The sequence below is a fragment of the Drosophila eugracilis genome, unplaced genomic scaffold (assembly GCF_018153835.1).
Source record: "Drosophila eugracilis isolate 14026-0451.02 unplaced genomic scaffold, ASM1815383v1 contig_1605, whole genome shotgun sequence".
Taxonomy (NCBI): Eukaryota; Metazoa; Arthropoda; class Insecta; order Diptera; family Drosophilidae; genus Drosophila; species Drosophila eugracilis.
Window position 1 is genome coordinate 118,992 of NW_024572430.1, and position 144,179 is coordinate 263,170.

Consider the following 144,179-nt stretch of genomic DNA (forward strand, 5'->3'; position numbering starts at 1 on the left):
GAGGCTGTTAAATCAGCTAAAACGCTCCCACTAAAAATTATCCCAGAAGCAAACTTTACACACGAAGAGCTCTTGGCCGTCCTAGCAAAAGTAGAAGCCACTTTGAATTCACGCCTTATCGCGCCAGTATCGGACTACCCAAATGATGGTGCTGCATAGGCGCCGGCCCATTTCTTGATCATTATTGTCAGCACCAGATAAATCTGGCAACTTTGCAAGCTAGGGCTAACGAGTTGCAACTACTATCTAGTGTTGCATATCGTGGCTTAACCTACTTCTCTTACTTAAGAACTTTCCATTGGCGACAGACACTTCGCGACGCTTTCCTGTGCAAAAATGTTATAACCCATTTTATAAACTCGACTTCTCATTTTTGTACTGTGCCCGGTGAATATAAAACAAGTTCGGCAGTCAATGGAACAGTGTATATTAGATTCGTTAAAAAAATATCTAACAGGTAGAAGGAAGCGTTTCCAACCCTAAAAAGTATATATATTCTTGATTAGGATCAATAACGAAGACGAATGAGCCATGTCCGTCTGTCCGTCCGTCCGTCCGTATGAACGCTGAGATCTCAGGAACTATAGCAGATACAAAGTTGAGATTAAGCATGAAGATTCTTGAGGTCCCTACGCCGCGCAAGCTTATTTATTAAATTGTGTAATGCAGTAACGGGTATCTTATAGTCGCGGCACTCGACTATAGCGTTTACTCTTGTTTATTTTTGTAATCGTTATGATAACTACATCGAATATCAACAACACTTCTCGAGTATTGTAATTTGAAATATCTATGAAACACAGTGGACGCATCCATTACACCACCAATATCCCGTTCTTTTTTAATTAAATTTTGACGAAAAATTTCAACTGCATCCTCGATTTTGTTCAAGATCAACCATCTCTATATAAAATCGTTTCGCACTTTTGGAAAGTGGAAGAGTATCAAATGTCACTACAAGCTCTCACCGAAGAAGAACAGCTCTGTGAACAATTTTTCAGTTAAAACTCGAGTTTTCTTCGACTTCTACTTGACGGACGATCCTATCAGAAGTATCACGAATATTCGACTTGCTTGGACTTACCGCTTAACCGAAAACTTGGTATCGTCTGGGACAACTTAAAGAATGACTTACGCAACTTATACACCATGAAACTTCCACGATTTGTATCAACCTCACAACAACGTCAAAGTGAGCTTCAAGGATACAGCTGTTGCCTTTACGTTCGCAGCCGAATGAATGGTGTCATAAAAGTCAGCTTATTAGTCGCAAAGTCAAGAGTCGATCCAATTCAATCCTTGTCGATCCCAAAGCTTGAGCTCTGTGCAGCCGTGCTACTCAATATAACATATCAAAAGTTTAAACATAAGCTCAAGCCTTACATCTCAAAAGTATACTTTTGGACCGATGCGAAGACTGTTTTTCAGTGGATTAAGACAGAATCAGATTAAACACTAGTCGCAATTGACAACTTTTAAATCTGCTAGGATATCTGAGCTTCAGTCGTACACACAAGATGTTGAATGTACGTATCATCCAGCAAAAATCCTGCGGACATCGTATCCAGAGGATGCTCAGTTAAGGATATTGAGCACAACATGTGGTTCACTGGACCCGAACAAGAAAAGATCGGCCTTGGCTGCCTAATCCATTAAATCCACCCCTTCAGTCTTCAATCGAGATGCAACCGAAATCGATGATAGTCAATCCTTCGAGTGATATTGTAGTACCCAGATGATTTATCGAGCGGTCATCGTCATATTTTCGTATCCTGCGTACGCTGTCCTTCATCTTTCGAGTATGTAATAGGGTCCCTGCAGCTAGATATTCAACTGTTCAAGATGTAGTACACGTGCCAGCGATCGAGCTAAATGATCGACCTGTTTTGCCAAAACAGCCTACATGCAGGACCAAAGGTCTTGATTTCCTAACTTCGTGAAAAACGTTTGGGTTATCAACGGCAGAGCGTTAGTGCATCAAGTGGTACCAAAATGCACTCACTGCTTCAACTACAAGCCTCGCCTTATGTCCCAGATTATGGGAAATCTCCCCCAGCTGGACTTGTCGACTTGGTGTCAGGAGTTGATTTCTGCGGGCCCCTTCTGAACTCGAACAAAATTCGAAGAAATACCCGTACAAAACATACGCTTCAATATTGGTTTGCCCTGCAACGAAGACTGCCCACATCGAACTAGATTCTGAGCTTTTAACTAATGCTTTTTTATCTCGCCTTCGAAGGTTTATTGCCCCAACGCATCTACTGCAATAACGCAAAAAACTTCGATGGAACGGCCGATAAAATGAAGGAGTTCCAAAGTGCATTACTTCAGCCTGGATCCATCAGTCTTCTAGAGTCATATGGCGCCCGCAAGGGATTCTCATTTTGCTTCATCCCTCCCAGAGCCCCAAATCGGCAACCTCTGGAAGGAGGCTGTTAAATCAGCTAAAACGCTCCCACTAAAAATTATCCCAGAAGCAAACTTTACACACGAAGAGCTCTTGGCCGTCCTAGCAAAAGTAGAAGCCACTTTGAATTCACGCCTTATCGCGCCAGTATCGGACTACCCAAATGATGGTGCTGCATAGGCGCCGGCCCATTTCTTGATCATTATTGTCAGCACCAGATAAATCTGGCAACTTTGCAAGCTAGGGCTAACGAGTTGCAACTACTATCTAGTGTTGCATATCGTGGCTTAACCTACTTCTCTTACTTAAGAACTTTCCATTGGCGACAGACACTTCGCGACGCTTTCCTGTGCAAAAATGTTATAACCCATTTTATAAAGTCGACTTCTCATTTTTGTACTGTGCCCGGTGAATATAAAACAAGTTCGGCAGTCAATCGATCAGTGTATATTAGATTCGTTAAAAAAATATCTAACAGGTAGAAGGAAGCGTTTCCAACCCTAAAAAGTATACATATTCTTGATTAGGATCAATAACGAAGACGAATGAGCCATGTCCGTCTGTCCGTCCGTCCGTCCGTATGAACGCTGAGATCTCAGGAACTATAGCAGATACAAAGTTGAGATTAAGCATGAAGATTCATGAGGTCCCTACGCCGCGCAAGCTTATTTCAGCATCCTGCCACGCCCACTCTAACACCCACAAATCGCGAAAAACTAAAATCGCTGAAATCTCAGGGACTATTAGAGCTAGAAAGTTGAAATTCAGTATATATAATCTTTAGATGCCAGCGCATCTTATAGTGGTACCATTATCCGGCCACACCCTCCCATACGCCCACCAAGCTCCAAAGACGGTTTTCGCATTTTCTAGAAAAGCTAATATCTCGGTAAGCATGTAGGCCACGCTCACTCTAACGCCCTCAAAACCCGAAAAACCGAAAATGCAAAAATCTCGGGAACTAAAAGAGCTAGACTCCTACGAGTTTTTATCCGGCCACACCCACTCTAACGCTGTGAGGAGTCGTTTGACCCTACGCAAATAGCGCCAACAACAACGGCAGCCAGCGCCAAAAACATCGGCAGCTAACGACAACCACAACGCCAGCTAGCGCCAACAACATCGGCAGCCAGCGCCAACAACAACGCCAGTTAGCGCCAACAATATTGGCAGCCAGCGCCAACAACATCGGCAGCCAGCGCCAACAACATCGGCAGCCAGCAGCTACAACATCGCCATCCGCAACGCCCAAAGGCGTCGCCAACAACAACAGCAGCCAGCGGAAATAGCAACAGCAGCCAGCGGCAACAACAACAGCAGCTAACAACAAAACAAAACCCTCGTGAATAACTTTGTAAAAACTTTGTGCAGTTTACTTAATATGTAAGCTTAACCAATAATTGTAAGATTTGTAGTTATATTGGTACACAATTTTTATCTTAGGAAAGCGGGCATGTTCAACATTCATCCGCCTTCGTATCGGGCACACCCGTGCACACACGAACATATCCTTACTGGAACACCACGTCCCGTCTGCCGTTGCGGTGAACACCTCGAAATTGACCATCTACTCAACTCATGCCGTCTTCTGGAGAGCGTCAGGGCCCTGATTTTCGGCCAGAAAAAACCCTCCGATAGTTTAAATATAATTTCACAAGAAACCATTATGAACTTTTACCATTTTGTCATTAGAACAAACCTAAATATTTAAGTATCTTTAATTTAATAATTTTAATCTCGAGTCGTAGGCCTTAGCAGCTAGTACTCTTTAAGAAATGTATTTGATTTAGTATTGTATACTAGATTTAATTTTGTTAAATAAATAAATAATTATCTTAGCTAAGCCCAAGCGATAGCCACACACACCCACACCAGGAGAGCAACAAAATGTTCACCACGAAAAGTGCTCGCGTGAACAGAGCCGCACAGGACCAAACGAGAAAGGACATACGATCGAACAGGAAAACAACCCCCGAAAACTGGCACGCGCCAACGGAAGAGCAAGAGCAAAGGAGCAGCCGAAAACTTGAACAAAACGCGGGGCAAAGCTTGACTCTGAAAAACGCGGCGAATTCATGCGGACAACGAGAGTCTTTTGCGTTCTGAGTGCGAAAAAGTTTTGGGAAAAAAACACCCCAAAAACTGTCGAGTGACTTGTGCCAAGTGACCCAGGAACCAGAAAACCCAGGAACCGACGATTTCTTTTTGGCAAGGAGTTTACCTAGACGACCTTGAGGAGAGTGTGCCGGCCCAGGACCACCGGCGGAGCACCCGGATTCACGCGTGTGTGTGTGCGTGAGAGCGAGAAGGGTGAGTGAGTGGAGTGAACCAGCGAGAGTCCCGTGCAATGAGAAATTTCTCGAAGGCCTCGATGCGGCTTCGCCCAGAGTAGGCTAGAATTTATATACCATGACCTAACCTAACCCTTTAACCTGCGAGTACTGAGGAAAAATGCTCCAATAAATGTATTTCTCGACTAATTTTAATACAATTCGTAGAAAAGAATGAAAATCAAGCTGGCCACGCATAAATATAATTATTTCAAGACAAATGCCTATATTTTAGGCCATAAATTCTGCCCTAGGGAAAAGTTGTCTCACGAATGCTATAAGCCAGGCCCAAATACGCGTTACTGCTGACCCTTTTCGCTCTGCAGCAGACACCGAATAAACTATTTCTCTGACTCCGTATCCCGGTGGCTGGCACTCTCCATCTCACGCTAGCCAACCGATTTTCGTTCTAGACCTTTTTGTCCCATATCTTTACAAATAATTTCGGTAAAGAGACCCTGGCGGCACTGAGTATATCCCTGCCGACTAGACTTCTTTACAGAATTATTATTATTTATTCCAAGATCACGTGGACAGCAAATCACGTGAGGAAGAAATACATACAGGCAGATAATCGGAGAGAGAAAGAGCGAGAGCCCTCTAGGTTAGCCAACTCAGGTCACGAGAGTTTTGAAAGCACGAGGTAGGGAAAAGCTAACGTATACTCCTCACAGCCAGCCATTTTGTTTTTCGTTTCACTCTTATCATCGTCTCTCTCACACGAGGAGGAGTTGATCGAGTACAGGCAACGGGATCACATCGGTTGGGTTTTTTTTTCAACAAGCGTCGCCGAGTCAACACGTGCATCGGCAGCTCTCTAAAACATCGTCGTCGAAAAATTTAAAACTACCTTGTCGTCGAACAAAATTTAATCATCGTCGAGAAAATTTAGGAATTAAATCGTCGTTTGACATCAGATTGTGGTCACAATCGTTGCACGTGAAAATTCAGTAAATTCTTTGTGACAAATAAAATAAAATTTTCGATGAAAATTTTAATTAGATCGAACCTCGTTTGACCCTCGTTCAAGAATTTCCCTCGTCCTATCGAAATTTTTTATGTCGTTTGCCAGTTAACTATTATTTCACAGCAATATGGGCGCGAGTTGGATTTCGTATCTCCGGAAGCGGGAATTGGAGGCGATTTTGAAGGAGTTTTCCTTGGAAGCAAGCGGAACAGTTGAGGAATTGAGGAGCCGGCTGGCTGCTTTTAATAATCGGGACGATCACGTGCTAGAGATAGCCAAGCAACTACAAGAATGCGAGGCGGAAATTACAGCCGTACTAACAGATAGGAAGCAGCGTTCACCGACTCCGAACCCACAACCACCGGGTCCAACGCAACTTCAGGTGCCAGCACTGGAAGGCAGAGGTGCCGTCAACATCAGACTCATGATGCACAGCGCGGGGTGTAATGCGGAGCAGGAGTTGGAACGTATCTATGGAAAACTCCAACCGGAGTATCATACGTACGCAAGGAGGCACGACTTCACCACTTTGGAACAACCTACCACTTTAGCGGTAAACTACGAGGTCACCCGCGATCGTAGCACAGGAAGCCATGCCAGAATGTTGGCCGAGCCACAGCCAGCGCCGAGAAAGAACGAGTACGAGATCCCAGCGTATGCAGGAGCATCACCAACAGGTCAACGAAATTTCGTACGACCTGCCAGACGACCACCCACCCCAGCCACAGTTCCATAATCAGTTCCTCGAGTTGGGAACACGTCAATGGTGCCGAATTTCAGCCTTGATTGCAGGAATTGTGCCCAGGAGGGTCACCGGTCAGCTACATGTCGCAATCCCAGAGTCTTTCGGCCCCTCGGGGAGCGGACGAAGACTGCCTACAGGAATCCCCGGGAATTAGGAGAAATCTTCAGGTTCAGTCGGGCAGAATTATCGCGCAGGTGCAAATCGAGGGAAAGGAGTTTAACGCTACTATAGACACCGGAGCTAGCAGAAGCTTCGTGAGCGAACGAGTTGTTCAACGTGTCGGGACGCCACATAACGTACGGTCGGTACACACTCATGTCAGCCTGGCGGAAGGCTCACGCAAGGAGATAGCCAAGTCTCTGGTAGCCAAAGTCCGGTTGGACTAACGTTGGGTCACCTTTCCACTGTTAGCTTTCAATTCGATCATGGAAGTCGTGCTATTGGGCATGGACTTTCTCTGTGGCGTGTCTACCACTCTCCAATGCGGCCACGCTTCGCTGCAGTTGAACCCTCTCCTAATAAAAAGCCCCACAAACGACTTAGCTATGCCTTCTCTCTTGACAAACGCGTTCACTCCGGCAAGCAACGATCCAGATAACGAGATGCAAGCCACCCCGACCAGCAGTATTTTAGGGCCTCGAGACGACAACGCCGTGCGAAATAATCCGTTTCGACGGAATCAGGCTACTGTTTCAGCGGAACCAGTAGAGGAAGGGCGAGCGCCTTCCCCAGCCAGACCAGGGTACACACCTGACGCTGGAGGAGCACTAGGAGCCCAACGCGTTTGCGTATTTGGATGATATCATTATCATCGGCCGCACTCTGGAGGAGCATGTGCAGCATCTACAAGAAGTATTCCGACGGCTACGAAAGGCGAACCTTAGTCTCAAGCGCAGCCTGGTGTACTTGGGACACATCATCAGTGAGGAGGGAATTCACACGGATCCCGACAAGATTTCGGCAGTACGGCAACTAAGTCCGCCCACCACATGCAAGGAGTTGAGGAGATGTTGCGTCATGATACGGGAGATTTGCCAACTTTGCCAGCGTAGTGCAGCCCATGTCTTTGCTACTCAAGAAAGGAAAGAAATGGCAATGGGAGCAGGAGCAGCAAGATGCGTTCGAGGAACTCAAAAGAAAACTCACGGAGGCGCCGGCTCTCGCCTGCCCCGACTTCAACGAGAAGTTCGTGTTGCAAACAGACGCCAGCGACATCGGCCTAGCAGCAGTTTTAACGCAGAAAATCCAGGGAGAAGAACGAGTCATCGCATTCGCCAGCACACGCCCCATCGCCGCAGAGGAGAACTACTCCGCCACAGAAAATTAGTGTCTGGCTATCATACGGGTCATCAGGAAACTCATATGCTACTTGGAAGGTTATCTATTTGAGGTGATAACGGACCACCTCACCTTGAAGTGGCTCAACTCGATTGATAATCCCACCGGCCGCATAACGCGCTGGGCGTTGGAACTGCAGCAGTACCAGTTTGACGTCACCTATCGACGCGGGACCCAGAACATTGTTGCAGATGCACTTTCTCGACAGCCTTTGGCATGATCAGATGATCCAGTAGGATAAGCCGGGATGCACATGGTACCAACGGATGCTGGAACTTGTTCAGGACAGGCCTAAAAATTACCCGGACTACGCGTACGAGAACCAACACCTATATCGGCATATCGGATCCCGGCCTGACGACGAAGACTTCGTGCCCTGCAAAACTGTGCGTGGCCAAGGAACACCGACAGCGAGTACTGTCGGAATGCCATGACCACCCCACGGCAGGACATCTCGGAATCAGGAAGACAACCACCCGGATCGCCCAGAGATATTACTGGCCGGGTCTTTTCTGCGATATTGCCAAGTATGTCCGCAAGTGCGACACTTGCCAACGGTTCAAAGTCAGCCAAACCAAGCCGGCGTGTAAAATGTTCACCAGACAGATTAACGAGCCGGTCGATACTGTCTGCGCCGATTATATTGGGCCCCTTCCGCGATCAAAGAGTGGGAATACGATACTGCTCGTTTTCTTCGACGCCTTTTCGAAATGGGTTGAGTTGGACCCCTTGAAAAAAGATACTTCGGCGCATCAGGAAAAATCCTTTCTGAAGAGGATTTTGAATAACTTTGGTATTCCCCGAACATTAGTCTGCGATAATGGGACACAATTAACGAGCCGATCATTCAAAGCTTTCTGCAAGCAGGCGGGAATGGAGATCCAACTCCGCAGCAGAACCCGACAGAGAGGGCCAATCGCACCATTAAAACGATGGTCGCCCAGTATATCGAGGACAAGCAGACGACGTGGGACGAACTTATGCCCGAACTGAATCTGGCAATTAATAGCAGGATTTCAGACACAACCGGATTCAGTCCAGCGTTCATCATCCAAGGCAGAGAACCACGACTCCCAGGGGCCTTGTATAATGAAGTGACTCCAGGACCAAGCCAAGCGCCACGTTCACCCGAAGCGAAAGCGGAATTGCTACAGGACATTTTCAAGGTAGTACAGGAGAACATTCAGAGACCTTCGTTGGAGCAGCGGAAGCATTACGATCTCAGGCGACATGCGTGGAGACCGACCATAGGATCAAGACGAGAGCAGCACAAAGTATACAAGGATACCCGCAGACGGCGGGAGCATACACGAAGATAGTAGTGGAGCAGCAGCTCCAGAAGTCCGTACGCAGACGGCACAATATCTGGCCATCAACGCTGGCTATATCAACGCTTCCAGTGCCACTGTAGCGACCCTTTTTTCCCCATGATTACTAACTTAACAATTAAAACCCAGTTAGTAATCGTTAAAACAAAGCACTAATACCCTTTTGTTCTCCCCTACAGACATGGCGTCGGACAACCCGTCTCACCTGTGGCGCATGGCGACGCAAGCCACGGCCACCTTAGAAGACGCGAGCCCAAACGGAGTCGTCATTGACTATCCGGCAGAGAAGGACGACGACCAACGCTCGGCGCTGCTACGAGGCGAAGGCACAGGCCGACCCTGGGGCGAACCCCACTCGGCGAGAAAAAGGTTGCCTCAGGCCTGGGCGAAGCGGCCGTATACGCCTGGGTAGCCGCGGCACCAGCCTGGTGCCATCCGCTTCTCGTGGGGTGACGTTTGGGGACGTGACAGAGGTGGTCATGCCCCCACGGGGCGGTCAGAACCCCAGCAGCAGCGATGACGACGACCCCTGAAGCTCCAATTCCGTCTACGCCGCCCACGAGGAGGAGATGGCCCGTTGGCGAGCGGAGCTACAAACCATAGTGGACTATGTCGAGTCAGAGAAAGCCCGGAAGGAGCAGGCGCAGCGTCCTGAGAACCGCCTCACACCCGTCTCGGGTGACACCCCGGAAATCCTGGCCAAGTAAGAACATGTCGAATACCCGCCGGCCGACGAAGACAGGGTCTTGCCGCCCCGCCACTGGAGCGTTCTGATCGAGGGGGGGGCGCATTCCCCGCTCCTTGGTCGAGCTGGGGCAGCCACAGGAAGGCACGAACCGGCGGGTAAACCGCAAATTTCTGTTCCGAGCGGGAGCAGATGAATTTCCAGGTACACATAACAAAAACCGACCGGATTATCATTTCGCAAGGCACCCGAGGTAGGAGGGGGTTGTGAGGAGTCGTTTGACTCTTAACAAATAGCGCCAACAACAACGGCAGCCAGCGCCAACAACATCGGCAGCCAGCAACAACCACAACGCCAGCTAGCGCCAACAACATCGGCAGCCAGCGCTAACAACAACGCCAGTTAGCGCCAACAATATTGGCAGCCAGCGCCAACAACATCGGCAGCCAGCAGCTACCACATCGCCAGCCGCAACGCCAAAAGGCGTCGCCTTGGCACGCGCCAAGGGAAGAGCGAGAGAAAAGGAGTACCGAAACTTCGAGAAGTGGAAAAAACCCAGAGCAGCCGAAAACTTGAACAAAACGCGGGGCAAAGCTTGACTCTGAAAAACGCGGCGAACGGGATCAGAAGTGCGAGCAGAGCAAATTCATGCGGACAACGAGAGTCTTTTGCCTTCTGAGTGCGGAATGTTTTGGGAAAATAACACCCCAAAAACAGTCGAGTGAGTTGTGCCAAGTGACCCAGGAACCAGAAAACCCAGGAACCGACGATTTCTTTTTGGGAAGGAGTTTACCTAGACGACCTCGAGGAGAGTGTGCCGGCCTACGACCAGCGGCGGAGCACCCGTATTCACGCGTGTGTGTGTGCGTGAGAGCGAGACGGGTAAGTGAGTGGAGTGAACCGCGTTTTGGCCAGCGAGAGTCCCGTGCAATGAGAAATTTCTCGAAGGCCTCGATGCGGCTTCGCCAAGAGTAGGCTAGAATTTATATAACATGACCAAACCTAACCCGTTAACCTGCGAGCACTGATGAAAAATGCTCCTATAAATGTATTTCTCGACTAATTTTAATACAACTCGTAGAAAAGAATGAAAATCAAGCTGGCCACGCATAAATATAATTATTTCAAGACAAATGCTCGTTACTGCTGACCCTTTTCGCTCTGCAGCAGACACCGAATAAACTATTTCTCTGACTCCGTATCCCGCTGGCTGGCACTCTCCATCTCACGCTAGCCAACAAATTTTCGTTCTAGACCTTTTTGTCCCATATCTTTACAAATAATTTCGGTAAAGAGACCCTGGCGGGACTGAGTATATCCCAGCCGACGAGACTTCTTTACAACGCCCACTATAATATTATTACGAGTGCCTTCGTTTGACCTTGTATAACTTATTTTTGTTAATATCTATCGATTTACCAAAGATTTTAGCTTACTTATTCAACTAAAATTATCTTATTCTACGTACAGAGATGAAGGCAGGATGAGAGAGGGAGAGCGGGGGCCGAATTCGCCGGAACGAAAAGCTTAATTGGGTCCCGCTCCACTCTTTACTCTTCAAGAAACCTATGCGTGAACGAACAACGAATTGCGGCTTGCATCGAAAGCAGCGCATGCACGAACGAACAGTTCGGCGACATACTACTTAAACAGTAACTTAACCAGCGTGACATTTCGTAACATGTAGGTATACCAAGTAAGACTTAACGAACTGCGAGCCTTTCTATTATTCATTAACCGAACCGAGTCGAGGAGCACCAATCTAATCTATTTTCTTGCACACAGGGATTCAACTCTGTTTCCGAATTTTCCCTATGTCGTCAATGAATTCGTGACATTGGATAACTTCTACAATCTTCTCGAACGCAGAATTCAGTTCTCTTCTGCGTTCTAAAGGCTGTGAAATTTTTTTTGAACCATCAAATTAATTGGAAATCCCACACGAACTCTCATAAGCTTCAGATGCGACGAAACGAACTCTAATTTCGGAGGCAAACCATTAGGCTCTGTTGTAGCGATAAGACTTAACGCCGAGTTTACAGGCCAATTGCTTTCTGAGTCAAGTAAAAACGATGGCCCAGTGAACCAGATGGACGTTACGAACTCTTCAACGTCGCATCCTCAAGTCAATATATCCGCTGGGTTTACTCTCGTAGGGACGTGCCTCCAAATTGATTTCTCCGACCATTCATGGTTTCCGCTGCTCAGTTCAAGACGAAAACGGACAACGACGAGAGATGGAATTTAATCCAATGCACATATTTATGGCACAATGAATTAATGGCCCTACCCGATTAGAAGATCTGCCAAAAAGTGAGCTGCACACAGCTCAAGGAGAGGCAAAGTTTTCGTTTTGTGGGGAGCTACTTTTGATTTTTTGACACTTTCAAACTGTCAGCAGTTTGAGTGCGAACGTAGGTGCTCCATATGCTTGCATGGAAGCGTCAGTGAAACCGTGTATCCTAATCGGGACTTGCGGATCTGTGTGAACGAACCGGGATACTATGACTTTGGGCACACGACGATAGTAACTGCATTGGTAGCGACTCGTCCCAATCTAATTTACGAAGTCACAGCACCTGTAAAAGCATTTGTGACCAAATGACACAATAGGCCCAATGGATCGACAAGTCGCGCATTCCCGAGAGCATATTTTGATTTGTCGCACGAAGTTCCAGGAGGAACTATCAAGATGTCATTCAGCGCAACCTGTGTCGAACTCTCAACTCGGTTGGGGTTCTTTGGGGCCGCAGCACGCATTAGTGCGGAATGAAATAGTGTGGTACATATTCCTCCATTAAATAGATAATCTTTTTTTTAAAGAAAGTCTTTTGAAAAACTTCTTTCATGTGACAAAAATCTACGTTTTGCAACTTCATACGATGAACCCACAGTACTTAGGCCAGATTTGAATGGCAGACGAACCGAAAATCTCCCAGACGACAGTCTTTGAGTATTTTACTCAAAGTGTTGTTCACAAAGTGGCTGCTCAGAAATACGGACTTTAGCCTTAGACGGCAAGTCCTCCACAGACCAAAATTTCTGCAGGGTAGTGTCGAGTGACTCTAACGCTACTTCCTGATAGCTGAAATGTACCGAATTTTCTGCCTTTATTTTGCTTTCCGAGGCACATCTCCCTGACACTATCCAGCCGAGAACGCATGGCCAAGGAACACCGACAGCGAGTACTGTCGGAATGCCATGACCACCCCACGGCAGGACATCTCGGAATCAGGAAGACAACCACCCGGATCGCCCAGAGATATTACTGGCCGGGTCTTTTCTGCGATATTGCCAGGTATGTCCGAAAGTGTGACACTTGCCAACGGTTCAAAGTCAGCCAAACCAAGCCGGCGGGTAAAATGATCACCAGACAGATTAACGAGCCGTTCGATACTGTCTGCGCCGATTATATTGGGCCCCTTCCGCGATCCAAGAGTGGGAATACGATGCTGCTCGTTTTCTTCGACGCCTTTTCGAAATGGGTTGAGTTGGACCTCTTGAGAAAAGCTACTTCGGTGCATCTCGAAAAATCCTTTCGGGAGAGGATTTTGAATCACTTTGGTATTCCTCGAACGTTTGTCTGCGATAATGGGACACAATTTACGAGCCGTTCATTCAAAGCTTTCTGCAAGCAGGCGGGAATGGAGAACCAACAACTCCGCAGCAGAACCCGACAGAGGGCCAATCGCACCATTAAAACGATGGTCGCCCAGTATATCGAGGACAAGCAGACGACGTGGGATGAACTTATGCCCGAACTGAATCTGGCAATTAATAGCAGCATTTCTGACTCAACCGGATGTTCATCGTCCAAGGCAGAGAACCACGACTCCCAGGGGCCTTGTATGATGAAGTGACTCCAGGATCAAGCCAAGCGCCACGTTCACCCGAAGCGAAAGCGGAATTGCTAGGGGACATTTTCTAGGTAGTACAGGAGAACACTCAGAGACCTTCGTTGGAGCAGCGGAAGCATTACGATCTCAGGCGACGTGCGTGGAGACCGACCATAGGATCGCTGGTCTTAGTAATGCAGCATCATTTGTCCAGGGCGGCGGATAACTTTGCCGCTAAGCTAGCACCCAAGTACGAAGGCCCGTGCAAAGTAATTAAGTTCTTTTCTCCCACCAAAGTGCGCTTGCAACATACCCAGAACAGGCAACGCAAAACGGCATCCCTTAGACATTTGAAGGAAGCAGTCAACGAGCCAGAAACCCAGAATCTGGTACCCAGACGACTGGACGACAACGAAGACATTCAGATGGCGGAGCAAGTTTAGCGATCGATTGACGCTAAAAACCCGTAGCAGAGCAACAGCAACAGCAGAGATACAGAAACCAAGGATACCCGCATCAAGGCGGAAGGAACGGAGAAGCCAGCACGAAGAAATGTACACATCAAGACGAGAGCAGCAGAGAATTTTACAAGGATACCCGCAGACGGCGGAACATACACAAAGATAGTAGCGCAGCAGCAGCTCCAGAAGTCCGTACGAAGACGGCACAATATCTAGCCTTCCCTAATGGGAACTCAACGCTCCCAGTGCCACTGTAGCGAACCTTTTTTCCCCATGATTACTAACTAAATAATTAAAACCCAGTTAGTAATCGTTAAAACAAAGCACTAATACCCTTTTGTTCTCCCTTACAGACATGGCGTCGGACAACCCGTCTCACCTGTGGCGCATGGCGACGCAAGCCACGGCCACCTTAGAAGACGCGAGCCCGAACGGAGTCGTCATTGACTATCCGGCAGAGAAGGACGACGACCAACGCTCGGCGCTGTTACGGGGCGAAGGCACGGGCCGACCCTGGGGCGTACCCCACTCGGCGAGAAAAAGGCTGCCCCAGGCCTGGGCAAAGCGGCCGTACACGCCTGGGTAGCTGCGGTGATGCCCAGCCTGGTGCCATCCACTTCTCGTCGTGTGACGTTTGGGGACGTGACCGAGGTGGTCATGCCCCCACGGGGCGGTCAGAACCCCAGCAGCAGCGATGACGACGACCCCTGAAGCTCCAATTCCGTCTACGCCGCCCACGAGGAGGAGATGGCCCGATGGCGAGCGGAGCTACAAACCATTGTGGACTATGTCGAGTCAGAGAAAGCCCGGAAGGAGCAGGCGCAGCGTCACACCCGTCTCGGGTGACACCCTGGAAATTCTGGCCAAGGAAGAACATGTCGAATACCCGCCGGCCGACGAAGACTGGGTCTTGCGGCCCCGCCACTGGAGCGTTCTGATCGAGGGGGGACGCATTCCCCGCTCCTTGTTCGAGTTGGGCAGCCACAGGATGGCACGATCCGGCGGGTAAATCGCAAATTTCTGTTCCGTGCGGGAGCAGATGAATTCCAGGTACACATAACAAAAACCGACCGGATTATCATTTCGCAAGGCACCCGAGGCAGGAGGGGGTTGTGAGGAGTCGTTTGACTCTTAACAAATAGCGCCAACAACAACGGCAGCCAGCGCCAACAACATCGGCAGCCAGCAACAACCACAACGCCAGCTAGCGCCAACAACATCGGCAGCCAGCGCTAACAACAACGCCAGTTAGCGCCAACAATATTGGCAGCCAGCGCCAACAACATCGGCAGCCAGCAGCTACAACATCGCCAGCCGCAACGCCAAAAGGCGTCGCCTTGGCACGCGCCAAGGGAAGAGCCGGAGAAAAGGAGTACCGAAACTTCGAGAAGTGGAAAAAACCCAGAGCAGCCGAAAACTTGAACAAAACGCGGTGCAAAGCTTGACTCTGAAAAACGCGGCGAACGGGATCAGAAGTGCGAGCAGAGCGGACAACGAGAGTCTTTTGCGTTCTGAGGCGGAAAAGTTTTGGGAAAAAACACCCCAAAAACAGTCGAGTGACTTGTGCCAAGTGACCCAGGAACCAGAAAACCCAGGAACCGACGATTTCTTTTTGGGATATATTTCTCGCCTAATTTTAATACAACTTGTAGAAAAGAATAAAAATCAAGCTGGCCACGCATAAATATAATTATTTCAAGACAAATGCCTATATTTTAGGCCATAAATTCTGCCCTAGGGAAAAGTTGTCCTGCGAATGCTATGAGCCAAACCCAAATGCCCGTTACTGCTAACCCTTTTCGCTCTGCAGCGGACACCGAATAAACTATTTCTCTTACTCCGTATCCCGGTGGCTGGCACTTTAAATCTCACGCTAGCCAACCGATTTTCGTTCTAGACCTTTTTGTACCATATCTTTACAAATAATTTCGGTAAAGAGACCCTGGCGGGACTGAGTATATCCCAGCCGACGAGACTTCTTTACAACGCCCACTATAATATTATTACGAGTGCCTTCGTTTGACCTTGTATAACTTATTTTTGTTAATATCTATCGATTTACCAAAGATTTTAGCTTACTTATTCAACTAAAATTATCTTGTTCTAGCGGGGGCCGAATTCGCCGGAACGAAAAGCTTAATTGGGTCCCGCTCCACTCTTTACTTTTCAAGAAACCTATGCGTGAACGAACAACGAATTGCGGCTTGCATCGAAAGCAGCGCATGCACGAACGAAGAGTTCGGCGACATACTACTTGAACAGTAACTTAACCAGCGTGACATTTCGTAACATGTAGGTATACCAAGTAAGACTTAACGAACTGCGAGCCTTTCTATTATTTATTAACCGACCACCATCTCAAAACAAAGTCGAGGAGCACCAATCTAATCTATTTTCTTGCACACAGGGATTCAACTTCTAAATATTCGGCGATATCGGTCTCTGTTTCCGAATTTTCCCTATGTCGTCAATGAATTCGTGACATTGGATAACTTCTACAATCTTCTCGAACGCAGAATTCAGTTCTCTTCTGCGTTCTAAAGGCTGTGAAATTTTTTTTGTACCATCAAATTAATTGGAAATCCCACACGAAAACTCTCATAAGCTTCAGATGCGACGAAACGAACTCTAATTTCGGAGGCAAACCATTAGGCTCTGTTGTAGCGATAAAACTTAACGCCGAGTTTACAGGCCAATTGCTTTCTGAGTCAAGTAAAAACGATGGCCAAGTGAACCAGATGGACGTTACGAACTCTTCAACGTCGCATCCTCAAGTCACTATATCCGCTGGGTTTACTTTCGTAGGGATGTGCCTCCAAATTGCTTTATCCGACCATTCATGGTTTCCGCTGCTCAGTTCAAGACGAAAACGGACAACGACGAGAGATGGAATTTAATCCAATGCACATATTTATGGCACAATGAATTAAAGGCCCTACCCGATTAGAAGATCTGCCAAAAAGTGAGCTCCACACAGCTCAAGGAGAGGCAAAGTTTTCGTCTTGTGGGGAGCTACTTTTGATTTTTTGACACTTTCAAACTGTCAGCAGTTTGAGTGCGAACGTAGGTGCTTGCATGGAAGCGTCAGTGAAACCGTGTATCCTAATCGGGACTTGCGGATCTGTGTGAACGAACCGGGATACTATGACTTTGGGCAGTTGGAGCAGAGTTAGCTTACAGGCTGCCCACGACGATAGTAACTGCATTGGTAGCGACTCGTCCCAATCTAATTTACGAAGTCACAGCACCTGTAAAAGCATTTGTGACCAAATGACACAATAGGCCCAATGGATCGACAAGTCGCGCATTCCCGAGAGCATATTTTGATTTGTCGCACGAAGTTCCAGGAGGAACTATCAAGATGTCATTCAGCGCAACCTGTGTCGAACTCTCAACTCGGTTGGGGTGCTTTGGGGCCGCACCACGCATTAGTGCGGAATGAAATAGTGTGGTACATATTCCTCCATTAAATAGATCATCTTTTCTTTAAAGAAAGTCTTTTGACAATCTTCTTTCATGTGACAAAAATCTACGTTTTGCAACTTCATATGATGAACCCACAGTACTTAGGCCAGATTTGAATGGCAGACGAACCGAAAATCTCCCAGACGACAGTCTTTGAGTATTTTACTCAAAGTGTTGTTCACAAAGTGGCTGCTCAGAAATACGGACTTTAGCCTTAGACGGCAAGTCCTCCACAGACCAAAATTTCTGCAGGGCAGTGTCGAGTGACTCTAACGCTACTTCCTGATAGCTGAAATGTACCGAATTTTCTGCCTTTATTTTGCTTTCCGAGGCACATCTCCCTGACACTATCCAGCCGAGAACGCATGGCCAAGGAACACCGACAGCGAGTACTGTCGGAATGCCATGACCACCCCACGGCAGGACATCTCGGAATCAGGAAGACAACCACACGGATCGCCCAGAGATATTACTGGCCGGGTCTTTTCTGCGATATTGCCAGGTATGTCCGAAAGTGTGACACTTGCCAACGGTTCAAAGTCAGGCAAACCAAGCCGGCGGGTAAAATGATCACCAGACAGATTAACGAGCCGTTCGATACTGTCTGCGCCGATTATATTGGGCCCCTTCCGCGATCCAAGAGTGAGAATACGATGCTGCTCGTTTTCTTCGACGCCTTTTCGAAATGGGTTGAGTTGGACCCCTTGAGAAAAGCTACTTCGGCGCATCTCGAAAAATCCTTTCGGGAGAGGATTTTGAATCACTTTGGTATTCCTCGAACGTTTGTCTGCGATAATGGGACACAATTTACGAGCCGTTCATTCAAAGCTTTCTGCAAGCAGGCGGGAATGGAGATCCAACAACTCCGCAGCAGAACCCGACAGAGAGGGCCAATCGCACCATTAAAACGATGGTCGCCCAGTATGTCGAGGACAAGCAGACGACGTGGGATGAACTTATGCCCGAACTGAATCTGGCAATTAATAGCAGCATTTCTGACTCAACCGGATTCAGTCCAGTGTTCATCGTCCAAGGCAGAGAACCACGACTCCCAGGGGCCTTGTATGATGAAGTGACTCCAGGATCAAGCCAAGCGCCACGTTCACCCGAAGCGAAAGCGGAATTGCTAGGGGACATTTTCTAGGTAGTACAGGAGAACACTCAGAGACCTTCGTTGGAGCAGCGAAAGCATTACGATCCCAGGCGACGTGCTTGGAGACCGACCATAGGATCGCTGGTCTTAGTAATGCAGCATCATTTGCGGATAACTTTGCCGCTAAGCTAGCACCCAAGTACGAAGGCCCGTGCAAAGTAATTAAGTTCTTTTCTCCCACCAAAGTGCGCTTGCAACATACCCAGAACAGGCAACGCAAAACGGCATCCCTTAGACATTTGAAGGAAGCAGTCAACGAGCCAGAAACCCAGAATCTGGTACCCAGACGACTGGACGACAACGAAGACATTCAGATGGCGGAGCAAGTTTAGCGATCGATTGACGCTAAAAACCCGTAGCAGAGCAACAGCAACAGCAGAGATACAGAAACCAAGGATACCCGCATCAAGGCGGAATAACGGAGAAGCCAGCACGAAGAAATGTACACATCAAGACGAGAGCAGCAGAGAATTATACAAGGATACCCGCAGACGGCGGAACATACACGAAGATAGTAGCGCAGCAGAAGCTCCAGAAGTCCGTACGAAGACGGCACAATATCTAGCCTTCCCTAGTGGGAACTCAACGCTCCCAGTGCCACTGTAGCGAACCTTTTTTCCCCATGATTACTAACTAAATAATCAAAACCCAGTTAGTAATCGTTAAAACAAAGCACTAATACCCTTTTGTTCTCCCCTACAGACATGGCGTCGGACAACCCGTCTGTGGCGCATGGCGACGCAAGCCACGGCCACCTTAGAAGACGCGAGCCCGAACGGAGTCGTCATTGACTATCCGGCAGAGAAGGACGACGACCAACGCTCGGCGCTGTTACGGGGCGAAGGCACAGGCCGACCCTGGGGCGTACCCCACTCGGCGAGAAAAAGGCTGCCCCAGGCCTGGGCAAAGCGGCCGTACACGCCTGGGTAGCCGCGGTGATGCCCAGCCTGGTGCCATCCACTTCTCGTCTTGAGACGTTTGGGGACGTGACCGAGGTGGTCATGCCCCCACGGGGCGGTCAGAACCCCAGCAGCAGCGATGACGACGACCCCTGAAGCTCCAATTCCGTCTACGCCGCCCACGAGGAGGAGATGGCCCGTTGGCGAGCGGAGCTACAAACCATTGTGGACTATGTCGAGTCAGAGAAAGCCCGGAAGGAGCAGGCGCAGCGTCATGAGAATCGCCTCACACCCGTCTCGGGTGACACCCCGGAAATTCTGGCCAAGGAAGAACATGTCGAATACCCGCCGGCCGACGAAGACTGGGTCTTGCGGCCCCGCCACTGGAGCGTTCTGATCGAGGGGGGACGCATTCCCCGCTCCTTGTTCGAGTTGGGCAGCCACAGGATGGCACGATCCGGCGGGTAAATCGCAAATTTCTGTTCCGTGCGGGAGCAGATGAATTCCAGGTACACATAACAAAAACCGACCGGATTATCATTTCGCAAGGCACCCGAGGCAGGAGGGGGTTGTGAGGAGTCGTTTGACTCTTAACAAATAGCGCCAACAACAACGGCAGCCAGCGCCAACAACATCGGCAGCCAGCAACAACCACAAAGCCAGCTAGCGCCAACAACATCGGCAGCCAGCGCCAACAAAAACGCCAGTTAGCGCCAACAATATTGGCAGCCAGCGCCAACAACATCGGCAGCCAGCAGCTACAACATCGCCAGCCGCAACGCCAAAAGGCGTCGCCTTGGCACGCGCCAAGGGAAGAGCCAGAGAAAAGGAGTACCGAAACTTCGAGAAGTGGAAAAAACCCAGAGCAGCCGAAAACTTAAACAAAACGCGGGGCAAAGCTTGACTCTGAAAAACGCGGCGAACGGGATCAGAAGTGCGAGCAGAGCAAATTCATGCGGACAACGAGAGTCTTTTGCCTTCTGATTGCGGAATGTTTTGGGAAAATAACACCCCAAAAACAGTCGAGTGAGTTGTACCAAGTGACCCAGGAACCAGAAAACCCAGGAACCGACGATTTCTTTTTGGGAAGGAGTTTACCTAGACGACCTCGAGGAGAGTGTGCCGGCCTACGACCAGCGGCGGAGCACCCGTATTCACGCGTGTGTGTGTGCATGAGAGCGAGACGGTGAGTGAGTGGAGTGAACCGCGTTTTGGCCAGCGAGAGTCCCGTGCAATGAGACATTTCTCGAAGGCCTCGATGCGGCTTCGCCAAGAGTAGCCTAGAATTTATATAACATGACCAAACCTAACCCGTTAACCTGCGAGCACTGATGAAAAATGCTCCTATAAATGTATTTCTCGACTAATTTTAATACAACTCGTAGAAAAGAATGAAAATCAAGCTGGCCACGCATAAATATAATTATTTCAAGACAAATGCCTATATCTTAGGCCATAAATTCTGCCCTAGGGAAAAGTTGTCTCACGAATGCTATAAGCCAGGCCCAAATGCGCGTTACTGCTGACCCTTTTCGCTCTGCAGCAGACACCGAATAAACTATTTCTCTGACTCCATCTCACGCTAGCCAACCGATTTTCGTTCTAGACCTTTTTTTCCCATATCTTTACAAATAATTTCGGTAAAGAGACCCTGGCGGGACTGAGTATATCCCAGCCGACGAGACTTCTTTACAACGCCCACTATAATATTATTACGAGTGCCTTCGTTTGACCTTGTATAACTTATTTTTGTTAATATCTATCGATTTACCAAAGATTTTAGCTTACTTATTCAACTAAAATTATCTTATTCTACGTACAGAGATGAAGGCAGGATGAGAGAGGGAGAGCGGGGGCCGAATTCGCCGGAACGAAAAGCTTAATTGGGTCCCGCTCCACTCTTTATTCTTCAAGAAACCTATGCATAAACGAACAACGAATTGCGGCTTGCATCGAAAGCAGCGCATGCACGAACGAACAGTTCGGCGACATACTACTTAAACAGTAACTTAACCAGCGTGACATTTCGTAACATGTAGGTATACCAAGTAAGACTTAACGAACTGCGAGCCTTTCTATTATTCATTAACCGACCACCATCTCAAAACAAAGTCGAGGAGCACCAATCTAATCTATTTTCTTGCACACAGGGATTCAACTTCTAAATATTCGGCGATACCGGTCTCTGTTTCCGAATTTTCCCTATGTCGTCAATGAATTCGTAACATTGGATAACTTCTACAATCTTCTCGAACGCAGAATTCAGTTCTCTTCTGCGTTCTAAAGGCTGAGAAATTTTTTTTGCACCATCAAATTAATTGGAAATCCCACACGAAAACTCTCATAAGCTTCAGATGCGACGAAACGAACTCTAATTTCGGAGGCAAACCATTAGGCTCTGTTGTAGCGATAAGACTTAACGCCGAGTTTACAGGCCAATTGCTTTCTGAGCCAAGTAAAAACGATGGCCCAGTGAACCAGATGGACGTTACGAACTCTTCAACGTCGCATCCTCAAGTCACTATATCCGCTGGGTTTACTCTCGTAGGGACGTGCCTCCAAATTGATTTCTCCGACCATTCATGGTTTCCGCTGCTCAGTTCAAGACGAAAACGGACAACGACGAGAGATGGAATTTAATCCAATGCACATATTTATGGCACAATGAATTAATGGCCCTACCCGATTAGAAGATCTGCCAAAAAGTGAGCTGCACACAGCTCAAGGAGAGGCAAAGTTTTCGTCTTGTGGGGAGCTACTTTTGATTTTTTGACACTTTAAAACTGTCAGCAGTTGCCATATGCTTGCATGGAAGCGTCAGTGAAACCGTGTATCCTAATCGGGACTTGCGGATCTGTGTGAACGAACCGGGATACTATGACTTTGGGCAGTTGGAGCAGAGTTAGCTTACAGGCTGCCCACGACGATAGTAACTGCATTGGTAGCGACTCGTCCCGATCTAATTTTCGAAGTCACAGCACCTGTAAAAGCATTTGTGACCAAATGACACAATAGGCCCAATGGATCGACAAGTCGCGCATTCCCGAGAGCATATTTTGATTTGTCGCACGAAGTTCCAGGAGGAACTATCAAGATGTCATTCAGCGCAACCTGTGTCGAACTCTCAACTCGGTTGGGGTTCTTTGGGGCCGCAGCACGCATTAGTGCGGAATGAAATAGTGTGGTACATATTCCTCTATTAAATAGATAATCTTTTCTTTAAAGAAAGTCTTTTGAAAATCTTCTTTTATGTGACAAAAATCTACGTTTTGCAACTTCATACGATGAACCCACAGTACTTAGGCCAGATTTGAATGGCAGACGAACCGAAAATCTCCCAGACGACAGTCTTTGAGTATTTTACTCAAAGTGTTGTTCACAAAGTGGCTGCTCAGAAATACGGACTTTAGCCTTAGACGGCAAGTCCTCCACAGACCAAAATTTCTGCAGGGTAGTGTCGAGTGACTCTAACGCTACTTCCTGATAGCTGAAATGTACCGAATTTTCTGCCTTTATTTTGCTTTCCGAGGCACATCTCCCTGACACTATCCAGCCGAGAACGCATGGCCAAGGAACACCGACAGCGAGTACTGTCGGAATGCCATGACCACCCCACGGCAGGACATCTCGGAATCAGGAAGACAACCACCCGGATCGCCCAGAGATATTACTGGCCGGGTCTTTTCTGCGATATTGCCAGGTATGTCCGAAAGTGTGACACTTGCCAACGGTTCAAAGTCAGCCAAACCAAGCCGGCGGGTAAAATGATCACCAGACAGATTAACGAGCCGTTCGATACTGTCTGCGCCGATTATATTGGGCCCCTTCCGCGATCCAAGAGTGAGAATACGATGCTGCTCGTTTTCTTCGACGCCTTTTCGAAATGGGTTGAGTTGGACCCCTTGAGAAAAGCTACTTCGGCGCATCTCGAAAAATCCTTTCGGGAGAGGATTTTGAATCACTTTGGTATTCCTCGAACGTTTGTCTGCGATAATGGGACACACACTTATGCCCGAACTGAATCTGGCAATTAATAGCAGCTTTTCTGACTCAACCGGATACAGTCCAGTGTTCATCGTCCAAGGCAGAGAACCACGACTCCCAGGGGCCTTGTATGATGAAGTGACTCCAGGATCAAGCCAAGCGCCACGTTCACCCGAAGCGAAAGCGGAATTGCTAGGGGACATTTTCTAGGTTGTACAGGAGAACACTCAGAGACCTTCGTTGGAGCAGCGGAAGCATTACGATCTCAGGCGACGTGCGTGGAGACCGACCATAGGATCGCTGGTCTTAGTAATGCAGCATCATTTGTCCAGAGCGGCGGATAACTTTGCCGCTAAGCTAGCACCCAAGTACGAAGGCCCGTGCAAAGTAATTAAGTTCTTTTCTCCCACCAAAGTGCGCTTGCAACATACCCAGAACAGGCAACGCAAAAAACGGCATCCCTTAGACATTTGAAGGAAGCAGTCAACGAGCCAGAAACCCAGAATCTGGTACCCAGACGACTGGACGACAACGAAGACATTCAGATGGCGGAGCAAGTTTAGCGATCGATTGACGCTAAAAACCCGTAGCAGAGCAACAGCAACAGCAGAGATACAGAAACCAAGGATACCCGCATCAAGGCGGAAGGAACGGAGAAGCCAGCACGAAGAAATGTACACATCAAGACGAGAGCAGCAGAGAATTATACAAGGATACCCGCAGACGGCGGAACATACACGAAGATAGTAGCGCAGCAGCAGCTCCAGAAGTCCGTACGAAGACGGCACAATATCTAGCCTTCCCTAGTGGGACCTCAACGCTCCCAGTGCCACTGTAGCGAACCTTTTTCCCCATGATTACTAACTAAATAATTAAAACCCAGTTAGTAATCGTTAAAGCAAAGCACTAATACCCTTTTGTTCTCCCCTACAGACATGGCGTCGGACAACCCGTCTCACCTGTGGCGCATGGCGACGCAAGCCACGGCCACCTTAGAAGACGCGAGCCCGAACGGAGTCGTCATTGACTATCCGGCAGAGAAGGACGACGACCAACGCTCGGCGCTGTTACGGGGCGAAGGCACAGGCCGACCCTGGGGCGTATCCCACTCGGCGAGAAAAAGGCTGCCCCAGGCCTGGGCAAAGCGGCCGTACACGCCTGGGTAGCCGCGGTGATGCCCAGCCTGGTGCCATCCACTTCTCGTCGTGTGACGTTTGGGGACGTAACCGAGGTGGTCATGCCCCCACGGGGCGGTCAGAACCCCAGCAGCAGCGATGACGATGACACCTGAAGCTCCAATTCCGTCTACGCCGCCCACGAGGAGGAGATGGCCCGATGGCGAGCGGAGCTACAAACCATTGTGGACTATGTCGAGTCAGAGAAAGCCCGGAAGGAGCAGGCGCAGCGTCACACCCGTCTCGGGTGACACCCTGGAAATTCTGGCCAAGGAAGAACATGTCGAATACCCGCCGGCCGACGAAGACTGGGTCTTGCGGTCCCGCCACTGGAGCGTACTGATCGAGGGGGGACGCATTCCCCGCTCCTTGGTCGAGCTGGGGCAGCCACAGGATGGCACGATCCGGCGGGTGAATCGCAAATTTCTGTTCCGTGCGGGAGCAGATGAATTCCAGGTACACATAACAAAAACCGACCGGATTATCATTTCGCAAGGCACCCGAGGTAGGAGGGGGTTGTGAGGAGTCGTTTGACTCTTAATAAATAGCGCCAACAACAACGGCAGCCAGCGCCAACAACATCGGCAGCCAGCAACAACCACAACGCCAGCTAGCGCCAACAACATCGGCAGCCAGCGCTAACAACAACGCCAGTTAGCGCCAACAATATTGGCAGCCAGCGCCAACAACATCGGCAGCCAGCAGCTACAACATCGCCAGCCGCAACGCCAAAAGGCGTCGCCTTGGCACGCGCCAAGGGAAGAGCCAGAGAAAAGGAGTACCGAAACTTCGAGAAGTGGAAAAAACCCAGAGCAGCCGAAAACTTGAACAAAACGCGGTGCAAAGCTTGAGTCTGAAAAACGCGGCGAACGGGATCAGAAGTGCGAGCAGAGCAAACTCATGCAGACAACGAGAGTCATTTGCGTTCTGAGTGCGGAAAAGTTTTGGGAAAAAAACACCCCAAAAACAGTCGAGTGACTTGTGCCAAGTGACCCAGGAACCAGAAAACCCAGGAACCGACGATTTCTTTTTGGGAAGGAGTTTACCTAGACGACCTCGAGGAGAGTGTGCCGGCCCACGACCAGCGGCGGAGCACCCGGATTCACGCTTTTGTGTGTGCGTGAGAGCGAGACGGGTGAGTGAGTGGAGTGAACCGCGTTTTGGTCAGCGAGAGTCCCGTGCAATGAGAAATAATAAATAAGAAGGCCTCGATGCGGCTTCGCCAAGAGTAGGCTAGAATTTATATAACATGACCTAACCTAACCCGTTAACCTGCGAGCACTGATGAAAAATGCTCCTATAAATGTATTTCTCGACTAATTTTAATACAACTCGTAGAAAAGAATGAAAATCAAGCTGGCCACGCATAAATATAATTATTTCAAGACAAATGCCTATATCTTAGGCCATAAATTCTGCCCTAGGGAAAAGTTGTCTCACGAATGCTATAAGCCAGGCCCAAATGCGCGTTACTGCTGACCCTTTTCGCTCTGCAGCAGACACCGAATAAACTATTTCTCTGACTCCATCTCACGCTAGCCAACCGATTTTCGTTCTAGACCTTTTTTTCCCATATCTTTACAAATAATTTCGGTAAAGAGACCCTGGCGGGACTGAGTATATCCCAGCCGACGAGACTTCTTTACAACGCCCACTATAATATTATTACGAGTGCCTTCGTTTGACCTTGTATAACTTATTTTTGTTAATATCTATCGATTTACCAAAGATTTTAGCTTACTTATTCAACTAAAATTATCTTATTCTACGTACAGAGATGAAGGCAGGATGAGAGAGGAGAGCGGGGGCCGAATTCGCCGGAACGAAAAGCTTAATTGGGTCCCGCTCCACTCTTTATTCTTCAAGAAACCTATGCATAAACGAACAACGAATTGCGGCTTGCATCGAAAGCAGCGCATGCACGAACGAACAGTTCGGCGACATACTACTTAAACAGTAACTTAACCAGCGTGACATTTCGTAACATGTAGGTATACCAAGTAAGACTTAACGAACTGCGAGCCTTTCTATTATTCATTAACCGACCACCATCTCAAAACAAAGTCGAGGAGCACCAATCTAATCTATTTTCTTGCACACAGGGATTCAACTTCTAAATATTCGGCGATACCGGTCTCTGTTTCCGAATTTTCCCTATGTCGTCAATGAATTCGTAACATTGGATAACTTCTACAATCTTCTCGAACGCAGAATTCAGTTCTCTTCTGCGTTCTAAAGGCTGAGAAATATTTTTTGCACCATCAAATTAATTGGAAATCCCACACGAAAACTCTCATAAGCTTCAGATGCGACGAAACGAACTCTAATTTCGGAGGCAAACCATTAGGCTCTGTTGTAGCGATAAGACTTAACGCCGAGTTTACAGGCCAATTGCTTTCTGGGTCAAGTAAAAACGATGGCCCAGTGAACCAGATGGACGTTACGAACTCTTCAACGTCGCATCCTCAAGTCACTATATCCGCTGGGTTTACTCTCGTAGGGACGTGCCTCCAAATTGCTTTATCCGACCATTCATGGTTTCCGCTGCTCAGTTCAAGACGAAAACGGACAACGACGAGAGATGGAATTTAATCCAATGCACATATTTATGGCACAATGAATTAATGGCCCTACCCGATTAAAAGATCTGCCAAAAAGTGAGCTGCACACAGCTCAAGGAGAGGCAAAGTTTTCGTCTTGTGGGGAGCTACTTTTGATTTTTTGACACTTTCAAACTGTCAGCAGTTTGAGTGCGAACGTAGGTGCTCCATATGCTCGCATGGAAGCGTCAGTGAAACCGTGTAACCTAATCGGGACTTGCGGATCTGTGTGAACGAACCGGGATACTATGACTTTGGGCAGTTGGAGCAGAGTTAGCTTACAGGCTGCCCACGACGATAGTAACTGCATTGGTAGCGACTCGTCCCAATCTAATTTACGAAGTCACAGCACCTGTAAAAGCATTTGTGACCAAATGACACAATAGGCCCAATGGATCGACAAGTCGCGCATTCCCGAGAGCATATTTTGATTTGTCGCACGAAGTTCCAGGAGGAACTATCAAGATGTCATTCAGCGCAACCTGTGTCGAACTCTCAACTCGGTTGGGGTGCTTTGGGGCCGCACCACGCATTAGTGCGGAATGAAAGTGTGGTACATATTCCTCCATTAAATAGATCATCTTTTCTTTAAAGAAAGTCTTTTGACAATCTTCTTTCATGTGACAAAAATCTACGTTTTGCAACTTCATATGATGAACCCACAGTACTTAGGCCAGATTTGAATGGCAGACGAACCGAAAATCTCCCAGACGACAGTCTTTGAGTATTTTACTCAAAGTGTTGTTCACAAAGTGGCTGCTCAGAAATACGGACTTTAGCCTTAGACGGCAAGTCCTCCACAGACCAAAATTTCTGCAGGGTAGTGTCGAGTGACTCTAACGCTACTTCCTGATAGCTGAAATGTACCGAATTTTCTGCCTTTATTTTGCTTTCCGAGCCAGCAACAACCACAACGCCAGCTAGCGCCAACAACATCGGCAGCCAGCGCTAACAACAACGCCAGTTAGCGCCAACAATATTGGCAGCCAGCGCCAACAACATCGGCAGCCAGCAGCTACAACATCGCCAGCCGCAACGCCAAAAGGCGTCGCCTTGGCACGCGCCAAGGGAAGAGCCGGAGAAAAGGAGTACCGAAACTTCGAGAAGTGGAAAAAACCCAGAGCAGCCGAAAACTTGAACAAAACGCGGTGCAAAGCTTGACTCTGAAAAACGCGGCGAACGGGATCAGAAGTGCGAGCAGAGCAAACTCATGCAGACAACGAGAGTCTTTTGCGTTCTGAGTGCGGAAAAGTTTTGGGAAAAAAACACCCCAAAAACAGTCGAGTGACTTGTGCCAAGTGACCCAGGAACCAGAAAACCCAGGAACCGACGATTTCTTTTTGGGAAGGAGTTTACCTAGACGACCTCGAGGAGAGTGTGCCGGCCCACGACCAGCGGCGGAGCACCCGGATTCACGCTTTTGTGTGTGCGTGAGAGCGAGACGGGTGAGTGAGTGGAGTGAACCGCGTTTTGGCCAGCGAGAGTCCCGTGCAATGAGAAATTTCTCGAAGGCCTCGATGCGGCTTCGCCAAGAGTAGGCTAGAATTTATATAACATGACCTAACCTAACCCGTTAACCTGCGAGCACTCATGAAAAATGCTCCAATAAATGTATTTCTCTCCTAATTTTAATACAACTCGTAGAAAAGAATAAAAATCAAACTGGCCACGCATAAATATAATTATTTCAAGACAAATACCTATATTTTAGGCCATAAATTCTGCCCTAGGGAAAAGTTGTCTCGCTAATGCTATGAGCCAAACCCAAATGCCCGTTACTGCTAACCCTTTTCGCTCTGCAGCAGACACCGAATAAACTATTTCTCTTACTCCGTATCCCGGTGGCTGGCACTTTAAATCTCACGCTAGCCAACCGATTTTCGTTCTAGACCTTTTTGTACCATATCTTTACAAATAATTTCGGTAAAGAGACCCTGGCGGGACTGAGTATATCCCAGCCGACGAGACTTCTTTACAACGCCCACTATAATATTATTACGAGTGCCTTCGTTTGACCTTGTATAACTTATTTTTGTTAATATCTATCGATTTACCAAAGATTTTAGCTTACTTATTCAACTAAAATTATCTTGTTCTAGCGGGGGCCGAATTCGCCGGAACAAAAAGCTTAATTGGGTCCCGCTCCACTCTTTACTCTTCAAGAAACCTATGCATGAACGAACAACGAATTGCGGCTTGCATCGAAAGCAGCGCATGCATGAACGAACAGTTCGGCGACATACTACTTGAACAGTAACTTAACCAGCGTGACATTTCGTAACATGTAGGTATACCAAGTAAGACTTAACGAACTGCGAGCCTTTCTATTATTTATTAACCGACCACCATCTCAAAACAAAGTCGAGGAGCACCAATCTAATCTATTTTCTTGCACACAGGGATTAAACTTCTAAATATTCGGCGATATCGGTCTCTGTTTTCGAATTTTCCCTATGTCGTCAATGAATTTGTGACATTGGATAACTTCTACAATCTTCTCGAACGCAGAATTCAGTTCTCTTGGCGTAATACTTTTTTCTAAAGGCTATGAAATTTTTTGCACCATCAAATTAATTGGAAATCCCACACGAAAACTCTCATAAGCTTCAGATGCGACGAAACGAACTCTAATTTCGGAGGCAAACCATTAGGCGCTGTTGTAGCGATAAAACTTAACGCCGAGTTTACAGGCCAATTGCTTTCTGAGTCAAGTAAAAACGATGGCCCAGTGAACCAGATGGACGTTACGAACTCTTCAACGTCGCACCCGCTGGGTTTACTCTCGTAGGGACGTGCCTCCAAATTGCTTTATCCGACCATTTATGGTTTCCGCTGCTCAGTTCAAGACGAAAACGGACAACGACGAGAGATGGAATTTAATCCAATGCACATATTTATGGCACAATGAATTAATGGCCCTACCCGATTAAAAGATCTGCCAAAAAGTGAGCTGCACACAGCTCAAGGAGAGGCAAAGTTTTCGTCTTGTGGGGAGCTACTTTTGATTTTTTGACACTTTCAAACTGTCAGCAGTTTGAGTGCGAACGTAGGTGCTCCATATGCTTGCATGGAAGCGTCAGTGAAACCGTGTATCCTAATCGGGACTTGCGGATCTGTGTGAACGAACCGGGATACTATGACTTTGGGCAGTTGGAGCAGAGTTAGCTTACAGGCTGCCCACGACGATAGTAAGTGCATTGGTAGCGACTCGTCCCTATCTAATTTTCGAAGTCACAGCACCTGTAAAAGCATTTGTGACCAAATGACACAATAGGCCGAATGGATCGACAAGTCGCGCATTCCCGAGAGCATATTTTGATTTGTCGCACGAAGTTCCAGGAGGAACTATCAAGATGTCATTCAACGCAACCTGTGTCGAACTCTCAACTCGGTTGGGCTGCTTTGGGGCCGCAGCACGCATTAGTGCGGAATGAAATAGTGTGGTACATATTCCTCCATTAAATAGATAATCTTTTCTTTAAAGAAAGTCTTTTGACAATCTTCTTTCATGTGACAAAAATCTACGTTTTGCAACTTCATACGATGAACCCACAGTACTTAGGCCAGATTTGAATGGCAGACGAACCGAAAATCTCCCAGACGACAGTCTTTGAGTATTTTACTCAAAGTGTTGTTCACAAAGTGGCTGCTCAGAATTACGGACCTTAGCCTTAGATGGCAAGTCCTCCACAGACCAACATTTCTGTAGGGTAGTGTCGAGTGACTCTAACGCTACTTCCTGATAGTTGAAATGTACCGAATTTTCTGCCTTTATTTTGCTTTCCGAGGCACATCTCCCTGACACTATCCAGCCGAGAACAGTTTTTTTGTAATATGAGGCCCCCGCTTTATTTGGCAAACTGACAGTTTTTCAAAGAATAAATCTGCGCCGATGGGCATGCCAATTTTTTGGGGTTTGAAGAAGAATGTATGTGCCAATTGAATACTTGGCCATTAGTTTCACCAATTCCCGGCAAGCTCATACCACGTCCTCTCTTTTAATTTTGTAGTCTCTGAAGGAGCTCAATGATCACAAAGTTTACTTGTCGACCAGTGTGAAGCAACGCTCGAGCCATCAAATATTAGTCACTTTTCTTTAATACGCTGACGATAGCTGTGGCAAGAATAACTCTTTCCAAAACAGTCGCATACAAACCATGCGAAGTGGATGGAGACTCCCGACGCGAGATTTGTATTATTGTTAGAAGATTTGCACACTCTGTGACCGTTGCGAAAGCAGTTATTACATAAGGGCACTTTTTGGCATAATCTAACCTATGCTGCACATTTAGGGAGGTTGTTCAAGTTCCTCGCGTAACAAATCCTATGCTTCGATTTGATTTTAACTCAAAGTAGCATTTTTAATGTGCGAGTTTAAATTAATTCCAATGGATTTGTTATTTATTTACATTTTTTTAAATATCGAAGAGAATACATTTTATTTAATTAGAAAAATAAAAAATAGAAGAGTGGTTTATTCCGAAAGCAGGGAACTGGTCGAATAATTTTAACGAAATTTAAAATATAATAAATATTTTATTTATTAATTTCTTCGGCACTAATACGCCGCGAGCACAAAATTGATCGGGTAGAACACGCTCAGCAAGAATACCGAAATCGCAGCGTAAAACAACAACAACGCCACCGTTTGCACTTGGCAGCTCTGTCGTGCCGAGAGTGTGTATGTGTTGTATTCAGCCGGTGGCTCTCTCCTTCGTATATGACGACACTTGACGAAAGTTGATGCGGGATGCAAAGTCCCAAGAAAATAGTGTGGAAGTTTGGAAAATGGCGGACACGCCGCAAATTTCAGAAAGAAAATGCGTTCCGCAATTTTCTACGATTAAAGGGTTAAAAAGCGAAATAAATCACTTTTCCCAGTCTTGAAATTGACCTTAAATTGAGACATAAGTTGGGTTCACGACCAAATTAAATAAATAAAGCGATTCACTTTTTTCTCTTAATATTTAATGGAATGTATAATAAATATAAAATAATTTGTTAGTAAATGGCAACTTTATTTGTGTTAACTTATTGGCTAGAATGCTCCCTATCTACCGATTTTACACGAATGCAATAGTTAAAAGATGGGCCGTAATAATTTAAGAAACAAGAAGAAAGGCTATAGTCGAGTGCCGCGTTACTGTTTTACACAATTTTATAATATTATGGAAAAAGCTCAACCTTTTGTCAAAAAAGCATGTTTACTAACTGATGGTGGCGTCACTATCCAAGTGAGACCCAATAACCTAAATTTCTCCATAAATAGCAAAATATTGTTCCGATTTAAAAAATCTTTGGTAAATCGATAGATATTTACACAAATATATTATAGAAGGTCAAACGAAAACATACAATATTATGCACACCACAATTTTCTGCGGGCAGGATTCTGCAATAAACTTGCACTGCGTATGGACCTCAAGAATCTGCCTGCTTGATACCACTTCTGTATCCTCTGTTCCTGAGACCTCAGCGTTCATACGGACAGACGGACGAGGCCTAATCTACTTCGCTATTGATCCTTTTATAGGCTCGGAAACGCTTCCTTCGACCTATTACATACTTTTCTACGAATCTAATTACCCTTTTACTCTACGAGTAACGAGTATAAAACTGAAGGTGTACACCTGGGGGATCGAAAATGTTTGGTTGAATTACAAACGTTAAGGTATTGAAAAAACTTGTGGCCATTAACTTTAAAGTTAAGCGTTATTGTCCCTTGGGCTATATGTGTTCCCCAAAGTTCCCTTTCTTGTACATTTCTTTTTATATGAACAATAAAAGCTTAATTTCCGATTTGCATAGAGTTTAACATCCAGAGCTTGGACATCGTTTGCCATAAAAACTTGAGTCTGTCATTGTCCAAGGGGACTCAAGAATTCAGGATATATTCCTTTAAAACAAGGTGGCTTTTTAGACGGTAAAATGCATTTTTTTCAATGGAATACAACCTGATATAAACAATATACATCCTAAAGAGGATTAAATTATACCTATAAGCTTAAAAGTAGTCTCAATCACGCATTCGTGGAGTGCTGACGCGTTTTTGCATTGCTGCAAATTTTGTTGTGAAGAGTCTACGGTTTTGTGGCAAACCTAATTCTCTTGAGAATTCTGTATCAAGTCGCGGCCAGTGCTCCCACGCACCGTTAGTAGTGCTCTTCGCGAAAACAAGTGAAACAGTTAGTCAAAACAAGTAAAACAAGAAAAAACGAAACAAGTGGAACAATAAGACAAAATCACTTTCAAAAATGATAATAAAAACTAATTCGCCTCTTGGTGGGTCCGAGCAGGTACCTCCAGACTGTAAGTATCGCGCCTTACCCACTAGGATATCATTATTTCTCTACGTTGGGACTAAGCGATTATTTTTTGAAAAAGGCGGTAAAGCAGTCCACTCCAGTGCATTAAATCATACAATGTACTTCTGCCGGACATTGTAATCAGCAGCAACAGCGGGCCCTTGAACAATATTGGAAAAACTACAACTTATCAGTTATCAAGCAACAACAACAGCAAGAATCTGTGGTAAATCGATAGATTTATTATACTATAGTATTATAGACGCCATCGTTTTCCGTGGTTCGTCGGCTTTATAGTGGGTGTGGCAGGATGCTGAAATAAGCTTAATCTCACCTGTGTATCTTACAGTTCCTGAGTTCACAGCGTTCATACGGACAGACCGACGGACAGACGGACATGGCTCAATCGTTTTCGCTATCAATCCTAATCAAGAATATATATACTTTATAGGGTCGGAAACGCTTCCTTCTACTTGTTATAGATATTGACAAAAATAAGTTATACGAGGTCAAACGAATACATAGACTATAATATAATAGACAGCTTTCCGCGGTGTATTGACGTTAGATTGGGAGTGACAAGATGCTGAAATGAACTTGCGCTCGTATGGACCTCAAGAATCAGCGAATCTCTTATAGTTCCTGAGACCTCAGCGCTCATACGGACAGACGGACATGGTTTTTCGAGTTTTGTGGGCGTTAGGGTGGGCGTGGCAGGATGCTGTAATAAGCTTGCGCTGCGTAGGGACCTCAAGAATCTTCATGGTTAATCTCAACTTAGTATCTCTTACAGTTCCTGAGATCTCAGCGTTCATACGGACAGATGGAGAGACAGACGGACATGGCTCATTCGTCTTTGCTATTCATCCTGATCAAGAATATATATACTTTAGAGGGTCGGAAACACTACCTTCTACCTGTTATATACTTTTCAACGAATATAGTATACCCTTTTACTGTACGAGTAACGGGTATAATAAATGTAACTATGCATGTTTAGAAACGTAAACGGTTGGACCGATTTTGATGCACTTTACGTGTTCAAGAAGGCTCCGCCTCATTACAATCATAAACGAGGAAAATTCGTGAATATTTCAAATTTTCGATGATTGAATACCATTCCTAAAATTGATATGCAAGCCATATAGCAACACCATTAGATTAAGGTTGGTAGCTCTGATCAGCTGTGCCATTATGTGATGGCAGCACTGCCATTTTATAGTTGGCAGCTCTAGGTCCTAACAGGGAGTTAACAGGGAGGTAACAAGGAGTTAACAGGCAACGTTCTAGTAATTTAGCTGGTATACCTTTTTTAATCAGTTAAATTTAAAATGCAGTTATTTTTTTAAGATTTGAACGGCAGAAACCAAATCAACGCACTGCGTATGACAGAATTATGTGTGAAATCACAGAACAAAGCGGTGGACTGTTTTTCATAGATGCATCCGGTGGTACTGGCTAAAATTTTTTTTCTAACGCTCATTTTGGCAACGATCACAAAATAATATTGCACTGGCCAGTGCACCATCTGGAATTGCGGCAACTATTTTGGATGGTAGATTAACAGCATAGATGCTGCCATTAAATTTACAAAACACTGAGGCTCCAATTTTAAACATAAACATGAACTCTGGAACAGGCCGGGACGGCGGACGAAATTCAGCGATTTCTCTGCATGTGCCAGCTGATTAAATGGGCCGAAGAGGGCATTTAATTATCGTTCGTGCATGCTCTCTAATGCCTAGTCTCGTACATGCCGTGCCTTCTTGTCCAAGGTTCCTCGCCTTGCCAGTTGATTGAGGCATTTGTCGCGCCTCACATGGCAGAGCGTCTGGCGGATCCTAACTTTAACAAAAAGCAGCGGGTGGATTTACTGATTGGAGCCAGCCTGTTTTCTGATCTTCTCTCAGTTGGGCAAATCCAACTAGGTGACGGTCTGCCTCTTTTGTAGAATACGCTCTTTGGATGGGTAGTTTCTGGAGGTGGTTGTGCCCCAGACAAACCTCGTGTAGCCGCTTCGTCAGCGGTCTCTAGACCCCTGAGCTCCATCTGCCACACTCGCGTGGCTGAAGAGGTTGAGCTGCAGAGCCTGAACGATAGTCTGGCCATCTATATTGACCGTGTGCCTAACTTGGAGGCAGAGAATTCAGCATCGAGGTGCAGACCACCATGGACACGGTCACCCGCGAGACGACCAATATAAAGAACATGTTCGAGGCTGAGTTGGTGGAGGCACGTCGTCCTCTAAATGATACGGTAAGCGATCGTGCCTGTGGGAGGAGAACGAGGAGCTGAAGAACCGTCTGGACAAGAAATCCAAGAAGTGCAGCACTGCTGAGGGAAATGCCTGCCTGTACGAGTCGCGTTTCAATGAGCTGAGCAAATTCAACCCGCCCATTGCCGATCAAATAGAGATTACTGTTGAACTGAACAATATGACTAAGGAGTTGGACAAGCAGTTCGAGGACACGCGCAAGGCTCTAGAAACTTTCGCATTTTGACTTAGAAAATTCCATTCAGAGCCTGCGTAAGGAGCTGTCATTTAAGGATCAGATCCAGATGACCCATCAACTGCAAGAATACCAGGATCTCATGGACACCAAGTTCTCACTGGATTTGGAAATCGCTGCTTACGACAAGCTGCTGGTCGGCGAGAAGCCGCGCCTGTACATTACCCCAGCCACCAGCACGGCCACGGTACAGACCTTCAGACAATCCAACAGTGCCACGCTCTCACGAGGCACTTCCTCTGGCGACATCAGTCGCAAGCGTGCTGTGGTCGATAACTTTGAAGATCACAGCATCTCGGACTACTATGTGTCAGCCAGTGCAGGGGCGATGTGGAAAACGAGGAGATCGATCTCGAGGGCAAGTTCGAGAAGCTGTACATTGGAGGCCGACAGCTGCAGCGTTTGATCAACGAGGGCGGTCTTTCGACAACCTACAAGTTCCATCGTGCTGCCCCTCAAGGACTTCGTTGAAGGGCCTGCCTTCAACAGGGGGAGGAAGTTGGGCCAAGCAGCCAAAGACAAAGAAGGATGAGCAGCTCCGTGTTTATCAGCAGTTTCTTTATTGTTTTGGTTCTTCGACTTTCGCATGCGCTTTACTGTTATTTTGAAGTGCATGCACTTTTGGGAGCTTTTGTAGAACTGCTCTAACTCGAAGCTTTTGTAATTAAGATTCTAGCATTTTCGGCGTGTTTTTGTTGCGGAGTAGATTTGGTTTTGTTTTGAACTCGGAATAAAATTTGGAAATTAAAAACTCTTAGTTGCTCAACAGTGGTATTAATAAATTCAAATTATGTAAAGCTTTTTCACATGACATTATAAGCTAACAAAAATGGAATCTGTAAAATTATTAATTTAATTGATGTAAACATGTTTTTCGATATATACTAACCACTCTTTCGCTAACAACTTGTAAGCATTCCGTATTTCCTTTGTAGTAGCAATGCTGTTTATTCCTAATGTTACATAGGGATCAATTGAGGCATTTACACGTATATTGGAAGTTGTACAAAGGACAAGAATAAAGATTAAATATTGACTTTTAAAAATTGGTATCGACATCATATAAAATTCACCTGTAAGTATACGCATTAAAATATACAATTAAACATTTATGATCAATACTAATTTCCAACTCAAAAATTAAGTAACCTCCTTAAATCATATAATTCAATGCTTACCAATGGTGATTACTTTTGAGATATTCGTTCCACTAAGTTCCTAAAAAAAAAGTACCAAAAGAGAATCTTCAAGAAATGAATTTTATTATATAAAAATAAAAATAAACAAGAATATTATTATGCATTATTTATGCCAGAGCCAATGCCATTTATTTGTGTAATTATGATCAAAAAACCAACCACATAGAAGGAACAGCCGCACATCGGCAGTTTTACAAACCGGAAAAATATATAAACTTTAAAGTCCCAATCACAAAGGCCTTACTCCCTTGATAATCGAACAACCCGGCAATCAAATCAATAATGCGAGTCTATGCCGCAAAAATCTTCAACAGCAAAAGGACGCGATCCCATTCTCTGTTGCTTGAAATAACGCTAATTTTTTAATTGTCCTATAGAAGTCATAAAGCAATGCAATGTCGTTGCCCAAACAGCGCTTCAAGGTCACCAATAGATTCACTAGCTACGACAGCTTGGGCAATCAGTATTTCGGTGCGCACGGTAACTGCCGTTGTATTAATAACTATAACAACCACGTCCTACTCACCGTGTCATTTGAGTTATTTAAGCTTTGTGATTTATTCAAGTACAAGTGTCTTTTATTAATCAAAACATAGTTATACTATCGTATTTGTATTCTATTAGTACATTTCAATTAATTGCATCTTTCACTTCTGCAATTAAAAATAAATTTAAATTTTCTATATTTTTTGGTCTGTCAACTCTCTGCTGGTCCAAGCAGCCAAAGACAATAACGGATGAGCAGTGACGGGTTTATCAGCAGTTTCTATTTTGTTTTGGTTCTTCCAGTTTCGTATGTGCTTTACTGTTACTCTGTAGCGCATGCGCTTTTGTTGTTACGCTGTTCTTTTTGCATTCTGCGTGGTTTTGTTGCGGAGTTGATATGGTTTTGATATGAACTCGGAATAAAATTTGGAAATTGAAATTTAATTAATCAGCCATTTTAAACTCTTAGTTACACAACATTTTGGTGACCCCGTCGTGATCGCACCCCGTTTTGATTACTGCGATCAGTTTAAAAATGCCACGGAAACTTATTATTCTTGTTGGAATAACCGTACACTTAAATTACATAATTGAGTCTGGAGCTGAAGCCACTGGACCTGCTTTCGCAAGCAGGGAGAGGATGCTGCGGAGGCGAGCAAAAGTGACTTGTCAAGAAATGGAGGTCCTGTATCAGAAGGACAAGGCTGCGATACGGGCCGAAGACTCAACCATTATGACCCTTGAGTGAATGGAGCTGCGTCTGCGTGATCGATTCACCGCACCGCAGGGGGAATTTGAGGAGCTGAAATATAGCGCAATTGGAAGTGATTTATATTGGAAACGATCTCAGCTAGCTACGGACGTGCACGTCGACATCCAGGTGGAAGGTGCTTAGCGCTCCAGTAGAGTTGCTGCCCACTCTACGCTATTGGATGATACCAGAGGTGCTGGTATATCACCCACTCCATACACGCCTGCACCCTCAATGCCCTCATTGCCGATGCCAACATTCAGCGGTGGCTATGCCGAGTGGCCGGATTTCTGCACCCTGTTTAAGAAGACGATTGACAGCATTCTCACTTGACCATGATGGAGAAGCTCAGGAGGCTCATTTCATGTCTGCGGAAGTCAGCTTTTTTTTTTAAAGCCGTACAACCCTATAGGTTTTAGTACCGAGTTGTACAGCAGGATTTTATATTCAAGGCTAAGAGGTGGCCGATCGTTGATAAGCCAATGAAGGCTGCTGGCTTTTAGCTTCAGGTGCGTTCTTTTGGCTTCAATGTGCCGGCGCCTTGTGAGTCTTCTGTCGAGATGTACTCCTAGGTATGTTACTTCGTTTGCTTGTGGTAGTAGAGTGTTGTTTAACGTAATCGGCAGTTTTACCTGTTCAGAGTGAACGGAACGTGCTTGTATTTTAGTTCGTCCACTTTAATTCGCCAATCTGATAGCCATTTTTCAACATCGACCATATAAAGAGCTAGCTGCGCAGTTGCTTGAATCGGGCATTTTGTTCCAACAGTGTAATCATTAGATATAGCAGTATTGCACCTCACAACAAATTACCTGTCGTGAAGGTAAGACTCTAAAATCTTGTGTGCTGTATTGTCTATCTTGATCTTGTACATTAGGTCTGCTTGAGAGACATCTAAAAATATGGCAGTACAGTACTCTCGTTTTTCGAAAGCGTTCCGAATTTCTGATGTTATCCGGTTGACATGCTCAATTGTGCCATGCTTTTCAAGAAAGCCAAATTGGTGTGACGGGATTCCTTCCTGTATTCTTAGGTATGTGTTTATCCTAGTCATTAGGCATTTTTCAAAGAGTTTAGATAGGCAAGAGAGTAAGCTTATCATATAGACCTATGACGTGGGGATAGTGTGGTCTTTCCCCGGCTTTGCTATCATTATTATAATTGACTTCTTCCATCTCACTGGAAAGTGCCCAAGTTTTGCGATGGTATTAAAGAGCTGGGTGAGAGTGCAAACGGCACAGTATGGGAGCTCAATGATCATTTTGGGAGTTATGAGGTCGCAGCCCGGGGATTTGTTCGGACTTAGTTGTCTTTTGATGATGCTAACGATTTCGTTTGGGCGAAACTCAATTGGCTCATGCTGAGGCTGGGGCTCATATGATAGAGTCGGCAAAGTAAACGGATTAGTGGCAGGATTTTGTTGGAAGACATTTTTAAGGTGGTGGCAAAAATGCTGGCTCTGTCTGGGTCACTGCGCGCCCAGCCGCCTGTGGAATTTCTAATAGGCATCACGGTATCTTTCGGTCAGCTCAGAGTTGGGTTACGTCGATTGATTGTCTAGAAGGAATTGTGCTTACTCGATATTATGCTGCGAAACGCCGTTAGCGTTCCACGTACTGGTTGGGGTAGCCAGTCCTGATTTTAAAGCACTTGCGTATGTAATATTTTTGGCAGAGTTTATGGGTCCTAGTGAGGATCTGGCTGCAGTCGAGAAGAAGACTTCAGGGTTTGACGTGGAGGCTATCAACTGTATATTTTGGGTGCGGGCAGTAATTACCCTCTGGAGGATCCGACTTTTCAGCTCCTTATAAACTGGGCCACCTTTATAGTAAGCAGTGTGATTTCCACCGCAGTTGCCGCACTTTTTCGAGTTATGGTCATCTTTGCTCGCTGGGCAGTGTGAGGAGTCATGAAGCTCACCACAAACTAGACACACCGGGCGCAGTTTACAGTAAGACCTTGTATTGCCATATTCTTGGCAGTTCGCACATTGTACCGGGGCATTGCGGCTCCTCAACTGTAATTCTGCGGTGCAGCAGGAACTGAAGATTGTATATAGAGTCACTGCCCAATTTTTCATAAATAGCGAATTATTGTTCTGATTTAAAAAATCTTTGGTAAATAGATAGATATTGACAAAAACAATACAAGCTGAGCTCAATCAATAGATAAGTTCTCTCTCACGCTCTTTTGATTTTGCCTCATCAGCGTTTCGATCCCATTGTAAAAATGACTAACATAATTATCTACTTATTAACAGTTATTTATTTTTCGTAGATTTCTTTTTTGTATAAGAATGCCTTCATTCAAGATATCCGCACCGTCTGAAGCTTTAGGCGGAGAAATACAAATCATCCGCCTATTTTGTTAAGTGTGACAAAAAACTATATACATACTTCCTTATTGCTGGCATATCAGAATTTGAGGAGACGTTATTAAAAGCTATTCAAGCTTTAAGTTGACTCCTCTGGCCTTAGTGAAGATATTTTGGCACTTACCGAGGCACATATCTTCTACCGGTCCTTAAACTTATAAACGACAATTGACAGCTATAAAATCTATTTTATCATATCTTTCGGCTAGGGTCCCCTTGATTGTTTTGGGGAATTTTTGTTTGCCTAATTGCTCTTCGACTTGTCCAACTAACTTCCTTACCTCTACAGGTTATCTGCTCATGATTTTGTTGGTGCTCTTTTCTATCTTTCATTACAGCAAATAAGTTTTGTAAGTAACCTTCTGAATAGGCTATTAGTTCTGACATTTGCCACTGACACTAAAATTTTCAGTCTGTCGGACCATAAGTCTGTCAGTTTGTCAGTCTGCCGGTCTGGCAGCCTGTCAGTCTGGAGACCACAATGGATTCGTTAATTTACTCTTGTTGACATAGATTGTAATTAACGTATTTAATAAAAAAAAGGGCTGATGTTTTTTTTATCGGATTTTGGTAAGGCCTTTGATTCCGTTTACCATTTCCGAACAATTTATTAGCTTGATAAATTGAATTGAATCCAAAACAATATACGTTACATCTGGTGCAAGCGCAGGATAATAATTTAGGTCGTTTGTTATTCACATTATTAAAGATCTTCCATCTATTATGATGTTATATCGGTAACGTATTTATGCCGATCATGTTCAGCTTTGTTTATCTTATTGTTCAGGCCACTTGAAAAAAACCGCTCGCTCTTCAATTTTCTGTACTCCAGCTCTCCAGCCCCTAAGTCTACTATCTAGCGCGGTAACGGCGGTCGAAACAATCTTCTTCGGCTTGAACACAAGCACATAAGCGATAAACGGTAACGGCCAGGAAAAATCCCTAGGTACATGCAGGAATATATTATATACTGGCAATCGAAAAACTGGTAACGAAGAAACGGGATGGTCATCTGGTCAACATGGGTTTTTCATTATCGTAAGATAAGAAAGCCGAGTTTCCAACATGGCAAGAGCTTTCCTAACTAACTAAATGTAGATCTGCCCTTCAAGAAACAACTTGATAAAGGTTATAATTATTGCAAACGACACTGGTTAAAGTTGTATACACATCTAGGCAAACGAATAGGTAAAAAATTACGCTAGGCCTTAAATAAATATTAAAATCTAAACGGGTTAGCAAAATAACTTCACCACGAATAAGATTAGTCATAAAAATAGTACCTTGTATTTTGAAACACCAAATAGGGCTCTTCTGATTTTATTTGTTTCTTTGTCTCAAGAATGTTGCCTTTTTTTAGAGTTTGCGTGTGGATGTGCCTAACACTGCCTGCTGTTAAAACAATCGTCGACGAAATTCTTTTGTAGCAAATCGCTTTTACTGGTTTAGACTGATATTCACCAAATCGATCTGCATTAGGACTCAGTATAAATCTAGCAATTGACGGCGAGCACACGGCGGCAGAGGTTATCATTTTCATTACGAATGTATCCCAACACCATCATACACACCAACTAGTCTACTTTATTCGGGGCTTCGAGAGCGTCTAGGCCTAGCTCATCAGTTATCGTTCGTTACATAAGCGCACACGATGCAAAATCGATGATAAGAGCATTAACATTACGCTTCGGGGCTTATTATTATCACTTGCCGCTACGAAGCCCTTCTACCTTCCACTAGTTATCAACAGAACACTCAAGTGCCAGGGCAGCTGTTTAGCACGAATATGGCTACGACTCCGGTTGAGACCAAAAATTCGGCATCCGAGTTTACAGATCATGAAAGTTTAAAATCGTTGGATAGTCTATCCGCTTTAAGCTCATTGGCTCCCATAGAGCTCTTGCCTGGACCATCGGCATGCACTGGCACTCTTTGAGAAAATCATTGTGCGCCCATTTGCAACACCGGTGTAGATCACTAATATCTCCGTATCAGCATGGTTTTCTGAAACGACGGTCTACTACCACAAACTGATTGAATTTAACATCTTACGTGATCACTGGGTTCAGGAAAAGTCTTCAGACAAATGTAATTTACACTTCAGTAAAGCATTTGACTCTGTAATCACTGACTGCATTTAAATAATCTCAAGTTATTTGAATTCGCATTTGATCTTCGTAGATGGGTTGAAAGTTATTTGACTGGTAAAACGAAACGAGTTTTATTTAAAGATGACTTCTCTGGTCTGGTTTATGCTTCATCTGATGTCCCTCAGGGAAGCCATTTATGTCCGCTATTTTTCACATTATTCCTAAATGACCTTCAACTTTCTTTAAAAAAACCTTTCAAAAAAAAAACAAAACAAAACATCTGTAAGCCGAGATAAGTGCTCGTGAGTCGCCGATCGTTCGCCTCGCTCCATTACATTTCGTTCTCTATCGGTGTCGACACGCAGCCACAGTGCGGCTAAAATAAATCATAGAAAAAATCTCTCGGCCTTTTCTTTCGCACCGTTCACGGCAAACCATTTTCTTTGTATAATTATAAATTGTAAAATATTTATAAACAGGTGGCATAAATTAATGAAAGAAATTATTACATATCGTTTTAATAATTCCAAGCGCCTCTTACACAATTCGGTGTGAAGATCAATTACAAAATTTCGGTTGCTAAACGGAGGTTCTACCAGTTACTTCTTTTCTCACTTTCATCGCCATTAATCAAGTGCATCAGAAAACTCTTTCCGAAACTAATTCGAAGTGCAAGAAAGAGCTTGTGTAACGTGTCCCAGATAACGAAGACTTTTAACGGGCAAAGTCAAGCTCCGTGGCGGGTCAACCTGCGGCGTTAAATACACTTCTATCTGACAAACAGTTGAAAAAATTCGATGAAAGTGAATTGCAGGTGCGATTAGAGTTAGTCAAGAGGATGAAATCCGGCTTTGACTGTTTTCAACTTAATCAATTTGGGGGAGCATACATCGATTGGCCGGACTTCTACGCTATGTTCAACACGGTGGTGGCTTGCCACCGCAATAATTTATGTCAAAAACAGCTTTGGCGTATTTATACCTTGCCTGCGCATCACTTTTTAGGCAATCGCTAGACTCTACGATCCGTTCATCACGAAGGATAAGCTTGACTGGGATAAGTCCTTACCGCAATCTTTGCACTAGTCTTGGCTGAAGCACATGTCACAGATCGCAACAGTTACTTGTTTAAAATTCCCTTGCTTTGTTTAACAGCATAACTCATCTTGAAAAATGCTGAAACTGGCTGCAAATCCACTTCCTCCTCCTTGTCGGCAGTGCTGGCGGTGGCAGCGGAAGTATTGGAATAGGCGGCGGCGCCAACATCTCTTCCTTCTCCTCATCGTCATTTTCACAGCGTTGAACAGCGTTCAAGTGGAAGAATCGGACATGGCAGCATGGTCCTCATCAAGGAATACAACTTACCTCCCTTTCGGTGGCGCCTCGGCATGGTGGAGCACACCGTCTCCGGACGGTGCAAGCGGGCAAAAAGGCGGGCAATGCTCTCCTCAAAATAATTCTAATCTACGCAGATGATGTATACTTTGTATTCCATGTAAATATGCATCCTATCAGAGAAAAAATGGAATCTGACCTAAACAACTTTAAATTTTTGTTCATTCAAATTTATTAAATCTTAACGGCTCTCAGTGAGTAATGTACTTTAGTCGTTCTAAGCCCTTGATAGCCATTTACAATGTGGTGAAACCATAGATTGGATTAAGCTAGACGACGATTTAGGCGTTTTATTGGATGCAAAACTTAAATTTTGCGATCACATTTCTTTAATGGCTAATAAAGCCAGAGGTGCGCTAGGGTTTATAAGAAGATGGTCGAAAGAATTCAATAACCCCCAGTACACAGTCCACCAAGACCGCATAGAGTCTGTCCAGAAATACTTCCTTATATATGCTCTTCGTTTCTTAAACTAGGATGCAAGTAACATCTTCCCTCTTATAACATTAGGCTACTTTCAATACCTATCGATACTTGCTAGCGAGCACGTAAACCGCATGACATCTGAAATACGAACTGCCTTTAAGGACAACGAATATTGCATCACTCTATTTCTTGCCGCATTAGTTTCATAAGTAGGCGAAGTCACATATCTTGGAATCCACTGAGACAGTTGAACTTATATATTTTACATTTTTTTTTACTGTGCATTAAAAACCAAGAAGAAAAATATTAATTTTACTAGTGGAAATGTCAAAAAAAAATATGTTTACTAAATGATTGTGACGTCACTGTCCATGTGAAACCTTATGTATAGTTGTGTCCCCTTGTATTTGACTAACGAAGGGTAATTGTAAGGGGGGTGGTTCCCAGGCAATGCAATTACTAACAGATAAATTCACAATTCACGTTTATTTATATATATAATGCACATACGAGGTGTGTTCAAAAAGTAAGGTGACTCTTCAAATTTCGCGAATTTCAAATTTTTCGATTATCGAAACCTTTTAGAAGTTATACGAGGTGTGTTCAAAAAGTAAGGTGACTTTTCAAATTTCAAATTTTTCAAATTTTTCGATTATCTTCAGTTTTGGGAACAAGAAAAAGTCACATGGGGCCAAATCCGGTGAATATGTTGGCTGAGGCATTATTGTGGTGTTGTTTTTGGCCAAAAAATCCAAATCCTTTGATCCATATTTTTCGATAGCAAAAAATCGCCGAGCTCGCAAAACAACTTGTAACTTTACGCCTCTCACAACCAAACAAAAGAGGATGTTCCATTGAAACTTGGTACAGATGTTAGGGAAGAGTGTACCAATATAACAAAACAAAAAAATCGATAATCGAAAAATTTGAAATTCGCGAAATTTGAAGAGTCACCTTACTTTTTGAACACACCTCGTATGTAAATAGGGCCCCCGTTAGATAAGAAATGAGCCGGCGTAAGCACCTCTAGGTCGTCTGCGTCCGCTGTGAGAGGGCAAAGCGGCCGCGAGTTGAGACACGCTTCTATGCTTATAGGCACCGTAGCCAGTTCCTCATAGGTGAGCCGTCGATCCGCAATGGCCAAAAATTGGGTGACTAAGGAAAATTGAAGTGCCACGTTGTCCGTTGCGTTGCGAGCTTGGGGGCTAGAAGCTGATCGTAATCTTCTTGAAGCTTACCGGATATCTTCTTCCCCTACAAAGTTGGTCCCGTTGTCACTGTAGTCACATTTCCGTACAACTCTTCGAACTGCCTGCCTTCCTGTCACTATTCAGAACTACCGTATTACCACCTCGGTGAAATGATGGGAGCTTGGGAGTATTATCGGATGCCAGCGCTCATATGGCAAGTTAGAATGGCGTAGCCGCCTCCACTCGCAGGATGCCTTCCGACAAGATCGGCGACAAGCTCAAAAGCTTACTTCGCACAGGTAGCATGTAGAAAAATCTGCCAACGAACGACGGAAGCGGGACTGCGTGGTGAACGCGTAGTTTGCCCACCTTTGCCTCTAGTGCGGCATCGCTTGTGTCAACCTGCTCGAACTCCATCGAAGGCCAGTCACCCGGACTGCGTGTAAGCCACTCAGGGCCTCGCTACCACAAGCCAAAGCAATTCATTTCACACGGAGACAAGCCCCTTGTCGCGCAGTCCGCTGGATTCTCAGCCGTGCCTCCATTGCGAAAGCGAAGAATGATCCGGAATGAACGCGACCCTGTTGGCCAAGAACGTCTTCTAGCGAGGTCTTCGTACAGCCAGTGTAAAGAATTGTGGCATCCGTCCAATAGAAAGATTCGATGGATAGGTCGCCACTTAGCCGAAGTAAACCATTTCACGAACTTAACGGCCAAAACTGCGCCACTCAGCTCCGTTCTAGGTATAGTCAAGGTCCTTGTAGGAGTAACCCTTGACTTCGGGGCCAGCATTGAGCTATAGCACGCTCCGTCCACGCACTCAAGCCTTGGGTGGACCGTAGCCGCATAAGATGTCGATCCACCGTCACAGAACGCGTGAAGCTAAGCTGACACTATGCATCCAGGGGAATAATGAATCCATCGGTCTATGCTTATATCGTCGATCCTTAGCAACCCGCCCCGAAACGCTCGCCACCGTTCGACCAGGGCGTCATGAACCTCGTCGTCCCACTCCAGCGCCGACTGAGTGCCATCCGCATTCACTTTCTTTGCCATGGTTACCTCCTCTAAGATCAGCTGCTGCGATGAGACCCAGTGGATCGAATAGCCTAGCTATGCTCGATAAAATCTTGGTGAACCTAGCTGGAATTTCAAAATTAACCTGAAATTTGAAACAGTCCAATACATCCCTTACGCCTTGATAGGATCCATAGTGTCCCAGTTTAAAGGAGCCCGGCTGCACTGATGATCCGCAGGAATCGCGAGGAAAAGACTGGACTCATTGCCATTTCCGCAACTCCATACACGCGGATTTTATCGCACCCAATACTAGTGTCCGCTTATCCCTTGCCTCCTCCAACGTGTAACCTCCAGAAAGAAGGTCATCCACATATATTTCGCTGATCAACACCTCTTCCGCCTTGGGAAATGAACGCCGCTCGTCCTCCGCCAACTTCTGAATAACCCTAACAGCCTTGAAGGGTGCAGACGCCGTCCCAAAGGCTAGCGTTAACAAGGCGAAAAAGCTGATGACCCATCCGTCGTCCGCTATAAAATCCACTGGTATTGGACGTCTTTCGGATGAACATCTATACAGCGATACATCTTCTGGATATCCGCTGCAAAAACGAAACGATACTTCCGCCAAATTAGTATAACATGCGATATGTCCTTCTAAAGGGCAGGCCCAGTCCACAGCACTTCGTTTAAGTATCTTCCGTTGCTAGTCCTTGCGGAGGCGCCGAAAACGATTCTTTGTTTAACCGACTGCTGTTCCTTCTTAAAGACTGCAAAAGTATCCGTAGAAGTAGTCATCAGTAAACTGCTTTCACCGCCCACCGCCGGCGCTATTTACTTGGGGGCAAAGTACTCCTCGATCTCCTCGACATATTTGCTCCGCCGCTCCGGACTGCTCGAGAGACGTCGTTCCCACTGCAAGATCTCATTCAGCGATCTTCCCAAAACCATAGTTGGATCGATTTAAGAAGTTTTGAAGGACAACCGTACCACGTAACGGCCATCCGATCGACGGATATGTGTCTTCTGAAATAACGACTCGCCCCAGAAGTTCCCCTCCGATGTTAACGAACGGCCTCAACCTCGCAGAAACGCTTGAGCAATGCCTCGGTGTTCAAGAGCACCGGATGACAGCGTGCCTGGGTCGCTTCCCTCAATCCGTCCGTCAGACCAGATAGGATCCACCCAAAGTGAGTGTTCTGAGCTATAGGCTCACCGGGCAAATGATCTCAAAATGAGATCGACTCGCTTCGATCGTGAGAAGTTCGGATCCGCCAGCGGGAGCCCTCGTATATGGCCCCAACGCTGAGGCATGTATACTATAGATTTTAAATTTGACAGTATACTTGCACCGACGACCTTCCCCAAGACCCATATATGCTCGGGTGCTAGATCGCTTCAGATGCAAGGACTGCACCACGTGCTCCGAGTCGATGGTTGCCTCCTATCCTTGGTCGACCAGGGCGTTTATGACAGCGCGCAGTCCGTTGACCGGATTCCGCACGGTGATACGAGCAGTGACGAGAAAGATCCGATGACGTTGCTGAATAGCATCCGTGCCGATGTACCGGGGTTCTGGTCTGTCGTTGGCTGCCTGCGCTGTTGGGATACGTTCTCACTGTCTGCAGGTGCACTAGGAGTCGGCGCCACAGGCCGGACCGGATGCGGTGGCACGCGGCTCTGCGATTGGCAATGAGGCAAAACTGGGAAATACAACATTGTGTGATGTCGCTGCCCACAAACTTAACAGCCTTTATTACCAGTGCAGCGCGAAAGGGCATGCGCCTTACTAAGACAATTGACATAATTTAGCCATAATTTAGATTTCAGTACTTCAAAACAAAGGGACACAAACTAAATAGTTTTCATTCGAGTCATCGTTTCTTAACGCTCGCATATCTCACCGTAATAAAAATGTCAATTCATATGCGTTCATTTATTGGGTAATCATGTACCAACTCAATTAACTGAAGGAGAAAAGGGATACAAGGAGTGTAACGTTGTTGTAATAGTTTCTAAGAATATGTTTCTAAGATATTTCTATTCATATTTCAAAGTGTTTGGGATATCAGACTTTCGATATAGTTGAAAAACTGAATTGGATTGTTGTCGGGTCTAGGAGTATAACATATCTGTATGCCCTTTAAGTATAAAAAGGAGAGCAGTCAAATTGTTCAGCATCAGTTCGTCGGGAGCACCAAAATCACCATGAGCGTAATATCTGTGGAATTCGTCGATTCGATTCAGGCTTCGGAATTGTTGACGGACATCGAAATCGGTGACCAAGAATCCGATTTGGTGGTCATCGAAGACTCGGAGCCAAACTGTATAATGGCTCTCGACGAAGAGGACACAATAGACAGGAATCTGAGGGAAGTATTCGCCCCTATTGATCATCAACGCAATCGTTTCCACAGGAGTTGGAATCACTCAAATGGGAAGATTTTCCATTTTGTGATGAAGCGATGGATGTCTTCGGAAATGAGTTTTTGAATGAGCACTTTCATGTGCTCAAAGGATTGATATAGATGACCCGGAAGAAAAAGAAAAAGACTACCTCTTTGATGATATAAAATTGGATGACAATCAGTATGTAGACGATGTAGACGGTGAGTTTTTAATTAATATTGCCAATAGCTTAGATATTTAAATAAAAATTGTTTACAAATAAAATAAAATAAAAATATTAAAAATTAAAATATAAAACTCTTTTATTTTTCACGCTCATATTAACTGAAATAAATAAAACAAATATTTACTTTAACAAGAAATGTGTTTATTTAATTATTTTTTTATTTCAATGATATTGGTTTCATAATATAGTGAAATCATTATTTAATTATCTGAAATAAAGTTAAATAGTCTGAAATACTTATTTTGTATTTTTTATTTTCTTCTCATTCTTTTTTCTAGATTATAATATATATTAATGTTCGCTGCCTCCCTTTCGTACTCAAAATTTTTATGACATCCACAAGTGTCGATTCCTTCCGTAGCTGAGTCCTTACTCCAGATACATGTTTTTCGGTGTACACCTTGGATAGAAGTTATCATTTTAACATCTTCACACTCAAGTAGTTTTGTATTTATAAAGAGAAGTCGCAGATAGTGAGAATTTAGTAACTCCATTAAACTGTTGGAGAAACAATTTAATTTGATCCGAATACATAATGTACATCCCAGACTTTAAGTTAAAAAAAAAAATGATGCTCTTTACCACCTGCTTACCAAATTTATTCTAAAAAATTTCTAGTTTTCTTCATCTTTTCTACCCTGACTTGTAGATATCTTAAATCCTGCAAATGAAGTCATTAATTTCAATTTATTCCAAGTCCATTTTTAAACTCGGCTTCTATTGGTTACTTTTTCTCAAACAATCTTTACCTTGAAAAAAAACTTTTTCTACTCTCTTCTTCAGGCCATCTATTTTTAAACTCACACTCTATTGGTTTTCTTTTTCTTGAACAATCTGTATCTTAAAGAAAACTATTTCTGATCTATTCTAACCAAAGGATTTTATTTTTAAAACTGAGATTTTATTTGGTTACGAACCATCTCAAACTATCTAGGAATTTTTCTGAGCTGCTATCTTTTGAAACCTAGAATTGTAACTCCCAAACTTCTAAAATTTGTGTAAAAAAAAATTAAAATTGTGTAAAAAATCGGAGAATTTAATTAGTTCTTTCCAAGACATTCTCCGGGCAACATTGTTAGTTTGAAAACTTCAAAAAGAAGCAAACAACTAAAAGTGTAGTGAAGTGTATCAAGTATCATAAAATAAATAAAAAACGAAAAATCAAATAATAAAATAAAAAACAAAAACAAAACAAAAAAAAAACAACAAAAAACATAATCAAAAAACAAAAAAAATCCAAAAAATTAATCATAAATTCGAGTTTTGTCATTCGTGCCAATTGAGAATGCAATTCAACCGAACGATGGACGTATCAAGAAAATTTCGGAAGGATTTAAAGGAAGGATTCTCCATTACTTGTATATAAACGATGGATCGGACATCCAATTACCTGAAAAGGTAAGGATCGTTTTTGCTCACACATCTCAGAACATTATTAGAGAGTTATATATCGGTAAAAGTAAATTTCGAATTATTTGCCGAATATATACTCTTAAAGAATGAAACGGAAGAAATTGAGATTAAAAGTTTTCAGAGTAAAATGACCATTACGAATCAGTTCTCGGATTTGGATTCTATCTTTCTTGAGCATACTATGCAAATAGTAGGAAAAACACAAGAAGGCATTAATTAAAATATTGCGCCTAGAAATGAATGTGAACCAATATACACCTTTATCAGGTTCATCGTAGTGTATGGTTGTCTTGCATACGTTGATCTCGTTTGTTATCTTTCGTTATTACGATCAGCACATCGTGCTATCTAAATAAAGAGCTAAAAGTTTTGTCAATTGAAAGTGCATATTATCATAAACATAAAACGTCAAAAGACAATTACTGGCGATGCTGTAGCATCAGCCGCTATTAACAAAATGCCACTTCAAAGGAAAAATATTACTGTGAACAAAGCTCTTCGGGACGAGTCGTCCCAAAAGAGGCTACTAAAATGCCACCTATTACTGTCCTTAAACAGACTTCCAAGTTTACTACAGGTGAAGAAAACTACAATAAAATTTGCACTCAGCTGCGTGATCTCAAATGCGAATTCTATTCGTACGATTGCAAAAAGACCAAACCTTACAAGGGGGTAATTTCTGGTCTTGACAAACTACCCAATGCTGACGTCAAAACTTTGCTTAATAACATGGGCCTGAAATGCATTGAGGTTAAAACAATTGAAAAAACAACAATAAATGACAATAAGCTATTGCTCTATGTAGTCTATTTTGCTAATAAAAGCATCACTCTGCACCAGCTACGCAAAGACTACATATATATAAACCATACCAAAGTACAAATCAAAGCCAAGCAGCAAACTGACACAATGCTACAATTGCCAGCTTTATGGACATGGATCCATGCATTGCGCTGTAAAGTCCTCTTGCGCCCACTGTGCCGGCCCACACAAGACCATTGAGTGCCCTGACAGCACCAAACTAAAATGCGCAAACTGCAAAGGGAATCACCCCTCCTCCGACCCTCAGTGCCCTTGCCGACTCTCTTATCAGTCGCTTCTCCAACGACGATCGTCCAGCGGTAATCGTTTCATCAAACCGAGGTACGAGAACCAAACACCTCGTTAAGCAAACCGAAATATGCTCGTATCAGCCGTACCAAGACAGCACTCAACTCCGATTCGGCCGCCAAATCTTCCTCAAGCTTCATACCAGAGCTACAGAAATGCAGTCGTAAACAACGACTCAAATCCACCGAGTTCTCCCGACCTTTTTACCATCGACGAAATCACAGCTCTTACGACTAAGCTCATAAATAAAATGAATGCCTGTACCTCAAAAAGTGAGCAGTTCAATATAATAACTCAACTTGCTATCAAATATGTCTACTCCAATAAGTAAATCACTCACTCATATTAATATCATGGCATGGAACGGTCGTGTCGTCAGTAGTAAACGTCTTGAGTTAGTTAACTTCCTCACTAAAAACGAATCCATGTTTGTCTTGTTAAACATGGCTAACGGATAAAATTAAACTGTCTATACCAAATTATAAAGTTTATCGAAATGATCGTGGTACCACAAAAGATGGAGGTGTTGCGATTATAGTAGAGAACAATATTCAGCATGAACAAATCAAAAGTATGAAGACCCATCTTATAGAAAACATTGCTATAAAGATAAACATTGATTCCAGTAATTCTCTCAAAATATATTCAGCCTATTTTCCTGGGGCTTCAGCTAAATGCCTAAAGAATCCATGCAACTTTCCTTTAACAAATAAACACATAAAAACAATGTTCAGGGCCGACTTAGTAAAATTTTCACAAATTTATGGCCATTACATATTGGGTGGTGACTTCAACTGCATAAATCGATTATGGAATTGTGCCAGAGCTAACTCGTTTGGAAATTGCCTTCATGAGCTTTTGTCAACAGGAAAATTTTCGCTTTTATACTCCAAAGATCCAACCTATTTACCAGCTAACTTTAGTAGCAAGCCTTTAACTCTTGAAATTTTCCTTACAAATTCACCGATAAATTTCTCCGAGCCAATTGTGCATATTGATCTCTCATCGGACCATTTACCAGTAGTACTTTGTAAGTTTACTAAAGGAGTTCATTGCAAAAATGTTACACACTTGCAATACTCCAAAGCAAACTGGAAAAAATTTAAGCATATCCTCAATGTTGCTACCTTAGCCAATCTCGAAGCTCTTTCGGATTTTGAAGCGGATCAAGAAGTAATAGATGTAATGGTCAATATTCTTCAAGCTGACATACATAATGCAATAAAGCAGTGTGTACCCGAAGAGCCTGTTAGTCAGTGATAGAAACACAAATCAAAGAAAATGGATTAGAACCAGACAACCAATCTTTAAGGCTAGGGTAAACTATTTGAACCACATGATTAGCCAGAAACTATTTGAGCTTAACAATGAAAAATGGAATCTTAAACTGTCTAAATTGGACAAGAATTCCAGACCATGTTGGAAGCTTACTAAAATTATTAAAAACAAAAAACAGTTTTACCAAAAAATGCGATAGACTTTCTTGCTCTAATCATAAATAAATGTCTTCAAATTGGTTATTTCCCCAAAAATTGGAAAATTGCAAGAATTATTCCAATTCCCGGATTGTCCAAACAATTACCGTCCAATAAGTTTGCTATGTAGTTTTTCAAAAATTTTTGAAAGATTAATTAAATCTAGGCTCAATCTACATGTGGAAGATAATAACATTTTACCCCGAGTCCAATATGGCTTTCGTGCTTTACTGAACTGTCTTCACCCACTTGATCAAATCACTAACTATATAAAGGAAAGTTTTGCACGCAAAAAATCAGTTGGCATGGTAACGCTTGACATAGAAGCTGCTTTTGATACTGTTTAGCACTATGGTCTAATCCATAAGCTTATCACTTGTAACAGCCCAATATATTTAACAAAGATCATCCAAAGTTTTCTCTCAGATAGGTACTTTCACGTCAGTCTTGATGGTACCAATTCGAATAAAAAACTAATCAAAGCAGGTGTCCTACAGAGCTCTGTGCTCGGACCAGTTCTTTATAACATTTACACCTATGACATCCCCCTATTTCAAAGATGTCATACACTTATATTTGCCGACGACACAGCCCTGTTTAGCTCTGGCACTACTTATAATTCGATAGAAAACGAGCTCCAAATTAGACGCAATATCTTCTTATTTTTATAAATGGAAAATAAAAATAAATGCCTCTAAAACGAAATCAATTTTCTTCACCAAAAAATGGAAACTGTGTTTTCTGCCAAATAGTGAACTTAAACTAAATACCACTGACATTAAATGGGAAAACTCCATAAAGTATCTTGGCATTAATTTTGACAAAGAACTTATTTTCAATGGTCACATAAGTCATACCATTGATAAAATAAATAGGACCATCCGAATATTGTACCCTTTTATAAATCGCAGATCAAATCTGTCAAATCACAATAAGCTGACAATATATAAACAAATATTTTTACCCATAATGCTTTATGGATCTGAAATCTGGGGCTGTAGTGCCAAGACCCATATAAATAAATTACAACTTGCTCAAAATAAAATCCTAAAAATGATTTATAATTTACCTTTTTTCTATGCGACCAACCGTCTGCATTTAAAAGCAGATATTAAAATTATCGATGCACTCATCTCTCATTCAACAAACAAATTCAATATTCGCAAATCCTATATCGCACATCCGCGTGCTGACAAGTCCTTCCCTTCCTAGTAGTAGCTAGTAACCACGAAGCACCAGTCTTAGTTTTATCTTTATTTATTAAGCCCATTGAGCCAAGTTTTACCATTTTCTTGGGTTATTAAATGTAAATAAAAATGAACAAATAAATATTAAATAAACAAAATATAGAATATTATAGTTGTAAAGATAGTCAAAAAGTCTAAACTCTAAGTAAAAAATTTGTTAGCTTTAAACAAAATTGAAAATGATATTGGAAAAACAAAGCAAAATTATTGAATTGAATTGAATTTAATATAAGTAATCATATCTCCATATCTTATGCTTATTATATTAAGTGTGCCTTTGATTCTAAGTTAGATAAATTCTTAATAAAAATATGTAGTGACGCTGAATCACATTTTTTTGAATACTCTCTTGTACAAGATTTATCATAATTAAATGAGGGATAATTGTATAAAATTAAACCAGTCATAATGACTCCTGAAGACGAGTTTAAATTTCAGGATTCATTAAATTGTCATATTTGTAAAAAAATATTATTAAATGATAGAGTTAGGCATCATTGACATTTAACAGGTTTATTTAGGGGTGCTGCTCATTCTAAATGTAACTTGGACTATAGACTGTACAGATTCATACCAGTGTTTTTTCATAATTTTTCTAAATATGATTGTCACTTATTTATTGAAGACTTGGCTAAAATTCCCGGTAGTATTAATGCAATCCCAGTAAATAAAGAACAATATATTTCGGTGTCCAAAACCATAAAAACTTCAGTTGTAAACAATTTTGATATTCGATTTCTTGACACATTCAGATTTATGCCATCAAGTTTAGATACTCTTGCTTCTAACTTAATTGATGATCAATTAAATACAGTAATAACATTTTTTCAAAATGAAAAAGAATTCAGGCTTATGCGTAGAAAGGGCATCTTTTCTTATGAATATTTAGATTCAGCTGGTCGACTTGAGGAAACTTCCCTACCATCAAAAGCATTCTATAGTAACTTGACTGAAAAGGAATGCTCTCAAGATGATTATGACCACGCACATAATGTCTGGTCACAATTTCCCTGTTCAAGTCTAAACGATTGTCTACAGTTGTATTTAAAAACTTATGTTTTCCTATTGACTGATATATTTGATAATTTTAGAAAAATATGTTTACAAATTCAGTTTTTTACTACACAAGGTCTATCTTGGGCAGATATGTTACACAAATATTCAACTAGAGTTATTAGTAGATATCGATATGTATAGATTTATTCAAAATACCATTTTAATGTGTTTGGATGCAAATAAGTTATATGGTTGGGAAATGTTACAACCTCTTCATATAAAGGTTTTGAATGGTTGTCCCCGATTTAAAAAATTTGGATATACATAAAATATCTATTAATAGTGAGTATGGATGAAAAAACTTTCTGTAGTATTTGATAAGCCAATGCATTTGAGTTTTGCTGTATTGGACTTATCAAAGTGGAAAATGTATGATTTTTATTACCAATACATGAAACCCAAGTTTCAAGAAAATTTAGTTTTAAATTATATGGCTTCAGAAACATTCATCTATACTATAAAAACTGACGATTTATAAAAGGATACTCGTGGTGATATTGAATCAAAATTTGATAATCCTATTATATCGATGGAAGAATTGATTTATATAATTTTAAAAAAGTTAATCAAAAGAGGTTAGGATATTTTAAAGATGAGTTGAATGGAAAACCGATGAGTGAATTCATAGGTCTATGCTCCAAAGTTTATAGGTTTAAAATAGATGAAGTTGAAAACTCTTATAATAAAGCAAAAGATTTGAGTTCCAGAAATTTAACTATGGATAATTATAAACATGTACTACTCACTGGAACTCCACTATATGGTAGTAGGACAATGTTTAGATCAAGGGCACACAAGATATCAACAAAAAGGGTATATAAGATAGTAATGATAGTAAAAGAAAGCGTAAACATAATGAAACAGAGTTTGCAAGGTTAAATCACTATGATCATGGTACACTATCAATAAAACATAAAAGGTTAATGGAAAAGGACATTGTGGATAGTATCAATTTCCGAGAACTTGAAAATATATTTTTAAGAGATATAATAAATTGGAGGAATTACCGATGTCAATGCATTAAATGAGATAAGCAAGTAAACATAGAACAAGAATTATTTTATAAGTCAATTGAAATGTAAATGTTTTAATTTGATCGATATAAGTGAAACCAAAAATAAATTCTAAAAAACATTTAATATTTTATTAAAATTGTTAGTATTCATAATATTGTACATTAATACGTAAATAAATATATTTTTTAAAAGTAATTATATATTATTATTATCTGCAAGGGAATGGAAAAGAAAAGTTTTGTACAATCATTTTTTGGAGACCACCATTTGATTAATGTCGAGGACATACAGTGTCCGTCATTAGTCCGGTTTAGAGGAAACAGATTTCCCCATTGTAAAAATCATGTCAAAAGTGGTGTGTGCGTCCATGTACCAACTCAATTAACTGAAGGAGAAAATGGATACAAGGAGAGTAACGTTGTTGTAATAGTTTCTGAGAACATGTTTCTAAGATATTTATATTCATATTTCAAAGTGTTTGGGCTATCTGACTTTCAATATAGTTGAAAAACTGAATTGGATTGTTGTCGGGTCTAGGAGTATAACATATCTGTATGCCCTTTAAGTATAAAAAGGAGAGCAGTCAAATTGTTCAGCATCAGTTCGTCGGGAGCACCAAAATCACCATGAGCGTAATATCTGTGGAATTCGTCGATTCGATTCAGGCTTTGGAATTGTTGACGGACATCGAAATCGGTGACCAAGAATCCGATTTGGTGGTCATCGAAGACTCGGAGCCAAACTGTATAATGGCTCTCGACGAAGAGGACACAATAGACAGGAATCTGAGGGAAGTATTCGCCCTTATTGATCATCAACGCAAACGTTTCCACAGGAGTTGGAATCATTCAAATGGGCAGATTTTCCATTTTGTGATGAAACGATGGATGTCTTCGGAAATGAGTTTTTGAATGAGCACTTTCATGTGCTCAAAGGATTGATATAGATGAACCGGAAGAAATTGTTTTCCAGACGATGACTACGTCTTTGATGATATAAAATTGGATGACAATCAGTATCTAAAATTACTGTAAGATGTAGACGGTGAGTTTTTAATTAATATTGTCAATAGCTTAGATATTTAAATAAAAATTGTATACAAATAAAATAAAATAAAAATATTAAAAATTAAAATATAAAAATCTTTTAGTTTTAACGCCCATATTAACTGAAATAAATAAAACAAATATTTACTTTAACAAGAAATGTGTTTATTTAATTATTTCTTTATTTCAACGATATTGTTTTCATTATATAGTGAAATCATTATTTAATTATCTGAAATAAAGTTGTATAGTCTGAAATACTTATTTTGTATTTTTTATTTTCTTCTCATTCTTTTTTCTAGATTATAATATATATTAATGTTCGCTGCCTCCCTTTCGTACTCAAAATTTTTATGACATCCACAAGTGTCGATTCCTTCCGTAGCTGAGTTCTTACTCCAGATACATGTTTTTCGGTGTACACCTTGGATAGAAGTTATCATTTTAACATCTTCACACTCAAGTAGTTTTGTATTTATAAAGAGAAGTCGCAGATAGTGAGAATTTAGTAACTCCATTAAACTGTTTGAGAAACAATTTAATTTGATCCGAATACATAATGTACACCCAGACTTTAAGTTAAAAAAAAAAATGATGCTCTTTACCACCTGCTTACCAAATTTATTCTAAACAAGAGGAAACGCTATATTCGAGTCCCGCGACTATAAGATACCCGTTACTGTTTTACAAAATTTTAAAATATTATTTTGCTAGTGGAAATTAACAATGCGCCACCTATTGCCAGAGGAAATATGTTGAGTATGCTAATAGTGACGTCATTGCCCATGTGAGGCCTTATAACTTTATTTCTTTATAAATAGCGAAATAATGTTCCGATTTGAAAAATCTTTGGTAGATCGATAGATATTAACAGAAATAAGTTACGCAAGATCAAACGAAGGCATTCATAATAATATTATAGACACCACAGTTTTCCGCGGTTTGTGGGCGTGGTCGGATGAAACTTCGTGGCAAGTTGCAGAGGCATCTCTCAAATACGTGTTCCTAAGCTTTTATAGTTTTCGAGATTTTTGCATTTTTGTTTTTTCGGGTTTTGTGGACGTTAGAGTGGGCGTGGCTTGATCGGAAAAAAACAATTCGCATTGGGAGCATCATAGAAACCTACATGCTTAATCCGAACTTTCTATCTCTTATAGTTACAGAGATATCAGCTTTTCTAGGAAATCCGAAAACCGTCTTTTGAGCCTTGTGGGCGTATGGGTGGGTGTGGCCGGATAGTAGTACCACTATAAGATGCGCTGGCATCTAAAGATTATACTTTCAGAGTTTCAACTTTCTAACTGCAATAGTTCCTGAGATTTCAGCAATTTTAGTTTTTTGCGATTTGTGGGCGTTAGAGTGGGCGTGGCAGGATGCTGTAATAAACTTGCGCTGTCCCGGGATCTCAAGAATCTTCATGCTTAATCTCAACTTTGCATCTGCTGTAGGTCCTGAGATCTCAGCGTTCATACGGACGGACGGACGGACGGACAGACATGGCTCAATCGACTTCGCTATTGATCCTGATCAAGTATATATATACTTTATAGGGTCACAAAAGCTTCCTTCTATCTGTTACATACTTTTCAACGAATCTAGTATACTCTTTCACTCTACGAATAACGGGTATAAAAATTTCTAGTTTTCTTCATCTTTTCTACCCTGACTTGTACATATCTTAAATTCTGCAAATGAAGTCATTAATTTCAATTTATTCCAAGTCCATTTTTAAACTCGGCTTTTATTGGTTACTTTTTCTCAAACAATCTTTATCTTGAAAAAAAACTACTTCTACTCTCTTCTAACTACTGGTCATCTATTTTTAAACTCACACTCCTTTTCTTGAACAATCTGTATCTTAAAGAAAACTATTTCTGATATAATCTAACCAATGGACTTTATTTTTAAAACTGAGATTTTGTTTGGTTTCGAACCATCTCAAACTATCTAGGAATTTTTCTGAGCTGCTATCTTTTGAAACCTAGAATTGTAACTCCCAAACTTCTAAAATTTGTGAACCCCCACTTTAAAATTGTGTACAAAATCGGAGAATTTAATTAGTTCTTTCCAAGACATTCTCCGGGCAACATTGTTAGTTTGAAAACTTCAAAAAGAAGCAAACAACTAAAAGTGTAGTGAAGTGTATCAAGTATCATAAAATAAATAAAAAACGAAAAATCAAATAATAAAATAAAAAACAAAAACAAAACAAAAAAAAACAACAAAAAACATAATCAAAAAACAAAAAAAAATGGATGGACGTATCAAGAAAATTTCGGAAGGATTCTCCATTACATGTATATAAACGATGGATCGGACATCCAATTACCTGAAAAGGTAAGAATCGTTTTTGCTCACACATCTCAGAACATTATTAGAGAGTTATATATTGGTAAAAGTAAATTTCGAATTATTTGCCGAATATATACTCTTTAAGAATGAAACGGAAGAAATTAAGATTAAAAGTTTTCAGAGTAAAATGACCATTACGAATCAGTTCTCGGATTTGGATTCTATCTTTCTTGAGCATACTATGCAAATAGTAGGAAAAACACAAGAAGGCATTAATTAAAATATTGCGCCTAGAAATGAATGTGAACCAATATACACCTTTATCAGGTTCATCGTATATCCCGCTACCAAAATTCTTAGCTTCGAAGAAAGCTATTATTAATGTATGTAATGAAAATAATGCACTGTTTCAAAAGGGGCTTGATATCGGCATTAATACATGTTAAAAACCCCCAAAGATGTTGTTCCTATAACGTTGATATCCAATGAAAAAATATACTTGAACAGTGGATAAATATTGGATTTCACCAATCTAAATTTCCCTATGGAAATAAAATGTGTGAAACATCTTTGGGTATAATGAGGATACCAAACAAATAATTAGGCAGAAACTATTTAATATAAATAATCATATATCCATATCTTATGCTTATTATATTAAGTGTGCCTTTGATTCTAAGTTAGATAAATTCTTAATAAAAATATGTAGTGACGCTGAAACACATTTTTTTGAATACGGTCTTGTACAAGATTTATCATAATTAAATGAGGGATAATTGTATAAAATTAAACCAGTCATAATGACTCCTGAAGACGAGTTTAAATTTCAGGATTCATTAAATTGTCATATTTGTAAAAAAAAATATTATTAAATGATAGAGTTAGGCATCATTGACATTTAACAGGTTTATTTAGGGGTGCTGCTCATTCTAAATGTAACTTGGACTATAGACTGTACAGATTCATACCAGTGTTTTTTCATAATTTTTCTAAATATGATTGTCACTTATTTATTGAAGACTTGGCTAAAATTCCCGGTAGTATTAATGCAATCCCAGTAAATAAAGAACAATATATTTCGGTGTCCAAAACCATAAAAACTTCAGTTGTAAACAATTTTGATATTCGATTTCTTGACACATTCAGATTTATGCCATCAAGTTTAGATACTCTTGCTTCTAACTTAATTGATGATCAATTAAATACAGTAATAACATTTTTTCAAAATGAAAAAGAATTCAGGCTTATGCGTAGAAAGGGCATCTTTTCTTATGAATATTTAGATTCAGCTGGTCGACTTGAGGAAACTTCCCTACCATCAAAAGCATTCTATAGTAACTTGACTGAAAAGGAATGCTCTCAAGATGATTATGACCACGCACATAATGTCTGGTCACAATTTCCCTGTTCAAGTCTAAACGATTGCCTACAGTTGTATTTAAAAACTTATGTTTTCCTATTGACTGATATATTTGATAATTTTAAAAAAATATGTTTACAAATTCAGTTTTTTACTACACAAGGTCTATCTTGGGCAGACATGTTAAAGACCACAAATATTCAACTAGAGTTATTAGTAGATATCGATATGTATAGATTTATTCAAAATACCATTTTAATGTATTTGGATGCAAATAAGTTATACGAGGTGTGTTCAAAAAGTAAGGTGACTTTTCAAATTTCTCGGGCAACATATTTTCGATTATCGTTTTTTTTGTTTTGTTATATTGGTACACTCTTCCCTAACATCTGTACCAAGTTTCAATGGAACATCCTCTTTTGTTTGGTTGTGAGAGGCGTAAAGTTACAAGTTGTTTTGCGAGCTCGGCGATTTTTTGCTTTTTTCGGTCTTGGCTCGTCTGGGCTCTTCCATTGGGACGATTGGGCTTTGGTTTCGATATCATAACCATATACCCATGATTCGTCACCAGTTATGACCCTTTTGAGTAAATCTGGGTCGTCGTTGACGTCATTCAACAGCTCTTGAGCGATGCTCATGCGACGGTTCTTTTGCTCAAAATTCAGCAATTTCGGAACAAACTTCGCTGACACACGACTCATACCCAAAACGTTTGAAAAATTTCATGGCACGAGCCAAGCGATATACCGACATCTTCAGCAACTTCTCTGATAGTGATTCGACGATTTTCCAAAACAATTTTCGTCACTGCTTGAACGTTTTCATCAGTTGTTGACGTGCTTGGGCGTCCAGAGCGAGGCTGGTCATTGGCATCTTCCCGGCCATCTTGGAAGAGTTTGTACCACTTGTACACATTTTTTTTACTCAGAACAGTTTCACCGTATGCCACTGTCAACATTTCAAGTGTTTCAGAGCACTTAATTTTATTTTTTACACAAAATTTGATGCAAATCCTTTGATCCATATTTTTCGATAGCAAAAAATCGCCGAGCTCGCAAAACAACTTGTACCTTTACGCCTCTCACAACCAAACAAAAGAGGATGTTCCATTGAAACTTGGTACAGATGTTAGGGAAGAGTGTACCAATATAACAAAACAAAAAAAACGATAATCGAAAATATGTTGCCCGAGAAATTTGAAAAGTCACCTTACTTTTTGAACACACCTCGTATGGTTGGGAAATGTTACAACCTCTTCATATAAAGGTTTTGAATGGTTGTCCCCGATTTAAAAAATTTGGATATACATAAAATATCTATTAATAGTGAGTATGGATGAAAAAACTTTCTGTAGTATTTGATAAGCCAATGCATTTGAGTTTTGCTGTATTGGACTTATCAAAGTGGAAAATGTATGATTTTTATTACCAATACATGAAACCCAAGTTTCAAGAAAATGTAGTTTTAAATTATATGGCTTCAGAAACATTCATCTATACTATAAAAACTGACGATTTATATAAGGATACTCGTGGTAATATTAAATCAAAATTTGATAATCCTATTATATCGATGGAAGAATTGATTTATATAATTTTACAAAAGTTAATCAAAAGAGGTTAGGATATTTTAAAGATGAGTTGAATGGAAAACAGATGAGTGAATTTATAGGTCTATGCTCTAAAGTTTATAGTTATAAAATAGATGAAGTTGAAAACTCTTATAATAAAGTAAAAGGTGTGAGTTATAACCTAATCTGTGAAAATTTGTTTCTACAATAATAATTTCTATATGTTTTCAAATTTTGATCATTATAATTTTGGGGGTGTTTATGAAATATAAGAGAGTACAGACCAGGAGTTAGCTCGCAACTCATTCCACCAGGCAAATTAATCTTATTATCAAAATTTGATACATCCGATTATTTAGATGGAAGAATTGATTTATATAATTCTAAAAAAGTTAATAAAAAGAGGTTAGGATATTTTAAAGGTGAGTTGAATGGAAAACCGATGAGTGAATTCATAGGTCTATGCTCCAAAGTTTATGGTTATAAAATAGATGAAGTTGAAAACTCTTATAATAAAGCAAAAGGTTTGAGTTCCAGAAATGAAATGTTTTATTTTGATCGATATAAGTAAAACAAAAATAAATTGTAAAAAACATAATATTTTATTAAAATTGTTAGTATACACAGCATAAAATTGTACATTAATACGTAAGTAAATATATTTTTTAAACTTAATTATATATTATTATTATCTGCAAGGGAATGGAAAAGAAAAGTTTTGTACAATCATTTTTTGGAAACCACCATGCTTTAAACAATGCATACAACATTCTAAATTTTTTTAAAAGTAGTTCAAAATAAAAAAACATATCTATTTGCATTCACTTCATTTTGAAGTTGACACCACTTGTGGAAAGACCTGTTTCACAAAAAGCAAGAGGAAACGCTATAGTCGAGTGCCGCGACTATAAGATACCCGTTACTGTTTTTCACAATTTTAAAATATTCATTTTGCTAGTGGAAATTACCCAACCGTCCCCTATTGTCGGAGAAAGCATGTCGAGTAACTGATAGTGACGTCACTGCCCATGTGAGGCCTTATAACCTAAATTTCTTCATAAGTAGCAAAATAATGTTCCGATTTGAAAAATCTTTGGTAAATCGATAGACATTAAAAGAAATAAGTTATACACCGTCTAACGAAGGCATTCATGTTATTATATACGCCACAATGTTCCGCGGTTTGTAGGCGTTAGAGTGGGCGTGGCCACTCGTGGGAAGTTGCAGTGGCAACCCTTAAATACGTATTCTTAAGCCTAACTTTCTAGCTCTTTTAGTTCCCGAGATTTTTGCATTTTTGGTTTTTTGGGTTTTGTGGGCGTTAGGGTGGGCGTGGCTAGATGGGAAAAAACTATTCGAATTTGGGGCATCATAAAAATCTAGATGCTGAATCCGAACTTTCTATTACTTATAGTTACCGAGATATCAGCTTTTCTAGAAAATGTGAATACCGTCTTTTGAGCTTGGTGGGCGTATGGGTGGGTGTGTTCAGATAATAGTATCACTAAAAGATCCAAAGTTTATACATACTGAAATTCAACTTTCTAGCTCTAATAGTTCCCGAGATTTTAGCGTTTTTAGTTTTTTGCGATTTGTGGGCGTTAGAGTGGGCGTGGCAGGATGCTGAAATAAACTTGCGCTGTCTCGGGACCTCAAGAATCTTCATGCTTAATCTCAACTTTGCATCTGCTATAGGTCCTGAGATCTCAGCGTTCATACGGACGGACGGACGGACGGACGGACGGACGGACGGACGGACGGACAGACGGACAGACGGACATGGCTCAATCGACTTCGCTTTTGATCCTGATCAAGAATATATATACTTTATAGGGTCGGAAACGCTTTCTTCTATCAGTTACATACTTTTCAACGAATCTAGTATACCTCTTTACTCTACGAGTAACGGGTATAAAAATATTTCGATAAATAATGAAATTTCTTGAAGAAATTGATCAATTTTTCTACAATTCAAGGGCAAGATATTTGAAAATCATTTCCAATACCTTCATAAAACCAAAATTATGTTCATGAATCAAGGTGCACAAGATCTGAATACAATGAAATATGGTGAAAACTTTACATTCTGTAACACCGATTCGAGATTGGAAACATGCGCATGCCTCTTTTACGTAAATCGAAGGAATGGAGCTAGAAAAATAATTTCATTGTATCAATAATTAATAAATAAACGTATTATGTGAAATTAAAAAAAAAACTTGTTTTCTTACTTTTTATGAATAAGGTAGGGGAAGTACATATATATAGACTCACTTCCACACGTACAAATATACACTCATCTATTATGATGTATATTATACACACTAGAAATTGTCAGTGTGTTTTGAGAAAATTCAACCCCTTAAGACGTTCCCAATCCTCCTAATTGGGGTCAGGAATACATTTCAATATTCCCTAATAACGGATAATGGGTTCGGAAAACTAATCATTACACAATCGTCACATTTTATTACTCCTTTGAACACGTGCACTGATTTTAAAAACTATAATTTATGGGTTTATGATTTCTGTGCCAGAATCCATACTGAGTAAAAGAACCTGCGGGGTGGTGAGGGGAAGACCTTATCACAGGAGACGACGGATAATGGGTTTCGGGGTGGGGGAAACCATGTTTTAATAACTAATGTGACAGGTTAAGAGCCCATAAATCTGTGCCAGAACCAGCGTTTAGTACTACTTGCGTAAGATAGAAGTGTGGCAACACTTTCCTGATGGTGCTCCCAAGCGTTGTGGGGGTCCTTCGGTAACTTCGATACCACGTAGTGTGCCAACCAGTGCTGCGATTCTCCGTCCAAGGCTTGAACGCGGCGTAATGCAGCCAGCCAAACATTGACCGTGCTTAACATCGCCCGTATTGACTCTGTGTTGTCCTTTTGTAGCCTAGGCAACGCGTAGATGGCATTCATGTGGTGTGCGAAAACGAGGCAAGCATTGTTGTACCTCTTGATCATCAATCCCCAAGCCACTGAATAATTCCCTACCGTAAGCTGCATCTGACGGATGTCATTATCGCGTTCTCTCGGCAGCGACTCGCATCGTCCCAAAGTGCGAGAGCGATCAGCTGATCGCTTCCAGCTTCCAGCGCACTGTGACAAGCAGTAAACTTAACACCTTATAAGCTACATTTCTTCATAAGTAGCAAAACATTGTTCGGATTTGAAAAATCTTTGGTAAATCGATAGATATTGACAAAAATATTATTAACAAACTCAAACGAAAACTCAGGCCAAGCTGCAGTGGCATCTCTAAAATTCCATATTTTATAGTTCCCGAGCTTGGAGCTTTTTTGGAGTTCCGGTTTTTTTGGGTGTTTCAGTGGGCGTGGCCAGATGGTTAAAAATAATACGCATTTGGGGCGTCATTAGAAACTACATGCTTCATCCCAATCTTTCTATCACTTACAGTTACAGAGAAATCAGCTTTTCTACAAAAAGCGAAAATCGTCTTTTAAGCTTGGTGGGCGTAAGAGAGAGCGTGCTGGATAATGGTACCACCATAAGATGCACTGGCAACTCCAGATTGCTATCTTAATCCCAACTTTCTAGCTCTAATACTTATTGAGATTTCAGCGGTTTTAGTTTTTCGTGATTTATGGACGTTAAAGTAGGGGTGGGAGGATGCTGAAATAAACTTGCGCTGCGAAGGGACCTCAAGAATCTTCATGCTTAATCTCAACTCAGCGTTCATGCGGACAGACGGACGGACGGACAGACGAACATGGCTCAATCGCCTTCGCTATTGATACTGATCAAGAATATATATACTTTATAGGGTCGGAAACGCTTCCTTCTACCTATTATACACTTTTCAACGAATCTAATATACAAGGGGTATAGTAACAACGAGTAACAGTTATAATAACACTATATTCAATATCATTTTTTAATATAGCTATTATATAGAATGACCTTATTTAATAAGTGAAATGCCGAAAAAAAATCATTGTAAAGAGAGCGATTAAAAAGAAACTGAAGTTTAAACAAATCCGACACTGTCAAGAAACTTCTGTTTGCTATTATTTCTTCTATTTGTTTGTAAACATTTTTTAAAGTTGCCCATTAAGTTTAATTCTTAAGATTTTTAAATTTTCTTGAAAGAAATTCACCTCCTAGTTAACCTTTTTTATTAAGGTTGGTGGGCGAATGGACCACCTTTCAAGAGAAATTTGTACCAAAAGTACCTGGAATATTGACGTGAACCCCTACTTAGGACCTTAAGGATGAGTGCTGCATACTTGTGCTGTATACTTGTATACTCAATCGACTTCGCTTTTGATTCTGATCAAGAATATAAATACTTTATAGGGTCAGAAACCGTTTCTTGTATCTGTTACATACTATTCAACAAATCTAGTATACCCTTTTACTTTACGAGTAACGGGTATAAAGATCACGAATTTGTTGTTTTCAATATAATGTTGTAAACAATCGAAAAATATTGGAGAAAAGTTATTTATTATAACGAGACTTTGATAATCATGATGATGATGAACCAGTCCCACCTCTCAAAACACTCAGTCAGAGAAAATATTGGAACGTTATAACATCAATGATTATAAACAGGTCTTGCATATGAAAATTTTATATATACAAGGAAAAAAATATAAGGTTTGCAAACCAAATTATTGATTTCATTCAAAAATATCTAAATATTTTCTCGCCTAAGAATAAGGAAGATATACAAAGTGTACAGACGTGATTGAAGTATATTGAAAATTTGAATATTTCCTTTAATCAAATTAAAATACATGATGAAGTAGATTGCGAAAATGGGCTACAACGACAACCATATTGAAAATACATTCAACAAAAATTGATTGATGAACATGACGCATTACAAATTATGACTTCATTTGATATTTTGTAAGCAAATACAACAATGTAAGAATCAGTTTGCTCACCTATATGAAATGTGTTGAAGATTTCAATCTAGTTACTACAATCGTGAGTTACAACCATTTTAACACAATCTGAATTTAAAATAAAAGCTCCAATTATCGTAATCGATCTATCATATCAAAATGAAACAGTAAAATCTGGTCCTATTGACGTGAGAATTTCAACTGAACTGAAGACATCATGTGACGAAAATACCCAAGCTTATTGCCTACTCATACACGATCAATTAGTCGAATATAATCCTTTAAACGGATTAGTACAACGAGTTGTTTGATATTTTTTAAAAGTGATTAAAGATATTATATCAATTTATATTCAAGTTTTCTTTGACAATAACAATAAATTTATTATTAAAGAAATTGGAATAGTAGTTTAAAAGAAACCAAACTTAAATAATAGTTTTATTATAGAACCATTTTTATTATCTCGAACAACTGCACGCTGGTTAACAAAAAAGCGTTATAAAATTTGTTGGAACGATGGGGCGAAAGTTTTGCACAAATGCGTCGATATCTTAAGGCAATAACTATTAGAAAACAAATTATTTGCAAGGGAATGGAAAAGAAACGTTTTCTACAATAATTTTTTGGAAACCACCATTAATTTCGATGACATACAGTGTCCGTCATTAAACCGGTTTAGAGGAAACAGATTTCCGCATTGTAAAAATCGTGTCAAGGGTGGTGTGTGTGCTTTAAACAATGCATACAACATTCTAAATTTTTTTAAAAGTAGTTCAAAATAAAAAAACATATCTATTTGCATTCACTTCATTTTGAAGTTGAGACCACTTGTGACAAGACCTGTTTCACAAAAAGCAAGAGGAACCGCTATATTCGAGTGCCGCGACTATAAGATACCCGTTACTGTTTTTCACAATTTTAAAATATTCATTTTGCTAGTGGAAATTACCCAACCGTCCCCTATTGTCGGAGAAAGCATGTCGAGTAACTGATAGTGACGTCACTGCCCATGTGAGGCCTTATAACCTAAATTTCTTCATAAGTAGCAAAATAATGTTCCGATTTGAAAAATCTTTGGTAAATCGATAGACATTAAAAGAAATAAGTTATACACCGTCTAACGAAGGCATTCATGTTATTATATACGCCACAATGTTCCGCGGTTTGTAGGCGTTAGAGTGGGCGTGGCCACTCGTGGGAAGTTGCAGTGGCAACCCTTAAATACGTATTCTTAAGCCTAACTTTCTAGCTCTTTTAGTTCCCGAGATTTTTGCATTTTTGGTTTTTTGGGTTTTGTGGGCGTTAGGGTGGGCGTGGCTAGATGGGAAAAAACTATTCGAATTTGGGGCATCATAAAAATCTAGATGCTGAATCCGAACTTTCTATTACTTATAGTTACCGAGATATCAGCTTTTCTAGAAAATGTGAATACCGTCTTTTGAGCTTGGTGGGCGTATGGGTGGGTGTGTTCAGATAATAGTATCACTAAAAGATCCAAAGTTTATACATACTGAAATTCAACTTTCTAGCTCTAATAGTTCCCGAGATTTTAGCGTTTTTAGTTTTTTGCGATTTGTGGGCGTTAGAGTGGGCGTGGCAGGATGCTGAAATAAACTTGCGCTGTCTCGGGACCTCAAGAATCTTCATGCTTAATCTCAACTTTGCATCTGCTATAGGTCCTGAGATCTCAGCGTTCATACGGACGGACGGACGGACAGACGGACAGACGGACATGGCTCAATCGACTTCGCTTTTGATCCTGATCAAGAATATATATACTTTATAGGGTCGGAAACGCTTTCTTCTATCAGTTACATACTTTTCAACGAATCTAGTATACCTCTTTACTCTACGAGTAACGGGTATAAAAATATTTCGATAAATAATGAAATTTCTTGAAGAAATTGATCAATTTTTCTACAATTCAAGGGCAAGATATTTGAAAATCATTTCCAATACCTTCATAAAACCAAAATTATGTTCATGAATCAAGGTGCACAAGATCTGAATACAATGAAATATGGTGAAAACTTTACATTCTGTAACACCGATTCGAGATTGGAAACATGCGCATGCCTCTTTTACGTAAATCGAAGGAATGGAGCTAGAAAAATAATTTCATTGTATCAATAATTAATAAATAAACGTATTATGTGAAATTAAAAAAAAAACTTGTTTTCTTACTTTTTATGAATAAGGTAGGGGAAGTACATATATATAGACTCACTTCCACACGTACAAATATACACTCATCTATTATGATGTATATTATACACACTAGAAATTGTCAGTGTGTTTTGAGAAAATTCAACCCCTTAAGACGTTCCCAATCCTCCTAATTGGGGTCAGGAATACATTTCAATATTCCCTAATAACGGATAATGGGTTCGGAAAACTAATCATTACACAATCGTCACATTTTATTACTCCTTTGAACACGTGCACTGATTTTAAAAACTATAATTTATGGGTTTATGATTTCTGTGCCAGAATCCATACTGAGTAAAAGAACCTGCGGGGTGGTGAGGGGAAGACCTTATCACAGGAGACGACGGATAATGGGTTTCGGGGTGGGGGAAACCATGTTTTAATAACTAATGTGACAGGTTAAGAGCCCATAAATCTGTGCCAGAACCAGCGTTTAGTACTACTTGCGTAAGATAGAAGTGTGGCACCACTTTCCTGATGGTGCTCCCAAGCGTTGTGGGGGTCCTTCGGTAACTTCGATACCACGTAGTGTGCCAACCAGTGCTGCGATTCTCCGTCCAAGGCTTGAACGCGGCGTAATGCAGCCAGCCAAACATTGACCGTGCTTAACATCGCCCGTATTGACTCTGTGTTGTCCTTTTGTAGCCTAGGCAACGCGTAGATGGCATTCATGTGGTGTGCGAAAACGAGGCAAGCATTGTTGTACCTCTTGATCATCAATCCCCAAGCCACTGAATAATTCCCTACCGTAAGCTGCATCTGACGGATGTCATTATCGCGTTCTCTCGGCAGCGACTCGCATCGTCCCAAAGTGCGAGAGCGATCAGCTGATCGCTTCCAGCTTCCAGCGCACTGTGACAAGCAGTAAACTTAACACCTTATAAGCTACATTTCTTCATAAGTAGCAAAACATTGTTCGGATTTGAAAAATCTTTGGTAAATCGATAGATATTGACAAAAATATTATTAACAAACTCAAACGAAAACTTAGGCCAAGCTGTAGCGGCATCTCTAAAATAAGTATCTATAGGCCCAACATTCCATCTTTTATAGTTCCCGAGTTTTTCGCATTTTTGGTTTTCCTTTTTTTTTTTTGGGTGTTACAGTGGGCGTGGCCAAATGGTTAAAAATAATACGCATTTGGGGCGTCATTAGAAACTACATGCTTCATCCCAATCTTCCTATCACTTATAGTTGCAGAGAAATCAACTTTTCTACAAAAAGCGAAAGTCGTCTTTTAAGCTTGGTGGGCGTAAGAGAGAGCGTGCTGGATAACGGTACCACCATAAGATGCACTGGCAACTCCAGATTGCTAGCTTAATCCCAACTTTCTAGCACTAATACTTATTGAAATTTCAGCGGTTTTAGTTTTTTGTGATTTATGGACGTTAAAGTAGGCGTGGGAGGATGCTGAACTTGCGTAGGGACCTCAAGAATCTTCATGCTTAATCTAAACTTCCTATCTCTTATAGTTCCTCAGCTCTCAGCGTTCATACGGACAGACGGACGGACGGACGGACGGACAGACGGACATGGCTCAATCGACTTCGCTATTGATCCTGATCAAGAATATATATACTTTATAGGGTCGCAAACGCATCCTTCTATCTGTTACATAGCATTCAACGAAGCTAGTATACCCTTTTACTCAACGAGTAAAAAATTGTTGTGAGTGTGGGGAATAAAATTTCTAGTTTGGGTGAGTTTTTTTATGACTCTTTTTATATAATTAAATATATTTTATTATTTTTATCTAAATTATTTATTATTATTTAACTTAAATTAAAATTTGTTTTTTCCAAACCGTTTCTATTTTTATTACAATTCAAATATTTATAAAAAAAAATTTTCCTAAAATGTTCTTTTTATTGTGCGATAAAAAATAAAAATTAATTTAATTTAATAATTTGAGTAAATTTCTTTATAAAACGTGTACCTTGCATTAAAAGATGAAGTATTTTCTTGAACAGTTTTAATTTTTAATGCTGAAAGTTCTGAAATTCATTTTTTTTTTTTTGATATAACAATACATTTATTAAACGTCAATCAGCCAACTTAATGGCTATAATACGTTGAGTACTACAAAGAACAAATAACGTAAATACATAACAGGAAGGAAATTAACAAATTTTTATAACTAGATAACTAGAGATCAATGCTAAATGCTAATGCTAAATTACTGATTTAGGACTCGAGAAATTTGGCGTCCTCTTGTCCAGAGATCGGCTGGATGCCTTCGCTTTAGACGTCTTCTAATATTAGCGTAAGCCAGCGAGGAGGCTAGGTGGTTTGTGTGAGCTGTGAGACGATCGTTGTACCGACTCGAGTGCCTGTTTATCTGTTCCCTAATAGAGGGAATGCAGAGGTCATCTTCTAGAGCTTTGTTTCTGACGTACCAAGGCGCATTTGCAATCATGCGTAACGCCCGGTTTTGAACCCTTTGAATTTTCATAACGTTAGAATCCGAAGCCAAGCCCCATAGTTGGATGCAGTACATCATCGAGGGCACCACAATTGATTTGTACAGCAGCACTTTGTTAGCTAGGCTTAGCTTGCTCGTTGGCTTAAGCAACCAGTAGAGTTTCCTAAGCTTGGAACGACAAGTAGCTGCTGTTTTCAAAGTATGCTGCCTCCACGTGAGGTGCGTATCCAAAATGAGGCCCAAGTACTGCGCCTGTGATGATTGCGGAATGATGTCGTCGTGAAGTTTAACCTCCGGAAGGGACTGCACTCTCCAAGCGAAACAGCAGTGTTGTGATTTCCTTCCATTAGTCGCTATGTTCCACCTGTTAGTCCACTTGCCGTATGTGTCCAGAACTTCCTGGGTGATTCTTGATGCCTCGATACAGCAAGAGGAGTTGACTAGGAACGCCGTAACATCGGCGTAGGTGGCCAGAAATGTGTTTGGTTCATTCGGACAAGGCAGGTCAGAAGTGAACAGGGTATACATCACGGGACCCAGGACACTCCCCTGTGGAACTCCAGCACGAGCAGATCTTATGCTTGACCTCCCCTCTTACTTCAACCATAAAACTTCGACCAAGTAAATATGATTTAAGTAAGAGGAATTGGGCAGTCGGGAGAAGAGATTTCAGCTCTCATACGTAACATCAAGTTGAAAATGAGAAGAAGGAACAGGACTCCCTTTTTAGGGAGAGCCTTAGCAACCCTGCTATCAATGCCATCAAATCCTGGCGCCCTGCTGGAGTTTAGCTTTTGAATGTGGAGGCAAACCTCTTTTGGACTTATGTGCTTTATGGGGAGTGCATCCGGAGCAGGAGAGTTGAGGAAGGTTAAATGGCTCAAAGCGTTGCTCTAGTTCGTCGGCAAAAGCTAATGAGATCTCGGAGTCAGATTTGCACCATGTACCGTCTGTTTTCTTAATGGGGATCTTCCTAAGAGGCTGCCTTTTTAATTTCCTTTTAGCTTTCCAGAGGTTAAAGCCGTAAAGTTTGATGGGGTCCGCATTAAGAAGCATTTCCTCAAAGAACTCACACTTGGTTTTACGCAGGAGTTTTTTAAGCTCGTCTTCAGCACGTCGATATGCTCTTGTCGACTGGATCTTGGGACCTCATAAATCTACGGCGCAATGATCTTTTCAGCCTTACCAAGTCCATAATCTCAGGTTTTAAAAGTGCCTGAGATGGATTGGAAGGTTTGGAGACTTGCCCGTAGGTTGACGATTCCGCAGCGATATGAATGTTCCGAGCAAAAGTTTCAACTGCATCGTCGATATCTTCAGGGGAGTTGAGCACCATATTGAGATTAACAAGTCTGTTAATTACCGCCTGAAACCGCGGAACACTTGCATTACGAGGAAGAGTTTGAGGCCGCCGACTAATTTTTAACGCAGCGACTCTTAATGAGATTATTAGTGGGATGTGATCAGAGCTCAGTTCGAAATATTCTGTAATAGAAAGACTCTCCGGGCGTATCCCTCTGTAGACTGCAAAGTCAATGGCTGTTGGCGAATTTTGGCTGTATGGATAATATGTGGGTCCTCCAGTTGCAAGGACCTGGAAATTTGATCCTTGAACAAGTTCCGCGAGCGCTCTTCCGCGGGGGGTTGAACTTCGAGACCCCCAGAGTCGATGGTGGGCATTCCAATCACCAGCGATTATGAAGTTTGTTCCCAGATCGTCAAAGAGTTTTTCAAAGTCGTCGGCAGAGCATTGAAAGTTAGGCGGACAATAAATAGACGCAATAGATATTTCACCAAGGACGGTTTTGACTTTAACTGGGACACATTGAATATTTGGACTTTGTAAACTATAAGACTGGTAACATTGAAGGCAGGATTTTATAATTATGGCAGAGCCACCGCGTTTCCGATCGGCAGGATGGTTCGCTTGATGGGTATCGTAACCATGCAAGTTGACCTTGAACAAAAGTGTGTTTCACTAACTAGCATAATATCAATATCATGGCTTTGAACAAAGAGCTCTAGCTCAAGGGCTTTGCTAGTAAGACCGTCGGCGTTCCACACACCAATGTTAAGGCCGATTTGACTCATGGTTGCGTTACATGAACCGGGAGAGATCCAGCGAAGGCTTCAGCTCCTCCTAAAGGGTGTTGTGGTAGCAATTTAGAAACAAGACCCATCATCGACACCATCATTTGGAACATCTTGTCAAACTGAGCTACAAGGACCGACAGTCTTTCGTTAGATTGCAAGAGCATTTGCTCTTGACGTTGCCATTGAATATCATTGACTGATTGCTGCGTGGTGCGCCGCTGTTGTTGGGGTAGAGATTGCTGTGGGTGTACTTGTTGCTGCTGTAGTTGGGGCACGGGCTGCTCCTGTCGAGGTGGTGCATTGTGATGAAGGGTCGGACTTTGTTTCCTGTTATTGCTGCCCAGCGGAGGAAACTGTTGTCGGCTCTGAGTGGGTGTGGGATAACTAGTTTGTCCACGGACAGCGTTAGCGTAGGAGCTAGGAACTACAGGATTTGTCCGAGAAATGGAGGTAGGTTGCTGTTGGAGATTGGTGGTACGCCTTGATGTACTAATTTTCCGCCGACTTGCAATCTGCTGATAAACAATACAACCACAGTTCACACATTTGACCGGATGAACATCCCTTAAGCAGGCCTCCAGGCCGTGCTGTAAGCCACATCTGACGCAGTTGTAGAGTTTTTGGCAGTGATTCTTGGTGTGCCCAAATGCTTGACACCGGTGGCATTGCACGACATCATCCTTCTTATAAGAGAGCTCAACTTCATTAAATTTTTTAGTTTTCTTTAATTTTTTGTATATTTTTTAACTAATGAACGCATTTGATTATTATGCTCCCAAAAAGAAATGTAATCGGACGATATACAATTCAAGCGCAAGCGGAAGGGGTAAAAGAAAATGTATTTCGGGCCTCAAAATCAGATGAGCAACGATCATTAAGGCTAGAAAGTCTTCAAGTGCATACCGCTGAGTTATCGAGTACGCGATGATCAGGCCATTTCGTCTGCGACCAATGAACAATGGGAAAGTCGCCGAAAAAATGTATGAGCAAGCGTGGTTCGATCAAGACGCAGTGTTCGTCGCATTGATTTAAATCTTGCTGCTCCATTATGTCAGTATAGCCATTGGAAAAATTCATAACATTTGGACGTATTGCGCACTCAAATTTAAGAACGAAACGGCAGAGATGTGGAAAAGTCAAACTTCCAGAATTACATTAACCAACTGAACCACTCTCATCGTTGCTTTCAGGGGTAACACATAGTTGAAAACATTCTTTGACTGGAAAATTCAAAGGTGAAGACATACTGTTGCACGTATCCAAATAATTCCGACGGATATGAAATTCGGATTCAAACGTTTGCAGTTCCCGGTGCGACTTGCCTTCGCTATGACTTTCAACAAAGCACAACGACAATCATTGTTTCTCACATGGGCTGCTCTTTGTGGCCTGCTCGCGCGTTGGAAATCTTCTGATTTATTCGTTTACGCACCCGATGGAAAAACTAGAAACATTGTATATCCCAAACCACTTCAATAAATGTTGAATAGAATCCTAAAAAAAATGATTTTATTTATTTTATATTGCCCGCGCATGGGCCTTAATAGACTACGAGGTGTGTTCAAAAAGTAAGGTGACTCTTCAAATTTCGCGAATTTCAAATTTTTCGATTATCGATTTTTTTGTTTTGTTATATTGGTACACTCTTCCCTAACATCTGTACCAAGTTTCAATGGAACATCCTCTTTTGTTTGGTTGTGAGAGGCGTAAAGTTACAAGTTGTTTTGCGAGCTCGGCGATTTTTTGCTATCGAAAAATATGGATCAAAGGATTTGGATTTTTTGGCCAAAAACAACACCACAATAATGCCTCAGCCACCATATTCACCGGATTTGGCCCCATGTGACTTTTTCTTGTTCCCAAAACTGAAGATAATCGAAAAATTTGAAAAATTTGAAATTTGAAAAGTCACCTTACTTTTTGAACACACCTCGTATAACTTCTAAAAGGTTTCGATAATCGAAAAATTTGAAATTCGCGAAATTTGAAGAGTCACCTTACTTTTTGAACACACCTCGTATGTCAAGCTTAATAAGCGGGGCGCGCAGCGCGACGTCGGCGTTTCTCATTTAAATGCAAGCATGCCGAGCGAAGCGACTATGTCCATGTGACGATCCTGCATCTCTCGTAGATGTGACTTCAATGAACCTTCGCGTAAGGGGATCCACGTACATATCCACCTGCTTCCCATCTTCGTATAGCGACACCGGCAATACACGGAACAGTAGTTGGAAATAGCTGTGTAAATGCATTATGTTCTACCCTCTCCACTCTTTAACTTATTGGGAGCTTGGCCACAAGCTCCTCCAGATACTGCTCTGCCTTCGCTGACTGCCATTAAGCCTTAAGGTTACTCACATGTGTGGCGAAAGCGACGAGCCTTCCAATATTGTGATCCGTTATTGCAAGTACATCTCGTAAGCTGGTAAGATGACTGCGTATAAATTGTTCCGGTCGGCCATTCCTCTATCCATCCTTCAAGGCTATCAGAAACCTCTGGTTATTCTCCAAATCCGTATGACCATAGGCTTACATCGAAACCAACAATCAGAACGTAGGCAGCTCGAGAAGTTTTCGTGGAGCTTCCTCCAATAGTCGACCCCGAATCACCTGGAGAAGGCGCTTGTGCCGATGTTTCACCAGCTCCAACTCGGCGATCTTCTGCAAAAGTTCGACAACTTTGGTTTCTTGGAAGCTGCAGTGCTTGCCAATTGGCGCCTCGGTCACCGTGACTGCACTTCGTTGCGGGACAAGGTCACTATCTCCTGTCTATTGTTCAGACGAGGACGCCTTTAGGGCGAATTCTGCATCATCTCGTCCACGTACTTACGCGTCAATAATATCGCCAGTCCACTGTCTGAAAATAAAAGATCCTGTCGTCCTTGGTGTAGAAGGTGCCTACAATATACGCCAACGCGTCATTGACAACTCAACCCCTGAGTTACATAAACATATATTTTATTATGTTGGGGAAATAACCTTTTGAGTATACAATAAGCTTCATTTTCAAGCCCCTTACCGCAGTATGACCCACCCATTTAACAACTAGAGTGCTCATTACTCCATCAGGGCACAACTTTAAACTGTAATATAAAACCCGCGACAACGATTGAATTAATTTTTTTAATTATAGGCAATTTTTCAAAAATGAATTACTCTAGATTGTTGAAATATGTGTTGGCCTCAATTTTGGGCAGGAGACAAGCATATCATCGATAGAGAAGTTGCATTCATAAAGACGGCATTTCGACCGAGTCGATATTTGAAGATGTTTGTGAGTTTAGGGACCGCAAACCAAGAGTTTCCTTTGGTATTACTGGGGAAAAATGAAAAGTAGACCACGAAAAGCCACGTTGGCGCGTTCGTTTCTAAGAATTTCCTGGTAACACAAGATCCAAACGATTATTAACTGTTGGCGAGGGCGAACAGTATTGTTTAATATCCCCCCCCCCAGTTGCCCAAGCCCAGGTGAATTCTCATAATTAAAAATTTAGATTAAAAACTGTGTTATGTCTTAAGCTGTTAATCAATAAATGTCGTTTCAGGGTGGAAGATGGTGGTGAGTGATTGTGTTTTTTTTTATGGTTGGCAGAGTATTAGGGAACTTATAAGAATGTATTTTTTACGGTTTTTAAACTTTTAACCTTGGCTAAAAATATGGAGTCGTCTGCGTATAGATATTCTGCTTTACTTGTACCTAGATTTTTTGTAGATTTTGTCGAAGACAATTATAGCAAGAAGAAAGGCAATAGTCTAGTACAGCGGCTATGAGGTACAGGTTACTGTGTTGAATATATTCTCCTTTTACTTTACTGCTTTAGGAACGGCTATTAGAAACCATCATATAAAGGGCAGCTAAATGGCCATTGGGTTTATAGGCTTTAAAATATACCTATATGCAAGAATGGCAAAAAATACAATCCAATGTACTCAACAAAAATCCAATTGAATGAACATACGACTTGGTACTGAGTATATTTTTATAAAATGTGTTGTATGTATTTCACCTAATTTCTATTTCTAATTTAAGGGCTATCCCTATATTAAAAACAAGTATTTTAACTAAGCAGATATCAATACAAAGTATTTAATTTTGGCTTTAATTTAAAATTTTTTTTTGAAATATATTTTTGTTGATTGCCGCGAACGTGTGTTTTCCATGCAACAACACATCAAGACGTTTAATGTCTTACTAAAAATTTTTGGAGACAGAAAAGCACACCTCATTTGTATTTTAAGAGTTTGCTTGTAGCTTATTACCGCTTAGCCTGAAATTTGGGGAAGATTCCGAAAGATGTAAATGATTTATATACGTGAGCGATGGTGTTGTGGGTGGAAGGGTGAAGTCCAGAGCCATCGTAAAGCTCCAGTAGCTCCACTAGTTGTTAGAATATAATATTTATTTTCCATTTCTCACTAGAAGTAAAAGGTATTAGAAAGGTAAAATGGAGAGCAATAGCAAAAACCGTGACACAGCGACAAGCGGGCTACAGAATTAGAGCTTAAAACAAGAGGAAACGCTACAGTCAAGTGCCGCGGCTATAAGATACCCGTTACTGTTTTACAAAATTTTAAAATATTATTTTGCTAGTGCCACTTATTGTCAGAGGAAGTATGTTGAGTATGCTTATAGTGACGTCACTGCCCATGTGACGCCTTATAACTTAATTTCTTTATAAATAGCAAAATAATGTTCCGATTTGAAAAATCTTTGGTAGATCGATAGATATTAACAGAAATAAGTTACGCAAGGTCTTGTTTAAATATTAATTTTACTATTTGAAATTCCCCAAGCGGCACCTATTGTCGAAGAAACAATGTTGAGTAACTGATAGTGACTTCCCAGCCCATGTGAAACCTTATAACTTAAATTTCTTCATAAATAGCGAAATAATGTTCTGATTTGGAAACTCTTGTGTAAATCGTTTAACAAAAATAAGTTATACAAGGTCAAACGAAGACATACACTATAATATTATGGACGCCACAGTTTTACGCGGTTTGTGGGCGTTGGAGTAGACAGGGCAGGATGAAACCCATCTCTAAAATACGTATTCTTCAATACTACGTAATGCGCCAACCAGAGCTACGATTCTACGAAAATGCAGATAGCAAACATTGGCCGTGCTCAATATCGACCGTACTAAATCCGTATTATCCTTTTGCAGCCTACGCAACGCGAAGATGACGTTCATGTGGTATGAGAAAACGAGACGAGAATTATTGTATCTCTTGATTATCATTCCCCGACCTACTGGCAACGACTCTAAAAAAAATGCAACACTACTTAAATTATTGTTGTTGTGTATAAGGCTAGCAAACGCATCATAGTCCCACGCCTCGGAAAATTTATAAACTGATATTTCGGGCATATCTCTGATTCAAGCTTATTCAAACCCTCAGCGTGAGCGGAAAAGGCATCCGTATAACCCTTCATCATGACAGATCCCAAAAACCCTTCCAAGTCCGAAATCACCGAAACGGTCTCCCGAAACTCGATCGGTAGTTCTTCCACTGGTAACAGCCGTTTTTTCAAATGAATTCTAGTTAAAAGTTCTGCAACATGGATGACATCGATTTGCATGCAAATAAACCAACTGCTTCAAAGTCGAAGCATTCGATTTAGCTTTCATATTGACAAGTGTAAAAACCGAACTTTGCGCAGCTCACCACCTACTCCGTTGTGCTTGCAAGATTCCACCCAAGAAGAATGGAAGTTCTCCCTCTCTAATGTAGCGTCCAAAAATAAGAGAGCGATCAGCTGATCGCAGCTATCCTGCACGATAGGACAAACAGCAAACTAAACAGAACCTATAGTTAGTGTTTCAGTGTTTCAACTATTAAAGTAATTCATTTTAATTATATACCCTAAGTTTAAGAATATTTTCAAAAAGAGCATGGTTTTTCCTGTCGTACCCAACAACACCGCTCTGGAACTTCAAGACAATGCAGTCGTCTACCTAGCCACGCAATATACCAGCGATCGCCTGATTCTTTCGCTCCGCACTCAGCCGGGGTGAACCCCATGCTTTACATTAATTCCTTTTATTCGCTTCCATTTGAGTATTTAATAAAGTAAGATCTAAAAAGCTCCATTCTTTTAATTATTAACACCCCTGAGCTTTAGGCCAGCGGTGTCCCGAAACAGTGAATCTTGAAAACTGACTCTAATACATGTGGACAATATAGACTCTTCTTAGGTGCGCCGTCAATGCAGAGGTTTTTAAGCTTTGCCTTAGGGCCTCGAATTCTTGTGTGTCGCCAAATAAGTTCCTTTTCATTTGGAATAAAAAACTTTTAAACCCTTATATAAAAAAGGAATTTTACCATTAAAATTAAACAAAATTTATTTAACGAAATAAATACAGGGGGGGAATAACAATTTAAGTAGAAACTTCTAAGTGTGCCATCACTTTATTGCGGTAAACATTCGTTGTTGTATGTTGTGTTATACAGGTGTGCTGAAATTCGTCGTATAGCAGAGTATTTAATAACACGGTAAGGGGAAAATTGTCTGTCTGTCTTATCTGTCTGTCTGTTTGTCTGTCTGTCTGTCTGTCTGTCTGTCTGTCTGTCTGTCTGTCTGTCTGTCTGTCTGTCTGTCTGTCTGTCTGTCTGTCTGTCTGTCTGTCTGTCTGTCTGTCTTTCTGTTTGTCGATCTCTCTGCCCTGTTTGTCTGTCTGTTTATCTGTCTTATGTCTGTATGTCTTTGCATGTCTTTCTCTCTCTATCTCCCTGTCTTTCTGTCTATCACTCTGAATACCTATTCGTCTGTCTGTTGGACTGTCTGTATTTTTATCTGTTTGTCTGTCATTTTTATGCATGTCTGTCTGTCTTATCTGTTTGTCTGTCTATATCTCTGTCTGTTTGTCTGTCTATCGGCGTAATCTGGCTGGATGTTTATCTCTCTCTCTGTCTGTCTGTCGTTCTTCTTATATGACTTACTGTCAGCCTGTCTGTCGGTGTGCGTACATCTGCCAGTTTGTCTATCTATCTATGTTTCTATATGTCTATATGTCTTCTCTGTATTTTATTTTTTATTCCCGTTACTAATAGAGTAAAAGGGTATTTTAGTTCGTTGAAAAGTATGTAACAGGTATAAGGAAGCGTTTCCGACCCTATGAAGTATATATATTCTTGATCATGATCAATAGCCGTGCCGATTAAGCCATATCCGTCTGTACGTCCGTTCGCCTATCCGCCCGTCCGTATGTCCGTCTCAGGAATCATAAGAAACGGCCCACAAACCGGAAAACTGTGGCGTCAATAATATTATTATGAATGCCTACGTTTGACCTTGTATAACACTTATTTGTCAATATCTATCAATTTGCCAAAGATTTTTCAAATCCGAACATAATCTTTTGGAAGAGGAGGACAGCTTGGGAAGGAATCATAATCGATTCGAATCAACAGTAAGTTGCTTGACTCAGCGCACGATTTGCTCCAGAAGCTGAACGACGTTATTGGGAGAGTCAATGCAATAGATGGGGATTTCCACGTGACGACGGCCGTTCTCTACAAGGACAGTTGGACAGCCTCCATTATCAAAACGTCGTTGAGGCAGTCGAATTTTCCATGCCTACAATCCTTACAATCCTTACAGAACTGCACTATTGTACATCTTGGCGATGCTCAAAGTAGTGGACAGGAAGTACAGATTGATGAGAATCTACCCAAAGATATTCGATGGACACAACTTGTTTTGATAGAACATACTGGCGATGGACCGCCTTGAAACATACGCTCTCCTCGGAAATTGTGTAGAAGAGCACTGACCGACCGCTAGCTGTCTCAGATATAGCTACCCTACTCATCATTGCACCCAAACGGGAATGCAGCACTAGCAACACATCCACAAAACCGCTGCTGTCCACATCGGATTCCCGCAACCGCTCTGCCAGCGATTTGCTCAAGTGCAGTTATTTTAAGGTCAACAAAAAAATTGTAATTTTAATATAATAGAAACGGATAACCGATGCTAACGGATGTGGAATGCGTTAAAAAAAAACCAGACGGCAAAACGGACAAATACGGACAACGGCTTCAATAAACACATTTACACAAAAGTTCCAAAAAAACTATAGGAACGGAATAGCCGAGTGCCGCGACTATAAGATACCTGTTACTGTTTTACACAATTTTAAAATATTAATTTTGCTTGTGGAAATTCACACAGAGAAAGCATGCTGAGTAACTGATAGTGACGTCAAAAACCATGTGAGGCCTTATAACCTAAATTTCTTCATAAAATAATGTTCTGATTTAAAAAATCTTTGGTAAATAGATATATAATAACAAAAATAAGTTATACAAGGTCAAACGAAGGCATTTATAATAATATTATAGACGCAACGGTTTCCGAGGTTTGTGGCCTTTAGAATAGGCGTGGCCAGATGAAAACTCGATACAAGTTGCAGTGGCATCTTACTCAATACGAATCCTTAGCACAACTTTATAGCTCTTATAGTTCACGACATTTACGCAATTTTGGTTTTTCGGGTTTTGTGGGCGTGGCTTAATCCGAGCTTTCTACTACTTATAGTTACCGAGATATCAGCTTTTCTAGAAAATGTGAAAACCTTTTGCGCTTGGTGGGCGTATGGGTGGGTGTGGGCGGATAATGGTACGACCATAAGATGCGCTGTCATTCCAAGACTATACATACTGAATTTCAACTTTCTAGCTCTTATAGTTCCTGAGATTTTAACGGTTTTAGTTCTTCGTGATTTGTGGGCGTGGCAGGATGCTGAAATAAACTTGCGCTGTCCAGGGACCTCAAGAATCTTCATGCTGAATCTCAACTTTGTATCTGTTATAGTTCCGGAATTCTCAACGTTCATACGGACGGACGGACTTTATAGAGTCGGAAACGATTCCTTCTGTCTGTTACATACTTTTCAACGAATCTAGTATACCCTTTTATTCTTCGAGTAACGGGTATAAAAATTACAGAAGAGATTTAAGTTTATTTCTGAATGTGGAATGATTACTGCTCCTACTTGTTTTGCACTACTATTTTGGAGGTGTATAAAAGCGCACTATAAATCCTACAATTTTAAAAATTAATACTTTATATGTTCTATAACAACAGTGTTGGGCCAAGCACCCAAACACAAAGACGGATGAGCAGCTGCGTGTTTTTTAGCAGTTTCTATTTTGTTTTGGTTCTACCAGTCTCGCATGCGCTTTACTGTTATTTTGAAGTTTATAAGCTTTTGGGAGCTTTTAAAACTGCTTTTAGTAGAACTGCTTTAGCCAGAAGGTTTTGTTGTTTAGCTTCTACTTCTTTCATTCGGCGTGGTTTGCTTGCGGAGTTGATTTGGTTTTGATTTTAACTCGAAATAAAATATGGAAATATGGAAATTGAACTGCCTCGGTTTATTTATTCTACAGCTTCTTCTTCTTCGTTGAAGAAATGGAGGTCCTGCATCAGAAGGCCAAGGCTGCGATACGGACCGTAGATTCAACCATTATGACCCTTGAGTGAATGGAGAAGCATCTACTTGATCGATGAAGGAAGAATTGGAGGAGTTAAATTATAGCGAAATCGGAAGTGATTTATATTGGAAATTCTCTCAGCTAGCCACAGATTACTGACGCTGACTATAATGTTGATCTTCTGCGCAACCGTTTTAGTAATCGTCGTTCAATATTCCGGGCTAAAATCAACGAGATCCTGCAGGTAATAGTTGTCGAGCCGGAATCCGGTGCAAATCTTCGGGAGTTATCCGACAGATTCAATGGTCCTTGAGACTGTGGATTTGGCATATGCCAGTTGAGGAACGATACGATGAAGTCCGGCGTCCTGCCCTCTGCGCAATTTGCCTCAAGTCTGGATTCTTCGCCCGCGGATGCTCATCCTCCCGCTTCCCTACATGTAATGGCCGACATCAAGCCCCGTTACATTCTTGTGAGCAATTACCCAGCACTGTTTCCGTTCCCGCTTCCGGCGTGAATCCTGCTTATGATGCTGGCGTTGCGACCTCTCAGGAGACTTCCTTCCCTGATTCCGGCTTTACAAGTTCATCACATCACATCATGGCTGACCATCCAACTTCAGCTTCATCGGTCCAAATGCTCTGTGATTGACCTTGGAGACACTGAATTCACTACGGGTGCATCGGTTAATGTTTGCCTAATGTCTCGCCTATGCACGTATTCGGTATACGAGGTGTGTTCAAAAAGTAAGGTGACTCTTCAAATTTCGCGAATTTCAAATTTTTCGATTATCGAAACCTTTTAGAAGTTATACGAGGTGTGTTCAAAAAGTAAGGTGACTTTTCAAATTTCAAATTTTTCAAATTTTTCGATTATCTTCAGTTTTGGGAACAAGAAAAAGTCACATGGGGCCAAATCCGGTGAATATGGTGGCTGAGGCATTATTGTGGTGTTGTTTTTGGCCAAAAAATCCAAATCCTTTGATCCATATTTTTCGATAGCAAAAAATCGCCGAGCTCGCAAAACAACTTGTAACTTTACGCCTCTCACAACCAAACAAAAGAGGATGTTCCATTGAAACTTGTACAGATGTTAGGGAAGAGTGTACCAATATAACAAAACAAAAAAATCGATAATCGAAAAATTTGAAATTCGCGAAATTTGAAGAGTCACCTTACTTTTTGAACACACCTCGTAAGTTGAGGAAGTTGTGGCGTTAACCCGGCCTGAGCATAGATGTCTCCAATTGGAAGGTTCCTGCCGATGTGGTTCTGGCAGAACCTTCCACAGAGCGTAGCGTGTGGATTTGCTGATTGGAGCCAGCCTGTTTTTTGATCTGGTCTCAGTTGGGCAAATCCAACTAGGAGACGGTCTGCCTCTTTTGTAGAATACGCTCTTTGGATGGGTAGTATTTGGAAATGGGGAAACCTCGTGTGGCCGCTCCATCAGCGGTCTCCAGCCCCTTGAGCTCCACCTGCCACTCTTGCGTGGCTGCGGAAGAGTGCAGCACTGCTGCAAATTCAACCTGGTCAATGCCGATCGGAAGAAGATTACTGATAAACTGAACGATATGACCAAGGAGTTGGATCGAATGCGAGGTCGATGACACGCGCAAGGCTTTAGTGCAGGAGACACTGTCGCGTTTTGCCTCGGAAAATACCATTCAGAGCCTACGTGAGGATCTGTATTCAAAGATCAGATCCACTAATAGGAGATCAATGAGTCGCACCGGATCCGCAGGCAGAGTACAGCGACATCAACGGACGCCTCAGATCCGAGTATGATGCCAAGTTGAAGCAGTCGCTATGCGAGGATAAGGTCCGTCGTCTGCAAGAGGCCGCTGCACACATATCCAACTCTACGCACAAGTCCATCGAAGATTTGCGGTCAACTCGTGTTCGTATTGACAGTCTAAATGACAAGATTCATGATCATGAGCGCACTAACGCCGCTCTCAATGGTCGCGTACGTGAATTGGAACTCGATAACACTCGGGAGTGTCACGGCCAAGAGGTGGCTCAGCTCGAGAAGGAGCTTCTTCGACTGCGCGAAGAGATGACTGCAGAATACCAGGACCTTATGGACATAAATGTCTCACTGGATTTGGAAATCGCTGCCTACGACAAGCTGCTAGTCGCCGAGGAGACGCGCCTGAACATTACCCCAGCCGCCAGCACGGCACGGTACAGTCAACGAGGGAAGTCTTTCACCATCAACAAGTTCCATCGTTCTGTAAATCTGAACCGTGTTGGAACGACAACACCTTGCCCCTCAAGGACTTTGTTGAAGGGGCAGCCTTCAACGGGGGGAGGATGTTGGGCCAAGCATCCAAAGACAAAGACGGATGAGGAGCGGCGGGATTATCAGTTATTTTGTTTGGGTTCTTTCAGTTTCGAATGCGCTTTACTATTATTTTATAGCACATGAGCTTTGGGGAGCTTTTCTTCTTGCTTCGGAGTGGTTTGGTTGATGAGTTGATTTGCTTTTGATTTGAACTCGAAATAAAATGTGGAAATCGAACTGCCCCAGCTTATTTTTCATCAAAGATTTTAATGGAAGTCTTTTTATAAAAAATTCTTGCGGTATTTTCGCTAGTTGGCGCTGAAAGCTCGTAGTTCTTGTTTTATTCGTCGCATCAGGTCATACAATACCTTTTTGGAAAGCTTATTTCACGCGCTAACACATGTTTGATTAATTGTATTTTCTTACTACTACGATAAAGGCAAAAATGCATCTCAAGCAAGTTTCCATTTTCACCGAACAACGATGGTATCAACGTTTTCTTTCTGGTGTAGAGGTGGTCGAGGATGCGCCACGCTCCGGAAGGCCTGTCGTCGAAAATTGCGATAAAATCTCTAAATTGGTCGAAAGAGACCGGCATAGTAGCAGCCGTAGCATCGGTCAAGAGCTGGGCATGAGTCATCAAGCCGTTATAAACCATTTGAAGAAGCTTGGAGTCACTAAGAAGCTCGATGTATGGGTGCCACACGAATTGACGCAAAAAACATCTTTGACCGTATCGACGCATGCGAATCGCTTCTAAATCGAAACGAAATCGACCCGTTTTTGAAGAGTATGGTGACTGGCGATTTAAAGTGGGTCACTTACGATAACGTAAGGCGCAAACGGTCGTGGTCGAAAAGCGGTGAAGCGGCCCAGACGGTGGCCAAGCCTGGATTGACGGCCAGGAAGGTTCTTCTGTGTGTTTGGTGGGATTGGCAGGGAATAATCTACTATGTGCTGCTCCCCTATGGCCAAACGCTCAATTCGGACCTGTACTGCCAACAACTGGACCGCTTGAAGACAGCACTCATGCAGAAGAGGCCATCTTTGATCTTCCACCAGGACAACGCCAGGCCACACACATATTTAGTGACGCGCCAGAAGCTCCGGGAGCTCGGATGGGAGGTTCTTTTGCATCCACCGTATAGTCCGGATCTAGCACCAAGTGATTACCACCTGTTTCTGTCCATGGCGAACGCGCTTGGTAGTCTGAAGTTGGCCACAAGAAAGTCCTGTGAAAATTGGCTCTCCGAGTTTTTTTCCAATAGGGAAGCGAGCTTCTATGAGAGGGGCATTATGAAGTTGGCATCTCGTTGGGAACGCGTCTTGGAACAAAACGGCGCATATTTGACTTGAATCGCATTATTGTAATCAATTTTATGAACAATTGAAAATTCAATAAAATACCGCAAGACTATCGCAAATTGTGGACATGGGTTCTTGTTCCAAGCTTGTTAGAGATCCCGAGATCTTGATGTTTTTAGTTCTTAGTGATTTGTGGGCGTTAGAGCGGGCGTGACAGGATGCTGAAATAAACTTGCACTGCGTGGGAATCTCAAGAATCTACATGCGTTATCTCATACGGATAAACAGACAGTCGGGCATTTGACGGCATTATAGGTGACGACACACTAAGAACTCGAGAGGAAAAACGACCTTTGAACAATATCACCCGGTATCACGATATGTACACCTGTTGTTAGACGCAAAACACCCTGAATCTGCAAAGGAAGCTTTAAACGCCTATAAGCGAGTATTTCAAAATCTTGGGGCCACTTCACACGGAGAGGCCGTAGACACGAGCGTTAAGGCTGAGATTGGCACAAGCACCTCAGACCCTATGTACACAAAGAGCTATGCCTACCCTACCAACATGAAAGGGGAAGTGGATAGACAGATAGAAGATAGACAGAACAAACCATCTAAAAGTCTGGTTTATCATCGGGATTCCATCAAATTTATATGTTGGAATCCGATACACCAAAAACAGCTTTATCTGCAATGAATGGGAATAATAATATTTTTAAGCGAGAACTATGATAGCCACTGGCAAAACCTTCACGCTGTCTTTAACAACCTGGGGAAAGCCAGACTGCAGGTGAACTTAGAAAAAACTAATATCCTTTCAACGCATGTTAATTTTTCAGGATTTGTAGTAACATACGAGAAAATCTTTCATAAGTCCCACATAAGGAATTAATTTTTTGGTCAACGCATGTAGTTTTTATTTCCTCGGTAGAAAAGACTGGTAACAGAATATCTTAACTCCTTAACCTTGCATACCGAACGTTGCACTGACTGATAACCTCCTCCAAACACAAACAAACCAATATAAAATATAATCAAAAATAAATAAGATAAGCCTAATTTAAGATCAACATTTAAAAATTAAAACATCTCAGAACAGGGAACAATTAATAAGAATTATATATAACAACACTCAAATTAAAAAAAAATATAATTTTTTAGTAATACCAATATACGAATAACAAAAACAAAACCACCAACACAAACATTAGGGTTAAGACAATTAGACAATTTTATTCTAAGAATCTACAATTTCATGTACATGTACTCCCGCCGAATTTACAAGTGCGGCCACAATATACGTGGCGACAACCCTCCATATTTTCAAATATGATGCAAATATCAAATGTGTTGTTTCCTTACAGCAAGGTACCGTCTGGAGGACCAATGGCGATTTCAAAATGGCTCATGCCATCAATCTAGTCCGCATGCAGTGTTTCATGAGTGTTGAAAAACAGTTTTTATAAAGCATTTATACCTTAAAACCTATCTGTTTTATTAAGAAATTTCGTCAATGTTATTTGCTATCCTTCTGCCTGTGTTTGTTATTCCCTTCTTGTTTACATATATTTTACAAAAAATTGTTAATTCCTGCATAAGATCGGAAATTATTTTGGGGGTGTTATGTCAGGCGAAGGCAAAGATATAGCATAAAGAACTGTAGAAATCAGGTGTAAGGTGAAAGATAAAGCATAAAGAACTGTAGAAATCAGGTGTAAGGTGAAATTTGTTGCATCATCGCAATAGCAGGTATGACAGCTACAACGTCGGCCTGTCTGTCATTGCTAAGATACAGCAATTTTGCCTTATAGTTGGATTTTTGATGAATCCAAAATGTCATTATGTAAAAGGCATTGCCATGACCTTTGGATTCATTCGGAAGCTAAGCTGTTACAAATGCGTATTTAATTTCTCGCCACAGCTTCCAGATGAACCATCATTCTTTCTTTTTGATTTTTCAGCTTGGTCGGTTAGAGTGAAATGGTTTCGCCAGAACAGAGACAAGACACCTTGCTCAGCTCGCCTGCGACAAATCTTTTAACCTTTACCAAACAAGAGTCTCTAAGTCCCAGGATCGGAGACAGTGGTAGTTTGAGATTTGGTGGGAGGCTATTAGCTTCAGATTTGGACTACGGCGCAACGAAAAAAGACACGCTGACAGCACCGCTCCTTCTAAGGGCTCTTCAACTGGTCTAGATGGTATATCGTTGCGACTGGAATTGATTGACCGCAGTACTCGGCTCAATTATAATTAGTAGACAAGTTATCTCAGCTTGGTTCTTAAAGTGTTTAGTTTATTAGGCTGGATTTAGGATTTAGATCGGGATTTGCACCGATTCGGCCTCATCGCACCCAAAGGTTTTTTTTGCTGTCCTTGCCCCTCGATCTGAAGATAAAGATAATACTGTTAAGGGTCGAGACATCAACAGTCAAGAGGGTAAAATAATTTACGATCGTACTAATGAACACAACTACCGCTTCCCGATCTTGGCCACATCACAGAAGAATTAAGAAATTTACTGGACTGGACTCCAGGCATAGTAGACGCCTTTGACTGCAATAGCTGGATAACAAGTGCTCCATATGTACAGCTTATTTCTGCTGGTTTAGTAGCAGTATCAAATTAAAAATTCGATTTTTTCTTGCACGAAATAAGCTTGGATCCACTGTATATGTATATTCTTGAGATGACAGAGCTTTTTAAAGTGGAACCACTATCCTGCCACTCTCACCACAAGACCCCTATCTCGAAATACAGTTTCTACTTTTTTTAGACTAACTAGATAAAAATAGGAAAATCTCAGGAACTATTAGAGCTAGAAAGCTAGAGCTAATGATGATTCAAATGCGTATTATTTTGCCCATCTGTCTACGCCTACTCTAACTTCCACAAAATGCGGAAAACAAAATACGCTTTAATCTTAATAACTATAAGAGCTTGGGAGTGCGGATTAGTAGCTAGAAGTAGTATTTTCATGCAGCCACACTCACTATACCGCCCACAAACTGTGGAAAACTGTGGCGCCAATAATATTAAATTGTATGTCTTCATTTGACTTCGAATAATATTTGTGGATTATGTGGATAACCAACGATTTTTTGAATGGAAAGTTTATTTCGCTATTTCGTTATTGGTTAACAAATACTTTTTCCGAACTCGAAGAGTAGGTTATAAGGACTCATATGGACAGTGACCTCACAGTAAGTAAACATGCTTTTTGAAAAAAAAGGTGGCACTTTGTTCTTTTCCACTAAGCTAGAACGTTACAGTCATCGAAACTTGGACGTCCAGATTTGACTACACCAGAGACATATTTAACATATTTAAAAGGTAATACCACAAGTTAATCTTTCGAATAAAAAATTCATGTCAATCGATTAGTTCATCGTTGTTTTATTGAAATAAAACAACACCCTTCGATGTGCCCACTAGTTTTTCGGAGCATAAAATAATATTTGTGAGCTTTCTTATTCATTACTCATAGAGTTAAAGGGTATATTGTATTCCTTGATAAGTATGTAACAGATAGCAGGAAGAGTTTACGGCCATATAAAGTATATATTTTATTGACCACCGAAGTCGATTAAGCCAATTCCGACTGTCCGTCCGTAAAGCTGAATAAGGAGTATATATGTACATATATAAGAGATACAAAGTTGAGATTAAACATGCAGATTCTTTAGATACCTTCGTAGCATAAGTTTTAGCATCCTGCCACCCCAACTCTAACGCCCACGAGTTAGGAAAAGCTAAAAATGTTGAGATCTCAATATTGCTGAAATCTCAGAAACTATTACAGATACAGTGACGAACTAAATCACGATTTCTCCACTTAAAATTTAGATATTTAAATAAACAAAAATTTATACATATAATATTATAAAAACATAACACGACAAAATTTATTTCAACTTTTTGCCTTCAATGGTTGATTTTTAAAAATTAAATAACATAAATAGGAGGTGAATTTGCCTGAACAAAATTATTGGCACACTTATTGAAAAACTTAAAAATAAATGAAAATAACTAAAATTAAAACTTTGTGGGTAAGCCATTTTGTTTTATAAAGGCTTTCAACCGTCTTGGCATCGAAGAAACGAAATTTTGGGTTGTTTCTGCCCCAATATTCGGCCCCTTTTCTATTAGTCACCTTCAGCCCGGACTTTGTTTTTATCGCGCGTTTTTTAACGCGCCTGTCCAGCTCCTTCCCACAAATCTTCAATGGGATTGAGGAGGATGCGGCAAAGTATGTTGGACGTTATGTGTGACCCACATACGCACATCATAAGTCGTTTAAGGGAGCTTCTTCTTTGGAAAGCGCAAAACACACCGGACGACCCAAGGCTTTGACCGCCTTGATTATAAAAATGGTGAAGGTGGATCCAAAAATTTCTTCAACTCAGATCGCAGCAGAAGTAAAAAAAAGTTTGGAAAAGAAATTCATCCAATAATGGTGCGAAGGACCCTTCATCAGGCAAATTATAATACCCGAGTGGCTAGAAGAAAGCCAGTTATATCAAAAGTGAACCAGAAGAAGCGATTAGAGTATGCGAAAGAATATTTGAAGAAGACAATGGGTTTTTGGAACAATGTAATATTTTCGGATGAAAGCAAATTTAAAATTTTTCCATCTTATGGCCGGCAACGCGTTTGGAGAAAACCGAATACTGAGCTGCAAAAAAAGTTGGGATTAAGCATGTAGTTTCTAATGGTGCCCCCAATGCCTATTATTTTTAATATGGAGCCCAGCCGCCAACCCAATCTGAAGGTCCACCTTAAGCTTAAACTCCGGAATGATACGATTTCGTAGAAAAATATTATTAAAAATATATTACTTGAGGAATGGTCGAGTATTCCCGAAAAAACGTACCGAAATTAAGTGGAATTGATGAGAAAAGGCGTGGAAGCTATTAAGGAATACAACGGCTACACACAAAAACCCTTAATATATAGTGCCAAATCAAAAAAAAAAAAAGAAATAAATTTTGATGTGCGATTTCTTAGTTTTTCTGTTTTCCTAAGAAAAACGGAGCAATACACCACGTTTTTTGAATAATGGTTTTGATGTTAAAATAGTGTTTAATTCAAAACAAAAACGATTTTTTACTTATTACCTAGCAAAGAATACTTTATTGACTAACTTAGTTTTTCTGTTTTCCTAAGAAAAACGGAGCAATACACCACGTTTTTTGAATAATGGTTTTGATGTTAAAATAGTGTTTAATTCAAAACAAAAACGATTTTTTACTTATTACCTAGCAAAGAATACTTTATTGACTAACTGTATATCAGTTTTAAATATATTTTTTAAGTTAGTTTTAATAATTTTCCTTGCGGTTGAATTTGATTATTATTATTATTATTATTATATTATAGGTCAACAATTCAACTATTTGCGTTTAATTCACATAATACCGAAACATATATTTTTTATATTTTAAATTGTATGTTGTTTACTTACGTTTTTTCACAGTCTTTAAATTCTTGTATATTTTTATATTACTGTAACATTATTTATTTATTTATAATTTTACTTCAGGTATTCACATAGAGCACAAACATTTTTTTTAATTTAAAATAATTAAAACCATTTAACCCTTGTTTTGTTGGCTCTTACAAATTTGTATGACATAAGAAATGAGCGTTTTAAAAATCTTCTAAGGACTTTTTACCATTAATAAACAATAGCACCAGAGTGTGACCGTACTAACAAAAATAGGTACGTATACCATAATATCAGTTTCAGACAAAGTTTTAATAATCTGTTCCAACAGTCAAAATACATCATTTAAACATTCAACTTCAACGACTTTTTATGTCATAACAAATAAATGTACAAGAGGAAAGATAACTATATGAGTGTTGAAAAATTTAAAATTAAATAAAAGAAAATAAGCCACTTTTTTTGTCTATATCCATATAATTTTTTTGTAGCATCGTTCTTATAACCAAAAGTAAGAAAAACAGTTTCTGTTTTATTAAGAGATTTCATCGATGTTATTTGCTATCTTCTTTCTGTGTTTGTTATTAATATATATTAATATAATATATATATATATATATATGTATATATATATATAATATATAATATTATATAATATATTGTTAATTCCTGCATAAGATCGGAATTTATTTTGGGGCTGTAATGTCATGCGAAGGCAAAGATATAGCATATAAGCATAAAGAACTGTAGGAAACAGGTGTAAGGTGTAAAATTTTCCTTTTGCTTAAGTTTATAATAGATAAAGTTGATATTTGCAAGTGTTTGTTCTTTCTAAAGTCTTTCTTCTTCTGTGAATATCGGATCATCTAATTTTTTAGTTTATTGTTGGTACAGACGAAATTTATTGCATTGTCGCAATAGCAGGTCTGACGGCTACAACGGCCGGTCTGTCGTTGCTAAAATACAGCAATTTTGCCTTATCGTTGGATTTTGGTTAAATCCAAAATGTCGTCATGTAAAAGGCATTGTCATGACCTTTGAATTTATTTGGAAGCTAAGCTATTACAAATTCGTATTTAATTTCTCGCCACAGCTTCCAGATGAACCATCATTCTTTCTTTTTGATTTTTCAGCTTGGTCGGTTAGCGTGAAATGCATTAGCCGGAACGGAGACACGAAACCTTGCTCAGCTCGCCTGCGACAAATCCTTTAACCAAATACAAAACAAGAGTCAACGGCTGTCTCTAAGTCCTAGGATGGGAGACTGTGGCATTTTGAGATTTAGTGTGACTTCAGGACTCCGGCGCTACGAAAGAAGACCCGCTGACAGCACCACTCCTTCTAAAGCCTCCTTAGCTCGTTCGATGTCAGCAACTCGTCTAGATGGTATATCGTTGCGACGGGAATTGATTGACCGCAGTACTTGGCTCAATTTTAATAAGAATACAAGTTATCTCAGCCTGTTTCTTAAATTGGGCAGAACTGGTTTAGTTGTAGTTCTAGGGTGGATTTAGGATTAATATCGGGATTTTCACCGATCCGCCTCTTTGCAAAGTACTCAGTCCTGAGTGACAGTTGAGTTCGCGATTTCATAAACGAGGGATTGAACATAGATTTTGTGCTAGTAATGTGTATTTCACTACCGATTACAATGTCCAACAAAGTAGCCCGAGCAAGTTTAAAGGAAATAATATTTTCACAAATATACCGCTCCCCATAACCCATATATACAACTAGATTGCGGAGATGTATCAATTTTATGGTCGACCCGACGCTGAATACACCATAAATTTAAGAGGCAGGGTCAACAGGTATGCGGCACATGGGAGGGTTTTTTCCGTATCCCTTGATCCGAAGATAAAGACAATACGATTAAGGGTCGAAACATCAGCAGTCGAGAGGGTGAAATACCTCACCGTCAAAGTGAAAACACCCGTTACTGTTTTAAACAATTTTAAAATATTAATTTTGCTATAGGAAGTTTACAAGGCGCCACCTATTGTCGAGGAAGCATGTTGAGTAATTGATAGTGACGTCATAAGCCATGTGAGGCCTTATAACCTAAATTTAAAAAAAATAAGTTATACAAAGTCAAACGAAGGCATTCATAATAAAATTATATACGCCACAGTTTTCCGCGGTTTGTGGGCGTTAGAGTGGGCTTGGCCGGATGAAACCTCGTTGCAAGTTGCAGAGGCATCTCTTAATAACTACTCTTAAGGACAACTTTGTAGCTCATATAGTTTCCGAGATTTTTGCATTTTTGGTTTTTCGGGTTTTGTGGGCATTAGAAAGGGCGTGGCTTGATCGGAATAATTCGCATTGGGAGCATCATAAAAACCTACATGCTTAATCCGAACTTTCTATCTCTTATAGTTTCTGAGATATCATCTCTTCTAGAAAATGCGAAAACCGGCTTTTGAGCTTGGTGGGCGTATGGGTGGGTGTGGCCGTAGAAAACGACCACTATAAGATGAGCGTGCATCTAAAGATTATACATACTGAATTTTAACTTTCTAGCTCTAATAGTTCCTGAAATTTCAGCGATTTAAGTTTTTAGTTAGTTAGTTAATAAACTTGCGCTGCTTAGGGACCTTAAGAATCTTCATGGTTAATCTAATTTTTGTATCTCTTGTAGTTCCTGATATCTCAGCGTTCATACGGACATGGCTCAATCGACTTCGCTATTGATCCTGATCAAGAATATACATACAAGAATATAGGGTCGGAAACGCTTCCTTCTACCCGTTACATACTTGTCAACGAATCTAGTATACCATTTTACTCTACGAGTTATACCCGTTTCTCGGAGACGAAAATCCAACAGAAGTCAAAGATTATTTTCATTAATAAAAATTAAAATAAAATATTTATTTACGTAGAAATTATACATCCAAATCTCATAACAAAATAAGTGAGATGTTCATCCAAATTACAAGATATCCAACCATATGCGGGATTAAAGGAATTAATCTTGAAAAACCATAAAGAATTCCTACACCCGGGAATAGAAAAAAAACACATATTGGTTTAAAGAGGATTACTATTACCCAGACAGCAAGAAGCTAATTCAAAACATAATTAATGAATGCGAAATATGTATATTAGCGAAAACAGAACATAGGAATACAAAAATGTCGTTTGAAACACCGCCCGAAATCAATAAGGCAAGAGAACGTTACGTTCTGGATTTTTACATTGTTAGTAACCAACAATTTTTATCATGCATTGACATATATTCCAAATTTGCCAGTTATTGACGTAAAAGGAAGAGATTGGCTAGAAGCGAAAAGAGCCATCATAAAAATATTTAATGACATGGGAAAATCACAAAAAATAAAGGCATACAAGGATTCAGCATTTATGTGGGCATCCTTACAAATTTGGTTAAAGACAGAGGGAGTAAGGATCTCCATCACCACAAGCAGAAACGGAATATCAGATATGGAGAGACTATATTTTTTTTTAAAATTACGGCATTTATTTATCGAATCTCTCTCTCAAATCTTAGCCTAATACAATTTATTTTTTTTTTGGAGAACGGCCCTAGCTCTTGTTGCTGGGTGGGGATGTTTGAGACCGCGCAAGCCTATTTGAATGAGCCTGTAGCTTAATCGTATATTTTGCTTTTATATTTTCGATTTCATCTTTAACAGATTCCAGATTTAAAACTCTATGAATGTTTATATTCCGTATGTTCCACGGAGCACCAGTTATAGTTCACAGTATCTTTGATTGAGCTCGCTGTATTACTTCTAAGTTCCAAATTGGCATGAGAACTGCATTGTATAGATGTACCTTGTACACCAATTTTAGCGGAAAACGGACATTTATTAACCAATGTAGGCTTCTTGCTTTTAATTTAAGTTGTGTTCTCTTAGCTTCGATGTGCTTTCGCCAAATAAGCCGTCTGTCAAGGTGGACTCCAAGATATGTTACTTCAGTTGTTTGCCGTATATAAATATTGTTCAGACATAGTGGGGGCAAGTTTGTCTGTTTAGGGTAAAGGATGTAACGGTCCTGCTTTGGGGTGGTTGGGACAGTTTACCGGATACCAGCAGTTCGTTTCAACATTTATTTTGATGTCAGGCGTGGTTGCTGCAAAGAAGATTCCACCCAGAGTAGGTTGTTTCGTTATGGATAGAACAGGTTTAAGTTGCTTATTGCATATCGAGGGTTACAGAGTTGATTATCAGGGATCGGCTGGGCGTGGTCGGCAGGCCTGGGAGGAAGAGCTTCCGGGCTTTCGATGCTCTGAAGTGTGCCGTGGGGGAGCCGTGTGGGGACAGGGCCAGGAGCGTGTGCTGGATCTGGAGCCAGTCACGCGACCGAGTGTGAATGAGTAGAGAGAAGTGAACCCTGGAGTTCGGTATGAGAGAGAAGGAATCGAAACCCAGTGGGTCTCTGGTATGTGAGAGAGATCAAAGCCCCTGTAGGTCTCTGGTACGAGATAGATGGCAAAGCCCCTGTGGGTCTCTTGCGAGAGATGACGCGAGGCCCGAGGGGTTCGACACGTGAGAAATGCAAAGCTCTGTGGGTCTCTTGCGGGAGATGAAGCGAGGCCCGAGGGGTCCGACGCGTGAGAAATGCAAAGCCCCTGTGGGTCTATTGCGAGAGATGACGCGAGGCCCTTTGGGTCCGACGCGCAAGAGATGCAAACCCCTGTGGGTCTCTTGCGAGAGATGACGCGAGGTCCGAGGAGTCCGACGCGTGAGAAATGCAAAGCCCCTGTGGGTCTCTTGCGAGAGATGACGCGAGGTCGAAGGGTCCGACGCGTGAGAAATGCAAAGCCCCTGTGGGGCTGTTGCGAAAATGTCGGCAGTGATCCAGTGGATCTACTGCTGGCGAGCATCGGCGAGTGGCCGATGGCAGTGCTCCCTCGGTATGACCGAGTCGGATTTATTAGATTTAGAACTATGCTAAATGCGACCAAATTGACTAATGCTGGTGAGGGTGCCCAACTGCGAGAGAGGGCTGACCTTACCTGAGCGAGATCGACCGCAAAAGTAACTTTCCCCAAGAAACCGGTCCTCTTTATATACCCCGTGGCTGGAGTCAGTGTGACTGTTCCCGGAAATCCCTTTGTGTGGTGTGCCCGCTTGTCTGGCCCGGCAGTGTGACCGTCCGTTGTTACCAAGGCGCGCCCGCGCTTTCAAATTCAAAATTATGTTTTATTCTTAACTAATAATAATATTAGTAAACTAGGCACCTCAGGTATCTCCTTATAACTAAAAAACAACCTATAACTATGAACTTCATGATTTTCCTTAACGCTATCCCTGACCTCTAATCTTATTAACTATTTATTTATAAGGTCATAAGGTGACGTAATAGCTCTTTTGCTCGTTAACCTTTTTGCGCCAATCTGCTAGCCATTTCTCTAAATGCTCGATATGGGCTGATAACTGTTGCGTCGCTCTTATGGGGCACTTTGATCGACTTAGAATGGCAGTATTATCAGCAAATATTGACGTTGTTGTGAGACAGCTTATCGGAAGGTCTGCTACCTTGAGGTACTCCTTCTTCAATTGGATGGTATTCAGAGAGGAAGTCTTTACATCGTACGGCGAAGCTTCTATGCACAAGATATGACTACAGTTTTTTATGGGTGTTCTGTGGAAGCAAGGTTTTAAGGTCCAGCCAGTCACGGTCGAAGGCCTGATCGTCATCCAGAAAGACTGCAGAACAATACTCTCGACTTTCAAATGCATTTCGTATCTCGAAGGTTTTTCGATTCTCTTGTTCAATGGTTCCGTGTTTCCCGCGAAAACCAAATTGGTGGCTTGGAATGGCAATATGGGACTTCGTTGCTGCGAGCCCATTCTCCTGTTTGTGTGTGAAGTGGCGACTTACTTTCGATTGGAAGACATATTCCTGATTTAGCTTTCCACAGTGGATATCGTTTGCTGTTTGGGGAGAAATGCTACAAATAGGATAATTGAGATCGATTATGTTCATCTTCTAAGCCTTTGCGTAGAAGATAGATTGCTGTTTTAAGCCTTTTCTTTGCAGCAGGCGATTAGTCTGTTAATATGCTAATGTTAATGCTATGTTAATATGATCAGTTTGTTAATATGCGGAGAAGCCCTCCAGTTGTTATCAGGATTACAAGCCGGTATAATAGGGGTGGAGTGTTTCGCAGCTAGTGACATAACATACACTGGTTCTTCAAGTGAGCTGTCAACCTCTTCTTTTTGTTACATGTTTGGAAAGCCATTAATATGGGTACTTACATACTTTCTGTATTTAATCCAATCTGTTTTATTGCAGGTTAGAGCATGTATGCGTTCTGACAGCTGTGGATGGTCGTAGAGATGAAGTTAAATAGGCGAGTGATCCGATGACAGATCTGTTAAGTGCTCCACGTGGACATGCTCTCTAGACACTCTTCTTGTGACGACAAAATCGATCAAGTCAGGCTTCTTATTAGGATCTGTTGGTTAATATGTAGGCTTGCCAGAAAAGATAAGACCATGCTTGCTTCTTGGTGTAATTATAGCGTGGTACAGCTGTCTTCCTTTGGCCCAGTGGGCGTGTTTTGCGTTGTAATCACCAGCCGCTAGAAAACGGTCACCTAACAGGTCGAGCGTGGTGGGTAGTATACACCTTAGAGGTTTCAGGTACCGCTTCTGGTATCGATGTGTATTGATGTAGCTTGTATACAGCCTGTTGCAAATGATGGCAACTCATAGTGATGCGTTTCTTGATCAGTATGCCAGTACCGCAATGATGAATGGTTTGTTTTATAAAATGTATATCCAATAAGTTGAAAATAGTTTTTGTTTGTTAGGTGTGTCTTATCTAGGAACTGCGAGAGCTCGAATTTGTGTGTGCCATTCGCATTTCAGAAACATATTTTTAAGAAAACCATCTAAGCAGATTTTTGTTTCATTAATAGCTCCAAAGGGAGATTTTGGGAGCTCGTCATTTGCAGTATTGCTACCATTGGTTGGTTATAGTTCGCAGCATTGCTTCTAGGCCGTTAGGCAATTGTGTGTTTGCAGTTATATGTCGGCCAGTAGTTTCTGGACTCTGTTTTAATGTTGGTTGCCGCACTGAATCAGCAGTGGTTTGCTGACCTGTCAGCTTAGATGCGTGGATTTCGAGCACTGCATTTTTATTGTGGCCGACTTTTCAACTCTTTATAGATAGGACAACCTCTGTAATTTGCAGTGTGATTTCCACCACAATTACTAAATTTTTTGGCAGAGTGGTTTTCTCTCTGCACAGGCGTATTCCGCTTATGGGGTTCTTCAACGGCGATCCTACTGTGCAATAGATATTGACGCTTTTAGATTGGGTGAAATTCATTGTTATTAAAGTGCATACCTTCAGGCTCCAACTCTACCTTGAACATTGGTTGTGGAACTTTGTTTTTATTTAATATATTCCTAGCCTGTTTGAATAACTACTTGTAGTCCTTTGCAACTTTTAAGTTAGTAGGTGTAGTAGTTAATTTTTCCGTTGTCAAGGTGTTTGGCCACTGATCGGTAATCTTGCTCGTCGTTCAGTTGTATTTTTGTTTCATTAATATTATCCTTTTTATAGACTTTATATAAAATTTGTGTGCTCCAACTTGATCAGTTATTTTTTAACTAATTCTGCACAGTTTGCCTGCTGTACATAAATTGGTGGTGGCTTCAGTTGCTTGGCCTTAGGTGTTTAAAATCATTATCATCATCTTTAGGGTCTCTAAGAATAGAAAAGCGGTTTCCTGTCAGCGCATTGTATGGCACAGTGGCTACAGTTTTCTTGTTGACTTTTGATGCATTTGTTTTTTTCGCTGATTGTGGTAATAATTTTCTTTTTATCGATTCCTGTTTGTATTTGTGGTCCATTTTTTTGTGTTCCTGGGTTGGGTAGGGGCTACTTTGTCAGTAAGAGCTGACGAAACAGAAACTGCAGTTGATGTGGTTGTTGTCGTCGTTAGTCTCGAGATCACCGTTTTAAACGAGGGCATTGTTCTGGTCGTTGTTATAATAAGCAGATCATTGGTTATGTTGTAGGGGTCTGGGGACGGGCATTGGGCCCTCCACGGCTGTTTTTGTGATGTGCCGCTTGCATATAATAAGCCGGAGCACGTTTGCTCTCTCCGAATTTGCTTGCAGTGTTGCAGTTGTTGTTGGTTCTGTTAATTCTTCCGCTCTTATGGAGAAGTCCGAAGTCATTGACAAGAGCCGACGTTTGTCTTGTTGTTGCTGCCGAGACTTGATCATTATGGTTTTTCGAGAGAGAGATTTGAAGCAAATTTTATTTTTGCTTATATTAGTAATTGGAACACTTTATATTGGACATTTCCAATGCACATGAGCACAAGTACCCATGTATACACTCTGAGAGTCTCTTCTCGAATTCGGCTTTTGTGGTGTGTCTTAATTACACGGCGGAGCGATTTAAAAACACGTCTGTTGTCATTGATTTTCACTTAAGAAATAAAGCGGGAGACAACATAAAACAATAAATGAGAAACTACGAATTATCAGTAACGAGGAAGATATCAAAAATAAGTATATGATATTCGAAACAATTTTATATGTCTACAATAATAAAACAAAATATAATACCACCAAAAGAACTCCAGCATTCCTATACGCAGGAACACCGGATTTCAACACACAACGGAATAAAATAAAAAAAATTAATAAATTAAATGAACAAAGAACAAAAGAACAAAATTGACACCAAGTATAGAGAACCCCCTCTTGTAAAAGCTAAGATCACTAACCCATTTAGAAAAAATGAGGAAATTAAACAAATTCCAGAAGAACCGATGAAGAAGAACCCAAATCGAGCGCTACATGTACTAATCCTAGTAATCTGATAAAAATACCTAATGAACAAAACATGGAAATAAATTCAGTCGAAGGGAGTAATGGATATTTTATCTTTAAAACAGGAACAATAATAATCCCGTCAAATTTTGAATACCACTACTGTAGGGTAAATCTAACTAAAACACAAATAACATATGACAACCTAATAAACGAAGCAAAGGATTTTGAAAATATTCTTTAAATCAAGTACTTGGTCGAAAAACTAAATAGAGATATAAATGGAATGAAAATAGTAAGAAGAAGCAGGAGAGGTTTTATTAACGCAGTAGGCTCAGCTTACAAGTACTTTGGTACCCTAGAGCAGGAAGACAGAGCCGAATTAAAAGATAAAATTAAAACCTTATCAGAAAATTCTTTTCAAAATAATGACCTAAATAGGATAATTGACATCATTAATAGCAGGATAAATATTTTACTATTATATTGACTATTAGATCAAATATTGACTATTTAGATCACTTGAATTCAGAGAAAATACTTAAAGTAAAAACGTCAACGTAGTTAAAATCCGACACAAATGAAATTCTGATTATTTCCAAAATTGCCAATAAATTTATTGAAGCACCAATTGTTAAGATAATCCCATACCCCAAAGATTAGAAAACATCCTTACAGAATGTACATCTAGGAAATTTTATATTAATAAGGACAATGTTTTTGTGAAAGAAACGGGAATATAAACATTTGATAAATGCATAATTGGAATAATAAAACAGGAAGAATCAGAGTGTAAATACACTAAGACTCATAAAAATCAGCAAGTAAACTATGTGGAACCGAATATATTATTAACATGGAATTTAACAAAAACTTTGTTATGGTCTGTCAAAATTAGAGGTGGAGAAACATCGATGCGAACATCGATGACATCAATGTTTTCGAAACATCGGCAACATCCATTTCTAAGGCACATTGAGGAAGATTGACGAATTGTAAGTACATATGTATATCACTTAATTAACTGGCGACGCTTTTAAAACGTTAGCTTAATAATACTTCTGCGATCCGGCATCTTCGTTCGAATCTGAAAGAGTTTTCAGTAAAGCTGGACAACTTATTAGTGAACGTCGTACGCGGCTATCATCGACCGCTGTCGACAAGCTCCTCTTTTTAAACAAAAACAAACATGTAAATAATATGCAAGTATACATATATAGAAGAGTACGGGAAAGTAAGTAGAGTAGGGATATCACAATATCCAAAAGAACTATTATTTTCTTTTGGACCATGTATATATTGAAACATTGATATAAAATTTGTTTTTTTGTTTTTATTTACAAACTAAGAATAGGACTATATACCAAAGAAAAGGAACATGAATATCATGAACAGTTTTATTTTAATTTGCTTTTCTTTCCGTTTTTATTTAATAAGTAATTAACAAGTTGGATATTTTTTGTTGAAAATTTGACTTTTAATTTTTAAACATTACAAATTAAAATAAAGTTCAAATACATTAAGATAACTGCACATTTTTTTAATTTAAAACATCGATGTCAAAAACATCGAAAACATCGATATCCGTAAACATAGATGTTTCTCCACCTCTAGCCAAATGTAGTATAAATGGACAATACCAAAACAATACCGTAGGTAGAGAGGAGCAGCAAATGCCAATATCAGAGACGGCAGTGAAACGGGAACTGATTCCGAAATAGCGCTGGTTCCTCGAGGAGCGGAGAAAATAGTGGGCTCAATAGAGATTTAAAAATTGGGATATCGCTCTCCCAAAAAGGTTAATTGGGTCTACTCCAAAAAGGGCGATTGGACGGCAAGGGAGAGCGAGCTGAACAATAAGAGGAGGTTAACGAAACCAAGGAAAAAATTCTCTAAGAGACTGAAGCGCCAGAATGCAATTCTGGAAGGCTAGGAGGAAAGGAAAATCAAGAGATCGGCAGCATCGCCACCCACATCTGTGTGGCGCCAGGTTTTTTTATTAATAAATTATTATAAGAGAACGGGTACACTCGAATCATTTGAAGACACCCGGAACACTCATCCCAAAAACATGGGTGATTCAGACACTCGCTTCATTTGCTATGAGTGTGTCAGGTGTCTGTGCATTAGAATCATGTGCATAGCATTGAGTGGGTGATAAAAACGCAAACACTCAAAACACACAAAGCGATCTGTGCACTCGGGTGTGTTCTTGCTGTTCATGAGTGCGACAAAAACTCGAAATGTATAAGTGTGATTCGGGTGCCGAAAAAAGACACCCTTGACGTTCTCTGGTTATTATTAAAAATACAGTAAAGCCCCTATAAAATATACCCAAACCCTATAATATACCTAATGTAACCCTCTAATTTATTTATTTATTTCTATAATTATTTATGCGTATATATATGTAAGGTGGCATGGGTACAATCACCTCACAAGTTGGCACACCCATCCTTGGCACACACCACCCATCATTCCCACCCTTTGCTAATATGCTAAATTTGGACAGATGAGAAGTTGGCAGCGCCGAAGAAGATAAGAGAAGGAGAGTCGAGAAGTATTCAAAAAAAGCAAGTCGAAGAAGCCAGTCGCAGAAGTCGTAATAAAGTTGAAAGGCGTCAAAAGTAGTCGCGAATTTCTGTCGGTCAGTGGAAATCTGTATTAACATTCATTTACCTGTTCGGCTATATACTTAATCGTATTCATATTAAATAAACCTATAATTTTATAATAAATCTTACATGGGGGCTCAACCGATCCGAGCAGCCAGTTAAATGAACTATGTGCAACAATTAACTCTTTGTGAAATTGTTTAAGAAGTTGTGAAATTATGATGAGAACAAATAAAAAGAAGAAAAATACTGCGCAAAACAATAATTCTACGACATCAAAGAAGAATCCAGAAAAACTTAACGAAGATGTGCAAAAACAGCACTTTTCAATTAAATAGAAGGAACATTGGCGAAAAAACATTCAATATAGGCGATCAAAGCAGTGAAAAAGAGACAACTATTGCAGAGCTCAAGCCGTTACATACACAATCTCAACTTGACGAAAGTTTGCCATTAAAATCGGACGAAGTTGACCAAGAATTTGCATACAAAATGAGCAATATAGACTTTGAAGATTCACACACATTTGTGAACAACGGGGACTTGGCCAAACTAATAAAAATGGTTACAGAAAAATGTGAAATTGGTGAAAATAAAAGTGGTGTTTTGGTGGAAAGCTTTGCGAAAGTGGTTCCTAATTTTGACGGTGTCTCGATCCCCATTAGGCAATGGTTGGTGAATTTTGACGAAAATGCAGAAGCTTACGAATTAAACGAGAAGCAAAAATACGTCAACGCCAGAAACAAAATGAGTGGAACAGCTAAATTGTTCCTCGAAACGGTTGCAGTATCAAACTATGAAGATTTGTGTGAAGTTTTAATTGACGAATTCGACAAACAGTTGAGTAGTGCGGAAATTCACAAAATGCTAAGAAACCGTAAAAAACGTGCGTCGGAAAATTTCCATGAATATGTTCTCCAGATGCGAAAGATTGCAGCACTGGGTCATATCGAGGATCAGTCGATAATAAGCTATATCGTAGATGCGTGATGACTTAAAATTTCCACTGTATGGTTCGACGTCATTTAAGGAGCTCAGAAGTCGGTTTGAGTTGCCAGAGTCGGTTGTTAAAATCAATTCGTTTAAACGTAAGCCGAATTTCGATCGCGCTGAAAAACAGGAAAATCCATTTAACCGAAAGCAACAGCATTGCTATAACTGTGGGTCCGCTGACCATAAGATAGCTGAGTGTAAGGGCGACCTAAACTGCTTCAAGTGCAACGGTGTGGGCCATATTGCCAAACATTGTCCAGACGTAAAGTCCAATGTGAATGTCGTTTTCAAAGAAAATCGCGTTAAGGAGATGCAAATCGGGAAAAATAAAATAATGTGCTTGATTGACACTGGAGCAGACGTTTCATTGATGCGGAAAGACAAATTTTCAAAGGCGTTCGGTAATCGTGGACTACAAAAATCTTTTCTAAAGCTGTTCGGTTTAGGCAACGTCGCAACCTCAGTGCTGGGTGAATTTTCGGACGCGGTTGAAGATGATGGACTTATAACTACGCACACGTTTTTAGTTGTTCCGGACGCAAACCTTAATGTTGACGTATTGGTCGGATACGATTTCCTAGAGAAATTCACTATAACTCTAACTAGCAGGGGTTATACCTTTGCGGCGACACAGATGCAAAATAATGAAGAACCCTCACAGTCAAATGTATTCAACGTGGTAAGCTCTACCGAAGATTTTGATATAAACGTAAATCCCAAACATGCGACTGCTGTGAAAGAAATGATATACAACTATAAGCCGAAAAGTAACCCTGAAGAATGCCCAATAAAACTAAGTATCATACCAAAGGACAGCATTGTCTTCCGTGAAAGTCCAAGTCGCTCGTCGATCCCTGAGCGAGAATTTGTTAGGAAACAAGTAGAGGAATGGCTAAGCAATGGTATTATTCGAGAATCGTGTTCGGACGTAGCAAGCAAGGTAGTTCTGGCCAAAAAGAAAGAAGGAACGTACAGATTATGCGTAGACTATCGCAAATTAAACACTCTTGTTTTGAAAGATAGATCTTAGAGGTCTTAGAGAAGATGCAAGCAGCCAAATTTTTGACAGTAATGGACCTAAGAAACGGTTTTTTCCATGTTGCAGTTGACGAGCAATGCCGAAAATACACGGCATTTGTTACAAAGGAAGGTCTTTACGAATTTAACAGAGCTCCTTTCGGATTCTGTAACTCACCGGCCGTCTTCGTTCGATATGTTAACTATATCTTCCAGAAGTTAATAAATGATGGCATAATGGAGATATACGTAGATGACATAGTTGTGTTTGGTGATTCGGCGGAGCAATGCCTTAAAAACATGCAGATCGTCTTAAAGCAGGGTGAAAAGTTTGGCTTGGAAATCAAATGGTCAAAATGCCAATTCTTGAAGGAGAAGATAAGCTTTTTGGGACACGAAATAGAAAACGGACATGTTTGGCCAGGCCAGGAAAAAATAAAAGCTGTGCAAAATTTTTTAATACCCAAAAATATAAGAGGAGTACAGGCATTTCTTGGACTGACGGGGTATTTCCGAAAATTTATCCGAAAGTACGCATTAATGGCAAGACCACTCGCTGAACTCCTAAAGAAAGACGCAGAATTTAAAATCGATAGTTTGCAGATTCGAGCTGTAGAAAACCTGAAGGCGTCTTTAACAAGCGAGCCCGTCCCAAAAATTTTCAAACAGAATGCAAAGACTCAGCTGCACGTAGACGCGTCGAAGGATGGTTTTGGGGCAACACTTTTCCAGCAGCATGACAACAAGTGGCACCCTGTTATGTACTGGAGCAAGAAGACAACGCCGCAGGAGGAAAAATTACACAGCTACTTCTTAGAAGTGAAAGCCGCATAATTAGCAACAAAAAAGATGAGACATTATCTTATGGGGATCACTGATTGTGCTGCCTTTAAGATGACAACAACAAAGAAAGACGTCCCTCGTGAAGTAGTACAGTGGCTTATGTACCTTCAAGATTTTTCCTTTAAAATAGAACATCGTGCTGGCACCAGAATGAAGCATGTACACAGTCTTAGTCGATTCCCAGTCATGATCGTCACGTCAGAAGTCCAGTCGCAAATTCTAAGGGCGCAGAAGAAAGATGAACACCTATCAGCGGTAGCAGAGATCCTAAAGTAGAAGCCTTATGCGCAATACACAATGAAAAATAACTTAATTTACAAACAGGTTGCCGGAGCAGAGTTGCTTGCTATTCCAAAGTGTATGGAAAAGAAATTTTCGAACTGCTCATAATTTTGGTCACATGGGATCAGAGAAAACAAAGCATGCAATTCAACAGGAGTACTTCATACCTCATTTAGACAAAAAAGTGACGGAAGTTATTGCAAACCCACAATAGAAAACTCGGAAAACAAGAAGATTACTTGCATTGCATAGACAAGGGAGATAAGCCGTTATCAACCCTCCACGTCGATCATCTAGGATCCTTAGATATAACGGCAAAGAAGTACAAGTACATATTCGCAGTTATAGATGGCTTTTCTAAATATATCTGGATATATCCCACTAAATCGACTGACGCTCATGGAGTCATAAAACATCTTAGTTCATGGGTAGCCATTTTTGGAAACCCTCAGCGTATCATCAGCGACAAAGGGTGATTCGGGTGCCGAAAAAAGACACCCTTGACGTTCTCTGGTTATTATTAAAAATACAGTAAAGCCCCTATAAAATATACCCAAACCCTATAATATACCTAATGTAACCCTCTAATTTTCTATAATTATTTATGCGTATATATATGTAAGGTGGCATGGGTACAATCACCTCACAAGTTGGCACACCCATCCTTGGCACACACCACCCATCATTCCCACCCTTTGCTAATATGCTAAATTTGGACAGATGAGAAGTTGGCAGCGCCGAAGAAGATAAGAGAAGGAGAGTCGAGAAGTAGTCAAAAAAAGCAAGTCGAAGAAGCCAGTCGCAGAAGTCGTAATAAAGTTGAAAGTTGTCAAAAGTAGTCGCGAATTTCTGTCGGTCAGTGGAAATCTGTATTAACATTCATTTACCTGTTCGGCTATATACTTAATCGTATTCATATTAAATAAACCTATAATTTTATAATAAATCTTACATGGGGGCTCAACCGATCCGAGCAGCCAGTTAAATGAACTATGTGCAACAATTAACTCTTTGTGAAATTGTTTAAGAAGTTGTGAAATTATGATGAGAACAAATAAAAAGAAGAAAAATACTGCGCAAAACAATAATTCTACGACATCAAAGAAGAATCCAGAAAAACTTAACGAAGATGTGCAAAACAGCACTTTTCAATTAAATAGAAGGAACATTGGCGAAAAAACATTCAATATAGGCGATCAAAGCAGTGAAAAAGAGACAACTATTGCAGAGCTCAAGCCGTTACATACACAATCTCAACTTGACGAAAGTTTGCCATTAAAATCGGACGAAGTTGACCAAGAATTTGCAGACAAAATGAGCAATATAGACTTTGAAGATTCACACACATTTGTGAACAACGGGGACTTGGCCAAACTAATAAAAATGGTTACAGAAAAATGTGAAATTGGTGAATATAAAAGTGGTGTTTTGGTGGAAAGCTTTGCGAAAGTGGTTTCTAATTTTGACGGTGTCTCGATCCCCATTAGGCAATGGTTGGTGAATTTTGACGAAAATGCAGAAGCTTACGAATTAAACGAGAAGCAAAAATACGTCAACGCCAGAAACAAAATGAGTGGAACAGCTAAATTGTTCCTCGAAACGGTTGCAGTATCAAACTATGAAGATTTGTGTGAAGTTTTAATTGACGAATTCGACAAACAGTTGAGTAGTGCGGAAATTCACAAAATGCTAAGAAACCGTAAAAAACGTGCGTCGGAAAATTTCCATGAATATGTTCTCCAGATGCGAAAGATTGCAGCACTGGGTCATATCGAGGATCAGTCGATAATAAGCTATATCGTAGATGCGTGATGACTTAAAATTTCCACTGTATGGTTCGACGTCATTTAAGGAGCTCAGAAGTCGGTTTGAGTTGCCAGAGTCGGTTGTTAAAAGCAATTCGTTTAAACGTAAGCCGAATTTCGATCGCGCTGAAAAACAGGAAAATCCATTTAACCGAAAGCAACAGCATTGCTATAACTGTGGGTCCGCTGACCATAAGATAGCTGAGTGTAAGGGCGACCTAAACTGCTTCAAGTGCAACGGTGTGGGCCATATTGCCAAACATTGTCCAGACGTAAAGTCCAATGTGAATGTCGTTTTCAAAGAAAATCGCGTTAAGGAGATGCAAATCGGGAAAAATAAAATAATGTGCTTGATTGACACTGGAGCAGACGTTTCATTGATGCGGAAAGACAAATTTTCAAAAGGCGTTCGGTAATCGTGGACTACAAAAAATCTTTTCTAAAGCTGTTCGGTTTAGGCAACGTCGCAACCTCAGTGCTGGGTGAATTTTCGGACGCGGTTGAAGATGATGGACTTATAACTACGCACACGTTTTTAGTTGTTCCGGACGCAAACCTTAAAGTTGACGTATTGGTCGGATACGATTTCCTAGAGAAATTCACTATAACTCTAACTAGCAGGGGTTATACCTTTGCGGCGACACAGATGCAAAATAATGAAGAACCCTCACAGTCAAATGTATTCAACGTGGTAAGCTCTACCGAAGATTTTGATATAAACGTAAATCCCAAACATGCGACTGCTGTGAAAGAAATGATATACAACTATAAGCCGAAAAGTAACCCTGAAGAATGCCCAATAAAACTAAGTATCATACCAAAAGGACAGCATTGTCTTCCGTGAAAGTCCAAGTCGCTCGTCGATCCCTGAGCGAGAATTTGTTAGGGAAACAAGTAGAGGAATGGCTAAGCAATGGTATTATTCGAGAATCGTGTTCGGACGTAGCAAGCAAGGTAGTTCTGGCCAAAAAGAAAGAAGGAACGTACAGATTATGCGTAGACTATCGCAAATTAAACACTCTTGTTTTGAAAGATAGATCTTAGAGGTCTTAGAAGATGCAAGCAGCCAAATTTTTGACAGTAATGGACCTAAGAAACGGTTTTTTCCATGTTTGCAGTTGACGAGCAATGCCGAAAATACACGGCATTTGTTACAAAGGAAGGTCTTTACGAATTTAACAGAGCTCCTTTCGGATTCTGTAACTCACCGGCCGTCTTCGTTCGATATGTTAACTATATCTTCCAGAAGTTAATAAATGATGGCATAATGGAGATATACGTAGATGACATAGTTGTGTTTGGTGATTCGGCGGAGCAATGCCTTAAAAACATGCAGATCGTCTTAAAGCAGGGTGAAAAGTTTGGCTTGGAAATCAAATGGTCAAAATGCCAATTCTTGAAGGAGAAGATAAGCTTTTTGGGACACGAAATAGAAAACGGACATGTTTGGCCAGGCCAGGAAAAAATAAAAGCTGTGCAAAATTTTTTAATACCCAAAAATATAAGAGGAGTACAGGCATTTCTTGGACTGACGGGGTATTTCCGAAAATTTATCCGAGAGTACGCATTAATGGCAAGACCACTCGCTGAACTCCTAAAGAAAGACGCAGAATTTAAAATCGATAGTTTGCAGATTCGAGCTGTAGAAAACCTGAAGGCGTCTTTAACAAGCGAGCCCGTCCCAAAAATTTTCAAACAGAATGCAAAGACTCAGCTGCACGTAGACGCGTCGAAGGATGGTTTTGGGGCAACACTTTTCCAGCAGCATGACAACAAGTGGCACCCTGTTATGTACTGGAGCAAGAAGACAACGCCGCAGGAGGAAAAATTACACAGCTACTTCTTAGAAGTGAAAGCCGCATATTTAGCAACAAAAAAGATGAGACATTATCTTATGGGGATCACTGATTGTGCTGCCTTTAAGATGACAACAACAAAGAAAGACGTCCCTCGTGAAGTAGTACAGTGGCTTATGTACCTTCAAGATTTTTCCTTTAAAATAGAACATCGTGCTGGCACCAGAATGAAGCATGTACACAGTCTTAGTCGATTCCCAGTCATGATCGTCACGTCAGAAGTCCAGTCGCAAATTCTAAGGGCGCAGAAGAAAGATGAACACCTATCAGCGGTAGCAGAGATCCTAAAGTAGAAGCCTTATGCGCAATACACAATGAAAAATAACTTAATTTACAAACAGGTTGCCGGAGCAGAGTTGCTTGCTATTCCAAAGTGTATGGAAAAAGAAATTTTCGAACTGCTCATAATTTTGGTCACATGGGATCAGAGAAAACAAAGCATGCAATTCAACAGGAGTACTTCATACCTCATTTAGACAAAAAAGTGACGGAAGTTATTGCAAACCCACAATAGAAAACTCGGAAAACAAGAAGATTACTTGCATTGCATAGACAAGGGAGATAAGCCGTTATCAACCCTCCACGTCGATCATCTAGGATCCTTAGATATAACGGCAAAGAAGTACAAGTACATATTCGCAGTTATAGATGGCTTTTCTAAATATATCTGGATATATCCCACTAAATCGACTGACGCTCATGGAGTCATAAAACATCTTAGTTCATGGGTAGCCATTTTTGGAAACCCTCAGCGTATCATCAGCGACAAAGGGTGATTCGGGTGCCGAAAAAAGACACCCTTGACGTTCTCTGGTTATTATTAAAAATACAGTAAAGCCCCTATAAAATATACCCAAACCCTATAATATACCTAATGTAACCCTCTAATTTATTTATTTATTTCTATAATTATTTATGCGTATATATATGTAATGTGGCATGGGTACAATCACCTCACAAGTTGGCACACCCATCCTTGGCACACACCACCCATCATTCCCACCCTTTGCTAATATGCTAAATTTGGACAGATGAGAAGTTGGCAGCGCCGAAGAAGATAAGAGAAGGAGAGTCGAGAAGTAGTCAAAAAAAGCAAGTCGAAGAAGCCAGTCGCAGAAGTCGTAATAAAGTTGAAAGTTGTCAAAAGTAGTCGCGAATTTCTGTCGGTCAGTGGAAATCTGTATTAACATTCATTTACCTGTTCGGCTATATACTTAATCGTATTCATATTAAATAAACCTATAATTTTATAATAAATCTTACATGGGGGCTCAACCGATCCGAGCAGCCAGTTAAATGAACTATGTGCAAAAATTAACTCTTTGTGAAATTGTTTAAGAAGTTGTGAAATTATGATGAGAACAAATAAAAAGAAGAAAAATACTGCGCAAAACAATAATTCTACGACATCAAAGAAGAATCCAGAAAAACTTAACGAAGATGTGCAAAACAGCACTTTTCAATTAAATAGAAGGAACATTGGCGAAAAAACATTCAATATAGGCGATCAAAGCAGTGAAAAAGAGACAACTATTGCAGAGCTCAAGCCGTTACATACACAATCTCAACTTGACGAAAGTTTGCCATTAAAATCGGACGAAGTTGACCAAGAATTTGCAGACAAAATGAGCAATATAGACTTTGAAGATTCACACACATTTGTGAACAACGGGGACTTGGCCAAACTAATAAAAATGGTTACAGAAAAATGTGAAATTGGTGAAAATAAAAGTGGTGTTTTGGTGGAAAGCTTTGCGAAAGTGGTTTCTAATTTTGACGGTGTCTCGATCCCCATTAGGCAATGGTTGGTGAATTTTGACGAAAATGCAGAAGCTTACGAATTAAACGAGAAGCAAAAATACGTCAACGCCAGAAACAAAATGAGTGGAACAGCTAAATTGTTCCTCGAAACGGTTGCAGTATCAAACTATGAAGATTTGTGTGAAGTTTTAATTGACGAATTCGACAAACAGTTGAGTAGTGCGGAAATTCACAAAATGCTAAGAAACCGTAAAAAACGTGCGTCGGAAAATTTCCATGAATATGTTCTCCAGATGCGAAAGATTGCAGCACTGGGTCATATCGAGGATCAGTCGATAATAAGCTATATCGTAGATGCGTGATGACTTAAAATTTCCACTGTATGGTTCGACGTCATTTAAGGAGCTCAGAAGTCGGTTTGAGTTGCCAGAGTCGGTTGTTAAAAGCAATTCGTTTAAACGTAAGCCGAATTTCGATCGCGCTGAAAAACAGGAAAATCCATTTAACCGAAAGCAACAGCATTGCTATAACTGTGGGTCCGCTGACCATAAGATAGCTGAGTGTAAGGGCGACCTAAACTGCTTCAAGTGCAACGGCGTGGGCCATATTGCCAAACATTGTCCAGACGTAAAGTCCAATGTGAATGTCGTTTTCAAAGAAAATCGCGTTAAGGAGATGCAAATCGGGAAAAATAAAATAATGTGCTTGATTGACACTGGAGCAGACGTTTCATTGATGCGGAAAGACAAATTTTCAAAGGCGTTCGGTAATCGTGGACTACAAAAATCTTTTCTAAAGCTGTTCGGTTTAGGCAACGTCGCAACCTCAGTGCTGGGTGAATTTTCGGACGCGGTTGAAGATGATGGACTTATAACTACGCACACGTTTTTAGTTGTTCCGGACGCAAACCTTAAAGTTGACGTATTGGTCGGATACGATTTCCTAGAGAAATTCACTATAACTCTAACTAGCAGGGGTTATACCTTTGCGGCGACACAGATGCAAAATAATGAAGAACCCTCACAGTCAAATGTATTCAACGTGGTAAGCTCTACCGAAGATTTTGATATAAACGTAAATCCCAAACATGCGACTGCTGTGAAAGAAATGATATACAACTATAAGCCGAAAAGTAACCCTGAAGAATGCCCAATAAAACTAAGTATCATACCAAAGGACAGCATTGTCTTCCGTGAAAGTCCAAGTCGCTCGTCGATCCCTGAGCGAGAATTTGTTAGGAAACAAGTAGAGGAATGGCTAAGCAATGGTATTATTCGAGAATCGTGTTCGGACGTAGCAAGCAAGGTAGTTCTGGCCAAAAGAAAGAAGGAACGTACAGATTATGCGTAGACTATCGCAAATTAAACACTCTTGTTTTGAAAGATAGATCTTAGAGGTCTTAGAGAAGATGCAAGCAGCCAAATTTTTGACAGTAATGGACCTAAGAAACGGTTTTTTCCATGTTGCAGTTGACGAGCAATGCCGAAAATACACGGCATTTGTTACAAAGGAAGGTCTTTACGAATTTAACAGAGCTCCTTTCGGATTCTGTAACTCACCGGCCGTCTTCGTTCGATATGCTAACTATATCTTCCAGAAGTTAATAAATGATGGCATAATGGAGATATACGTAGATGACATAGTTGTGTTTGGTGATTCGGCGGAGCAATGCCTTAAAAACATGCAGATCGTCTTAAAGCAGGGTGAAAAGTTTGGCTTGGAAATCAAATGGTCAAAATGCCAATTCTTGAAGGAGAAGATAAGCTTTTTGGGACACGAAATAGAAAACGGACATGTTTGGCCAGGCCAGGAAAAAATAAAAGCTGTGCAAAATTTTCTAATACCCAAAAATATAAGAGGAGTACAGGCATTTCTTGGACTGACGGGGTATTTCCGAAAATTTATCCGAGAGTACGCATTAATGGCAAGACCACTCGCTGAACTCCTAAAGAAAGACGCAGAATTTAAAATCGATAGTTTGCAGATTCGAGCTGTAGAAAACCTGAAGGCGTCTTTAACAAGCGAGCCCGTCCCAAAAATTTTCAAACAGAATGCAAAGACTCAGCTGCACGTAGACGCGTCGAAGGATGGTTTTGGGGCAACACTTTTCCAGCAGCATGACAACAAGTGGCACCCTGTTATGTACTGGAGCAAGAAGACAACGCCGCAGGAGGAAAAATTACACAGCTACTTCTTAGAAGTGAAAGCCGCATATTTAGCAACAAAAAAGATGAGACATTATCTTATGGGGATCACTGATTGTGCTGCCTTTAAGATGACAACAACAAAGAAAGACGTCCCTCGTGAAGTAGTACAGTGGCTTATGTACCTTCAAGATTTTTCCTTTAAAATAGAACATCGTGCTGGCACCAGAATGAAGCATGTACACAGTCTTAGTCGATTCCCAGTCATGATCGTCACGTCAGAAGTCCAGTCGCAAATTCTAAGGGCGCAGAAGAAAGATGAACACCTATCAGCGGTAGCAGAGATCCTAAAGTAGAAGCCTTATGCGCAATACACAATGAAAAATAACTTAATTTACAAACAGGTTGCCGGAGCAGAGTTGCTTGCTATTCCAAAGTGTATGGAAAAAGAAATTTTCGAACTGCTCATAATTTTGGTCACATGGGATCAGAGAAAACAAAGCATGCAATTCAACAGGAGTACTTCATACCTCATTTAGACAAAAAAGTGACGGAAGTTATTGCAAACCCACAATAGAAAACTCGGAAAACAAGAAGATTACTTGCATTGCATAGACAAGGGAGATAAGCCGTTATCAACCCTCCACGTCGATCATCTAGGATCCTTAGATATAACGGCAAAGAAGTACAAGTACATATTCGCAGTTATAGATGGCTTTTCTAAATATATCTGGATATATCCCACTAAATCGACTGACGCTCATGGAGTCATAAAACATCTTAGTTCATGGGTAGCCATTTTTGGAAACCCTCAGCGTATCATCAGCGACAAAGGGACTGCTTTTACGTCTAAACCCTTTAAGGAGTTCTGTGCTGACGGAAAGATTGAACACATCGAAAATACCACAGGGATCTCCAGAGGAAATGGGCGGATTGAAAGAGTCAACAGGGTTATCATTTCAGTATTGGCCAAAATGTCTACCGCCGAGCCATCGAAGTGGTATCAATACACTTCTCATGTGCAACGGGCGATCAACGCGCACGTTCACTCTTCAACAAAATTTACTCCATTTGTAATTTTGTTTGGAGTTAAGATGAGAAATGAGTCAAATGCAGATTTGGTCAACATCCTTCAGGAGGAACTACTGTCAGGCGTTCAAGACGAGCGCAACCGAATAAGAACAGAAGCTAGAATCCAGATCGAAAAAGCGCAAGAAACGTACAAGCGGAACTTTGACAAAAAAAGGAAAGGCCACCACTGATATCAATTAGGTGACTTAGTCGCTATTAGAGTAACTCAATTCGTCAACGGGAAAAAGCTGTCAAACAAGTTTATAGGACCTTACGAAGTCATTAACGTAAAGCGGAACGGTCGATATGACGTTCAAAAATCTGCAGAGTTCCAATGCCCAAATCAGACGTCAACCGCTGCTGATTCCATGAAATTGTGGCGTTACTTTGGTTGTAGCGAAGACGAAGACGACGAGGACGAAGGATCATCTGGGTCAGATGATGATCAGGATGGCCGAGTGTAAGGTGGAATGGGTACAATCACCTCACAAGTTGGCACACCCATCCTTGACACACACCACCCATCATTCCCACCCTTTGCTAATATGCTAAATTTGGACAGATGAGAAGTTGGCAGCGCCGAAGAAGATAAGAGAAGGAGAGTCGAGAAGTAGTCAAAAAAAGCAAGTCGAAGAAGCCAGTCGCAGAAGTCGTAATAAAGTTGAAAGTTGTCAAAAGTAGTCGCGAATTTCTGTCGGTCAGTGGAAATCTGTATTAACATTCATTTACCTGTTCGGCTATATACTTAATCGTATTATTAAATATTAAATAAACCTATAATCTTATAATAAATCTTACATATATATATATGAATTCGTCCGTGTGGTACCCAGGTTAGGAAAGTAGGTAATAGAAATAATGTTTTTTGTAATTGAATTGTGAATTAAAGTGAGAAAAAAGAAATGATGAGTGAGCTGGGTTTTCTTAACGGGGTGATGTGACTAGTTGCAGACCCGTTGCCCAGTGCCGGGTAGTTGCCCAAAAAATTTTTCCAGCAGCTCAAGGACGGAAGGGTGTATTCCGCGGCCCCCAAACAGCAGGACCGTAGCCCTTGTTTCTGTCCATCTCACCGAATGAACACCAGGTCTAAGAAAAAAATAAATACTGTATGCCGATAGAACCAGCAATCGTGGTCTACAACTAGGCGGAACCCGATGGTTGGATCCCCGATAATAAGTCGAGACATAACAACTTTAATAAATCAAAACTCTGTAAACAATGAAATTTCTCTTTATAGAAACAATATTATCAAAATTAAAATTGTACCATCCAACTGGATGAATTTATATTATCAAATTCCATAGCTGACTATACACAAAGTATTTATGTAAGAAACAACATAACAAAAATTGAATCGATTTCATACATACAAATAAAAGAGATAATTAATTCTGTAAAATGTTACAACACATTCCAGATTATTTGTATCACGACACTTATAATCGTGATAATAAGCATTATATTGTATGTAATATTTAAATTTAAGAATATTCCAAAACAACTTTGTGACTATTCCAAAACAACTTTAGACTATACTCAAAGTTGGGGGAGTGAGATATTTGTAACCTCTCGTCACCTCCACTTTAACTATAAGTAAAGAATAAGTAAAGATATTTGTAAACATGATCGAACGTGGAAAATACGAGTAAAACTTCTCATAAAGATATTGAAAACACACAGATTGCAGTCCCTAAATTTTCCCACACGAAAAGTCGAAAACAAATGGGTCTTGTTACAAGACACTAGACCTAATCAATTCATTTATGCTAGACTTATCCCGTAAACGTTCCACAGCCGATCAAGGCCAAAAGATCCTGTTACGGACATTTAAGAGATAGGAACTTTTGTATTCAAGAGAAATAAACTTGAATACGAGAGATAAACCTTAAGTATAAGAAAGTTCTCTCTGAGTACCTATGAGCAAATAAAAGCTTATAAGCGAGGTTTCGTTATAGAAGAAACCCTTAGAATAAGTTGGTTCAGTTTGAGACTTATTTCTTGAATGTTATAAAGTCAGTGAATTCATCTAATGTTAGAATCATGTTAATGAAATGATTTATAAATAAAATTTTTTTTTATGAAATCGTTGCACTAATAATATAACTATATTAAATAATATCCTTTAAAATGGCGCGAATTTGCTAAAAAAATGGTATCGGAACTACCAGGAAATTTAAAAAACAACCTTAAATTGAGATAATGCGAACCTTTGGATGCTGTTACGAATTTACGTTTTGCTCACAGGAAAAGAAGCTTTAGCCACTTAACACACATTCAGACTATATTACGTCAGTTCACCCCACTAGCAATTAGTAGTAATTGTGGGCAAAAAGTTAGGAGTATAAACAAATCTGTATGCCCTTTAAGTATAAAAATGAGAGCAGTCAAATTAATCATCATCAGCTCGTCAGGAGCAACAAATCGAGAATATCACCATGAGTGTAATATTCGTGGAATTTATCGATTCGGTTGAAGCTTTGGAAATGTTGATGGATGTCGAAATCGGTGACCAAGCCTCCGATGTGGTGGTCATAATGCTTCTGGTGGCAGTTTCTACAGCTGCCAGATTTGCATTGCCGTAAGCTGTGTCCCTTCCGTAGGCACTTTAAACAAATGTGCTTCATTTTTACTTCGTTGTAACGCAACGGAGCAATAAGTATGGTGTGATGATTTCTACTAGCTACATTTCTCACCTGTTTGCTAGGTGTACCACCAAGCGCTACCATACTTTCCTTTCTCGCCGTTTAGGAAGCGGCAGATTCTACCTCCTACTTGTTTCACAATACGCAGTGGTAAATCTTATGCGCGCGCCGGATTCCATCTCCGCGATCACTAGCCGTTCGAGGTTAAGTTGAGGTCAATTCATCCTCCCGACTAACTTTAACCGCACCTGCAATTCACTTTCATCGAATTTTGTATTTAATACCGCAAGTTGACGCGCCACGCACTTGACTGTGCCCGAGAAAAGTATTCGTTATTCCAGTAAATAAAGAACAATATATTTCGATGTCCAAAACAATAAAAAGTTCAAATGGAAACAATTTTGAAATTCGGTTTCTTGACACATTCAGATTTATTCCATTAGGTTTAGATATTTTTGCTTCTAACTTAATTGGGTATCTTTCCTTATGAATATTTAGATTCACCTAGTCGACCTGAGGAAACTTCCCTACCATCTAAAGCATCATTTTACAATAACTTGACGGGAAAAAATGGTCTCAATATGATTATGAACACGCGAATAATGTACGATCACAATTTTTTCTCAAAGAGTCTAAGGATTATCTGGAAGTATTTTTAAAAACTAATGATTTCCTTTTGACTTATATATTTGAAAATTGTAGTAAAATATGTTTACAAATTTATTCATTAGACCCTCAGTTTTTTACTACCATATGTCTATCTTGGGCAGCCATGCTAAAGGTCACAAATACTCAACTAGAGTTATTAGCAGGTATCTATACTTAAGATTTATTCAAAACAGCATTCGAGGAGACTTAGTACAATGTTGCCATAGATATACAAAAGCAAATAAAAAGTACTTGACAAATTGTGATTCAACAAAGGAATCATAATTTAAATGTATTTGGATGCAGTCAATTTATATGGTCGGGCAATGTCGCAACACATTCCATACAAAGAGTTTGAACGGTTGTCCCCAAAAGATTTTAAAAATATTGATATACATAAAATATCTATTAATAGTGAGTGTGAAAGTCTAAAGAGGATAAATTTACCTATTGTCAGAGAAAGCATGTTGAGTAACTGATAGTGCCATTCTGCCCATGTTAGGCCTTATAACATACATTTTTCATAAATAGCGAAATAATGTTCTTATTTGATAAATCTTTGGGAAATCGATAGATAATATATATATCCAATCAGAGCATAATTTCGCTATTTATAAAGAAACATGGTGTAATATTGTGACAAATAATAATACGTTGCTATTGTGAGTGGTATTCCAGACCGCCCTTTTATTCGCAAACATCTCTTCTTAAAAGCTAAAAGCTGAAGTGAGCAGCGAAAGGAGTTTATACATGTATGCATTGGCATATTTGCCTTATGTTTATATATACCACGAGACGACTGGCTATAAGTGTTAGTTGGTGTCAGGGCCAGTCGATTCCGTGGGAATGCATGGTCAGCATTTTAGGGCCGGCTCGCTGGCCGGACACTTGAGAAGGAATGTGTTAGTTTGTATGGGCATATACAATGTATGTATTTATGTAATTAAAATATAATTAAAATTATATACTCCGCTAGCTACAGCCCCTTGTTAAAATGAAGTCATTCTACAATAGTTGTAAAAGGATGAATATAAAATAAAAAAAAAATACAGTTTTATGAAATAGTATGGAATGATATGATGATGCATATATGTTGGGTGTTTCATTGTTTTTGTGTGGGATCTTATTTTTAATTTAAAATATTTGTTTTTTTTTGTTATTTTAAAATAATATAAAGTTAAAAGAAATCAATAATTAATTAAAGGATACAGGAAAACTTTGTATGGTCTAGCATGGTTCTTGCCCGTTTGTAAGCTGATTCTAACCTAAAATTAATTTCCTTAGCATAATCATCTATGATATATATAGGATTTATTTGATTTATTTTAGAAATATTCATACATTTTCGAGCCGGTCTTCCAAACACTAATTCGTACGAACAATAATTAGTCGTGACTGATGGTGTAGTGTTCAGCCATATGTCCCAACCCTATGTCCCAATCACTTTTGTCACTTGAAATATATGAACGGACATATTCGTTAAACGTTCGATGACTGCGTTCAATAGTCCCTAAGGTTTGATGATGGTGTGCAGTTGATAAGATTTTGTCAATTTTCATATATTTGCATAAGGGTCCTATTATACTGTTTTTATACTCTGTGGCCGTGTTTGTTAGAATAACCTTCATTGGGCCGTAAACGAGTATAAAGTTTTCAAAGATTGCTTTCGCAACGGCATTTGCGCTTTTATTCGGAATTGGTACTGTTACTAAGTATTTAGTTTAATCACAAATAATTGTGACTGCGTATTCGTTTCCCTCCTCTGAACGCGGTAAAGGCCAATAGTATCAATTAATACCGTGTCAATTTTATTTCAGATTTCTGTCTTATATGGTCACCTCAGAAAGTAGCGTTATTTGTACTTTTTTTTAATGTACGGTTCCCCATTTCTTTAAATTCTCGCAGTAATACTGACTTTAAAGTCAGTGCGCTTGGTGCCAGTTCGAATTGTTTTATGTTTTGCATTTCGGCCGGTATCTCAAGCCTTTGGAAAAATTGTTTCGAATAAATTGTAGTTAGAGTACAAATCATAAATTATGGATTGTGAAATTATTCGTTTTCCTTGTTTAAACAAACCCTTTTGTTTGACGAATTTAAGATTCACATATTTCCTGATGTCATTGTTATTGACAACGTCGTAGACCCTGGGCTCCGGAAGCTCTTGCTTCTGCTAATTCTTGTTCAGTGGTCTCCTTTTGTGAATGATCGAGACGCATATGCAATTGGTAAGTGCGCGAGTTACCGCTGATGTCATGCAGATGACATCACCTCCACACAAACGCCCTCGGACAATGTCCCACTAACGGCGGTGCCGTTTAACCCGGAGGCAACGGTATCCTAAAGCTGAGTCTTGTAAACAACTGTGCCACGGTCACCCGGCCGAAAACGCTGACCTACGCTATTTCGCAAACACAGCATATGTACTATCATATGTACTCAGAGCGAGAATAAAAATCAGTCTTAGAACTCCGCAAGCGTTTTTGCTAGCATCTGTTGTTATACAGAATTCTTTGTTGAAATCTGGGTGTTGTAAGAGTTTTGGATTCATTAAGGCCTCTATTAAATAATTAAGTGCATCATTACAATCCTTATTCCATTCGAAGTGGGCATTTTTCTTGCAAAGTTTTGATATATGTCTAGAATATCCTGCAAAATTTTTTATGAATCTTCTATAGTAATTACAGAATGGTACGAACCTAAGCGCCTCACTGAGTTTATGGGCGCTGAATAATTTTTAATTGCTTCGTGTGTAGGGGGGCGATGTTGCCACAAAAAGATACCAATTTGTTGTAGAGAAGATGAAGAGTGCAAGATTGTGTCCCGCCCCCTTGTAATTACTCGGGTTGCAACAGCTCCCTCGTCGCTACGGTTGGTGACAGGCTCCGGACACGACCCATCCAAAAAACGGTGCTCTGGGCCACCGGCAGCCCGTCCTGGATCTTCAGGAAGCCCGGCTGCATGATACGCGGGTACATACCGCGCCCAGGACTACGGAGATCGTCGCTGGCATATAGAACAGCTCATCCGCCAATGGCACGCCTCGGAAGAGGGCACGCACCACCTCGCTCAGCTCTCGACACGGCGTACGAACGCGCACGTGTGGCTCGATTTTGAAAACGACTTCCAGCCGAACGCTATCAGTCCCGATCTCAATGCGCACTAGCGCGGTCGGCAGCACGTTGACGCTGTTCCGCTGCAGCAGCGACGATAGGGTGGGCGCAACGGCCACGTCCTGCGGGCTCCCTTGACGAGAGGCGGAACTTGCCTAGGCGCGGATGACGCGGGCGGACAAGCGGTGGACGGCACCCGATGAGTGGCGGACAAAGGCCGTGGAGCACCTGAAGCTGGCCGGCCAGTGGCGGAAGAATGCCGAGGAGCTGCCGACGAGCGCCGGGAAGTCGACGGCAGTGGACCGGCTTGTGAGTGCCGGAAGGTGGCGGACGATGGCCGAGAAGCAACCGACGTTCTACAGCAGTCCCCACGCCGACACGATCCGTCGGAGTGCTCGAGAGCCAGGCAGCTGAAGCAATACCGGTTCACGAGAACCGCCCGGAGCCGTTTCTCGGCACAGAGACGTAGAAAGCGCCGACATTTCTTCAAAGGATGGATCCCACAGCAAACTCGGCATCGGTAGGACTGTGTACCTCGAGTACATCTGCTCTCCAGTGACTGGGCGCTGCGTGGACGTGGCGACATCATGCTGAGTATGACTAGCGGAACTATGATGAAGAAACAAAAACAGCGTTATCAGAATTGGTGTGAAGTTCGATTTGGAACTACGGGCAGAGCTACGAGACAGTACAATGGACAGGGACATTGGAACAGAAGAAACGCATAATTAATGTGGGCAAGCGGACGCGTCCGCAAGAAGGACGACCTTAGCAATGGGCCGCTTGACGAGCCCTCGCGCGGTGCGGATGTCGATCACGCAGACATGGCCATCGGATCCTGGATACACCGCGTCAATCCTGCCTAATCGCCACTCGTTGGACGGAAGGTTGTCCTCCTTGATGACCACCATATCCCCAACGCGGAGATTCCTCTTAGGAGCTCGCCACTTGTTCCTCTTATGGAGCTCCTTGAGGTCCTCTTCCTTAAATCGCAGCCGAAATTACTGCTGAAAAGCCTTCAGGTGCTGCCAGCGGTTAATAATGGATGTAGTATCCCTCTTTAACTCGGGTTCGACCGTGACGAGAAGAGGACCTCCCACAAGAAAGTGCGGGCACTGCTGTAAGAGCCATCAGATCAGCAGGGTCTTCGGACATTGGCGCGATCGGCCGCGAATTCAGGCACGCCTCGATCCTCGCCAGGAGAGTATCCAGCTCCTCAAAGGTGTATTTCCGCGTGGCGGTGGACTTGTAGAACAAGGTCTTAAAGCTCTTGACGCCTGCCTCCCACAGGCCCCCCATGTGGGGGCTCTCGGAGGAATGAAATACCAGAGAAGCTGCTGATGACTGTAGGCACCGGTCACAGCCCCTTTTAGGCTCTGGAGAAAATCGCGAGATAGTAGGGCAGCTGCCCCCACAAAGGTGAGGTCCGACGTAGGCTCTAAATGGATGGCCTTAGTGGAGAAGCACACAAACACCAACACATACCCCTTTGTGATGAGGCAGGCTCGCCCCGTATAGTTCTTTATCTCGAAAGGACCGGGATAATCCACACCTGTGTACGTGAATGGGCGCGAGAAGGACGTCCGTTCCTTCGGTAGCTCCCCCGTGAGTTGCGTCTGCAACTTCTTCTTGTGGATGACACATACCTTAGAAGCATAGACAACGGACTTGACCAAATTCCTCACTCTTGGAATCCAGAATTTGGCCCGAATCAGGCGGATCATAAGCTGATTGCCATCGTGCAGCGTGATGCGATGGGTAAATTGAACAAGGAGTCGAGACAAATGGCAGTCGTATGGAAGGATTAACGGCTGTCATATTGGACAAGTTCATAGGACGTGACCCGGCCGCAGGCTCTCTTAAGGCCTTGCGAATCCATGAAGGGGTTCAGATTTTTTAATCGGACTGGATGCTGATACTAGACGATTTTCGCTTAAGCAGCCCATTTCAGAGACAAAGTGTCTGCGCTGCGTGACGGAAACTAGAAGACGTTCAGCCGACGTAATCAGGCTGTCAGGTGCTCTTCGAACGGAGATCGTAGCTTCCGCGCGCGCTGGATGAAGCGACAAACATAGGCAAGGACTCGTAATGCCTTGTCGAGTATGGAAAAACGTTCAAGGAGATCTTCGGGGCGCCTTCGCGACATGGACCTTGACTGCTCGCTTCTCGAGTTCAGTCACGGGGGCATCATTGCCTTGAGTGGGCCACTCGCTGCGAGGCCTTTGCAGCCAGCCAGGACCATGCCATCACAACTGGTTATCCGCAAGGTCTTGGAGAGCTACGCCCCGGCTGGCGAGGTCCGCAGGGTTCTGCTCGGAGCGGACATGTGCCCATTTCTTAACGTCGGTGAACTGGGCGATCTTGGCTACCCGGTTGGCCACGAACGTTGTCCACTGACACGCTGGCTTCTGCAGCCACGCGAGGGCAATAATCGAGTCCGTCCAGCAGTATGGGGCAGATTCGGGTCCTGGCATCTTTGAAAGAACGGCGGTGGCCATCTCCGACAACAACAAGGCACCGAACAGCACTAGCCGAGGGAGCGACACCGTTTTAATTTCCACCGCACGCCGAGTGTCTTGGCCGTGCTCTCTGCATCGATGTCGAGGAAATCAGCACGAAGGAGGTGGTCGCTCGGAATGTCGGCCAGGATCGCCTTGCTATTCGATGTCCATTTCCTAAGTGGAAACCCTGCCGACTCTAGGGCGCCCTTTAGCTCCCGAATCACAACTTGGGCTTCGGTTTTGGAGTCTGCCCCCGCGAGAACGTCATCAACGTACATAATATGCCGGATAATTTGGCTTGCCTGCGGGTACTTCAACTCTTCGTCTTCAGCGAGCTGTTGCAGGACACGGATCGCTAGGAACGGGGCACAATTGACACCGAAGGTGACCGTTTTTAATTCGTAGTCGCGGATCTCCCCATCGGGATTGCGAAACAAAATACGTTGGAGCGGAGTATGCTTGGGGTATACCCAAATTTGCCGATACATCTTTTCGATGTCGGCGTTGAAGACAAACATAAAGTATCGCCACTTTAGGATTTGAATCGTCAGGTCAGATTGCAAGACCGGCCCCGCGTAAAGAATGTCGTTCAGACTGGTCCAGTTTGCGGACGGGCTCGAAGGATTGAAGATTACCCGCCCCTTGGTGGTCGTGCTTTCGGGCTTGAAGACGGCATAATGGGGGAGATAGTTGGTAGCGGAACTGCTCGTGGAAGAGACCTCGGTCATGTGGCCTAAGTCGATGTATTCCTTGATTACCGAGTCATAGCGGGCCTTAAGGGGCGGATCCCTCTTCAGGCGCTGCTCATTACGCAGGAACTGAGCAAGAGCAAAGGACCGTGAAGCCGATAGCTCGGAACCCTTTTGCTCGGGGTCGCGTAAGGGGAGCGTCACAACGTACTTGCCAGACTCGTCTCTCCTCGTCGTCTGGACAAAATTGTGCTCGCAAACTGAATCCGATTCCAAATTAATCTGTGTGGGCACATCCTCCACCTCCCAAAATTTGGTGAGGAGCTGATCCAGCGAGTAACCGAGGCTACGGGCAACTCGTGTGGAAAAAACGGACACGCTGCGAGGGTTGGCTGGAGATAATGGGCCTGTTAGCACCCATCCAAAAATGGTTTCATGACCGAGAAGCGACCCACAGATGTTAGCCCTGGTATAACCGAGGAGAATGGACGGAAGAATGTCAGCTCCTATTAACACATCGACTTGGGAGCTTTCAAAGAAGTTGGGGTCCGACAGGGGAATGTCGGGCAGCCCCTTGGGACGTTCCCGCGGAATCGGATATGATAGCAGATTTCCTGCCAACTGCGGAAGAACGTAAGCCGCAGTCTCTAATTGTAGCCCGGGTCTAGACGGCGACCGAATGGAGAAATGGCACAATTTAGTAGACTGCGCGGAAATGGTCTGATTAAGACCGGACACTTGGGCTTGAATCGTCTTGAAGGGAAGCTTGACAAGGTTGAACAGTCGTTCAGTTATGAAAGTCGCTTCGGACCCTGAGTCTATCAGTGCTCGTGCCTGGAAACTGCACCCCAAATGGCACACGTTGATAAGGGCCGTGCCCAGTAGGACGGCTCCTGACCCGGAAGCGAAGCACATTTGCACATCCGACTGGTTTATCCACTTCTAAAAATTTTTTCCCCATGATTTGGATGCAGCAAAGTAAAAGTAATTTCGTTGGATTTGATAAAGACGAATAGATGCAACTCCTCACCTAAAAGGAATATATTCAGTTGAAACTGGACCAGTATGATGATTGACACAATTTTAGATATCCCATGCATATCGTCTATGAAAAGTAATTTTTGATTTAGGAAATCGGATACCCAGTATGTTTTTGTAATTAATCAGTATGCCAACAAAATTGAGTTTGACTCTGAGTCCTGGCGGTCTTTACTAAGACCAGGTATATTTTTTACAACCTTCTTATGTTGGAATTCAATATTACGACAACAAGTCGTATATCTTTACTATAATCATATTATTCCTAAGTGTGTTTCATTACAAAAGTATGATATTCAGCTAGATGACACTGTTTTAAGGGACCATTATTGTGATATCCTTCCTTCCTTTCATGTAAAATTATTCGGTCAACCCTCAATGACCTGCTCATTCAATATAGCTGAAGACACCCGAATCACTCAGATAAGTTGAAGACACCTGAAACACTCGAATCATTTGAAGACACCCGACTCACTCGAATCATTTGAAGACACCCGACTCACTCATCCCAAAAACATAGGTGTCTCAAGCACTCCCTTCATTTGTTATGAGTGTTTTGGGTGTCTGTGCATTAGCATCATGTGCATAGAATTGAGTGGGTGACAAAAACGCAAACACTCAGAACACACAAAGCGATCTGTGCACTCGGGTGTGTGCTCTTTTCTTACTGTTCATGAGTGCGACAAACACTTGAAATGTATAAGTGTGATTCGGGTGCCGAAAAAAGACACCCTTAAGGTTCTCTGGTATGTGCTAACAGCGAGCAGCAAGCGGCAATGGAACCGATCGACGGATGCGAGTGCAGTGACACGGCAGTGGCTGAGTTATGACTCTGCTGCAATTGATTCCTTTTTTTTTGGAGAGAAGTGGTTGATAGTCCTCTTGAAAGCATATTTGGGAATGTCTCAAGCAAAGAATTCTTGCGTTCTTGATATCTTCAAATGAAAGTGCATGCGAGCGCTTTTCACGATATGGATTTCAAGTGAGGTGGACAAATCGTATGACATTGGCATTGCGAAATGACCAGCCGAACATTTAAAAAAGCTGTATTTTCATTTAGACACGCCCACTTTAACGCGTTAAAATGTATGCCTTCGTTTGAGTTTGGATTACGTATTTTATTTTATATTTATCGATTTACCAAAGATTATTCAAATCGGAACATTATTTTGCTATTTATGAAGAAACTTATTTTAAAAGGTCTCACGTGGACAGTGACGTCACCATCAGTTACTTAACATTCTTTTTCTGACAAAAAGTGCCGCTTTGGGGATTTTAACGAAGCAAAATGAATATTTTATAATTATATAAAACAGTAACGTATATCTTTTAGTACCGTCTTTATAATGTTTATACCCGTTACTCGTAGAGTAAAAGGGTATACTAGATTCGTTGAAAAGTATGTAACAGATTGAAGGAAGCGTGTGCGACCCTATAAAGTATATATATTCTTGATCAGGATCAATAGCGAAGTCGATTGAGCCGTGTCCGTCTGTCCGTCCGTCCGTACGTCCGTCCGTTCTTCCGTCCGTCCGTATGAACGCTGAGATCTCAGGAACTATAGCAGATACAAAATTGAGATTAAGCATGAAGATTCTTGAGGTCCCGGGACAGTGCAAATTTATTACAGCATCCTGCCACGCCAACTCTAACGCCCACAAATCGCAAAAAACTAAAATTTCTGAAATCTCAGGAACTATTGGAGTTAGAATGATAATATTCAGAAAGTATAATCTTCAGATGCCAGCGCATCTTATAGTGGTACTACTATCCGGCCACACCAACCCATACGCCCACAAGGCTCAAAAGACGGTTTTCGCACTTTCTAGAATAGTTGATATCTCGGTAACTATAAAAGATAGAAAGTTCGGATTAGGCATGTTGGTTTTTATGATGCTCCAAATGCAAATTAATTTTTTCCCATTCAGCCACGCCCACTCTAACGCCCACAAAACACGGAAAACCAAAAACGCAAAAATCTCGGAAACTATAAGAGCTACAAGGTTGTGCTTAAGAATACGTATTTAGGATTTGCCGCTGCAACTTTCCACAATGCCAGGCCCACTCTAACGCCCACAAACCGCGAAAAACTGTGGCGTCGATTATATTATTATAAATGCCTTCGATTGACCTTGTATAACTTAATTCTGTCAATATCTATCGATTTACCAAAGATTTTTCAAATCGGATCATTATTTTGCTATTTATGAAGAAATTTAAGTTATAAGGCCTCACATGGGCAGTGACGTCACTATCAGTTACTCCGCATTCTTTCTCCTAAAACAGGTGGCGCTTTGGGAATTTTAACTAGCAAATTGAATATTTTAAAATTGTGTAAAACAGTAACGGGTATCTTATAGTCGCGGCACTCGACTATAGCGTTTCCTCTTGTTTATATCTAGAGTTAAGCTTATTTCTTTCCCCGTGTTTCTTTTCGTAAATTACTTCTCCTACATGATAGTCCTTCATTTTTCTGTCTTTGTTATGTTCCTCTTACATTTTCTCTTGTGTATTTTTTAACAGTACAGGAATAGTATCGTGCTCGATTTTATTGTAAAGTATGTCAAAGGGTTTTTGATTGGTTGTTGTATGAATGGTCTTATTATATTCTTGCGCGGCTCGCATGACGATTTCGGAATGTAATTCTGTTAATGTCAAATGTGCCCTTTTAAATGGGCCGTTTGAGGTACTATGTCTCGGGTCTGCGTGATGTAAAGTTAAACCACTTCTTTGTGCGAAAGAATTAAATTGAGCAGAAGTAAAGCTCGGTTCGTTATCGGTCATTATTATTTTGGCTTGAGGAAATTGTTGAAGTAGTTCCATTACTTTATTTTCATTATTTAATTTATTTTGGATTTCTTTAACTACTAGACATTTGGAATAGGTGTCAATACATGTTATAAAAATGAGACCTTGCGCGTAATATATATCAATATGTAAATTTTCGCCCTCTTTAGATGGAATTGGGGCTTCACCAATCGGAATTTGAATTGGGTGTCTGTTATATTTGTTTTCATTGCAAATAATATTTTAATTTAATTTGATTAATTTTAATATATTTTTTTAATTTTAAATATAACTTGGGACAGTAATACAATCTACAGATTTGTTTATAGTTTTCATCTAGTCCTCGGTGAGCTCTACTGTGTGTTTCTTCTATTATGATAGCCTTGTCTTCATTGCTTTCTACATCTTGAAGGAATGTCCTTGTGTAAAGGAATTTATTAACGAAGTTTTCTTTGAAAGGTTTTTGAATTATATAAAAATCTTCAAGTGTACAATGTATTTCAATTGTTATACTATGTGGGATGTATTCCCTTAAGACAGTTACTAAATTTTCCGGAGTGTCATACTCTATTATACGTCTAGTATTTCCGAATACATTAATCGACTCATTTATTGTATACCTCCCCGTAGCTATTAGCAATTGTTGCTTAAACTAGTTTAAGGGTTTTCGGGTTTCTTGTATTACATTCTCAAAACTACTCTCTGCTGAATGCTGAGTGTTTTGATCTGAGACCGATTCGATACTTTCTGTTATGTTATTAAATAATTTTTGGAGAATAACTCTCAATGAAAGAATACCATCTTTTCATTTCGATGTTTGGGTTCTTTTGAGAAATTGAAAAGGAAAGAGGTTGATGATCTGTGTATATCTCAATGTTGTTAACTCCATATAAATAATTACACAAATTTTTGAAAACCCATACTATAGCTAACAGTTCCTTCTTATTAGTAGCATATAATTGTTCCGGTTTTGATAGGGTTTTAGAAATAAAAGTAATAGGTTTTCCTTCCTGGGAAAGAACAGCACCAATAGATAAATCTGAAGCATCGGTGGTTAAGGTAAATTTCTTATTATAATTGGGTTGAACTAACTCTATTTGTGCAATTAAATTATTTTTGAGCTCGTTGAAAGCTCTTACAGCTGATTCATCCAACTGTATGAAAGTTTTACGGGATGCCTTTTTTGAAACCTTGCCATTATGGCCTTCTAAATATTTTGTTAAAGGTTTTGCAATCTTAGCGTAATTTTGCACAAATTTTCTGTAATATCCTGTAAGGCCTAGGAAGCTTCTGAGTTCTCGGATATTTTTAGGGATTGGATAATTTGAAATTGTAGAAATTTTTTCGGGATCGGTTTTGATCACATTGTGAGAAACAACGTAACCGAGAAAGTTTGTTTCCAATTTGAAGAACTTTAATTTTTCAAACAAAATTTTCATGTTTGCGTTCAGCAAAATTTTTGTTATAACAATTAAATCTTTGTAATGTTGTTCAATTGTTTTTGAAAAAATTATAATGTCGTCCATATAGACATGACACGTCTTTCCAACTTGTTCTCTCAAAATATAATCCATTGCTCTTTGGAATATTCTAAGGGCGTTTGTTAACCCAAATGGCATTCTGAGGAATTCGCATTTTCCATTGTTTATTGAGAAAGAGGTTTTTTGAATGTCTGTTTCATTCATGAGAATTTGGTGGAATCCTGATTCCAAATCAATTGTAGAAAAGTATTTAGCCTTTCCAAGGTCTGACAATATTACCGAAGGGTCCTGCATCGGATATCTATCTGGTATGGTGTTATCGTTAAGTTTCTTATAATCTATTACTAGTCTAAGTTTCGGAGTTCAATCTTCGTTGAAACCCTTTTTTGGTACTACTAATACCCGTGAATTATAAGGATTTCTGCTTGGCCCTATAATTTCTTCTTTTAGCATTCTGCTAATTTCAGAGTTTACAAAACCTGAAGCTGATAGAGCATAAGGGTATTGTTTACTATAAATAGCTCTATCATTTTCGGTGTTTATTTCACCGCGTATGTCAGTCCTAAACGGAATCTGCATATTTATTTTCAAATGTTCTTTATGAATAATATTCAATATATTGTCCTCCAAATCTTTTCTTTGATTCGAGGATGAATTTCGTATATTGTTAATTTTTTGGTTGTCGGACACTTCTACGACGGCGTGCTTAGGATTTTTATTTCCCAAACTTTTATTTTTCTCGGAAATTTCAACGACGGCTTGATCAGGATTTTTATTTCCCAAACTTTTATTTTTGTCGAAGATTTCAACGACGGCGAGCTTAGGATTTCTATATCCCAAACTAAGTTTACTTTGATTTCCCTCTTCAGATTTGGATCTGATTTGAGGCTTCTGATCAAAGAATTTAATTATTATGAATTCTTTTAACGGAAGAATGGTGTTTTCTTCTGTCAAAGAGAGTTGGTTTAAAATATTATCGTTATCGTAATTTAATTTTTCATCCTTTCCATTATACTTAATTATCCCTTTTGCTGTATCAATTACAGCTCCTATTTTATTCAATAAATTGTAGCCAACCAGTAAATCTGAGTCTAGCCTATCTATTTCATAAAAAGTATATCGCGGATCGAAGATAGTTATCATATGATAAAACTTAATTATTGAATATCCATTGGCTGTGGATACTTATTATATATAGGTAGTTCATTTTTATTTTCATAGATTCCTGTTTTAATATAACAACAAGTTGCCCGGGTATCAATTAATATTTTTAGCTTTTTATTTATTTTGTTATCATTTCTAATCAAGTAGGGTAAGCCTACTCCTGAGTTTGCCCTAAAAATTGGTCTTCTTCAATGTTGTTCAATATCATAGTTTTGTTGGCCGGTTGGTTAACAGTTCCTGTTGGCACTCTTTTGTTTTGTGTTTCAATTTTTTTGTTTGGTTTCATTTATTGTGGTTGTTATTTTGATAATTATTATATCCCTGATTATTATTAATATGGGGCCTATTTTGCATCTGAATAGATTCATCGACCTCCATAGGCTCTGGCTTATTTTGTTGTATTCTATAAGAGTTCCACTGATTTTGTTGGTTATTATTAACCCTTCCCTGATTCCAGGTATTGTTTCTATACTGATTAAAATTGTTATTATTATTTCTGTTTTGATTAATAGCCTGATTATAATTGTGTTTATTCTGATTATCGGGTTCATTAAACCGCAGATTGTTTGTATTCCTATAATTACTGTTATAGTTATTATAGTTTTTTTATCCTGTATTTTTTATTTGAGCCCATATAAGTTTGACTCATTAGTGTTGCGTTGTGATGATATAAAATTGTTCGCGAATCGGCTTTCAAGTTCTTGTACTATTACCATTGCGTTCGGTAAATCTGGTGGATTCATTGAAAATATGACATCTGAAATATGGCCGTTGAGGCCAGTTATGAACACTCGTAGTGCTGTCTTTCTATGCTTTTCGTCAAGCTCAGATGTTATTGGCTTATTCCTCCCATGTGTCATAATGGTTCTGTTAATTATGAGAGTTAATTTTTTATTTACTAAATTATAAAATTCCATAATTGATAATTTCCCCTGCTCTAAAATATGTATTGGTCGCTTGTCACTAAAAACAAAATCTAGTCTTGCCATTATGGCATCAAAATTCAAAACGGTTCCATTATGAGTTAAAGCATCATTGGCAATGCCTGTAATTTTATTTCGAAGAATAGATAGTACCGAAAAGTATCTTTCACTTCCCCTTTTGAATTGTCCCATTGCAATTTCCGCCGATTCTCTCCAGCTAACATAACTATCTTGTTCGCCTTTATATTCTCGAACCGACTTAATGATTTCATAAGAAGTTTGGATCAATATCTTTCACCTTGAACTCCTCAACCTTCTTTATATTGTGATTTAATTGAGTTTTTAAACTAGCGATTTCATTCCTCAATGGATTCAATTCATTAGTAACTATTTGTGCTATTAAATCGCTTACATTAACATTCTGGCAGCTAGAAGCCACTACAGGTAAGGGTGGAGTCATGGTTAAAATTCTTTCAAAATTGTTGATTAATTTTTCCACCTTGTTTAATTTCTCTTTAAAATTTTTTTTTTAAGTAAATTTTTCTTAAAATACAAACTATAAATAAACAGCTCACTAATTTTCTCCTTATTTTATTTTTGCTTGATGATCCTGTTTGGGGTATTCGTATAGCGAGGGATTGCCCTCAGCTCTTCCTTAAATTTATTTCTCTTTGTTGTTGGGTTTTTATTCTGTTTTTAAATTATTTCTTTTTATTTTTATTTTTGATTATTTTAATTTTTTAAACGTTTTGGAGCAATGAAATTTTTTGTTACGAACACTTTTTGTAATTCTATCGGTGAGGTTTTTTGAGCGGCTCGAATTCCCTTTTTGTTTTCGAAAACTGTTTTGTTTTAAACTTTATTTCAGAAATTATTTTTAAGTAGCACCGCTCCAAATTGGGCGCCAATTAAATTTATCACTCATGAATTTGATAAAAAAATTTATTTTATTTTTTTATATTCACTTATTCACTATTACAAAATAAGTTTGGTTCGTAACTTATTTTTCACTGCTCACAACTTTATCTTTTGTTCTGACTTACTCGGTTGCAAAATCGGACTCCCTGCTTTGGGTCAATGATCAATAATTAAGAGGCTTAATCAAGGCTTAAGAGATTTATCACAAAAATCTGATTAAGAGAATCATACAAGAGAGTCGGAAAAAGAGGATGAAATTTGTCAATTAAATTTGAAATAAAATTTTTGCAGAACTGAAGTTTTAGCGGAAATTAATGTTTACTTTAGCGGACTTGGGGCTCTGATGTTTACAATATCGGCTTGGATGTTTACAGAATTCGTTTGAAGCGGATCTCTCGAAACTGATCTGGGTGGGAATCGATTGGAAGCTTTGCTTACAGAAATAGCTGACCACGGGTTAATCTCGGAGTCAGTCAGAGTTATTTGGAAAGTAATGTAAGTACTAAGTAATGTGTCACATAACTTGAATTATGGTGATAGTAAGGTCAAGTTTCTTAGACGAAGAAAAGATCACATTCGGAAATTATCAAATATCGAATGGAATCATGTGAAGTCAGAAAAAAATCCTGCAGATTTAGCATCTAGGGGAATCAGTTCCAGACAATTGATTGTAAATACTCTTTGGTGGAATGGTCCGACCTGGCTAGCTGAATCCAAAAAGCACTGGCCTTGCCAGCAATCCACAGAAGAAGTTATATTGATAAATTCAATTATAAATAATAAATCCGATGATCCTATTTAAAATTTATTATAGAAGTTTTCCAGCTTGAAAAAATTATCCGCGTTATGGTATACATAACAAGATTCATTCAAATTAAAATTAAGAAGGAATCTGATCCCTGCCATCTATCTGTAAGGGTGTTAAAACAATCAGAAAAGATAGTTATAACGAAACAGCAAGAAAATCAATTCAGTTTAGAGATAAAGTACCTTAAAACAAAAAAAGAAATGAAGACAAATAATAGAATATCGTCTTTGAATCCGTTTTTGGATATGAACGGTATTCTTTGTCTTGGAGGAAGGTTACAAAAAATCTTAGACAAGTGCCATTTAACAAATTTATAAAAAATGCTCACAAAGAAATACTTCATGGAGGCATTAATCTGATGCGTAATTATATACAAAGAAGGTATCGGATTTTTGGATTAAAATTCGTTAAAAAAGTATTTAAGAGAGTGTGTCAAGTGCGCAAGGTACAGGCAAAATACAGCCCAGCAAATAATAAGTAATTTACCCAAATATAGAGTTACGATGTCGTACCCATTCTTGAATACAGGGTGTGGTGGCCAGTCACAAGCCGAAAATAAAATAAATTGAAAATAAAGAAATTATTGTGTAAATATTGCGAAAATGCAAAACGCATTTCAATTCGCATATGCTCACAAGCAAAGCGTAGAGTATAGCGGAGATCGTCGATAGAAGCTTATCTGATCTGCTCCCGCATACAGCCTACCTGCATAGCGCTATCCCTTTCTCGTGTGCACCGAATGCGTGTGATGAAAAAGGAGAAGAGCGACTCCGTTAGGTGAAGTTTGGCGACGCTGCAATTGCGTACAGCTAACTTCTCGAGTCAGTGTTCTCGCTCATTTTCATTTTGGCACTGAAGACGTTCGCATGCATTGCTGCTGATCGTCAGAATTAATAGTGGAAAATTTTCATACCTCGTGGCCGAGATTTTCAAAGTTTTTCTGGCCGAGGAAAAGGAGTTCAGCACTGCAAAGGGAATTTCGTGAAATGAACCCAGCACAAGGGGTAAATATTTCTGTGAAAAGTGCAAATGAAAAGGCAGTGTTTAAGTGCATATTTTTGTGTAGGAAAGAGATGGAAGATACGTCGGCCGGCAACTTCAGCGCCAGAGCGGCAATATTACGCCAGGTCTCGGGTGTTGGTCACCGGCTGGTGGATCGTTTTGGAGGTTGCTGGCCAAGATCGGCGCAACAACCGCCATACTTTTGGACGTGCCTCGTGCTGATTGCCACATGGTGAGGTTGGAATCTATGTGCGCGTGAGCACGCCCAACACCAATCGGATATAACCTTATACTTTGAGAGACACTTCGGCCGCGACAACCGTGAGCCAAATGGAGGTTCGGATTTAATCTTAATCCGACCTGCCATTTCCAATCAGCCGATCCATCCCATCCATCGAGCGACCGTTCGTTTTACTGCCGTAATCAGAAGGAAGAGACGGGTGAGGCGACGCTAGCCTACACCTTGTGCGCACGTGCGGGATGAGATAAGGAGAACAGACCTGCCGTCTGGCATGCGAAGACGCCAAACCCATCGTATGCGGTGAATTGATCAGGATACTTGGAGGAGAATGCCGCAAGGAGGTATCGCCATATGCAGAGCTGCAGCCAATCGATTTGGACGTGTGCTGCAGATAATTTTTTTTTGTTTAGGGATTGAAGCCACAGTGCTAAATTTGTAGATTTTAATTCTTTGATAGTTGATCATGCAGCATATTTTTTTGTATTTAAGTAATGTAAAAGTCAGAAGCGTTTGATTGAACAACACAAAAATAATTTTTGGTTAGAAGTTAACAACCTTTTTGATTAAATCTAGCACAGCGTCTTCGATGGGCCCACCGAACCTGCTTCACTGGATTTATGAGTAAGTGAGATCTCTCATTATAAAAACATATTGATTTCTAACTTTACAAATATAATCTGCTTTTGTGTGTGTATTTCAAAAAAAAAAAAGAAAATAGGAAAAAAAAAAACGAAACGCCATATAAATAGTCGAGCGACATTTAAATATTTTTGTAGAAAAATAGTTTTTATAGCATTATGATTAGGAGTTAAATATATAGTAATTAACAATAAGAATTTTTGGAACAGATAAGATAATGCGATTTGATAACGTTTTGTTATTGTTTTGGGCATTTGGCCAATATGATTGAATTTATACATTTTTTTTTGTTTTGATTTATCGATTTTTTTTTCAAAATGTTGGAGTAATTTAAATTAGTTTTCGTGAACAGATCTTGATGCTGCCGCAATGTGAATTATAATATAATAATAAACTTTGGTTAAGGGACAACCGCAAACGTAATCTCACGAGTTATCATGGCAGGGAGGGTACAGAAAGGGATGGCAAATAACATCGAGCCACCCCTTGCTTCTGATGTTCTCTTGATTAGCTTACTAGTCCGTCCGCGTATATTAGAATCCGATTGTATCCTTTTGTTTTGAACTTTAGATTAAAGTTAGTTTTTTTTTGCGTAGTGCAGTGTGTATATAGGGAAGATGAGGAAAAACCCACGACAATCCGACGAGCTTAGCAAAGAGCAATGCTAGAAGTGCACGAAACCGAATCTCCTTATACGCTAGGTTACCCTTAACCTGGTGAACACAGGCCAGGGAACCCTGACGGGAAACCGACTGGCTACTACATATATAAAGTAAATGGCGCCCAACGTGGAGCCGATGACCGATTGTTTGGTTACAAAAAAATGAAAATGCCACACCGATCGTGAGGTGATGCTACAACCAACTTGAGGCAGGCAAGAGTGAGACTTCTAGACACCGAAACCGACTAGAAATCGCCAGATTACTAAGCGCAGGATACTAGGATGAAACTCAGCTCCACTATTTTGCTCTAGTAGTTACCAATAATTGTATTAGTGTCTGATGAAGTTTAGTTTCATGTTTTTTACAGTTTATGTAATGAACACTAAGAATTCGAGGCCGGAATTGCGATCTTGATTTGAGTAATCTACGGATTAGGTCGACCACTCAGTTTGAAGTATTCATGTAATCTTGGAAGGATTGAAATTAACAATAAGTAGAATTTGTTTGCGGATTGGATTTTCTTGGAATTGTGATGTATTCTGTAATTAGGAATCTCTACAGGAAGTTATTTGATATGTCATTTCCAGTAAATGTTCTACTTGGTTTTAAACTCGGGAGTCGACCAATGGAATTGCCAAGTATTGGAGGTACTTCGATCTTTGACATTTCCAGATAAAGTAACTCGGGAAGCAAGCACTCAAACCATTTTTGATTAATTTTGCTTTGAAATTCAACTTTTTGTAAGCTATCAAGAAGCATAAGGAGTTTAATTCACATAGCGAGCATGCGGTCATTATAAGATCAATCACGAAACTATTAAATTTGTTTGTTTATTTGTTTATTTAGCGATATGTCAGTACGTTACAGCAAGGTCGATTTGTCTGCCGCAGCAGGCGGCGAAATTACATCTTGTGCAATTCGTACGCAACCATTGAGCGGAAGCGATTTAACAGCAACTACTCCTTGCGGTCATACATTCCACCATCAGAGTATCAGGGATTATATGATTGATTCCAATGGATGTCCAATGTGCAATCGAGAATGCACGGCACAACAATTGTCTTTATCGAACAACAATCTTTTAGCGGAATTATCAGCTGCTGATCGAAGAGTAGGAGGAACTAATACTGTCAACAACGATTTACCGGCTTGCAGCGTCTCGATTGAACATACGAAGGTAGAGCAGGCGGAAGAAGAGGGAGGAATATAGGTCAACGCCGAGGTAGCGGACAACGAACAGGACCTAAAGTTCGCTTATGTCTAGATTCTAGGGAAGTGAATAAGCTGACTGTTAAGGACCCGTATCTACTACCGCACATAGACGGTATACTTAGTCGTTTACCCCCACGCACGCTTCATCGCAGGCCTTGATATGAAACACGCGTTTTGGAAAATACCTCTCGAGGAGAAGTCCAGACAATATACAGCATTTACGATACCGAACAGGCCGTTATACCAATATAAAGTTATGCCTTTTGGTCTCTGTAATGCTGCCCAAACTTTGTGTAGATTGATGGATTTGGTTATCCCAGCGAAATAGCGTACGAGAGTATTTGTTTACTTAAGCTCTTAGAGCTTTCTGAGGATTTCGAATCCCATATGAAACTATTAGAAGAAATAGCAAGTTATCTCCGTGATGCGAATTTAACGATAAACATAGCCAAATCAAGTTCTGCGAGACCGAAATCAAATATTTAGGTTTTGTTATTGGTCATGGTGAGTTGAAAGTCGATCCAGAGAAAGTAAGCGCGATCGAAAATTTTCCTGTACCCACTACGGTCAAACAGTTGCGCAGATTTCTTGGATTAGCCGGGTGGTATTGACGTTTTGTGGACAACTATGCCGCAATAGCCGTACCGCTGACAGATTTGCTTAAGAAGAACAAAGTTCTTACATGGACTCAAGAAGCAGAGGATGCACTTAGTCAACTCAAGTCCAAGTTAATCTCATCTCCAGTTTTGAGAACGCCAGATTTCAAGAAACCGTTTATACTGCTTTGCGATGCAAGTTTGTATGGTCTCGGGTGTGTCTTAGTTCAAGAAAATGAGGAGGGAGTCGAACTACCGATAGCATATATGTCTGAAAAACGGTCTAAAGCGCAGCGAAACTATTCGGTTTCCGAGTTAGAGTGCTTAGCAGTAATAAAGGGCATCAATAAGTTCAGGGCATACATTGAAGGGCAAGATTTCTGTGTGATTACCGATCATGCTTCACTTCAAAGGCTAATGCGACAGAAGGATTTATCAGGACGTCTAGCCAGATGGGCCATTCGTCTGCAAGGATTTTCGTTTACGATTAAACATCGAAAGGGGTCTGAAAATGTCGTAGCTGACGCACTTTCGCGACGCGAAGAGGCCGAAGTGTCGAGCATAACGGATTTTGGACCAATCATCGACTTGAATTCGGATGATTTCAATTTAGAACAGTATGTCGAACTGAGAAAAAGGATTCAGGACAATCAGTCACGTCTTCCTGATCTCAGGGTCGTGGACAAATTTGTGTATAAGAGAATTGAACCAGCTAAGGGAGAAGTGTTGCAGGACGTAGAATCATGGAAGCTTTGGATTCCGATGAATCTCATCGACCAAGTACTAGTGCGAGCAAACGATTCACCCGATGCTGCTCTCATTGGCATGAACGAGATGATCGAAAAGATCAGACGTCATCTATTCTGGCCAAGAATGGTTACTCAAATTCGTAATTATGCCTCAGATTGTAGCGTTTGTAAGTCAACGAAGAGCCCTAACAAAGTTCTTAGACCACCTATGGGTAAACCCGTTACATCTGATCGTCCATTTCATCGACTATACATGGATCTTCTCGGTCCATATCCAAGGTCAAAGAAAGGCAACATAGGACTTTTGATAGTATTGGACCACTGCACCAAATTCCATTTCTTGCAGCCACTTCGGAAGTTTACATCTGAAAGGATTTGTGAGTATCTCGAGAAGCACATATTTTACACCTTCGGTACTCCGGAATCCATACTGACTGATAACGGATCACAATTTAGATCAGGTTATTTCAGAGCATTTCTAACCAAGTTCGGAATTAAACAGATATGTACAGCAATTTATTCGCCGCAAGCGAATGCAAGCGAGCGTTTAAATAGGTCGATTCTAGCCGCGATCAGAACTTATATCGGATCGGACCACACGATTTGCGACTTAAATATCGATGCGATAAGCGCATCTCTAAGATCAAGTATTCATAGGAGTACAGGGCTTCCCCCGTATTTTCTTTGTTTTGGACAGAACATGATAGCCAATGGAAATGATTATGAGTTGCTTCGAATTCTGAATTCCTTATCTGACGATGTAGCTATAAAAACAGCCGATGTATTACAGGTAGCAAGACAGCAAGCTAAAAAGAAAATTTCGGAATCACATGCAGCAAATGCCAGTGTATACAATTTGCGTAGCCGAGTGGTGCATTTGAAAGTACGAGACACCGTATTCGCGCGCAGTTTTACTCAAAGCAATGCTGGTAAGAAGTTCAGTAGTGAGTTAGCACCCGTTTTCGTCAAAGCATCATTAACGAAGAAAATCAGCCAGACGTATTATGAGCTAGCGAACGAATCGAACAAGTCCTTGGGCGTATATCACTTGAAAGATATAAGAACATGACACAAAAAGAAATTTGCGACTGACCTTGGTTTTTGTCAGTTAATCCTTCTGCGAGTTCAACCTCTTGCAAAGTTAACTGTGGTGTGGTAGCCAGTCACAAGCCGAAAATAAAATAAATTGGAAATAAAGAAATTATTGTGTAAATATTGCGAAAATGCAAAACGCATTTCAATTCGCATATGCTCACAAGCAAAGCGTAGAGTATAGCGGAGAGCGTCGATAGAAGCTTATCTGATCTGCTCCCGCATACAGCCTACCTGCATAGCGCTAACCCTTTCTCGTGTGCACCGAATGCGTGTGATGAAAAAGGAGAAGAGCGACTCCGTTAGGTGAAATTTGGCGACGCTGCAATTGCGTACAGCTAACTTCTCGAGTCAGTGTTCTCGCTCATTTTCATTTTGGCACTGAAGACGTTCGCATGCATTGCTGCTGATCGTCAGAATTAATAGTGGAAAATTTTCATACCTCGTGGCCGAGATTTTCAAAGTTTTTCTGGCCGAGGAAAAGGAGTTCAGCACTGCAAAGGGAATTTCGTGAAATGAACCCAGCACAAGGGGTAAATATTTCTGTGAAAAGTGCAAATGAAAAGGCAGTGTTTAAGTGCATATTTTTGTGTAGGAAAGAGATGGAAGATACGTCGGCCGGCAACTTCAGCGCCAGAGCGGCAATATTACGCCAGGTCTCGGGTGTTGGTCACCGGCTGGTGGATCGTTTTGGAGGTTGCTGGCCAAGATCGGCGCAACAACCGCCATACTTTTGGACGTGCCTCGTGCTGATTGCCACATGGTGAGGTTGGAATCGATGTGCGCGTGAGCACGCCCAACACAAATCGGATATAACCTTATACTTTGAGAGACACTTCGGCCGCGACAACCGTGAGCCAAATGGAGGTTCGGATTTAATCTTAATCCGACCTGCCATTTCCATTCAGCCGATCCATCCCATCCATCGAGCGACCGTTGGTTTTACTGCCGTAATCAGAAGGAAGAGACGGGTGAGGCGTCGCTAGCCTACACCTTGTGCGCACGTGCCACCGAAAATGAAGTCTCGAACAGAGATTAGTGGAGTATCCTCCACGGGTAAGTGCATATCAAAACACAAAATAAATCTTTTAATTAAAAGTAACAATTCTCAAAAAACTATAAGAATTGTAGCATTAGTACTCCCAAAACCAATGAAATCTCTTCCAAGCAACACAATTGATGCTGACAAAGAAAAATGGAAGAACTACAATTTAGCTGACCCTGATTTCAATAAACCAAGCCGCATTTATATCATTATAGGAGCAGATTTATACACTCACATTCTAAAGAATGGAGTGGTAAAAATAAACGGGCTACTTGGTCAAAACACCCATTTCGGGTGGATCGTTTCTGGATGCAGAAAATCCAAAGGAGAACAGACAATAGTAGCAACCACTATCGAGCTAAAAGATATGGATCTATATTGGGAAGTAGAGGAAGTAGACAAAAATTATATCGAATCTGATTTATGTGAAAATAAGTTCACAAGAACTACCACTAAAGACTCAGATGGACGATACATTGAGTCGATTCCATTTAAATATGATATCACCTTAGGAATATGAAAAACTAAGGTTAGACTATACTAAATTCATGAATAAATATATGGCTAAAAATAATAAAAACTGTAGAGGACAACAAAGTCCATACTCTTGCTGAAAATGGGAACTTCAGAAGGATTTATTTTAATTCAAAGTAAATAGCGGAGAATTTATAATAAATAATAAAAGGGTAGTGTTATCAACATTATCAAAAATATATGATCCTTTAGGATAGCTGGCTCCTGTGACTATTTCAGAAAAACTTTTTATTCAAAAACTCTGGTTAAATAAGACTGAATGGGATCAGGAATTACCCAATGAAGACAAAGAATATTTGGAAAATTATAAAGAACATTTATTGTATTTAGAAGAAATTCGAATCCCGAGATGGATTAGTTCCAAGAATTGTTCGGTAATACAGCTTCATGGATTTGCTAACGCTTCCGAAAGGGTATATGCAGTAGTAGTGTTTGCTAAGGTGGGAAAATTTGTGAACATAATAGCCAGCAAAAGTAGAGTCAATCATATTAAAAATAAAAAAATATTTCCAAGCTAGAGTTATGTGCAGCGCATTTGCTCAGTGAGTTGATCAAAAGAACTATAGAATCCATTGATAATCAAGTAGAAGTCTATGCATGGAGTGATTCTACAATCACTATGGCATGGAAATTAAATTTATCACAATTTATTTTAATTTTTTATATTCACTTATTCACTATTACAAAATTATTTTGGTTCGTAACTTATTTTTCACTGCTCACAACTTTATCTTTGGTTCTGTCTTACTCGGTTGCAAGATCGGACTCCCTGCTTTGGGTCAATGATCAATAATCAAACCTCGGCTTAAGAGATTTATCACAAAAATCTGATTGAGAGTCGCAAGAGAGCAAGAGAGTCGGATAAAGATGATGAAATTTGTCAATTAAATTTGAAATTTAAATTTTACAGAACTATATTTCTACCGGAAATTAATGTTTACGTTAGCGGACTTGGGGTTCCCTTTTTGGGGCTCTGATGTTTACAATATCGGCTTGGATGTTTACAGAATACGTTTGAAGCGGATCGCTCGAAACTTAGTCAACTCGACAATGATATTTTCTTCTACGGTATTTTCCTTGTCGGGGATATTAGTATCTATTTGTATTTCAATATTAATTTGTT

At 40.8% G+C, this 144,179-nt stretch overlaps 1 pseudogene; it reads left to right on the forward strand.

The window, feature by feature from the left end:
- The first annotated feature begins 24,965 nt into the window (after positions 1-24,965).
- LOC121530455 lies at positions 24,966-86,910 on the forward strand (annotated as a pseudogene).
- Positions 86,911-144,179: the final 57,269 nt, after the last annotated feature.